The 144,179-nt window shown below is 45.4% G+C and overlaps 1 protein-coding gene and 2 pseudogenes across 1 annotated transcript; 2 read left to right on the forward strand and 1 right to left on the reverse strand.

Moving 5' to 3' along the window:
- Positions 1–647: 647 nt before the first annotated feature.
- Positions 648–76,137, reverse strand: LOC120843002 (indolethylamine N-methyltransferase-like). The gene is made up of 4 exons (XM_040214221.2): positions 76,112–76,137; positions 13,512–13,672; positions 5,708–5,915; positions 648–1,187 (listed from the first exon to the last, which is right to left on the reverse strand). The coding sequence occupies exons 1-4, from the start codon at positions 76,135–76,137 to the stop codon at positions 749–751; spliced, it is 834 nt and encodes a 277-aa protein (XP_040070155.1). The 3' UTR covers positions 648–748.
- Positions 76,138–76,408: 271 nt separating this feature from the next.
- On the forward strand, positions 76,409–76,993 carry LOC120843003 (annotated as a pseudogene).
- A 37,871-nt stretch (positions 76,994–114,864) lies between these two features.
- LOC120843004 lies at positions 114,865–122,956 on the forward strand (annotated as a pseudogene).
- The last annotated feature ends 21,223 nt before the right edge of the window (positions 122,957–144,179 follow it).

Consider the following 144,179-nt stretch of genomic DNA (forward strand, 5'->3'; position numbering starts at 1 on the left):
GTGAACTGTGGACTGTGAACTCCGGCTAGCAATTCTGCTGTCCTTTTGTTTTTTTTTTTTTTGTTTTTTTTTGTTTTCCGTTTTTGTGCTGCATCGGGACGATGCATTTTTAAAGGGGGGGATAATGCCGCGCGCAAGGCTGAGAAAGCAGCGCTCGGTCACGGACCCCCAGAAAGTTCTCGTCTATTCATGTACCGCACGTAACTTCTATCATTTATTCCTGCTTTTGTTTTCTAGAAAGTGCGTGTTCATTCTCGCCCCGATCACGCGACGCTCGAGCCGCTTTCGCCGAATCTTCGAGATAGTGACACACTCTAGATAAGAGGCCGCCCGCTACCTTGTCGAGTCAGTCTCGCCCCAGCGCTCGATTCTGCTGACACGCCGACTTCGACGCCCGCGACGCTCTGCTTTCTTCTGTTTCCTTCTTTATTTTTGGCACAAGTTCGCCACATTAAACGTTTATTTATTTCTGTTTATTTCTTGTTTATTAGTCACGACTCACCACCCGTGACAATATTTTATTGAGTGATGCACTTCATTTCGTCTGCATAAAATATATTCTGACGGCTCTTCCCAAAACGTCACCCACTGCGCGTCTTCAACACACTGGGGCGCCACCAGACGTTGCATGTTTTTGCCTGATCCAATTAAAATATGACGTGCCAATAGTTTGTGGCTACTCCTTGTTCCCTGGGTAGCCCGACCTACTACTGAGGTAATAACAAAGAGTGCAGACGCTCAAGTATCGTTAGAGATCCCCTTTAAAATCTTTGCGGGCCGCCAGGACAAACGCAAATAGCTCAGGTTGTCCCATGGCGCCCATGTTTTCCGTGCGGTATACATTCACTTTAAAGCCAGCATCTGCCACCGCTCCTTTGACCACGTCGTCGGTGAGTTTCGGCACGGTGAATTCAGCGTCTCCTAGGGTGAATTTTTCTACGCCACCCATACCAGTAAGAACGAGTAGACCGCCAGGTTTGACGAGGGACCCTACGTTGCTGATCGCGCACCGGAAAGATTCGTGGTCTGCTATGGCACTCTCGATGCAGTTGCAGGAAAGTACGACGTCGAAGGCTTCCTCGTGTTCCTGTGGGAGCACTCCGGGTTTCAGGACATCGCCGTGAACCACCTTGCGGATCGAGGATCGTGTGCGCTCCAGTATTTCCAGCGCCCCCTTCTTGGTGTCGCTGTAAATCGCAAAAAGATGCGCTGCGTAAGTTACATGTGGGCCATGGACCCCTTAAAGGGGTACGGAAACATAAATTGAAATATTCAAATTTCGTTCGGAAATGAGTCAAGCATGACGGATATTAACCGTAAATCATAATCGCACGTTTGTATTTTGAACGATTGGCTATATTTTTCGTTCCAAACGGTGCACTCGGACAAGCGCTCGAAGAGAAGCGAGCTGAGAGCGCGATGCGTCATGGGATGTCCGGCGCCAACAAAAGCAGAAAGAAAAGATTTCCCGGGTTCGTGGAGTAGCAAGGCAAGCGTGGTTATGAGCTTTGCCCTTGGTGGCGTTGTCAGCGTTGTGGTGGTGTCAACAGCGTCAGCGCGTTACAACCGAGCCGCTCGAAGTACCCGTGGGGTGACGAGCGTGTGACTGGCCCAAGGAGCACGTAGCTTCCACAACACTGTCAGCTTAGGGCTGAACGGAATGGGGAAAGCAACTTTTGTTCGAGTTTTGAGCGACGGGCTAATCTTCTAGGGGGAGAATGGTTGTTTCCGGTTGCACGAACGAGGGTCCGAGAAAGAGGGGAGTCCTTCCTTTCCGTCTTCTTTGAGAGTTTGGTACAATGCGCGATATGTGAGTTGAGCTAGGAGGAAAGCTAAAAAGGAAAACGTTGAAATTCCAAAAGGCGGCGCTGTTCCGAAGGAATCTGCTACGTCACGACTACGTAGCAGATTCCACAACGTTGCTAGACTACCTCCCAAATAGGCTCCGCATGCATCCACCAGGTGCACATTGAAAGATCGTTTATTTAGCTTTAAAATTAGTTTTCTTGTGCTTTTCAACGGAAGACTGGTGTTTTTGAGGTGAGGGTGCAACATGCAACACATTAAAGCTAAAAAATGAGCGCTGAAATTTCGTTTCCCTACCCCTTTAACGGTTTTAACCTAAAAATTTGATACATTTCAAAAAGTTAGGGAACAAAGAAAGCTCGTGATGCTTGAGCACAATCGACTACGACACCGAGAGTAGAGAGAAAAAAGGACTTCTGTGCTGTGTTGTCCCTCGTGCTCCCTCTCCCTCGTCTTGGGAGTTTTAGTCTATTATGATAAAGTTCCGTCGGTGACGAAAATACAAGATAGGCTAAAACCCCCCAAAAAAGAAAAACGATAATCGTTTCAACCTATTTTGTTTTGTTGTCACCAACAGAACAAAATTGGTTGAACCCGAAAAACACCGACAAAATCCGTCGGTGACCAAATCATAGAACCGGTTAAAACCCCTTGCTATATTTCATATGGAAGATAAAAAATGAAGCAACATCGATGTTTATACGCAGCCCCAAGTTCGTATTACGGAGAAATAATCGGGAATTAGACCCTACTCTACATTTTTATAGCATACGGGATTCGCGCTGTACCAAAGTCGGCTAAACATTCCCACGGCTGCCCATTCAGTTTACTTGCTGCGAGCTAGTACTCTTTTTCGAAACCCAATCAAGCAACATTGGCAGTCTCAATTTCTCGGGCCACAAAGCGTGTAATTGAATCCGAGTCCATGCCGAACGCTGACGTCAGCACTCGTTTTTCGGTACGTGCTGAGCCGAGTTCACGTCGAACGTTGACGTAGCCCTCGTGCCACTTACAGGTTTGGAGTACGCTTCCGAACAATCAGGGACTCGAATAATTGGCGCAGCATTCGCTAGATGGCGCGGGCGTTTGAAAGTGGTCTGTTGTACTATATATGGTGTTTCATGGTACACGTCCGTCGAAGCGATACGCATGCGCAGAAACAGAGTCACGTTTTACGCAATAAAGGCTTGGGTTGGGCTTCGAACCAGCCCCTGAAAGGAGAAGAGGGGACCCCGTAGGCTAGCTGCCACTTTTGAGAGGCGGCTCTGCAGTTGCGTGTACTAAACTTGGTTCCTCCGCTCCAGAATAAGCGCCCGAGAAATGACTAGCACTGCGCCAGACATCCCCGCAACCTGCTACTGTAAACGACATTATTTTCGCCGGCTCAGTATCTCAGGAATTTCGGAAAGTAGTAAAAACCAAAAATGTTTCGGAGGCAAAAAAGAAAAAATCGTAAATGTTGCGATTTGTGTTTTGTTTTTTATCATGGGGGAGATATATTTGCCAAACCAATTATTTTTGCGATATTCTGTCAAATCAGAAAATTCCCGGAAACAAATCTCTTAGGGTGTCTCCAAATGCCAAAGGGCACAGTGTACAGCGTGGGCCAAACGGACATGCTTTAAGTATATTTCAGAAATCAATTTTGCATGCTCCGACACATTAATTTAGCACGTTAGAAAGGTTAGATTAAGCTGTACGTTTTCCTTTTTCTTTTTTTTTTTTCTTATGAAACACCAAATTTGCATTACGCGAAAATTACAACTCGGGAGCAAAATGTGTCCGTGGCTCAGTATGCAGCTGAGCATTTGTTTTACTAAAAGTCAAACCCGTTTCGGTAAGCCACCGAATCGCTTTGTTGGGCAAAACAAGGAACGAAAACTAAGTCAGAAATACTTAATTTGCCATTTTTGATGTTTTCGGTAATTAAAACGTCACAAATATCCATAGTAAGATTTTTTCCTCATTTCCATAAAAAATATGCATTGCACACTGAGCCACAAACAATTGTTAGCTTCTAGCTGCACGGTTCAACTTGCATCTTTTGATTGAGGCACGTTTGCTCTTTGATAGTATCAACAAGGAAAGTGCACCATGAGACAAAACTCCTAGACGGGAAATACAAAGGTAAATACAACACAACGTCTCAAACTCAGCTAAACTTATTTTAGAGGAAATTGTGGCTCATATGGTTCAAGTACGCCAACCTAAAGTGCACAAATCGAGTGCATAAACCAAATAGAAAGTTGAGGTTTATATAGGGTTCAGGTGCAGAAACAAACCAAACAAAAAGAGAAGGAAAACTTTTTCCACAAATGCATAAGTAAGGTGGTCTTCAAGCAGACTTATATTTTCACTCGATAGTCTCGAAAACAAAAACACACACGCAAAAGAGATTCGATGCTAGTGGGCAATCCTTTCCCGAAAAACTCCAGACTGGACTGTGGTCCAGTCTGGGGTTAAGGCGGTTAGGGCGAACATAAACTGGACAACAGACAGCGTGAACATACAGCAACAAAGGTTGGTGAGTGACCTTGCCCGACTAACAAAGCAATCAGGTTTGTAGAAATCTCTAGGTTTTGTAGAAATATTAATAGAAATATGTTTGTAAACGATTGCATTAATATTTAACAACACACAAGTAGATTCTAGGTATGACAATTTTGTCTTCCGTAACGTAAGTACAACCGCAATTTTTTTATTGCCGCCGTCACTTTGAAAGCAGGTTTACCGAACGATCAGCAATCAGATTCGCAAAGCGCACCGCACAGTTCCACATTTGTGCTAAAAAGTTACAATGCCGGAGCAAGCGAAACTGATTTGGGAAATGCAATTATTTTTATGAGTAAATTCTTCTTAGGTTTTCAACTTGCAGGTTCACCAGCTATAAAAAATCAGCTTTGCAAGGCGCAGCGCACAGTTCCCCCTTCATGCTAAGTTAAAATGCCGGAACAAACGAAAATGATTTTTGATATTCCTTTAAAAAGATACTACAACGAAATTTCGGCGTTCAATTTTTGGTCTATATGTGTTCAAAGAAGCAGTATCACATCGAACACACCAATATCTTGTTAAAAAAGTCACGAAAAAGAATTTTAGAACGAATTCAACGATTAGCAAAGAGCACCGGGTGGATGTCGCTAATGCCTCGTTTGTAATGCCCGTCTAGGAACCTTGACAGCTAGTGACGGTGAGTGTCTCGCCTCCGGCCACGACGAGAGAAGAGGGGAAGGAAGAACTCCCGTCTTCCCAAATATCCCTTTTGTGTTTTCCAGAAATAGATATTGTCCCTCTACAAGATTATAAAAGATTAACCCGTCACTCGAAATTCGTAGAAAAGCAGCCGCTTCGGTGGCTAGAACGACTTGGCCCTCCCCTCGACGTCAACCTCGCCGTAGTTTTGCTCGTCCCGAGACGACCTACGTCACGATTCCGTCGGATGTCACGTGCTCTAAGCTGGGCCTTATCCGAGCGCTTGCAAGAGTTTATAACAAAAAAAAAAATATAGCCAACAGGCTCAAAGCACGAACGTGCGATTGTCATTTACGGATATTGTGGATCATATTCAACCTATTTTTGAACACGACGGATATATTTCAAATTTCGTTGAAGTGTGGGTTCAATCCAATGGGCCTTCGCTGTACTATAGCTGACTATACGAGATGAAACATTCCTTCACGCTTTCTTTTGACGTACCTGCCAAATTTCGAGAGAGCTGTGATTCGAGCAAGTAACGGTAAATGAATTTGGGATCCCATACGTTGAAATTAGACAAATGGAGAGGTGATAGAACTTCTGGGGAACATCGACATAAAATGGCCAGATCAGGTGTTTTTGGCTAATATTGTCCGCAGGAGTCGACTGAAATACAATTCAAACATTCAAAATACGCTGCGTTTACCTGTAGCCCTCCAAAGCAGCGACTTCCTCGGCACGTGAGGTCCAGTCGATGGCATCTTTACTCTTCTCGAGCCACTTCTCGAGTTCCAGCCTGTTGCCTTCCATGAGGTCACTCAGCACGATGTCGCTGAATCGCCTCGAAGAAAGGAACGAAGGCCAGAGCGTCGGACCGCAGCCCACTTCCAAAAGGGTCTTGCCCTGAACCAGATCTGTGGAAAGCACGCTGGAGTTTCAGTTTGGTCCGGCTTCATTGCGAACGAGCACCGATTTCATACCGCTCTGGTCTCGTTAAAATATATATACAGGGTGTTTCACGAAAGGTGGACAAATTCGATATTGCGAAAACTACGCGTCGCAACAAAAAAAGGCTCGTGTCGTTTTGGTTCTGGGCCCGGGGCCTTTTTAGGACAATTATTAAAGTCCGGGATAATTGTGCAACGATTTTTACGTTGAAAGAATTGGCATGCTCTACTTCTGACATTGTTCATCGTGTCACAAAGGACAGAAAACACACCTCATTTCTTCAAAATGTTGCGATTCCGCCGTGTAATCGCGAGGCAAAAATTAGAATATTCCCCGACCTGCAGCCGCGAGCGGCGGCCATGGGAAACACGCGGCATGACGTCAATGGGGTCTTGTAGAAAGATAGCAAGTTGTGCGAATATCTGCTCGATAAAAGGTAACTTTTCCATAAATCTTGTCGTTCCAACATAAATATAAATTCGTCAAAAACCTGGCATCATCGACAAAACTGTTATTATAGACGCTTTCAGGGAGTCAGTTATTCCAGCTGCCACCACCAGTCGGCGCGCCCTCCGCGCGCTTTCCGGGCCGCCATAGCCGACCTTCAGTTTCTCGCCGTTGCTCTGCCTCAGACACGGCTCTGCTCTGCCTTGTGTGCTGCGTCGGCCACCACCGGAGCTTTGTTTTTGTGTTCTTTTACGTTCCGCGTTGAAATCTTGTGTTTTCTTTAGGTCGTTTTGATATTTCGGGCTTTGATTTAATCATTTGATATCTATATTTCAACATAGCTGCGTCAGTTGAAATTTCCATATGTCGCAATGGTGTTGACTGCACTTTATTAGCGACAAAAAGGAATGAATGTGATGAACTTACATGGTCTCTGAAGCTTAGGCCATAATCTTGTATCGTCAATCTATTCGCAGTCCGATTCCATTCCATAAACAAGAAAATACAAGAGCTATGTTGAAATATAGATATCAAATGATTAAATGAAAGCCCGAAATAACAAAACGACTGAAAGAAAACTCAAGATTTCAACGCTGAATGCAAAAGAACACGAAAACAAAGCATCCGGTGGTAGCCTGCGCAGCACAGAACGCGGAGCAACGGCGAGAAGCTGAAGGTCGGCCATGGCGGCAGGGTCACGTGACGTCAAGATGGCGGCACCCATGAAATGTTGCTCGAAAGGGTCTATACGGAGTTTTAGTGGCGCCATCGATCCTAGGTCCACAAAACCGTCAGCTCTATCTGCTACCGCGAACAGCCGCTAGAAGCCGGAGGGGGAGGGGGACAGAGCCGGACGGGTACGGCGGGACCCGGATGAGGCTTTCCTCGCTTCACCATCTTGTTCGCGCTGCGCCAGCCAGCACGTGGTCACGCGGTCGCGAGCGGATGAGTTCACGCTGGTCACTGATGGCTTTAGACAGAGAGCTTCACTGGAACCCCGCGCAACCCCCATTGACGTCACAAAGCACGTGACCCGGAAGATGGTGAAGTTGTTGAGATGTGCCGTAAACCTCAATCTTTGTCCATTTTTTAAAATAAAAACTAGGACATGGAGACAAAAGCGGTTTTTGTTCTTTACTTCAGAAAGGTCGAGACACCAACTCCCAAATTATTTAAGCAAAGCACTGAAACTGTTGCACAGGTCTTTTAATTATTTTTGCGTAATTAATTTTTTTAATATTGTGTTTAAGGGCACGGTACCAATTAGAAAATTGCTCAGCATCATCGAAAAACACTAAATCAACAAATTGCAGAACGATAGAAAGCACGCGAAGCATTTTACCGTTTCTGAAAAACCGCACAAATTCGACGGTTTTTTTTTTTATTTACAGAAAAAAAAACCTGCAGCGCCGGAAAATCTTCGGCATTATAGCAGGTACAGCCCATGAATTAATACGCTCAATAAAATAAAAACAACACTTGAATATACAACCTGGGCTGTCAATAAAGAAAATACATAAACATTGAACATAAACAACATTAAAAATCAAGACCATGTCCTGAGATAATCACTCATTCAAAAACTGGCAATATACATGTTCTACAAAATAGAAGCACACCCTCAGTTTGTACATAAACTTTACATCAACAATGCATCAATATACTCATTTCGCCATACCCGCTACACTCACTCGAGAGTACGCACAAACTACGGTAAACAAAAGACACTTAATCAGATCGCACAGCTAGTAAACAACCGCCCTGAAATACTGTCCTTGATCAATAATTCCAACACAATATACACATTTAAACGAACACTGAAAACGTACCTTTCACGTATAACATGACTTATTAAAGTTTCCGGCCGCATATCTTTTGTTATATCTCTGTACCTCAGTGTAATGCCACTATGAGTATTTCATTGTTGTTTTTTTTTTCGCTGTGTTTCTTTACGTTCTGCTGCTGACTGTAAAGGGGGATGGAGCCTTGTCAGGCGATTTAAATCGTTTTTTGCCCCATCCTCCTAGACATTTGTCTGAATAAAGAATATTATTATTATGTTAAAAATACATGGTCAACAGCCCCACATTACAAAGCCCATTCAACTACCCTATTGAAAATTCTCATTTGTATGAGAAATTTCTGTGTCCAATAAACACATATGAATCATACAAGATGTATAAGAACATATAAGAACCGTATAAGAACCATATAAGAGCTATATAAGAACTATATAAGATATATGAGAACATAGAAGCACCATATAAGAAACTAGTGGGAAGTTTCTTATAAGTTTCTTATATGGTTCTTATATATCTTATATAATTCTTATGTGGTTCTCATATATTTCTTATATGGTTCTTATATGTTCTTATATGTTCTTATATATCTTGTATGATTCATATGTGTTTATTGGACACAAGAAATTTCTCATACAAATGATTTTTTTTACTAGGGTATGCAGAGTGTCTCTCGTTAAAACTCTGTAAAAACAGCTTTGCAGTATTTCTTTTAGCACTTTATGGACCGCCCACAGAAAGCGTACGTAATTTTTTAGATGAGTTTGACAGAAACTTAAAAAAATGTAGTGCCTACTGATAAACTCTGTATGGTAGGTGACATCAACATCGACCTTCTTAAACCTTCGAAATCTAGTGTTTGTGATTATTTAAATATCCTTCCAAACTATGGTATTGAATGTACAATTCAGGCAGCTACAAGGGAGGAGTATTTGTCTGATAATTTAGTTATATCCTGTATAGATCATATCAATATTAGAAACTTAGGTGTTCAGAATAGATCCACCGTTATTACACAAAAGTTGGCAGATCAATATTTTGTCGCCTGTCGTCTCAACTTTGATGTCATTTATGAACCAGTAGAACAATCACAAGTAATAGTAATTGATTCACGTCACTTGGATAGACTAATTTCTGCCTATAACTGGGATATGCTCCTTGAAAATTGCAACTATCAGGATGACTACTTAAAGCTGGTCGATATTCTTTCAAACTTTAGGACCATGAGCACAAAAGCCATTAATATAAGAAAAAACGAAGGAAGGATCAGCCATGGGTAGCTGCTGACGTCCTTTCCGCCATCAAAGAGAAATATGTTTTATTGGCACAGTGTTGCCATTTTCCAGATAATAAAGAATTCAAATTGCAATATCCAAGTCAAAGAAATCGTGTCAATGCCCTTATCTGTTCCAGAAAACGTCAGCATTTCCAGGAAAGTTTTATGGCTCTCGTTTGTTGTACCCTTTGTTGCAAGATGACAACAATTTTCTAGGTGCCAGTGCACATCTAAAAAGAAGCAGCAAAGGGATCAAGCCTAAATAAATTAGTTCCTGTCCGGCCAGCAAGGTGCTTGAGCTTCGTCCTTATGCAAAGACAACTGCTCTATGAAGTCGGTATGTCTGTGTGTGTTTGTGTGTGTGTGTGTGTGTGTGTGCAGATAGTCAGTGTCTTCGTAGCAGTCTCTTGGGTGTCATTGTGGTGCTACAGCGTAAATGCCGACATGCTGCACAGATATTGTGTGTCTCGGTGTCACAAAATCTACAGTATCTAAGATGCACGTGTATAAATTTTTTTAATGACGGATATTTGCAGAACGTATGGATTCCAGGAGGCTCGTTTCGCAGTGTTCAAAGGTGACCAATTTCTTATTCACGACTCTCTTCTGTATTGTAAATGCAAGCAAGTTTGAATATGATTCTCCCATGCACACTTCTCTTTGTGTACAGAACTTGTTTCTAGCCGCCCTAACATACCTGTGTCGTTTCGCAGACTACATCAGCGCATGGGGACGCTCAGGTATTACAGCATTTTTGTTGCAAAGATAAAATTTTTACGTTATGACATTGCCAAGAAACAGGTCACATGTGTTCTTTTTTTAATATAGCAATCAGATAGGTTCCTGCAAAACAAGTACTATGTTTGAACAGGCAGAGTGCATTGAGTTGCTGAACCTACACAAATTTATCACAGGTCTAAGAAACGTTTGTCAAAATATGTGCAATACATTTTTTCAAACTATGATATCTCAGAACCCAAGAGATGAGCACATCCGAATTTTAGAATGTTGGTACTTTAATACTTGTCTGGCAATTCGGGTCCCATACTGTTGCATCAGGTGTCCCTAAGGGCAGTGTACTCGGGCCGTTATTGTTTCTAATATAAATCAATGGCCTACCATCATCAATTAAATCGACATTAGACTTTTCGCTGATGCTAGAGTTATTTACAGGAAAATTAATACACCTATAATGATCACAATATTGTCCAAGGCATTTAGATACGATATCATCATGGTGTTTCCTATGGCAGATGAACATTAACACCCGTAAATGCAAACCAATGGCCGTAACTAAATCCTCCACTAAAACTCTAACCCAGTACTCATTACTTTCACAACCACTAGAATACTTATTGTCGTACAAGTATTTGTGCGTGTATTTTACAAACTCATTATCATGAATTGAGCAAAAAACAAATAGGGCACTTCAAATGACGGGTGGCAGACTTAGGGGGGAGAGGGGGGTACACACCACCGCGGGTGTTTCAGTACCAAGTTGATCTATTTATAGTCACGTTGGCCATGGGTAACGTGTCCCACATATTCAGTCCTGATGCCTTTGCATTCGCATGCTACTTGAGTTTCTACCTATTCCAACATACCAAGAAAAAAATGAAAGAAGTTTACAATTCTCTGTAATGCCGAATTAGAGCGCAGCTCTTTAGGAGGAAGGGGGAGGGTCACGTGTGACGTCACGAGGGTGAACTTTTCCCGCTAAAAGTGGCGGGAAATTTCCCGCCAAGTTGTTTCCGGCAGTCCGCATGGGAAAGCACGCCAGCGCAGAAAGAAGCTTTTGCGACGAGTGGCGAAACGACAGCAAGATTAATGGTAAGCTTCGTTACAAATTTTCTGTTTGGTATGCTGTACATAAAAATATTAATTCTGCGTCTAAGCTGCGCTGACCGCGCTGTTATTCACCCGTATTTTCTTCATCAGTACTTCTTGCAGGCTGCGGGAAATCTGCTGACAACGAAACGGCCGTCAAGTGTAGATTCTGCAATTCCAAGATTTGTCCGCACTATGGGGACCTACTCAAGCATTCAGAAAAAAAAAAAAAAAAACACCGCGACATGGCTATTATTTGTTCTTCACAAAAGGAACTACATCAGCTCTTAGCACCTAGCAGCAAACCAAACTATGACAAGGCTCGCCTTGAGGTCCGAATTGCCTTATATGCTGCTGTGCACACATCTATAAATGCCGTAGATGAGCTCGGTAAAATTCTGCATTCAGAACTAAAATACTTCCAGCTGCACAGAACGAAATGCACAACCATCATCAGCAACGTTCTCTTCCCGTATTTCACCGAGTGCCTAGATGAAGAACTAAAAAAATTACGAGAAAGCAAGTGTGTATCGATGAGAGCTTCTTGAATTCTGGAGCAAACAAAATCACAACTTTTCTAGACCTGGAAGAACAGCGGGAAAGAAGAACCGAAACGCTTCGTGACAGCGTACTAAAGACTCTAGATAAGCATAATCTTTCGATCAAGAATTGAATCGGGCTCTGCCCTAATGGTGCAAATGCCATGCGTGGCCAACGCGATTCCTTTTCGGCCGCCTTCGTCAAGACAGTCAAAACCTAATTTTGATAAAATGCTCGTATCACAGCCTTGACCTTGTGGCATCCAAGGCAATTGTCCTCTGCCGTCGAGCACATAGTTCGAGAAACCCACAACTAGTTCGCGCACAGCCGTCGCAGACAAGAGGCCTATAAAAAGCTGCATGGCAGTACGACAACCAACTGTGAAGAAAACGACCTGCCCAAAATTTTAGCATTTTCACAAACAAAGAGGCTTGAAATCGCAGACTGCATTGAAAGCATTTTTGCACAATTTGACTCCCTGGCAGGTTTTGCTAAAGCAGAAGACCGCAACTACAATATCTGCGTTTCGCGAGAGATGTATCAAGGTCCAAAGAATTACGCATACGTAGTTTTTCTTGCGTCTGTCCTCCACCGCGTAAAGTGTGTCAACATCATGTTTCAAAGCAATGTCGCTGACCCGCTGGCACTCTTTCAGGAGCTTGAAAACTTGTACCTAGATACCTTGAAGAGAATTCTGATCCCGTCAGTGTTGCGACACAACACATCGACAAGCTTGCCATCCTTAGACCTGGTAAACATGAGGTATATCTTCCTCAGTCGAAAAACAACAGACCTGGGAGACGTCTTCAGCGAGAAGCTATCGAAACTTCCAACTGAAGATTGAAAAAAATGTTCGCGAACGCTGCTTTAATTTTTTAAAGCAAATGGCAGTCCAGATGCCACTACGGTTTCCTAATTCTTCATCCGCATTTCGAAGGCTCAATACCATAAACCCAGAGACCATAGACGGTGATAAGAGCCGAGCAGACATACTGAGCTTTCCACTTTACTTTTTTGGCTGTTCTTCTCTTGAGCTAGAATCGGAAATTCGACACCTGCGGTCAGTTTCTAGTACACTGGACCGCGCAACCTGCCTCAACTTCTGCCAGGAAGAGGCCGCTTGCAGGAGCCTTTCTAGAGTGCGCTCTTTTCCACATCTCGCAGAAGTGCGCTGAGACTCCTGTCGCTTCTAGAATCAAACGCGGATTCTGAGCGCGTGTTTTTTCAAGTTTCACTAATAACAACTGAATTAAGAAACAAGATGGAGCTGGACGTCCTTGTGGCGATTCAAAGACTAAAGTTCGGCCTGCGGCTGCAAGAGAAAACGACCTCCACATTTGAGGTGCCCATCGAGCTTCTTAAAAACAACTTACCCTGGATTACTCTAGATGGGAGCATTTATTCACATTGATTAAGGCTGTACATAGTCTAATGTTATTACTACATGTGACGATTCTCTTTTAGAAAAAACGGTGGCGAAATTTTTGGCGCCAAGACAAATTAAACGGCTCCTTTTGACCTGTGTTTTAGCTGCTGTCCCCAACCGCCCAACCGCAACACTGATACTCACTCTATTCCTTCTAATGAGAGATTGGGCGCTATGACGCCCCCCCCCCCCCCCCACTTTCACACTATTTTTTGTTTTCTTATTTGGGACATTGGCCACCATTTACCTGATTGAAAGATGCCGTGAAGTCCTGCTTGTTGGAAAACAGTAACCGGCTTGTACCTCTGGTTCACTTCGTCCACATAAGCTCGAGCATCAAATGTATTTTTGAAACCAATCCTTGCTCTTTGGGATTTCACGCTTCCCAACATCTCCGCAGGGCGACTCCTGGAAGTAAATGTTTCCGACGTAAACGCATAGTCTTCGTTACTTCGTTTCGCTTTAAATGAGCTGTGCAGCGATTTTAACGTTAAAAGAATCGATACCTTCTACTTTTTAGATTGTTCATCTTGTCACAAAAGACAGAAAACAAATCTTCCTTCGAAATGTTGCGATTCCACCGCGTAATCACGAGGCAAAAATGAGAATATTCCCCGACCTGCAGCCGCGAGCGGCGGCCATGAGAACCACGCAGCATGACGTCAAGGGGGGGACTTGTACAAAGATAGCAAGTTGTGCGAATACCTCCTCGACAAAAGGTAACTTTTCTATAAATCTTGTCGTTCCAACATAGATATAAATGCGTAAAAAACCCGGTATCATCGACGAAACGTTTATTTTACGGAGTTTTAGTGGCGCCATCTATCCTAGGTACACAAAACGGTCAGCTCTATCTGAACTAATGCGGCGATGCAGGCGAGTTGGTTATGCATGTCGAAAATAGTGACAGCGCACAATAAAGACGAATACGAAGACGGAGAGGCAAACAGGACGAGTATGGCCGGACCCGGATGAGACTTTCCTCCTTTCACCATACTGTTCATGCTGCGTCAGCACGTGGTCACGCGGGGATGAGTTCTCGCTTTTCACTGATGGCTCTAGAGAGAGAGACTCACCAGAACCCCGCGCAACCCCCATTGACGTCACAGCGCACGTGACTCGGAAGATGGTGAAGGAGTTGAGAGGTGCCAAACACCTCAATGTATGTCAATTTTTAAAATAAAAACTAGGACATGCAGACAAAAGCGTTTTTTTTTTGTTTTTTACTTTAGAAATGTCGAGACACCAACTCCCAAATTATTAATGAAAAAAAAGAAAGTTTTTTTTTAACAGTTTGGTTGGGACACGCGTGTCGAAAAATTAATTTTAAGCAAAAAAAAATGTTTAGAGCAATACTGACGGCGCGAGACGCGATTTAGTCGGTGGTCACCTCCCTTTCCACTTGTATCCTCTCTCGGCCTTTCGGACGCGTGGAGCAGAGGTGGATTGGCTTGTCCATCATGTTGAGGTGGAGCCAGTGTATGACCATTCCGTGACGTCATGAACTCTGCGCGCAGAATTTGAAATAAATCTCGCGCCGTCAATATTTAATTTATTTTTTTCGCGTAAAAGAATTTTTTGACACGCGCGTCCCAACGAGACTTAAAAAAAACATTTTTTTTTCTTTTTAGGGGCTCTTTAAAAGGATGCTGAACCGAAATTTGGATTTCACAAAATAAGGTAGCAGGAGTGTTTAATGGGGCGCCACAAACCCGAAAACACCCCTCATAAAGCGATATCTCAAACGGATGGCCGTATTTTCGTAAAATAAGGGTGCGAATGAGTGAGAATCACGGTGTCGCGTTTCCGGCAGAATTGTTGAGGAGGAGAGGAACGGCCTCGCTTACTTCCCTCTTCGCGTCCTCGCGGAGTCAAAGCGAAAAGAGGAGGAAACAAGAATTGCGACGTCACGGGCTTTTTCGGCCGGGTTCAGGCGCGCTCTTCTTTCACAAAAATACGACCATCCGTTGGAAATATCGATTTATGAGTGATGCTTTCCGGTTTGTAGTTTCCCGACTAGCGGATCTGCATTGTTTTCTGAAATCAGAATTTCGGTTCAGCATCGCGCTAAGTCGGACCGCTGCATGCCCACGCTACGCGACAACGGATTCAATCAAGCTGCGCCAAAAGTGCATGGTCAGGGCGCTCGTCCTCTTCGTGGACGCGGCTAAGAAAATCACGCTTTTCGGTGGTGGTACAAAGACGCTGCTATGCGGAGAGCGAGTCGTCTGCTTCCGCAGAAGTTGCTGTGACGTCACAAAGACGCCGAGCTCTGATTGGCTTAGATTGAAGGATAATGAAGGGCACCTACCTATTTGAGAGGAATACTGCATCAGCGCTCAGCTGGGATGTATGTTCTTCACCGACGAAACACGATCCCCGCTGCTGAACGCTCATTCAGCATTCGTGCCCAATCTACCCCGCTTATAGCATCCGACAAGTGACGCAAACAAATGCAACACTAAGACCTTCTTTTCTGCGTTTCAGCGTTTTTAGGGAGTTCCCGAGAAAAGAAAATCTTTTTTTTTTTTTTTTTGGCTCAGGTAAATGTACTATATATCGTAAAAAACCCAAACTCCGTGATATTGTGACACTAGTGGTTGTGATATAGGACGCTAAAGTTTGAGAACATGACATTGCCTGGATCAAAAGATAATAATAATAAAAAAACAAACATAAAAAAATAAGTTTTTCGATGAGCCTACGCTTAAGCCTAATATCGTCAAAATAAGAATTGACATACTGGACGCTTGTAGTATTTATGAGTGAAAAACACGTATCAGCTAGAAAAAGGTTATTGTCTTCTTTCTTGCTGACAATTTTTTTGTTTTTGTTTTTCTCACTAAAATAGTTCTTGCAGGCGCCCACAATACCCTTCCTTCTTTTGACGATAATGGGTTCAGGTGGACATCGACTCAAAGAATGTTGGCGTTTCATCCCGACCGCTGGCGTCAGATCCCCACAAAGTTTGAGCCTTCTGCGATGCGTCGTTTATTTGCAGAAGCCGAAAACCACTGTTCTTTTTGTTAGAGCGCAGCTCTTAGGCGCCCGTCTCCGGCTTGAGCGGCGTCGGCGTAACCGCGACCCGACCCCCCCCCCCCCCCCCCCCCCCCCCCGAGGACCTTGGGAGGTCGGTGACCACGGGGAGGGGGGGGGGGGGGTCACATCACACTCCTCCCCGCGGTCACGTGACCCTCCGGAGGTCACGTGACTCCCCGAAGCCACGTGACCCCCCTCACTAACCTTCCCTCTTCCTCCTCAAGAGCCCTGCTCTAATTCGGCGTTACAGGGAGTTGTAAACGGCTTTCACTTTTTTTTAACAAATAAATAAGCCAATGTTCCAATTTTTTGCAAATATGTGGCTGGTGTTTGGTGAAACACATATTACATTAATTTTGACAAGGAGTCCGCAGGAAGCCTTAGCGCGTTTCGCCGATAGGTTTGTAGCTCTCAAGTTTGGGCAGCGCTCCTGATGAGCAAAGCCAAATATTTTTCGGTCGCCGTTTCGGTTGCGCGTCATTACCCTTTTTCACGTTGCTCGCGGATGCTAAGTTGGTAAAATTGCATTGGTAAATATATATTTTGGAAAAAAAAAAAGAAGCTACGAGGAAAGAATTATTATCCTTTTGATGGAACACTAAACCCGCAAACTGCAATTTACTTTTTTTTTTACACTTTGTTAGATATATAGATATTGACACGATTTTAAACGGCCCTGGCGCGTGCATAATCGTGTTCGATGCAAGCATTACATGGAACGCGCTTGCGCCCCCTAGCCGAGAGAAACACGCCTACTGACGGCCTTTTAGAATACTTTTTTTTAAATATTTTTCTATCCGCTTGAGCCACTTTCTGTACCAAAGCAGCAGGAAACAATCTTGTTTAGACTAACACTAGGGGTTGCGTACACCCCCGAATTCCTTCACCTTATGGTGGAAGCGGTAGTGTCTAATACCCCTGTCAGACGGGCTAAATTAGTGCACTTCAGCCAAGTGCACTTCAGCTCGTCGCATGTCACTTCAAGTGTTTCCGTGTCACGCGGAATAAATTAGAGTCACTTACTTATGACAATAACGGTGGGTAAAGTACTATTAGACTGCCAAAATGTTAAAGTAAACACAGATGTCTCAGTAACCATTAATCGTTTTTAATAAAGACACGTTACAGGACAACGTTGTGTTAATTGAAAATATTGACTGTGATCGATCATCACCAGGCAAGATAAAGAAAAAGATGCCTAAGAACAAGAAGCGAACTCACTTGAAGCCTAGTGTGTTCTTCAGGAAGAAGCCGTGTGGCAGACTACACAAATGACACTAAAGGCGAAGTGCACTCTGCTGAAGTGCACTAAATTAGCCCGTCTGATATGGGTATTAGTTGAGACGTGGAGGGTTTAATAGAACCAATACTGTATGATTTCCTTGACTATCACTACGAGAGACAAGCATTAGGAGACACGTTGGACGAAATAGACGCACGGCTTTTCACTGTTCCCAAAGTACTTGACACGAGGAACACAATGGTTCAATCTGGAAAGGTATATCCACGGCTCTGATTTTGTTCCTTGCTAGTACCGGATCCTCAACACAAATTTATGTTTTCTGTCTGTGCACGTGTGTTTGCGAAGTGCGCGCATTTGTGTGTGTTGTGCGCGTGTGTTTGTGTGCGTGTGTAAAAGAGAGAGAGAGGGTAATAACCTTATCCTTAGCATGTCCCTCATCATCATCTCAATCACGTCATTGTGCTTTCTCATCACTATATCGTTATCATTCCTCTCCCGTTAACTCGAGTGCAAAGTAGCCGGACAAGACAAACATCGAGGGTAAACTCTCAGTCTTTTTGTCATCAATCCAATCGAACCCTTTCCCCTCTTGTTTGAACACACATCTCAACAATATCAATTGAGCCACCTCGGTGGCTCCGAGGCGAGAGCGCTGGCCTACGGATCCCCATGTGGCGGGTTCGAATCCCGGCCGAGGTGCCCGCAATCTGACAGGGGCTTATTGCGGAGGAAGCGCCGTGTAACCGAGCTTTCTGTTGCACGTCGAAAGATTCCCAGGTGGTCCAAACTAATCCCCAGTCCTCCGCTGGGACGTGCCAGATGCCCGACGTTGATTTGGCACATAAAACCCCCAGATTTGATTTGATTTGAATAATATCAATTCTAGCCATTTCAAAGTATTGCCGACTTCTGTGATAATGACGGCACCCAGCGGCTTGAACAAAACAAAAAGCCGTCACGTCAGGTTTAATCAGCAGGGTTATCGAGCAATTCACCATTTCACAGACGAAGCCGTGAATGTAGATTAAAAAACACGCGATGAAAATCGCCACTGCATTCGGAAAACGGCTGACTCGGCCGATTTCTTTTCCAATGTGTAACACATATTACTACATTTAAGTTTTTAGACATACATAGCATACATGCACGCTAAATAAAACAACGCAGGAAGCAAAACCTAATGCGATGCGAAACCCGAAATTCACTCACCTAATTCAGAATTTGAAACAAAAGATGATGGTAAAGGTCACTTCTTTCCACGCGGAATGGGATTTACTGCACGACCGAAAGCAGAGCTTTGTGCATGCAACCAGCTCGGAGCCCTTTATGCAACAATGCGCCACGTTGCCATTGCAACCGTGAAAGAGGGGAGCGGGGGGCGCAGTGCTCCCACCTGTTGTGGGGGCACTGCGCAAACAAGTTCGTAAAAAACCTTGTTAGTTATTTTCGTTAATTCAGGGGGCAGAAACATCTGCCAATCTTTGAAGTCCCTGACCTGTTTTTAGCGGGTTTTCAAAATTTTATTTTTGTATTTTATTTATTTGGTTGACAGGAATCGTTCGATTATAAAACGTAGTTGCCACAAGTATCCTTTTATCATAGGAAATGTTTTTCTTTCTATTTTACTGGAATGCCTAATATCGTGTTTCCCATACATGCCCGCATCCCGGGTGTAGGACGAAATGGTCCCGGACAAAACAGCCCCGCTCAAAATGGCCCCAGAAGAAATGATTCAAGTCAAAATGGCCCCGGAAGAAATGGTCCCGGAAAACAATGCCGGGTAAAAACGGTTCCGGAGAAAATAATCCCGACAGAAAAGGCCCTGACAACAAACATGGTTTTGGACAAACTGGCCTTGGACTAGAAAGTCTTGGTTGAAGATATTCCGGTCAAAATGTCCCCGAACGAAATGGTCCCAGATAAAATAGTTGGGGACAAAATAATCCTACTGAAAACAACTCCGGACAAAATTGTTTCATCAACACTGGTCCTGGACAAAAAGGTCCCGGACAAATTGTTCCGGTCAAAATTATATCGTACAAAATGATATCAGAAAAACTGGGCTCGGACAAAATAATCCTACATAAACTGGCTCTAGAAAAATTGTCTCTGAACAAACTACCCTGGACAAAAAGGTCCCAGACAATTTTGTTCAATCAAATAACCCCCCCCCCCCCCCACAAAAAAAAGGATCTTGAAATTATTGTTCTGAACAAAGCAGTTCCGGACAAAATAATTCCGCACAAAATTTACCCTGACGAAATGGTTTCTGGACAAAAAGGTCCCGACAAATTATTTCCTCTCAAAATGACACAGAACAAAATGTTCCCGAAAAAACTGGTCCTCGTCAAAATAGTGTTTGACAAAATATTTCATCATAAAATGGCTCTGTCAAAACGATTCCGTTCAAATGGGCCCTCGACAAGAAGGTATCAGAGAAAAAATGTCGCAGTTACCAGAAAGTATGCTCCCGGAGAAGTCTCGGAAACAAATGATTCATCACAAAATAACCTTGACAAAATGGTCTCGGAAAAATAATCCTCCCCAAAACAGCCCAGAAAAAAAGGTCCCGAACAAAATGGCCCCTGACAACACGATCTCGGATAAAATAATTCCGCTCTAAATGATCCCGGGATAAAAGGGTTCCAGCCAAACTGAACCCGGAAAAATGTTTCCAGATCAAATGGTTCCCGTCAAAATATGGTTCCCGAAAAAAAAAAAAAAAAAAGAAATGACCCGGACAAAACTGCTCTAGACAAAATATTTCCCCATCAAAAGGCCCTGACAAATCGGTTCGGATCAAATTGGCCCGAAAAAAAAAAGGTCCAGGACAAAATAGTTTTGTCAAAATCCGACTCTCAGCTCTATAAATATATCACGGTAGGTAACCAGTACGGAAGTTTGTTGTCTGCGCAAGATGGCGACGTAGACCGGACTCGATGGGCGAAGTTAGAGAGTCGCATATCGCTGCAACAGCGGAGTCATAATGACGTCACACATGCAAGTCAACGGAGGACATCTGACGTCTGATGTTATGCTAAGATAACTAAGATGGCCGGCCTCTTTGAACTCTAGCATCGCCTATTACACACGGGTCGGTTTCTAGGTTTCGAGCCGTTACTGTAGGTTTAGGTGTGACCTACATAAGCAATTACAAACCAATTTCAGTCCTACCAGTTTTTTGGAAGACTTTGAGTGAGTTTTTAATGATAGGCTGAGCAGTTTTTTTTCCAGAAGCATCAAACAATAACACAGGCTCAATATGGATTAAAAAAAAAGAAAGGAAGTCGGCAGAACAAGCACGGATTGAAATAAAAGATAAAATTGTTGAAAATCTGTTGTATACACTTGGCTTATTGCTAGACTTACGAAAAGCTTTTGATACTATGCGACACAATATTCTACTAGAAAAGCTTAAAACTTGCGGAGTTCGAGGAGATCCGATTAAAACTAATCAAATGCTATGTTACAAATCGCTATCAATATGTTTATATGTATAATCAATCATCTAGTAAAATGAAAATACAAAGCGGCGTTCCTCGGGGTTTTATCCTGTGGCCTCTGTTGTTCCTTGTATATGTATATTAATGATATAACAAATATACCAGGCTCTCTTCAGTTATTGCAGATTTTTCTTTACGGCGAAGTAAAACCGGACGTAAAAAAATGAGAAAACCGCGAATAACTGGCGACCTAATGTATGCGGACGATACAATGTATTTTCCTCTGGCTTTACAAAAGAGTGTTTAGAAAATTCTGCAAATGCCTACGCCATGAACTTATCAAATTGGCTACAAATCGATCGTTTAAGTTTAAATACAAGTGGATTTGGGGATTTGGAGCCGGCACGCTTGGCGACATGCAGCTAACACTACTGTTGTTCACGCAGGTTCTTACGTCCCTCAGAGCAACTGCTCCGCTCGGCGCGGTCACTAAAGGGGATGCTTTTCCGTACGTACCCGAACCTTCTACGACGGTTATCACCGGACTGCACGTGCCGCCGGGCATCGCTGAAGAGGATCTGCCAGTCATCACCGACTGCGACGGCTCCTTCGATAAGTCGATCGTCGTACTGGATTTGCCAATCTTCTTCGAGCAAGGGACACCACGTGTCTTCGTCGATGGCTATATAGGCGCACGGCACTTTGACTGCGTGGGATTTGGAGCCGGCACGCTTGGCGACATGCAGCTAACACTACTGTTGTTCACGCAGGTTCTTACGTCCCTCAGAGCAACTGCTCCGCTCGGCGCGGTCACTAAACGGGATGCTTTTCCGTACGTACCCGAACCTTCTACGACGGTTATCACCGGACTGCACGTGCCGCCGGGCATCGCTGAAGAGGATCTGCCAGTCATCACCGACTGCGACGGCTCCTTCGATAAGTCGATCGTCGTACTGGATTTGCCAATCTTCTTCGAGCAAGGGACACCACGTGTCTTCGTCGATGGCTATATAGGCGCACGGCACTTTGACTGCGTGGGATTTGGAGCCGGCACGCTTGGCGACATGCAGCTAACACTACTGTTGTTCACGCAGGTTAGTCCTTACAGTCCTATCTGTGTTCGAAAGTCCCTTTTTGCGTTGCCGGATCCTCCCACGTCAAGTGCTGATACCTTCTGTGGCAGACGATTGAGACTGCGTATATCTCGCAAATATTTTCGCCTCTTTGCACATCGAGTACTTTACCTGTTTCTCTTGTTGCTACTTTCCGGGGATGTAGAACTTAACCCTGGCCCCCTTGACGCAGTAGAAATTGACCTTCTTAAAAGTTTGCAGAGCGGTCAGGCTCCATTATGAGTAAGCTGGACGCTATCGACAGTAGGTTTAAGAAGCATGGAAACATGATCGAGGAAATAAATAAGAAGCTTGTTGGTACGGATGGGAAAATCGGGGTCGTTAATCAATTAGTAACAGAACAAGCAAAGCTAATTGAGCTTTTGGCAAGACAAATTAACGAATTGGAAAACAGGAATGTTGATCTAGAAAACAGAAGTCGTAGGCAAAACCTTGTTTTCTATGGTGTGGATGACACGAATAACAAAGAAACATGGAATGAATCTGAAAATCTCATTAAAAGTATCTGTAAAGACAAGCTCGGTGTGGACCTAAAAACGGTGCAAAGGGCGCACCGTGTAGGTCGCTATAATGAGAACTTTAAACGACCAATCATCGTTAATTTTGCCTCCTACAAGGAAAACAGGATATTCTGTCTAACGCCAAAAAGTTCAAGGGATCAAACTACAGTGTAGACCAAGATTACTCGCCGAAAACCCGTGAAATTCGAAAGAAACTTTGGGAATATGCTAAAACAAAAAAAGCGGATAGTGGCAACCGTGTAAAGCTAAACTTTGATAAGCTCATCGTAAATGATAAAGTGTTTACATGGGATACGGAAATAGAACAAGTTGTTCCTGTCAAAAAAGACTGACGCCCCACGAAAAAAGGAAAAAAAGAAAAGCGCGTTCATCGTGACCTAGTTGCTGTTGTAATAAACTGTAGAAGCATCGTAAATAAAGTTGACGAATTGGCAGGCTTAATCGACTCAGTAAAGGCTGATATCGTGTTCGGAACCGAATCATGGCTAGAAGCTTCCATAAGTGATAGCGAAGTCTTTCCGAAAGGGTTTGTTTCTTATCGAAAAGATAGGTCACGCCTCGGCGGGGGCGTTTTCTTGTTGGTTCATTCATCGCTGAGATCATCCCCACTCGAACTTGGTCATGACGCTATTGAATCAATCTGGTGTACAGTCACGTTACCTGGTAGCTCTTCCTATGTTCTTGGATCGTATTACCGACCACCGAATTCGGATCTTAGTATAATCCGATCGCTATACGACATTGTTTCTGAGGCCTCAAACCAAATTATTCTCCTTGCGGGAGACTTTAATTTGCCTGACTTAGAGTGGAGGGATGGCACTTGTGTATGCACGATTGGTAGCCGAAATAATCTTGAAATGAAAAACATTGTGGATACGTTTGGGCTTCAGCAGTATGTGAGTGAACCAACAAGGAATAATCACATTTTAGACCTCTTGTTTTGTAGCTCTCCCTATCTTATTAACACCGTTAATATTATCCCTGGTATCAGTGACCATCACGCTGTTGTGGCAAATATCCAAACTGAAATCAAACGAGTAAATTCATGCGAATCGAGGAAAGTCTTTTTCTTTGAGAAGGGCAATTACTCTGGGTTTTCTGAAGAGCTTCTTGACCGCCTTCCCGTATTTGAGTGTCTTTCTGAGGAATATGATGTCCATAATTTATGGGATGTTTTCAAGAAAATGTTGCTTCAATTAACGGATAAATATGTTCCCTGCATAGATTCCAGAAAGCTAAAAAAACGAAGAAAACCATGGGTAACTTCAAGTACTCTTAGGATAATTAAAAAGCGAAGGAGAGCATTTGATAGATATAAGAAGACCAAAAGTAGTAATCACCTTGAAAAACTGGCTGAGCTTACGCGTGAATATAAAAGGAGCATAAAGGGTGCTAAGGAACAATATCTTAATACACTCAATGACAGGTTAAAAACCAACCCCAAGCTTTTCTGGAAGTATTTAAAGGGATGTGGATCGGATGCAGTAGGAATAAGTGAAATTACATATAATCGACAGACAGTTTCGGATGATACAGAAAAAGCAACGTGCTTCAATAATTACTTTCGGTCTGTCTTTTTGCCCAAACACAACTATGTTAATCCATCCACTGTTAGTACGGTGGAATTAATGCAGCCAGTTGAGCTTAGCATGAGTGGTATTGAGAAGGCGTTAAAGAACATAGATGAAACAAAAGCAACTGGACCGGATGGCATTTCTCCGCGTGTACTAAAGCGATGTGCTTACCCAATTTCGGTTTACCTTTATTTAATTTTTTCCAAGTCACTGGACACAGGACTTTTGCCAGATGACTGGAAGGTAGCTCATGTCGTCCCTATCCATAAGGGGGGGCCAAAAAAAGACGTCGTAAATTATAGGCCCATTTCATTAACTTCCGTCTCATGCAAAGTCATCGAACATATTTTATATTCAGAGGTAATCGGTCATATGATAAGAAACAACTTGCTGATTAATGAACAACATGGTTTTCGTAAGGGGTTTTCATGTACTACGCAACTTGTTGAATTTTATCATGACCTTGCATCTGATGTCGATGAGGGAGGGCAAATAGATTGTATATTCTTGGATTTTAGAAAAGCGTTTGACACGGTCTCACACTCACTTCTTCTCAACAAACTAAGAATGTTAAATCTAGACTCGGCTGTGTTTAGATGGATAGAAAATTACTTGTTCCAGCGTCGTCAATGTGTAGTACTGAATGGCAAGAAATCTGATTACGTTGATGTAACATCAGGAGTTCCACAGGGCTCCGTCCTGGGTCCACTGTTGTTTTTAATTTATATTAATGATATTTCTGTTGGAATTTCCTCTTGTATTCGACTTTTTGCTGATGATTGTGTAGTGTATAGAAAGATTAAGAGTTCAGATGATGTCGCCCAGTTGCAAGCAGACCTTGATCGTATTCAAAGTTGGTGCTCTACGTGGAAAATGAATTTAAATCACAAAAAGTGTGTTAACCTTTGTTTTACAAAGAAAAGGAAACAAATTGAATCTCAGTATTTTATAAATAATAACCCTATAACCAAGGAACTTACTTACAAATACTTGGGTGTCATATTGTCATCTGACTGTTCATGGAATGCCCACATAGAGGAAGTAGTCTTAAAAGCTGGCAGGGCAATGAATTTTATCCAACGTAACTTAAAATGCTCACAACCTAACTTAAAGACAACTGCTTATTTAACATGTGTTAGACCCATTTTAGAGTATGCATGTGCTGTCTGGGATCCAGCCCAAAAAACGTTGATAGATAAGCTGGAGAAAATACAAAACAGGGCGGCTAGGTTTGTTCTTGGACGATACGGGAGGAAAGAAAGTTGTACAGAAATGAAAAAAATGTTAAACTGGGAACCACTTTCCGTACGTCGGGAAAAACTGCGACTAAAATTTTTATACTCAATAGTTAAAAATAAAACGGGAATAAATAGCGAGACTTACTTAAAAGAACCCTATTATGTTTCTAGTCGTAATGATCATAGTCTTAAAATTAGAGAGTACCGCGCTAGGACATGCATGTTTGCAAACTCCTTTTTTGTACGAACAATTGCACAGTGGAATCGGCTGTCTGAAGAGCAAGTGTGCTGTTTCAATGAAGACGTGTTCTTTTCATCCTTGTAACCCCCCCTGCTGTAACGCCCTCGGGCACTGCGGGGTAATCATTGAATAAAGAAAAAAAAAAGAACTAAGTATATAATTTTAGACCAGTAAATAAACGTGATTGCAGCTTTGTCAATATAAGGTTTGATGGCACCTCATTGGAGCAAGTAAGATATCAAACATCTTTGTGTATATGGTTTCCCCAGGACGTATCGTGGAATACTCATGTTAGTAAACTTAAAACTGAATTATGTCGAGTTACTGGCAGCTTATATAAAATACAAAACTTAGAGCATCCCTGGTTAAAACAAATGTTATCCTATTCCTTATTTTACTCTAAAATTAGTGACGATAGCTTAATCTGGTGAACAACAGCTTCGAGCTACAATAAAATAATAGTATTACTAAAGAAAATACGACGGACATGTGAAAACTATAGAGGTGGTAAAAGAAACTTAAGCGTACAGCTACTCTTTGTAAAATATAATATGCTCAAGGTAGACCAGGGTTACTGCTTCAAACTGTTACAATGAATACATAAGAACGAACTTACGCCACCCCAAAAAATAGCATGAGCACATATAGGCTTCGTGATCCAAAGATGAAAAAGCCCACCATAAGAACAAATTATGGCCGACAAACTTTACATTTTTACATAATTAAAATTTAAGAAAATACAGATATGAACATAGACTACAATACTAATTTCTATATATTCAAAAGTAAATGCAGAACACTTCCGGTTGGTGGTGTTATTACGTTTTCATTGTGAAGTTTTATTTTTATTTTGTTGTTTCTGAAATTATCTTGTTTGTGATTTTCATGTGTATGAATTTAGACCACTCTTGTTTCTTGGTCAAAGTTCCATACTAGTGACCTACGTGAATGTACATTTAATGACGTTATTAATGTGATGTGTGACGCTTCTGGTTTTAATATTTCAGCTAATTGCCTCTTTGTAATCTAATTTTCGCTCTGCTTTGTTGCCTTGTTGCTTTGTTCTTATTGACGATGTGTTCTGCCTGGCTTCTGCAATCCTGTGATTACGGCTTCCAGAGTGTGCATATTAGTTCTGCTTTGTTGCTTTGCTGTTGTATATGACACTCCTACCCTATCTGACACGGCTGAACTCTTCTGGGGAGGGGCAAAGGCTCCGTCAGGCACTTGTGCTTTTATCTCTGCCCTCCGTGCGGAAAAAACATCCGAAAAACAAATAAAAAAAAGCTCCAAATGTAGGGTTTTCGAACATACCCATCCGAGTTTATTCGCACCAGACCGGATGGGCGCAGCTGCAGCGAGATCGCGGTCGGTCACGCAGCCGCCTGTACAGTGCCAGTGTTCTATGCTTTACTGTAAAGAGTATACGAAATAGATTACTCGTTTCCTGCAAATGAAAGGAACGCGTCGGCCGACCTACGTTGCTTCGAAATAAAAATAACGCGTTACCGTTATCGACAACAAGTAGCGCACGTCACTTTTGCGTCACTCCCCAGACAACACCAAACGTCCCTCGGACGTCCTAAAAACGTGCGAACGTCCCACGTCCCATGGCTGACGTCCAGCGGACGTCCCTTGGATGTCCGGGGCGGCATAATCCGGAACATGTCTCAGCGCGACTGTGATCAGGACGTGCATTTTTTTAAACAATTACAGCATGGCTTCACGCACTGCCACCGCACAAGATCGTGGCTCGTATTGCAATCGCCGCTTTTGGTTCAGCTGTTAGCAAAATCAGTTTCGAGTTCGATTGGGTTTTGATCATCCGCGCTTGCTGTACAGTCGGCGACATCAATTGGTACCCGATTTCGAGTACAAATTACACCGCCCTTTCTTCGCAATAAATGTGCCGGCGTGCAACTACGGCGAACGGAGGGGGCCAAAAACAGCAAAAAAAAGCGGCCTAGCGTATTTCTTGAGTCCCGCCGCCAACAGAATCACTCGCAGACACACCAAGAGATAGAGCGATGGTAAGAAGCCTAAAGGTAGCTCTTTTAAATTCTCAAAAACACAAGAACAAAAATTACGTAAAAAAATAAACCACTTTTACATTTGGAAGTGGAACTATGGCGAAACCGAAACGGTCCTAAAACTCGGTTAGTTTCTATTTTTAGTTTCACATTAATCATTTTTTATACCATATATGTATAGATTTGTACAAATTATTGCTTTTTTATTAAGACATACATTATAATATTAGTGAAATTAAGTAATTCAGGCAGAGCTTTCAATCGCCACCGCTGAGAAATCATCATCACCATTAATAGCGTGCGCGTGCAGGGTTGCCGTTGGTGGCTACTTTGCGCCAAATTGGCTACTTTACGATCTCGTCTGGCGATGAAAATTTCACGTTGGCTCCCTGGCTACTTGCAACTCCTCTTTTGGCGCATTTACTAGCCATCTTTTTTTTTAATAATAGCAGATACAATAGCAAGCAAACATATAGGCAAGTCATTATTTCCAAGCTTCGCCGTCGTGGCGCCTCATGCGCCCGTGTTTCCTCCCTTGTACGCGCGGTTAAAAGCGCTATGAGTGGCCAGTGACTTCATGCGCAGCAGCTGACTCTGCGCGCCATCTGGGGAATACAGAGTACACCGAAAGTACTGTCTCCGTTATGATCGCTGCGCATCCGAAGTCACACTCGAAGGTGAAGCTGGTGCAGCCATGTGGACGGCGTAACGCAACGCTACGACGGCTGCGGCACGACAAGCACGATACTACTTCGTTTCAGCTTCGGTCCGAGCGCGGCCGATGTTATGAGGCGAAGGGCCAATCAAACAGCGAAAGAGGCACAACGTCATAGCGTACTCTATGCAGTTGATAGGACAAGTCGGTATTCGCCGTCTCTCTGTGGGTGCTCCTGCGTCGGCTACACACTTAAAATTTTTACACCCTTATTCGTGTAAATGGCTCGTCCTCTGGCTAACGCCTTTATTCGTGTAAGGGTGTTAGCCGCCGGAGGTGGTGAAAATCGTGTTAACTGCTAACACCCTAAAAACAATATGGCGGCCAGTATGCGACAGGCGATACGAGCCTGGCGAGCCGTACGCGGCTTCTCGCCGGAGCAAGAGCATACGGCTCGCACGCTCCTTTGGTGTCATCTGTAGGCGCAAAAAACTTTCCAAACATCTCTATGTCCAAGCGCCAACACCGCAAATAATACGAGTAAGGCCGAAACCGCTCGAGACTGAACAGCCGAGACTGTCGCCGAAGTCTCGCTCGGCCTGCTCAATGCCGGTCGCATTTTCATCGCATCAGAAGCGCCTATAAAGAAGGGATAGCTTTACAAAACACTGACAGGCTGGCTTTATTGAACAAAACGCCCACTTGCCGTGGACAAGTTGACAACGAATCGCTCCGACACCCTCTGTCGACAGCGGCTAGGAGGTATCGCACTCGCGCTCCGTGTGGCTCTCGATTAACTATTGCCTGTGCTCACCTCTGTTACGTGCGTTATCCACTCATGAACGTGTGTGCGTGAACAGCGGCATTCAGCACCTAGAACACGCGCTGGGGAAGCCGCCTAGCCTCCTTTTGTTGCAATCAGGCAGCATAACACGGCGACACAGCTGCCAGCGGAACCGAACAACTCGGAGCGATCAACACGACGGATGGACTAATGGCATCCAGCCCTCTAATAGTTATAGATCACCAACCGCCACACTTTTCAAATTGGGCGGTGACAACCCCCATCTAGCGACGAAAAAAAAAAAGTGATAAACATTTGAAAAAAGAAAACCGCAGTTTTTTTGCTGCCCACCGCGCGGTTACATTCACTCACGGCATCGACATACACACAACACTGTTCACACACACGAGCATACAAGCATTGATCAATTACACAACACACAACAAATAGTACATACAACCTACTTATACAAACCAGCCACTGCCCCGAGCGGTATATATGCCCTCCTATTTCGCGCATCGGTTAGCCCAGTGACCACGCTAGTCTTAATCAAGATATGAAAAGATTACGCCAATTTTATTTTTCAATAATATTTTTTCTGCATTTGTCTTAGGTAGGTACACATATCCCTTAATAACTTCTTTCAGCATAGTGTATTATAATGATACGCGCCTAACTTCTAGTAACTCAACGTGAGTGACGAGAAAAAAAAAATCGTATGAATTCTGTCTGGCAACCACACTCGCGGCGTGGTTGCTATGGCGACGCTGTCGGTACGCGCGCCGGCAGCCGTCCAGCTGGTTCGGCCGTTCGGCTGGTTCGGCTACGGCCGAGTGCGCGAGTCCACGGTGAACGCCGCGAACGCAATCGAGAAAACAAAGCGTCGACTACTGAAGCTGTACGTAATCGAGTTTCCGCCCGTTCGCTGCCGAATTCTTCGTAGTCTTCTTCCGCCCGTTCGAAAGGGAACAGCCTACCAGTACGATTACCGCCGTGGCTTCAGTGGCTTCATCTTCGGAGGGAACTGTCAACTGAATTAGTTCCAAAACGCGGGTGCATCAGGCAGCGCAACGTGGCGCGGTCCACGCACAAAGTCGGTAAGTAAACAAAACACTCAATGCCGTTCCATTTTTTTTTTTTTTTTTTTTTTTTTTTTTTTTTTTTACGGGGGCGCGCGGTGTTTCTGGGTGGCTCAAGGTATGGGAAAGCAACCGGAAAAATCGGCGCCTGATCGACCATGGGGTGAAAATTTCAAGGCGTATCGTACGCAAACGACAGCGTCTGCCAGCGGAAGACTCGGTCGTCCGTGGCGAACGCATTTTTAGTATTTTTAAGGATGTTCTAGCTGCAAAAGAAAGGAGCGCCTTAAAATTTCACAAGGTAAAATACACTGCTGAGGAAACGACGCCCCTTTGCGTGCAGGCGCCGATTTTTCCGGCAGAGTTTAGCGCGCTGTGAAATGCAGTGTGCATTTAGGGAAAGTTATGGCATAATATAATGTTGCTCATTGGAAATAAAAAAAAGAAATGCTGGCATCATATGTTTACACACTCTTAGTCATTTTTGGAATCTTAAGTACCCTTTTTGTGGCAGGTATTGGACGCCAGCACATTTTACGTAGGAACGAAGAGTGGAATCCGGCCAATTCCCTTCCACACTAACATCAAATGAGTGCTGTGAAAGCAAAGATGAAAGTGAGGGTGAAACAGTTCCTGCAGTAGTAAGTGCCAGAAACAAGAAAAGTGCCCCGAAGTGGAAAATATACTCCCTTGAAAAGGATCCAAAAGAAATAGAGGTTATCAGGTATACCGCCGAGCGTCACAGACCTGGACACTCCATTTCAGTTTTTTAAATGCCCATGCCCTGATGAGCTGTTTACAGCGATATTTAATGGGACGATCCTGTATTGAACTCAATGCCACCATGAACACCATTTTCGGGTTCTGGTCACACCTCCACGCAGGATGTCCTGCTTCAGATCAAGGAGGACATCCTTGACAGAATCTCCTGTACGACAACGCGGGCGGTCCTGGCCCTGGATATAAAAAGCGCCTTTGACAACGTCAGTCACACGCTGGTGTTCGAGAACTTGGCCTCAACTGGGTGCGGGCCCCGGATGTATGATTATGTGCGGGACTTCCTGAGCAACTGGATGGCCACCATCGGAATCGAGTCTATCCGCACAAGCACCATCCCGATACCGAGCAAGGGCAACCGGCAAGGCTCGGTCCTGTCACCCACCTTGTTACCTGGCGATGTGCAAGCCGCCCCCTCTACTGGAACGGATTCCCCGGATGAAGCATACATTCTATGCCACTCTATGTGGACGACCTGACGATTTGGCCTACGTCGGGATCGGACAGCGGGAGGCAAGACTTCCTCGAAGAAGTCATTGAGACGGTGCAGAACTACCTCGAGGCCGGCAACCTCCAGCGCGCCCCCGATAAGTCTCAGCTGTTGCTCCTCCGCGCGGGCACGCCAATTCCCGAAGAAGAAGAAGGCGGACATCCGCCTCACGTTAAAGGATGGTACCCCCGTGCCGGTGGTGAAGCGGGTTCGGATCCTGGGGCCTTCACCTCCAGCGGGACGGCGGAGCCAAGTACACAATCGACCGACTCGTCAAGACAACCACGCAAGTCATGCGCATGGTGAGAAGGATAACGAGTCACAGACACGGGCTCGAGGAGTCGGACCTGATCCGGCTGACCCAACCACTCGTCGTGAGCCACATCGCCTGCGCAAATCCGTATCTCAACCTGACCTGCTGTCGAGAGGTAAGGGCAAGGTGGACGTGATTATTCGCAAGGGGTACTAGCTGGCACTGGGGGTGCCGCCGTAGTACCGTACGCGTCGAACGCCAAGCTCCGGCTGCTAAGTGTAAACAACACCTTCCAGGAACTCATCAACATGCACCTAGCCAGTCAGTGGGAGCACCTGGCCCTCACACTGAGTGGGCGGCATGCCCCGAGCTCGCTCGGCATCCCCATCCCCGCATCGCAATGCGAGGCTATCCAGCTGCTGCTGGCCCTTTGGGACAAGATCCAGGTGGCACCAATCCCGTGAAAGCTGAACCCATCTTTGCATCCAGGTCGCTGGATGGCTCCCGGTCCCTTGATTCCACTTGGTCCCGTCGTGTAGCATAGGGCCCCTGGTAGCAATCGGTTGCTAGCCCAGCATTTAAGCATACTCCAGCCTTTTTCTATGTAAAGCAAAACAATTACTGCAACTGAATACTTCTTACCTGACAATAATCGTAGTTTGCACTGCTCAATGCCCTTCTGTTTTATCTAAAATACCGCAACTAAGTACTCCGAGTACTGGTCGGAGCACTGCGGTGCAGGTGAAGTTTCTACTTCACCTGTTGCCCTTCTGTTTTATCTAAAGTACCGCAACTAAGTACTCCGAGTACCGGTCGGAGCTCTGCGGTGCCAGGTGAAGTTTCTGCTTATAAAAAGGTGTCTGCCCAAAAGCTTGCTTCGGTACCACGAGCTGCAACAGGAAGCCTGATGCAGAGGCTTTAAAGGGACACTGACACCCCCCAAAATTTTTTTAAAATTTTTTGCCAGGCGCTTTATTATGGTGTCGGAGGACTACCCAATTAATATTTTGCAACAGAGTAGCGTATTTTTTTAATAAAGCCAAAAGACGCAACTGCGCGAAACCGAAACCCGAAGGAGGTCGGAGAAGTGGAGAGAAGAGAGCGAGTGGCGGAAGTCACGTGGCTACACCCGACCGTGTGTTTTTCTTTTTTTTTTTTCTCCTTCCCGGTAGCAGACGACATGCGGCGTACGGGAACTGTTCGCCGTGGGATTCTTTTGCAGTTATGTATGTTACGCTCGTTGTTCTGTACTCCAAGATGAGTTGTATTGTACATTGAGGAGTTGGAGATGAGTGGTGAGTGCCCGTGGTGAATTTTGATCGGCTTCGAAAAGAATACACCCAAGATGTTGCGTGAAGAGCTGGCTCACATGTCCTGCGTCCGAAACAGAAGTGGCATTGTGCGACAGAGTTTCCGAAAGATCAGCGGGATCGGGACCAATGGCTGGCTGCAATTCCTGTAGACCATTTACGGGCACCTCGGAAAGCGGACGCTACCTGATTTATATGCTCCTTGCATTTTGTGGAAAGTGATTACATTGAGTTTGCAGGTGTCAAAAAAGAAATCCCATACCATGTAATTCAGCGACGTGTCGTCCACAACATTTGTTTCTTATTTTTTTTTTTGTTTCTTCAGTGATAATGGTAAAAAAAAAATGTAGACATCGAAAAACATGAAAAAAAAAAAAAAAAGCTTCACGGAGGATCGAACCCGGTCCTACGGCGTGCGAAACGGACGTCTTTCCCACTAAGCTACTGGGGCACATCGAAACTAACGGATCTGTTTCCTTAGTAACAATTCAGCCGATAAACTGTAAGTTGGACAGTTTCCTGCCGATTTTCCTCTAGCAAAAGCACTCCCGGGTCGAAGTCGGGATGCACCGCGCATTGGCGACATTCTCACCTTGTAAAGAAATCGTACGCGTGCATATTCAACTCGATGTAGACACGTCGTGCTTGCCGTTTGCGCGAGCGATGTCTTCAGCCACGAGAAGGGAGCGACGGCTCGGCGACGTCTTCGTGCAAATCGGTTTGGTGGTCGGGCGTGTCGTACGGGATGAATACCAATTCTTTTGATTAGTCCCAAATTTCTCTTTTAAAGGTAGACAGAATTCGCCAGTACCGCGAACGACAGTTCTGAAATAGAGGTCCCACGCCCGTCGTCCGCTGCCATCGCCGTCCCTGCGAGTCCCACGATACGCGAAACGACGCACGCACAGAATGCTTCCGGTTGTTTGTGAAACTTTTTTTTCAATCAACGTATTTGCAGCTTTTTAGAAGCCACAAAAAATGGGTTTCATATTTTTTTCTATTTTTAATATTGAGTGTGTGCCTTCAGTGACCCACGACTTTGATTAAATTTGGTGGTCGCATCGATACCTTAGAAAACGGCCCGTGACCGCGGAAAAGAGAGTGAGCGAGACTCGAACCGGCCAGTTCTTGATCGGCGGTTTTCGGGCGGAAAGAAACCGAATTTCGAGCCGCAAATTTTGTTCTGGGTAGTTGAGCTCTCATATGTCACGTACAACTAAAAACCTCGGCGAGCATAAATGCCCTGTCAGTGTCCCTTTAAGAGCAAGCTCCATGCTTTGAATGTTGCTAAGCATGCGCGCTTGGGCAGTGCAACTGTCGTTCAGGACAACGTGCTCATTCTTGGCATTTCAGTTTCACTTGCACTTAAAGGGATGTTGAACCGAAATCTGGATTCCATAAAACACGGCGGCAAAAGCGTGTAACAAGACGATACAAACACCAAAACATCACTCATACAGCGATATTTCGAATGGATAACCTTACTTTTAAAAATAGGAGGCGCATTTGACAGATTTGTTTGTCTTGTTTCTCTGAGAAGGAAAGGGAACGACCTCGCGTCTTCTCCACCTCGCCGCCTTGAGGGGGCGAAGCAGAGAGAGGAGAAAACGAGATATCTCGACGTCACGCGCCTCATCGGCCTCGTTCAATCTCAACCTCTTTCTCCAAAAATACGGCCGTCCATTCGAGATATCGCCTTGTGACTACGAGTAGTGTTTTAGGGATTGTAGCGTCCCGCCTACGGCTTCTGCATCGTTTTCTGAAATCCAAATTTCGGTTCACCAGCCCTTTAAAGGGAAACGGAGTGTGGCAGCGATTGGATGATTTCTTGTGTCAGCCGGAGTTGCCTACCATTACCACTGTAGGGCAGCAAAGGCTACAGGCATGCAAGAGCGGCTTTGAGAAGCGCTTTCGCAGAACAAGAGATTGCGATAGAGCGTGTACTAGCTCGCACTTGTCGCCTTCGACCGCGCTGTCACCCTGGCAAGCCTTCGGCAACACCTTCAGAATGCCCGCATTCTTCAAGAAAGCCACAATGTTATGAATATACCACAACAATGCCTGGCTTTTATTTTTTTCTAAAAAAGAGCATTTATGAAACTTTGAAAATGCAGCAGTGCACGCTCATTACCTTCGGTACTGCATAGTACGTGCTCACTCACGCTCACCTTATCCAGGCTGAAAAGCTTGTGCTCGGACGGGGCGTATTGAACACTGGTGGTGTCTTTTGACTGAAGTAATATACAAAGTATGAACAGGAGTGATAAAGAAACACAACATTTAATGCCGGTCATCTCCACTTTTAAAAAGTATCTCAACGTGAGATTAATTTGACATTTCGTAGTAAGGGTGATGAATTCCAGACAGGGTGACACAAACCGTTTTGATAAAAACGTAAAAACAACATGTAACTACTCCATACAGGTGCCTAGTAGTTTGATGACTAGGAAACAACACGGAGGACTAGAGAAATGTGATGAATATAAATGAATAAAGCTGGTCATGAATTGAACCATACTTAGGTATGTGAGCCACACAACTTGCAGCTGCCATCTCAAGAAAAACAAACAAAGCCTTTAATGATTTCGAAAATCGGAACAATCCTGGCAGGAGTTTCACAGACTTTGGCGATTGCACTATGTGATCAGCAATCAGGCTACAGGTGTTTTCTTGATTGTATTAATCACCTTGATTGCAACTGGCCGTAGCTGTGAGTAGATTAGAATAAGACAAAGCCTCTCAAGAAGGCAGCTCGTATTGTACGTCTTCTGGCCATGGGCGAAGCCGAAAAGCCAGTAGGCCGCCATGACCACAGTAAAGCCTTCGAAATGCCAAATGGTTCCCTCCTGCATATAAAAGCAGAATTGATTCAGTCAGAGAATAATAAAGGCCGCACTGATGAGTATGATTTTAAGCATGAAATGCTTTTAGCTCCCGGCCACCAAACTGATGACATATCTTTTCGGGAACTAATGCCAAAAATCACTTCAAAACATCCCAGGTTTCGAAGTTGACTTTTGCGTTAGTTTTCTTACTTGAAACCGGCTTTGAAACGTACTGGGTCTCGAAGTCAGTTTTGGATCAGAAACGTGTGCACTAGCAGGGTTCAAAACTTGCTGTCAAAATTTTGTTTCCTTGAGACAAGGAAACGAAAAGGAACATACACACCACCGTCTCAAAACCAGCACAGCATACAGCTGTCATTTATTTCCACAAGTCATCTTCCTTGTCATCCCACACGCTACACATGCTATGGAACCTATTCCTATACACACTATGAAACCTATTAATTCCGAACTACAGCTTTAAAAAAATTATCCAACATTCAAATTACTTTTTTGTATGACATCTCACTACTGAATTCTAAACCAAGAACGCATCATTCGTTTAAACCGTTTGAAGCAATCGCCTGACGAGGAGCCCGCTGTCGTCACGCTTTGACGGCGCACTTTAGTTCACCTTTCTGCCGCCGTCTTGGGGGGGGTCTCAGGCATTGTCCCCGCGCAAATATTACCACAACTGTTTAATTGATTGGTGCGGCACACAAACTTCTGTTCGGGCTGGAACTTGGTCAACAGTGTCTGAGATGAGCCCGACGCCCATTTCAGACGTCAAATAAAATTTCGAAATTGCTTTTATAATCTCTAAGAGTTTGAATGCAGGCGTCTGGAATTCGCAAAATTTAGTGGCCGCGATTATGTCCTCTGTGACCGATTTGCAAAAATAAATGGTTTTACAGTAATGATCCAGATTGTGATTTATTGGGAATTAACCAGTGCTGTTAATAACATGCTATGTATTGTCCGCTCTGCTGGTGTTTTTTCTGCCGTCATTGCATCCACGCAGCTTGAAAGTGCACTGCTTTATGCGACAGGTGGCACGCACACACCGTGGCACTCCACTTCATAGCGTGGCATGTGGTGGCAGCAAAAGGCTCTGCCCAAAACATGCTAAGCACAGCATTTGTGGCGGCAGAAAAGATACAAGGCTATTATCTTGTTCCCGAGAGTATAGTATGTTGCAGGTTAAGACGGTACGGTGAGGGGAAGAAGCTCCGTCTACACTCTTTCCACTTTAGCAGAAAGGATGCTATAGACCTTTTCATTTTATTAGTTGCCTCATCGGTGGATAGAGGGCGCTGACACACTCGGCGCCATCAGGTTGCTTCACTTTGGTTGGTTTCGGTTTCAACGTGAACGCAGCTGTGTTGCTGTTTTACGTTGTTTTTGCTTAATTTTGTGATTCGATTAGTTTCCTTGTAGCACACAACAAATGACACAATGGTATTGAGTCACCTTGAGGACTACGAGATGTATCTTAGCCTAAATTGTGGGCTTTTTGTTTACCCAGTCCTTTGATGTAGCTGATTATGGTCGGTTGCGAAACGCCTGACTGGTGTACAGGGGAAATTACAATCGTATACAGCCGTACCCGATGACACCAGTTTCCAGAAAAACAATATAATGAAGAGACTAACATGTGAATGTAAATAAGCAGATCGACAGCTTGATCAGCAATGTGCTGAATCGGCCAGAACAGATGAACTCGCGAGTTTACTAGTCACTGTTCGGTTTCGTGGGCACCCAACCTTTAGTGAACTTCGCAGAATAAAACCTTTCGTGTAATGACGCAGATAAATGGTATAAAGGAGTAGTATCGTCTCGGCCTATTTTTTTTTTTAATTCAGTACTCGAGCATGCTTTGACATGCTGAGTAGGAAGTTTCTTAAATTGTCAACCCTGCTAAAGTACTCATAAGCAGCATTTCGCGATATTGGCCCTAGAAAATAACTTATTTTTATATGAACATTTGCTTACTCAAGATATAAGTGACAGGCCCGTCAAATTAAATCTGGCATTTGTCTTCCGTTAAAGTGGCCAAATAAAATTAAAGGGCTCAGGAAGAGAAATGCCTCGGATAGTTTGGCTGAATTCTAGCGCTAGGCACCACTTTACGAACCTGTGTGAACAAATATTAATTTTTTTGAACAGATTCGCTCTCTAAATTTAGGCGTCGCCAGCCACCAAAGGTAAACCTCTGTGCACCATCGACAATCCTGGACTAAAAAAATTGTTATGCAAACGGCTCTTTTTTTTTTGCGTAAAATATTGCAGATTTTAGATACGCACAAAAACTAAAACCGCCTACGCAAAAAAAAAAAAAGAAGCGTCGTCGTTATTGAGCATGCGCCGAACACAAACCGCGTTTTGGATTTGCAAATAGAAACAGCGTTATTTCTTTGTGCACGCTATTCTAAAACTCGCTACCGTTAAGTGTCTGTGGCAGTTTCTTACGCGGGAAGTCCCAACCTTTGTGTTAAAATAAATTGAGTGGATGACACTGGTTATCTAAATATAATCAATAAATCACTTAAATGACTGTAGAAATGGAAGTGAGCACGGTATACAATTTCTTAAACTTCATAAGTAAACCGACCAACCGAATATTCATGTCGCAAAAACAGATTAAGAACCTCATCAACATGTAGGTGTGATATTATGAACAAACAATTCGCCTGATGTTGACGTACCATTACTTCTAGCGTCAGATAAAATACAAGTTAAACATTCGTTGTCCATCTCCTCCGCGAGTTTCCTTACATAATCAAAACCAACTGTTTTCGATATATTATGAATACAAAGAACGATGTTTTCAGGAAATAACGATAGTCTGCTTGCGCTGACTATTCTTGACGCCTTCCGATCCTAAATGCGCGATACAAATATACGCGCTTCTTACTGGGAATGTTCCGTTACTATTACTAAACAAACCACAGTTAACATAAGAACCTTTAAATTCTCGTGATGCTTTAGTCGTCGAGTAGACATATCGGACTACAGTTTCCGAAGCAAGGCCAGAAAGCGCGGTGAAACGCAACGAAAAACACGGATACAACGCATCCGCCAAGGTGCGGAGGGGAGAGCGGAGGAGCAAGTTGAAGCAACCTAATGGCTGCCGCGTCACGTGATTCCAAGATGGCAGCGCCCATGCGGAGGAGGATGAAAAGGTCTATAGAGAAAAGAAGGAAACCGCCAATCGTGGCAAGCAAACCCTTTTTGGACTGGCAGAAGTGATGGGAGACGCCAGGCAGTGTAAAAAAAGGGGAAGGGGGTGGACTGCAAACGTGTTTACCAGGAATAAAAAGGGGGAAGAGTGAAAGGAGGTATTCTTCTGTAGATTCCTCTTTCTCCCGAAGCTGTGAATGTGCCATGGCCGGACTGGGCTCAACTCAATGCCCCAAATCATATTTAAAAAAAAAAAATTATTGCCGGCAGAGTTTTGCGGACTCCTAAAATGCCTTTACGGAGAGGTTCCACAAACCCTCTTTCCAGAACCGTTGGCCTAGATTGCGGGCATGGGCATCTGCAGTACGTTTTGCAGGAAAAGGAGGGGGAGGGGGGCAAACCTTGTTTTCTTTCAAAGTTATAGGTTTGAAAGCTACACCCCTTCAGAATAATACCCCCCCCCCCCCCCCTTTTCCGCCACTTTGCTGACGCCCATGATTGTGGGCACCTCATCACTTACAAAATGTTTCCTAGGACCCATGTGTAGAAAGTAGGAGCCACCATTCAAGCCCCTGTCATGACTACAGTGCAGACATATCACAATAGCAGGGAAGAACAATAAATAATAATGGACAGTCTGACCGGAAACAATATTGGTACAGTTTCAGACTCGCCACTCAGCTTGCCAGCTGAGCCAGGCTAGAAAAACGAAATTGGCAAAGTGAATGAGTTGCGAGTATAAAGATGCAACAACAAAACCCTACTGGAGTTCTTAGAAAATGTTGGGGCCTTCTTGTCAATGGAAAAGGCACTCAGTAATTAAATCCAATACTCTTTCGGATAGTGAGATTAATATCGTGGTAAGGTGGGTGCTTGTCCCAAGCTCTTGTTTTAGCACCAGTAGGTGTCAAGTTACACACAGCCAGAAAACAAATCAGCATAGCCAAATGAAGCACAGGACAATTGCATCCGTAAAATAGCCGATGTTCCATATTTCAATTAGTTTTTGATCTCACTCTGCGCAGCACACAATTCATAGCAGACGATTGTCCCTTTTTGGCTCTGTTCGCAGAGCCAAAAAGGGACAATCGACGAACAAGTCTGTTCGTCGTTTTGTTTCTGTCAGAGAATGATACCTACCTAGTAGCAAACAAACTCATTATTATTCCCTCATGTTAGCAGACGATGCGTCTGGTAGCGGTATTTTATAGCGAGTTCGCTTCACACGCACTGGCACCGTTCGAGTTCTCTCCCAGAATGCATCGCACTCGCAGAGTGTTGCACTGAGAACTGGACTCAAACGAATTCGCCAAATGCACCAAGTGCGGAAGACTGATGCTGCCGCCATCTATGTTGTAGAAAGAATACCGACCTCAAACCGAAACTGGCGCCATGCTGTTCGGAGTGATGGGTGGGAATGCGAGAGTACAGTCGCTACCAACGTTTATCTACAAACGTTGGTCGCTGCAGCCTGTAGTTTATAGTTGCGATGACTTCAAGCAACTCGGCTGTCATAGGGATAGTTACAGACGGCGTAAATTTCCGCAACCAGCTGTCTACAAAGCAGCTGGTTGCAATCTTTCAATTGTCATAACTGTTTACACTGAAGAAAATGGATGATGCTGTCCGAGCAGAAGCTTGATCCATTTCAGCATGGCATTATGCGTGGACCACTGAAACGGTACGCCTTAAAACTAGTCTGCTGGAACACCCAGCAAAACTTTTCGATTTCGATCGTCATTACAGGTGGATCAGATATTAGCTTTGGTGAGGGCGTCGAGAACGAGAGCTTTCTCGAACAAAATATGACGGGGCAAGTTAGCTGAAGTAGGTAAATGTTAAACATGATGATGTTGCCCAAGCCTCGGGTAAAATCACTAAATTTAGCTTTCTCTGATGCTTATTGGGCAGTCAAAGTTTCTGCTGGGGCAGTTTTGTCGACAAATGTTCAATTTTTCACCCGCACAAGTTGGTGATAAACATCTCGGGGGCCGCTGATGCATTTGTTCTGAGCATTTCTTTACACACTGGTATATTTAGGCGTTTTTATGGCAACAGAGCGACTTAAAACCTCCAAATAAAGCACGATTTGTCAACTGCTTCCTTCATGAAATAGGAGACGCTCACAGTTCAAGCTCGCGTTTGATTCCGTTGCCCGCGGGACGCAATTTCTATCAGAAAATCTACTTTTTTTCCTTTCAGTTCTGCGACACATCGTAGCAGACAAACTTTCGTCATCTGCTCCAGCACCTTGCCGGCCTAGCCGGAGCGAGGCACGACGGGATTGCATTTGGCGCAATCTCGATTTTCTCGGTGCAGCGAGTGCATGCACGCGTGGGGTGTCAGCAATGAAACGAACTCGGAGAGTGCAACCACTTGTGGAGTGCCGGCTGAAACGAACCCGCTGCGGGTGCCGTGAAACGAACTCGCTAATACTTCTTCAGTGCAAGCCAGTTGAGACCTCAATGACCAAAATCGGGCTCTCGGTGAGATGGAATGGCAAACTGAGAATGATTTCATGACCAGGGGCCAAACAAATAACAGGTGCATTGTATGGTGAGAGTATTAGCACCGAGAAGTTTGGGAGGCTACCTTTTACAGCGAGCCGGGGTGACGTCCTGCTGAGGACAAAATTTACCCCCTCACTCGCCCTACAAAGGCCGAGACGGCGTTAGCTGTCAACATGAATACTTTCGTTTTTTTTTTTTTTTTTGCGCATTTTACGTAGGAAATGCAAATTATTATATGCGGCCTTATTGAGGTATGGTCTGTAGCTGCAGGCGAAACTTCAACCAACATTCCGAGCATAGTTTCCAGGGCAGACAGTGCATGAATCACAGATGGTATATGAAAAGAAAGAAATGCCACCACATTTGCAGGAGCATTGCAGTATATTTACATCTCGCACAATCAACGCTGCTGATGATTTGAATAAATTAAGAGGTTTTTTTCAACTTTGTTTCTAAAAAAACGTCTCAGCGAAAAAGCTGCACTCTGCTCGAGCAACATGTTAAATATATTCTGGGCCATGGGGAGAAAATTACAAGCATACCTCGGCAAACCTCACTCATGAGGGCCCTCACTCACCCTCACTTACCCTCATCTTCACAGGTGAGGTGAGGGTGAGTGAGTTTCTGAACCAGGAAAATTCATGAGTGTGAGGGTGAGTGAGGGTGAGTGAGGGCCGTGAGGGCTGTGAGGGTGGTGAGGGCCGTGAGGGTGGTGAGGGCCGTGAGGGCGGTGAGGGCCGTGAGGGTGGTGAAGGCCGTGAGGGCCATGAGGGCCATGAGGGCGGTGAGGGCGGTGAGGGGTATGAGGGCCATGAGTGCGTGAGGGGCGTGAGGGTCATGAGTGCGTGAGTGGTGTGAGGGTGGTGAGTGAGTGAGGGGCGTGAGGGCCGTGAGGGCGGTGAGTGCATGAGGTGTGTGAGGGCCACGAGTGCGTGAGGGCGGTGAGTGCGTGAGGCGCCCTTCAGATCGAGCATCTTTCTCAGCAATTTTGGTGTTAATGGCGGGTTGTTCTCTAGCTTTCTCTAGATCGACACGAATTGCTGAAATCGGGTCCGGCTCGAAATAAGCAAGCAACTCGGAGCGATTCGAATACGTTTGCAGCGGCTACATCCAATCAGGGACGCAAAATTTTCACGTGATACCTCGTGCCGGTGATGATGACACCGAAAGACTTGGTTCTGGTTCGAAATCGATCGTTTTTTTTGGAAATAAACTGTTTCAGAAAGGTGCATTAGTATTCTTAACGAGATTTAAATGCATAAAAACACGTTTATAACGCGTAATTGTGTATAAATAGTGCAAGAAAAATAAAATTTTATGATGACGATGGCAAATTGCAGCAATTGGTTGCTGCGTGTGATCGCGGGCGGCCCGTGTTGCTGGTGTTGCGACGTAAAGTTTCTGGGCGAAATTGCCCCATCTGAAGCTGGCCTGAGTGGCGTGAGGGCCATGAGTGCGTGAGGGGTGTGAGGGCCGCAAGGGCGGTGAGTGTCGTGAGGGCGGTGAGTGGCGTGAGGGCGGTGAGTGGCGTGAGGGCGGTGAGTGGCGTGAGGGCCGTGAGGGTGGTGAGGGCGGTGAGTGGCGTGAGGGCTATGAGTGCGTGAGGGCCGTGAGGGCGGTGAGGGCCGTGAGGGCGGTGAGGGCCGTGAGGGCGGTGAGTGGCGTGAGGGCGGTGAGTGGCGTGAGGGCCGTGAGGGCGGTGAGGGCCGTGAGGGCGGTGAGGGCCGTGAGGGTGGTGAGGGCCGTGAGGGTGGTGAGGACCGTGAGGGGCGTGAGGGCCGTGAGGGCGGTGAGTGCGTGAGGGCCGTGTGGTTCAGTGAGGGTGAGTGAAGGGCTGAAGTTGAGTGTGACTGTGAGGGTGAGGATGAGTGAGGGGCTGAAGGTGAGTGTAGCTGTGAGGGTTAGGGTGAGTGAGGGGCTTAGGTGAGTGTGGCTGTGAGGGTGAGGGTAAGTGAGGGCGACCTTAACTGCCGACCTCTGATTACAAGTGAGACTGCCCAAAGGCCTTTGACTTAAATGCCATTTGTATGCCCGCAAAGCGGGGTCTGATGTTCTCCTAAAGCGCGAGACAAATGGACGGCAGAATCGTCCGATCAGACAGTCCGAACGCCGCTCCGAATTGAGACACATGCACACGCTTCCGACCTTGCAAGCGACACAACAATCCGTTCGGCTCCGCCCAGGAGATCCAACTTCCAAGCACTCCAGCAGAGGTCCGCGTTCATAGATCTCTGGTCCCAGATTGATGGTTTAGCTCGCACGAGCGAAGCTAGGAGCTCGTTCTTGTTAGCGCGTGCATTCTTTGCCGGGGCCATCTTTCTCGAATGGATCAGCGGGATCTACGCGTCCGGCTTCCCGTCGCCCGTCCCGTTTTCTTATTCGTCCCGACAGACCAAGTATGTCATCATGACGTTCGCGCTAGCTGTGCTGTCATTGGCTGGACGCATCCGACAATCCGTCCACCGTGCGAAACTATCTGGCGCGTTTGACGCATGTCGGATCGCCGACCTGACGCCTGAAGCGACCAAATTTTTCGGATCAGGCAGTCGTACTGTCGGATCGGACGTCGGATCGGACGGACTTTTCGCGCATGTGTCTCGTGCTTAACTCATGAATCTGCAAAGAACAGAATTTCAGTGTCTGAAACACTTACACCGCCGCTTCCACAACCTCTTGCACAACCGCCTTATATCGTGTGGAGGGGGCGGGGGGTTCATCGACGGAGTTGCCTCCACCGATAGCTTTCCATACTTATAACCCAATTATAAGGGTAAACGTGACAAACACGGTTGGAAAAGCTATGAAAATTCTGTCGGCATAAGTCTCACCCAGCGCCTTGTACACTGGGTAAACGAAGCCCCGCTTCTCAACGTGCTTACAGCTCACAACGGCCGATGTTGACGGTGCCTTTCCCATCCTTAGTCTGACTGTCCATACTCTTTTTAATCTCGAAGTTTTCGGGTGGTAGATTATGATACCAGCTTCTTTTTGGAAATTGCATTGCAGCGCTGAACAGTAGGTCAGCATGATCACAAACCTCCGATCGTGAGGAAACGGGCGCAGGGAAGCCAGCTAGATGCCAGCTAGATGCCAGAACGCGAAGCGGAGTCCGTCACCAGACGTCACGGTACACCTCACCCAATCAAGACGTGGCGACCGCAGCGACACTTGTGTTTGCTCTGAAGACTAATAGTATGCCATGCAAGCAATACCATTGATCTCCACGACAATTTGCTGGATCGCGTGTCTCCACTTGGTCGTTGCAGCTCAGGTGCGGCCACCGGATGGCCACCTTGGGACAAAGATTTTCAGTCAACCTTTTGGAGCGTTGCAGAGGCTGGGCGGCAGTAAGCTGAAGACATGTTTTCTGCTCGTTCGTTGTCATTTACCGAAGAAGTTTGTTAAAACCCCGAACGGTGAGAATTGCGTTTGAGAACACGTGGAAATTTTTACGAAAGCTCAGCACCGCAAGAAAAAGGGGCAACTCGTCTAACGCAAGTCTTACCGTTCTGGCGGCATGATCAAAGCTTCCTTGGCATGCCAAAGTGCTGCATCCTTGTCTTCGCACGCTTGAATACCGATCAAGAATTAACGCCGTGTGGATTTGTTTCGTGAGTGCAAAGAGCATGAAGATACATGTGCCTCTGGAGCAGCATTTTACTTTACTCTTACGACTGTATTTGTAACTTGCGGCACTCGCAGTCCAGAAGCGGGCATGATCCAGTGGCGAAAAAGGAGGGGTAGGAGGCTATGGCGACGGCGACAGATTGCACACAACTATATGGACGGGCCACGTTTGAAAAACTTCAGATATCGCCGCTTCATACTTTTGCCTTCGAAAACCTACCTTCTTCCACAGCATTGCTCTATTTGTGCTGTCATGTGATCCATTTAAGTAGATTTGGAACATAGCCATGGTTAATCCACAATAGCAACCACCGATTTCGTTTCCTATCGATAGCAACTCGCTGGAACAGCTGGGTGATAGAGAAAACGCCTATGTGCGACATACCTTCAAAGCTCTGCCATGGCATTGATTCTTGATAAGTATCCAAGCGTGAAAAGGCACAGAGACGCAGCAGTTTGGCAGGCCAAGGAAGCTTTGATCACGGCGCAAGACCGGCGAGACTCGACGTTCGACAACTTGTGCCTTTTTCCTGCAGTGCCGCGCTGTTGCAAAAAATTTTATGCGATTTCAAAGGAAATTCTTATTGTTTACACATTGCGAGCGTTTGGCGCTCCTTTCACTAAACAGAGCGGAGCGCCGCCGGAGACTGACACTCGAGCGTGCTCTTCGTGCTCCGAGCATTTCTTGGAGCACAAGTGACTTCTTTGCGCTCCGTGATGTCACGTCCACAAACAAGGTGGCTGTGCCATTGTTGAGATTGTTGAAACAAAGGGCGTAGCCGGACAGCTGCTCCTTTTCAGTCCATTAGTGGTTAATCCAGCAGGTAAAAACAATTTGATTTGAAAGCCAAGACAGCAATTAGCATTCCGGAAAAGGTTTGTTCATGTGCCTTGCCTGAGAACAAAGTGATCTATCGAACGAGCGTGCTGATAGCTCGGCGACAGAAAAGTTGCCGAGAAGACAGTGGGACGGCTGCCCTTTTTAAACTGCTTAGTCCAGCTGCAGCGAATAAAGATACTTAGATTGGAAAGCCGAAGCATCAGTTAGCATTGCGGGAAAGGTTTGTTCGTGCATCTCGCCTGAAAACAGCTTGCACGGTCAAATATAAACAGCTTGCACGGTCAATAAATAGATCAGCCAAGGTGCCTTTCCCCGCACGTGCTCGAGGCGAGTCTCCAAACCTCTCAGAAATACTTAAACGTTCGTAGAAACTTCATAACGTCGCCGTCTCTTTTACTTTGTACCCTGCCGCTCTACACTGGCTTTAATTAATTTACCACCGAAATAATTTTGGCTTCTCCCACCCGTATCCACGGGATGCCAGGTTTGTCATAACCGTGCGGTGGGAAGGAGCTTGTGCGGCTTGTCAATAGATTTGGTGTGTACGCCATGCGCCGTTTAGTTGCTGTGCCTGGAGTATGAACCTCAGAGCGTCAGAGTAGGAGTAAAGGAGTGTGGACTTAAAGGGGAGCTGCAATCATACTTAAGCGTCTACCTCTTTTGCGGTTTCCACGTCTCTTTGGGTTCGGGTAAGCCAGCGGGCACGGAGAGAATAACTAAATATCAGTGAGTCATATTTTAACCGGACGACGTGGAAACCTCCTCCACCTACGAGGGCGACCCGCGTTGCCGAAAGCGCGGAATATGTGACGTCTTTGGTCCTGGGCTTACTACTGGTCAGAGCCGCTAAAAGCATTTTTTTTAGTCGATACAAAATATAAGTGTCGCGAACCGTTTCAATTATGTATGAAAGTAGTTTTTGTTCAGTATTTTAGATCAGAAAAGAAACAAATGCAGTTTATAAAGTACGGAAACAAGAAAAGACCCGTTGACAAACCCGCCACCAAGCGGTGAAAAAAACGGTGCATACTAGAAAGGCGTAGTGGGATGAGGCTCCGACGAACAATGGGCTTAGAAAGGTCCCGGATGTACGCGGTGGCGCTGCGGTCGTATACCGGCTCGAGGATCCGACCGGTTCCGAGCGTTCCCAAGGCTTTCGGCGCGGGCTTGGCTGGCGATTTGACCCTTTGGCGGTATGGCAGCGCGAAGTGGCTCCCGTTCTGAACTGATCTTTACCCCGTGTTTGCCGTCGTTTGTGGCCAATGAAGTGTTATGCCGAATTAGTCTTTATTCGCGCGGCAAATGCAATGCGAGCTGCCCTGGCCGCCCGCTTCATACAGCCTAGTCAACACGTGCTTTAGTGGCACCCTCTCGAGCCGTTGACACTGAGTGCGGCAGCCGTGAGCGCTCGATGAGCTCACTACTTCACGGCCACTCAAACCAGGACCTACGACGTCATGAAGGATGTTATTTTTTGCTTGTTTCTGTAAGTCTAATTTGCCTATAACTTTTAAAATAAAGCGAAATTTGAGAAAAGAAAAGTTTCTTTAAATTACTACGTTCAATGCACTCAGGTTCGGTCCAAATTAAAAACCAGTCAAAAAGTTATTGCAGGGCCACTTTAACGCTCCCAATGACGACAAACGAGCAAAAAACATGACATGTCTTCAGCACGCTGCCGGCCAGCCTCTGCAACGCTCCAAAAGGTTAATTTTCCGTGTCCCAAGATGGTCGTCCGGCAGCCGCAATCACGGAACGGGGAAGCGCAATTTAGCAATTGTCGTAGAGATCAGTAAAAAAATATGGAACGCATACCCTCCTAGCATCCATCAGGTAGGGATAAGCATTCTGTGCAGTCTATATGCCCATCAATGTCAACACATGTAGCCATTTGCAGGCAGTCGCATCCTTTCGAAGATCAATCTGGCCTTCGTCAGGCACCAGCTTTCGCTCTCAGCACACAGCCACTGTTGGTGGGCTTCGAGGCTGCTCGCATCTTCACCCTCCACACTGTTAGCGAAAATGTAATATCTCGCCTGTTTACACCCCATTTTCACTCGTTAGCATATTTTTACACGCTCTGCTAGTGATACATCGTCAAAAAATTACTTGGGGTAGTAAAAATTGGTGTTCCGGTTTCGGTTTACACGACTAGGCGTGTAAGCAACACTGAAAACACCCCAGCCCAACACCCCAAAACGTCGAGCGCCATGTTGCTTCTGCCTTGAAGCGGTACGGCGGACGTAGCAGCCGAAGGTGAGTGTTTGATTTTTTTTATCAAGTTCGTATAGAATGTAGCACGTCTCAGATTTTTATTACATGACATTCAAGAACGTTAGATTTGCTTTGAGCAAGCCGGCTCAGGCGTTAAGGCCGATTCACACAACCGGCGTTTAGCCACCCCGTCGATTGGAAACGACTCGACTGCTCGCCGGTTCTTTTGCGCGAGCTTTCGCTCGGGCGCTGTGAACCCTATGAACTGTGGTGCTCAAAGCTAGCACAATTAGGCACGGCTAGCGTCCCGGTGGAAGCTGCAGAGAGCGGAAACCGAAGACACCGTCGCATAAGAGCGGCGAAGCCGCGATCCTGCGCTGATCGTTGTCCCGCCACTCTCTCCGGCAATATCGACACTTCGCGGCTGGGTGTCTCGTATTTCGACGTTTTAGAGAAACTTGGCATTGGCAAGCGCGAGGAGTCTCTATATCGTTTTCTCCGTCGCCTACGTGGAGGAAACACGGTGGCGATAGAAACATATGCTCATGCAGTCAGTCAACTTGGACAATCCCCCTGTTCCCTCAATCCTATCGCATTCTTTGACTGCGTTTGTGACAACAACGTTTCCCCAGTGTGAAAGCTTTCAGTCACAACGGGCTACAAACTGGGTTGTGCATTGCATGTAGCCCTGAGGGAATTCTTCGCCGGAGACACCAGCACATTAGTTTCATTGGTAAGGTGACCGGCCACTAACGTGTTTGGAAAATGAAGCGATCACGGGTACGTAGAAATGCAAACAATGTTGAATGAATATTAAGGTGGTTGTAGCCAGAGCCTGCCAGTTGAAATCAACCTTCAACAATATAGTCTGCGGTAACTTCTTTTTGCACTTAGGATTGCAATTTTAAACACAAAGCCACTCCACATAGCTGTCGAAAATCGTGTAAACAACAGCAGTCATCGTCCCCGGTTCGGATGAGCGAAGCCTTAGCTTGATGAAAAGAATGGCGGTCTATACTTCTTGGTTGTTTCAATCACAACCTCGCACAGCTAAACAGACAAACAAATCAAGGAAATATATCCCGCGCTGGCTTGCAAATCACAGCACAGAAGCAGGGTACATAGCAGAGCAGAAAACACTGCAATGAGCACACGGAGGCATGCAGCTTCCTTTCTTTTTCCCTCGGCGAATGATTGGTTTGCTGCAGCATTCCGTAAGCACGTCGACATTCAAAAGTTGAGCCTGATCTGTCTTGCAGTGCCTTGCGGAACGGCAAGTATCGCCCACCATTCCACAAGGCACTGCAGGACTCGCAAATGTGTGAACAGTGCTTTGCAATAAAGGCCATGATCGGGCAGCAGGTGCCCATCTAAAGACATTTAATATTGATTGGCATTGAACTAACCTTTGGGCTTCATCACGTAGCAAGCATGGGTGAGGTATAATTCAAGAACATTTAATGTTCGATGAGTTTAATACGTTGTGGTGCTTTCCCATCTGTTTCGGTGTCACGGAGTGGGGTTCAAATTAATAAAAATAATTCAATGATCCACTCTGAGAATAAACGAGAAATTACGGGAAAAGAACAAGAGAGCTAAGTTCGACCATTGACTAGCGCTAGGTCCACGCCTGGTGTATAATCAGTAGAGAAAGATGATGACACAGGGAGGATAAGCAAACAAAAGATTAGATTTAATAAAGTGAAAAACTAAGCTGTACACGGCAATAGAGCACTCAACGCAAACCACACTCCAGCTCAAAGCTATGGAGCCCTGCGAGCCAGAAGCTAATACTAAAAAGACTCGATGCTCATAAAACCGGAATAAGCCAACAAAAGAGTGACGAAAACCCGACACTAACAACGAGAGCAAACCGAGATGGAGCTCGAACGTTACCGCTACACACATGGGATAATCCCCCAAAACAGTCGCGACAGAAAGTAGCACTGTGTACAAATCTTCCCAACATTCAACAATTCATACTTCAGAGCCAGAGAATGCAGTAGACAAGTCCTAGAAAACCAGGCTTAGCTTTCCGGTAGGTGCCGAGTCCAGAGCAGTCCGTAGTCTGGAGTTGTCGGCCGAAGCACGGCGTCTCGAAGTCCAGCGGTCCAATTAGAGGCTTGATGAGGTCGACACCGGACACCACACAGCCACACACGCTTTAGCACAACAAACTCAAACACTTGTCCGACAGGCAGGGCAGAAGCCAAAAATTACACGTTCCAAGACTCATCTGCAGGGAGTAACCGCGTTGAGTAGCGACCCGGCCAGCTCTGGGGTTGGACTACCTTCTTTGTTCCCGAACCCCCTTTTATAGGCTCGTCTACCGACCAACCTCCCGTTTCCCCGCCTTTCAGGTCAGTCAACTTTCAAGAAAAACAAAGCTACACAGCAACGACCCAAATGGCAAAACCTATTACATTTTTCAGACAACCAAACATATGTGCCCACCCATTCCCCCGTACGAGTCCAAAAACATCAATTAACACGACAGGCGGCAGACTGAGCAAAGCCGCCGCCTTCAAAAAGCGCGCTAGCCAGCGTAAACATCTTTGTATCCCGGCGGCGCCCCTGCATGTCAAATCGGCACCATACGCGAGCCAGCATACGCACCCCTCCGTCCGCGAGGTCAAAGCCACAAACTGTGACCTGGGATGATCTATGTCGCCCGTTAACAAAAACCCATTCCGCAAACGAGCAAATTCGTTGGGGACTTAGAAAGGAACTACGACGGGACGAACTGAGATTAAAAGTGGCACCACACTCCCCCTTTTTGACCGTACCAACACTTAAAGTGGTCCAAAAAAAAGATCATAAAAGTATTTAAAAAAAATGAAGAGAAGCCTGAATTTGTGACACCCGGTTTCTCCATCCTGTGTTTTTTTGTGCTTTTTCTATTACGAAGCGAGACATTATTCCAGCCGTAGGCACCAGATGTAATTCCCGTCTGCGATCATAAGATTATAGGATCCTAACTGCCGGCAGCTAAGTGTCAATTACATCCGGCTTGTGCATACAGTGCATCATCTTTTGCTATTCAGCCGATCATCACTTTACAGCCTGGGTATCTGTTCTTGTAAACGACATTAGTGCTACATGTTAAACGGCTCTAAAGCGATAAAGCAAACTCACATCTCATTATCTTTTAGCTGAATAAACTGTTTGTTTGGTTATGCTTGTTATCCAATTTTTGTTTTAAATTTAATTTTCTCATATAAACACCTTACATTATAGAAAAAAAATCTTTTTATAGTACGGAGGTGTCCATATTAAGAAGACATGACTGTATCATCTTTGAAACTAGTTTGCCACAGCCAGTGTTATAATATGTATTGATTTTTTATGCAGTGCCTGCCTTTCCTTGCCCCTTGTGAGGACGACTGAGAAAGCGATTTTGCGCCACAACGACGGATGGCAAGTGTCCCAAGTGTCGTCACCTATAGTGGTCATGTGCTATGTGTTCGCAGCATTGTAAGCCGACCGTGGAGCACTTTCAAAAGGGAACTTTCGCCATGTGCACAGTATGGCCGTGTACAATACGGGGCACGTACAGTCAGAAGAATTATGAGAGGGAACATGCGGGCGCGTGTCACTTGGTACAGGCAGAGCAGCCTAGCAAATGTCATGCTTGTGCACTGAGGGGCCCTGGTTTGAAGAGCCGAGGCAGAAGTTTCAGCGGCGGTGTCACCGCCCTGGCGGCTTGTCGCCGAAGCAGAAACGGGGTTAGCTAGCTTTGCTCGTGGCTGGCTTTGTGTAGTGTGTGTAGACCGGGAACGTCGGCTTATGAACTTCGGCAACAAGAATGCTACACGGCTTTGGTGTTTTGGTACGAGCAACAAACGTGACACTATCTGCTACGACTAGCTACGACCACCCACCGCAGCGGTGAAGGCATCCAAGAAGCAGAACCTGTGTATTACGCCGTTGCCGTAACCCAACAGTGCTCATTTGTCATGGAGGGCTTTCCGCCCAGAGACTTTGCTCGTCACTGAGTGTTATTTCCCTTGTTTCTCTTTGTGTGCGCAGTGGCTGGACGGGCCTCATACAGCAGTTTTCAGCCTCAAAGGTGACTAAAAGTTGAGGGTGGATGGACTTGCAGCAATCCCCTCGGTTGGTGCGTGTGACAGAACCTTTGTACGGCATCATCGGGAGGATGCTGTTGTGAGTTAGCAAGTTGTCCAATTGTATGTTCATTATGCTAATATTTGAAAAAGCTTGTTTAAAAGGATGCTGGACCAAAATTTGGATTTCATAAAATAAGGCCGCGGAAGCTTTCGGAAACTCCGAAACATCACTCATACATTAATATCTCAAACGGATGGCCGTATTCTTGGAAAGGAAAGGGCACAATCAAACAAGAAATGTGACATCATACTTCTCCTGGTACACTTTAGAATGAGGGGAAGCGGCCTCGCTTCTCTCATTCCCGCTTCGGTTCACCTGCTTAAGGGGATGAAGCCTAGAGGAGAGGGAATGAGAATCGCGACATCACATGTCTCGTCGGCCTTGTTGAATCCCACATGTTTCCAAAAATATGGCCATCCGTTAGCAATAATGCTGTATGTGTGATGTTTTGGGGGTTTTGCAGCGTCCCGCCTACCGCCCCAGTGTTGTTTTGCAAAATTCGATTTTCGGTTAAGCATACCTTTTAATATGAATAATTGTGTCATCAGAATGTTAGAACATATCAGTTCCACACAGCTACTCTCAAACATTTTCGAGTGGTCTCGCCTGCCAGATTCAAAGGGGGGGGGGGGGGCAACATGTACATGTTTTTATGTCTACAGCACAAATAGTTCCTATCATGCACTCTAAATAGCTGTCAATCGACAGACTGGGTAAAAGAGTGAGCACAAACAAGTCCAACTACCAACAATGCTGTCCATGGCGAATCTTGGACACCATGTCTTACGTTATGTGGCCTCAGCGGTCTTTCTATAGTTCTTTTCATTGTTGCCGGTAGAGCAGCTACCGATAGGGGGGGTTGCGAGGACGTCAACTTTGAAATGCAGTTTCTTCACATAATGTTTGCACTTTGGGAAGTTTCTACACATATACCTTGAAGTCGCTATTGTACGGATGAAACAACTTTGTAAGAGTGTCTATGAAAACTTGGGCAAGGTTCTCTTTAACGTGCCTGACTTACAACAAGGCTGTCCAACTTGAGAAATTTCACTGGTGGGAAGCTTATTTTCATATAAGAATGGTGTACTTCTTCACAGCGCTGTATGTATCCAACAGAAACTCCAGATGTGTTCAATAAAAGTAGCATTTGCTAATATTGTGTTTTCTGTGTATCTGATGCACTAGGTTGTATTTGTTTTGAACGCTTGCTACGTTTAGGCTATAAAAAATAGTCTAAATTTTATGCCGACAAGCTTATTGAAAAAGAAGTGTTCGGTCTGAATAAAAGATTCCAGAAATTACACTAAAATAAATTGCTACTTGGGGTAGCAAAAATGGTGTTTTACAGTCAGCTCTCATTATTTCAAACTCCAGGGCCCGTTTGCTCGAAGTGCTAACCGGGGCTGAAGTTAGCCGCAGTACCTAGGAGAGGGATTTTCAAATCACGTGACTGGCTCAGTAGGGATGCGGGGAAGCGTGGCGGTGCCCCGGTGAGTGAGCACCGCACGCTTTGGAACTAATATGTCGTTGTAGCTGCAATACCGGGCGCGTTAGTCAGCAACGAATGGTGCAGGAGGCTTTCGCTTTGCCTTACCTCACTTCATCACAAAGCATGAGCAAGGCTCTTGCCGCATTTTTTAGATAGTCTTTCGACTCTGGCCATTCCTAAGCCTAAATGAATGTGGTAATTGTCGGCTTAGCAACATCTTTGGAAAGCGGATTGTCTTGACTCTATCGGTCGGGTATTGATTGCACACAATAGCAAACAGCATCCCTATAGACCTTTTTCTAAATTACCGAAGCATCGAGAAGAACGCTGGAAGTATAATTCTGGCCTTCCTCTTATAAAAGGCACTGGCCTTCCTCTTATAAAAGATTCGAAGTAAATAATCATAATAAATATTTGACCAACGCACGTGCAAGACAACATTTGTTTTAGACTTTTTGCTTTAGAACAGTTACTACTTCAGACGCCAGCACGTGCAACGCGTGTAACTACACTTGTAGCATGCACCTCGGTGCTTGGGAAATTTAGAGAAAGGTCTAATATGGTCTATTGGGACGCTGTCTGCTTTTGTGTGCTATTAATACCCGGCCGACTGAGTCAAGGCAATCCACTTTCCGAAGACATTGCCATGCTAACATTTATCGCGTTCATTTAGGCTTAGGAATGGCCAGAATCGAAAGACTCTCTAAAAAATGCGGCGAGGTCATATGCTCATGCTTTGCGATTTAAATGAGGTAAGGCAAAGCGAAAGCCTCTGGCACCATTCATTGCTGACTAACGCGCCCAATATTGCAGCTACAACGACATATCAGTTTCAAAGCGAGCGGCGCTCACTCACCGGGGCACCGCCATGTTTCCCTGCATTCCTGCCGAGCCAGTCACGTGATTTCAAAATCCCTCCCCTAGGTACTGCGGTTAACTTTAGCCGCGGTTAGCGCTTGAGCAAACGGGCCCTGGAAGCCACACACTTTAGTTTGAAATATCAGAAGATTGAATTATCAAAATTCATCTAAATATTGTCACGAATAAAAACATACTTCTTTATTAAACTTAAAATCAGTGTGTAATGCGCCGAACTTGTGCTGAGAAACATGAATTAACAAAGACTTTTGATGGTGTCGAAAGGACAACTGCCTCAAGCAGCCAAGCGAAGGTACTTTTGTAAGCGCGTGGGTATATAGAAGTTTCTGAGCTCGAACAAAAAAAATTTAGAGTCGTCTCATCATTCCAGTCACGCAAACAAAAGAAAGAAGGACATGCACTGGCGGGGTCAGCGGCATGCGAGTCGATCACGCTGCTGACTCGGCTATTTGCACGTGGCATTACTCCCCTCTTGTGAAAGACTCATCGTCTTTATGCAACACAAAATTAAATTAACAGCTTAAACAAGACTAGGTCAAAATACAGAGTCTCGTAAATAGCAGATTTTCACAGTCCTACCGAGCATACCTAGTTCAGTTGAGTCGGAAGACGTGAATCGCCTACGGGTCGCAGAGGGCAGCGTGACAATGTTGATGTGCCATTGGCCAACGACTTACAACTTAGGTCTCATGTAGCGAATGACCTTGAGGTCGAAGCACCACTTTAACAGTTCCTTGCTGCGATGATGAATTGGTGTTTAGATTCACGGTGGGTAGCCAGGCTGAAACTGGGCGTCGTGGTGACAAAGATTGTAGCAGTCATCGTCAGGAAGTTGTGGCTTGCATCAAAATGCGACCAAGCTGGCAAACTTCCTCTGTTCGTTGAGTGACATACCAGGCGTCGTCGTCCTGTTCGTCTTCGTGACAGATACCACACTTGCCGTAGGTATTTTCATCGGGTTCATCATCAAGGTCGCCGTCAAGTTTGTAGTCGTGGTTGTCGTTAATGGGCAACTCCGGACCATACTTTCAATTTTGGGATTATGACTGTTTTTAGTGCAGTCAGCGTCCCTGAATTGCAAGGTGTAATTTTTTCCTCGTTATTGTGCGTAGTTTTAAAGATGTGGACGCCTCAAAGTTTTGTTTGGGGCACGGCCAACAAAACCGAAACTAGCCGCTCGAGGCCCTGGCAGCACTAGAAATCAGCCGCTATGTGAACGTGACGTCAGGATCGTTCTTGTTCAACGAGTACGCAAGTTGATCAGCAGCTACTTCTGTTGCGCTAGCCGTTTAAAGGTAGGAGGTAAGCTGATTTTATTTTAATTCTGTATATGTGGTAGTTATCCAGCACATGTAGGAAGAGTTAGTGCGTATACCCAAAAGCTAGTGACTGGAAAACCCGTAAACTCGTACAGTGCCGTACTGGGCGGCCGCTGCCGCCGTGCGTGTGCCATGCTGTACTTGTCGCTAGTATACCCAAAAGGTAGCAACTGGAAAACGAGTGAACTCGTTCAGTACCGTACTCAGCGGCTGTCGCCGTGTGTGCAGTCTTCCGTACTCTGTCGCTAGGCCTAAATTGTCATCGGGGCTCCGTGGATGGAGCGGCGTTGCTCTACGACGCGCTGCCAGTGAAGTACAGTACTGGGGGCCCTCTCGCTTTTGCGCTGCGGGTCAGTAACAGACACGAAGCTTTGAGGCTTTCCGGCACGGGCTGCTGCGTTAGGGCTGTACATGTCTGTTTTTGCATTCTTTTTTCCTTGGGCGCGTAAAAGCCAAAGTCCACTCGTCGAACAGCGTTTACCCACACCTTCTTCAATTTCTGGTACGTTGGAAACTTGTGAAAAAGCACCTCCGGGTTGTGCAGCGGGTTGTTTGAGCAGCCCACAGCACTACAAGTTCTACTCGGCATCCTTCGAGGAACAGCTGGGCAGTCTTGGGCGCTACGAGTTGCTCGCTAAAACCAGTCTTTGAGTCCTCACAAGCAAATAAACAAAAGGCTATACCGAAGCTACACGGGCTACAGATAAAAGCAATGGCTAAACATGACAATCACAAGTCCAAGTAGCGGTGGTAGCGGCTCAAAGAAGCGCACTCCGCGTAACGCTTGGAGGAAAAAAAGAACGATACTGACGTCACGGCCCAATGTTGCTTTAGTGATCGGCAACCCGCTAGCCGACCGCTAAGGTGCAGCGGCTCGCGGCGGGTCACATTTTTATTATCGGCATTAGTTGAGAATGCGGCATCCCACGGACGTAATATTTTGGCTGGGGTCGTATTTTGTGTCATTACAGCGATACCAGTAATTTCTTTAATTTCGAGTTTTGGCCGGAGTTGCCCTTTAAAGTCATCGTCCGGATTGTCCTTGGATAACTGTCAAAGCCGTAGTCGGGATCGTCTTCCATGAAATTGTTTGAGTCTTCGCCTGGGTCATCATCAGTGTCGTCATCAGTCTCGTCACCACGGTTGAAAACTGTTTGTCATCGAGGCCGTTGTCAGGTTGGTTGTTGACATTGTATCTGGGTTTGGTCTTTGAAGTTGTCGTCCGTTTCATCATCAGCGTAGAAGTCGTCATGATGTTTTCATCTAAGTGTGGTAGCCAGGGGCTTTGTCAAGTTCATTGTCCGGGTCGCTTCCGAGGCCATAGTTGAGGTCATCGTTGGTGTCAGAGTTGGAGTCGTCCTCGGATGATTTCAAGGACGTCGCCTTCACGATCGTCGTCTTCAGAGTTATCGTGTTCACAGATGGTACGCTTTATGGGCATAGACTGCGTTACCCTGCACATCCACCAATATGTCATGAACAAAAACAAACTTGATTAATAAAACTTCAGATCAATGTTAAATGCAGCGAACTTGTGCCGAGAAACATAAAGTAACAAAGGCCGCACATACTTTGACAGCGACAAAAGGACGACTGACTCGAGCAGCCATGCGAAGCTCTTTTTGTAAGCCCGTAGGTATCTAGAAGGTTCCGAGCTCGAACAAACAAGATTCTCGAGTCATCTCAAACATTCTAGGCATGCAAACAAACAAAAGATTCCCCATTCCACCCACTCCATTGCAGAGACTTGGAATTTTCTAATACTAATTCCATTCCTTTGAACTCCTGGAAAGGAAAAACTGGGCCCATTCCCACTCTTGGAATGGCTGAACTGCTGCATTCCATTCCTCTCAATCCCTCCCAATTGTGAAAAAGGCACTTGACAGCTAGTACTAAGTTACCGGAAAATAACGTTGGCGTAAAGCTGGCGTTGTGAAATGCGTAGACAACTGCAAAATTCAAAACCCTACCCGCAATCATTGATTTTACTAAGTTGAGCTTTGGTCGCACATAGCACTAGTGGCAATTGGTATGGGGGCACTGCAGATATTGATCGCACCACCAGGTGTAAAAGCCTCGTAACAGAGAGGGAAACTAAGTCGCCCATCTTTTCCACAAAAGAACCGTATATGTCCTCCACTTTTACGAGATACATAATAAGTGAGGATCGAGTCACGTGTATTAACGAAGTGCGGGCGGTGTGACATTGTCCCTGCCTGGTGGCCTGCAACTGGTGCTGTAATCACACATGGTCCCAACAGCCTTATGGTTGCATCTCGCAGCACCAGGAACGACACTTTGGCTGTGTTCCAAATCTTACCCAAATAGATCCGAGTTACTCCGGTGGGTCGTGTCACGTGACAACACAGATTGAAAAGTGCTGGGCACGGGTAGTTTTTGGAACGCTGAGGTACAAAACCCTTACCCTGGATTAAGATTGAGTAAATTGCCCTTGTCAGCCTACAACTCTACAGTTTGGGTTGCTTCACTGGGGTTGCCACTTTCAACCTCGAAGGAACATAAGCAGTCAGATAACCAAACCGTCAGTTACCTAAGTGCAATAATGCCGTTTCGAAAGCCCCTTTGACGGCATCTAAGCAGCTCGCATTAGAACAAAGCCTATTCCATTCCTACTCTATTCTGGGCAAAATGTAACTACTAATTTCATTCCCATTCCATTCCAGTGCTGCCACCATTTTATTTGCATTCGATTCCAGGGTTGTGGAAGTGCGGAATCGTTCCAACTCTGGAGTGGCAACTCCTCAACACTGGTGATAGTCACCAAGGCACCCAGTTCAGTGTGAATGCTGTCCTCACAGCCCATCCAAAGCTGCTATTACTGTAACAAACTCCAGTACGACGAAGTAGTTGAATTCGGAAGCCTGTTGTGCAGATTTGTACCGTGCATTGTTTCCGGTATTTTTTATTTCTTTTGTATTTTATAATGGACAACAACCGTTGTAATCTCGGTATTGTTGCCAAACCTAAAGGTTTTATCATCGGTGCACTTTTAAATAAATACATATATGCCACAGCCGCAGCTCAGCGATGAGCACTTACACTGCGAATTAGGTGTTTCGTAAGTATTCATTTTGATTGCGCGATAATGATGTTTGTCTTCTGTTAGAATTAAAAAAACCAAAACAATATTCAACATGATGGATAATTTTGGACACCCGCGGCATGTGTGATCTGAGCGTTTGTTCTTTTCATCTGAAGTGTGTCTCTTGCTTACTATCTATAGAGTATACGATGTTGTGGACGGAAAAGATGCTGCGACCGACTCCGAGCAATAAAAACATTCTGTTTATTCTCATGTCGTTGAGCTCGTGGTGACGAGTATGAGTAGCACTGTCATCTTTGGCGATGCCAAGGCTGAACCGATAGACTGCCGCAGAGCTATCGCCCTCAGCTCTGCACTGTGAGGAATGGCACGATTTTGTTGAAGTGATTGCGGCTCCAGAGAGGTGTCGTTGCTGTTGACATGTACTGCAAGCAGGATGACATACGAGAGCAGGAAAGAGAGTGTTTGGAAGCCGTGCATGGTAGTTGACGCCGAGGTCAGGAAATGAGGCAGCAGACGGGGGAAATCGACCCTGTCGTGCTTTCAGTCCGGCTCAATCAGTTTGGAGTGTACAGCCTCGGACTGAAAGGGGGATGCCGGCCGACTGCGGGGCCGATGCAACATCCCCTAAGATGAGGAACCGAACTGAGAGCGAATGCCTGACATGGCAACGATGAGGAGACCCTGGTCGGCTAGCAACATGCCTTGTGAACAGTGTGAAGATGTCGATGAATATTCACTTGCAAAGCCGGTGGGGCAAGCAAGGTGGTCGCAGCCCATTGCTGGGAGATGCCAGTGCTAGATGCGACAGAGCAGAGGTGGTTGCGGGGGCACTGCAGATGTGGAGGCTGAGAAAGTTGAATATGTGCCTACTGCATTTTCATCCGAAAAGGCAGAGCCATTGCCATGCCCTTGGCCACGAAGATCATTCCCCTGGATAGCAGGTGCTCGGAGTCAATCATCATGTCCAGGTCACCAATCTGTAGCACTTTCGATCTTGAGGACGGAAGAGACGGTGCAACGGACTCTGAGTTTAACTGTGAAAACATTCTCTTTATTCTCGTACCGTCAAGCTCGTTCCGACGAGTAGCTTGCTTTTATACACTGCAGTCATTAGTATTATAGTTGATCTGAGTATTTTGCAACACTATTAATACGGCAGATTGGGCGAGTTGGTACGGCATAATTACGAACCAGCGCACAGGTAGACCAGTTACTCAAAAACCAAATACACAAAAATATACACTCGCACAGCGCTGATGCGAGTTTTTTGTGTTTGGATTTTTGGTAACTGTCTACCTGTGCGCTGGTTCGTAATATTGCAACACTGCCGTCTTTAGGCGGTGTGGAGGCTGAACCGATGGACCGCCAGAGGCCCATATCTGTATCTGTTTCATATACTGAATGCCTTTTTGCACGGCTCTGTGTTTACTTTTGTCGTCCAGATTTTTACTGCTCACTTGTGTTTTTCATTTTATTTAGAGGATACTACTGGCCATTGTAGGCCCAAGTAGGAGTGGGGTACAACATATGCATTCACACACCTACAACAACAAACAAATAACACGACATTAAGAGGTTTACAACAACCAACCAGCAAATATACAGGATATATATATTTAAAAGGGGGGGGGGGGCGGCACAGCATGCATCAAGCAGCATGTAATGCAATCATTTGTAATAATAGATGTGAAATTTAAAACTCATATTTAAGATTGAACATTATCAAACAAATGTGAATTTAATTAAGCTATAAATTTTATATAGACTGTTACTTTTTATACAATTTTGTCTAGATTTGTCAGGATACAATCTGCAAGTATGCATAAAGTAACTGGAAAGTTGAAAGAAGCAAATTAGAGAGTGCAAAACCTACTTCTCAATAGATATTTTGTTCCCAAAGTATTTACGTGATAGTGCAGCTGAAATAAGGCTCCTTTTTCAGTTTTTTTTATTGGAAACACCTTAAAAATACATTGCTTTCTAAGATTCTTTTTATTATTATGCTTGGAAAATTAAGTTACCGATTGTGTTCAGTTTATTCTAAACTATTTATATGAAATTCCAGAGTGCTTTTGTGCATAACAGTGGCTAGATAAGGTTTTTATAATTTCTGATAAAACAAACTGACTAGTTTCTCTGTAGTGACCGTTTCGCCAAGGTGACAGCAGAACAAGTAACGGATCCCGACGTCAAACTGTAGGAATTTGAGATATATGTTTTCTTAGCGAATGCACGCCACTGTTGTGACATATTTTAATATCCTTATCGCTTGCTTGGGCTCAGCGGGTAATGCAGGTCGGCACTAGCGTGAGTATAAAGGCTGAACTGCGTAAAGCGATTCAGCGAGCGACGGCGACAGCGACGAGTCAGCGACGTATTACGAAGATTTCTTACTATCGCTCGTCGCGTCACTCGGTTTTTGGATTTCTAGAAAACATCGTTCCGCTTTCATGCGGCTTGCGTCGTCGCGCGAGTGACCGAGCGTCAGCGAAGCGGGTCGCCGTCGCTGTTCTCGTCGCTCGCAAAATCGTTTACATTCGGTTTATACTTCACGCTGTCAATAATATCGACTCGAGCGCGCATAATTCCATTTCCACGGGAGCGCGTGTAAATCAAACCCTAAACCAAGACGGGGGCTGCAGCCAGCAGCTTTGAGAGCGTCATACAATGGATTATAGTTTGACAGAAGCAAGCACACACTTCGCTAGCGCATTCCAGCCTTGAGCGCTCGAACTTCCGAAAACGAAACTAGATTTTGCTACATTTTGGCTAGCTCGAAACATTTTTTTTTTAATATAGGGTGTCTTTTAGCTATAATCTAGACTAAGAGAAATGTGTACCTTCCCAAATTATATTTATGTCGCCGTACTATATAAGTAATAATTGTGTAATATCGTTACGTTCATATAAAATACGGGGGGTGTCACCGGACCTTGGTCTGAAACTAAAAGTCTGCTATATATACCGAGCGGGTTTCTATTGCGATTGAGTAGGAGTGGCGGGTTGTTAGTGCCTCTGTTCGTTGTTTGTGTATGTAGATGCCTGTATGTTGATCTTGTGGTATGTGCTGTGCTGTGATGTGTGTGTTGGTATGCTGCCGTCCGTGTTCGAGCGTGTCACTTGCCAAAATGTCCTTCATTTTTGTAGTTTTCCGCATACTCACTAGGTGGCGCAAGCAGCCGCCCAATTTTATTTTAGCTTTGTTTGTACATAGTCCATTTATGTGTAAGGAACCACACTGACCACACCACATAGCTACAGTCTAGTAGAAAAGTAACCGCGTGTTTAAATGGCGCATAGCGCCGGCGTTCAGTTCGTCTTCGTTCGCTGGCCGTTTCGGTAGCCGATTCGTACCCGGAAAGCCGCAAAATTTGCGTACACACGAGATATGAGTGGATACGTCGAAACGTCGCGTACAACTTTGCTCGCGGTAAAGAGGTGAGCGGGACGTCGGTAACGCCGGTCGGGTAGGGTCGGGTCGGTGTCGGAGCTATTCGTCGTCGCTCGCGGCAAACGGGCTTTTTCAATAAAGTTCATGTCTGTGGTCGCGAAAAGATAACTGCTGTGGAAACTACCCGGCGTCGGTGACAATGCAACCGGCTTGAGGCCTCGGCGATCGGCTGAACCGCCACGCGAACGAGACCTGCGCGATGGGGAAGCACGCTGCTGGATGCAGCAGATGGTCGCTCGCTCCCACTGTCGCGTAATCGCCGTAATGGATACGGCGTCTGCGCTTGGGGGTGAATGCTTGCGGTGGTTCAGCACGTATGGACGATTACGAACGAACACGTGCAAACTACGCTTTCGCTACGGCGAAAAGCCGTGTAAAGCGCTGGGCCTCGCTCGTCGAACCCGTCTTGCGTCAAACGGCCGCCATTGTATACAAACACCCCTAGACGTGTGATCGCAGAACGAAGTACACGTTCAAAGATGTTCATTTTACACGAGACCTCGGGTGCAAACGAAATACACCGAGCCTCGCGTGTAAAACGAACACCATTTGGGGAGTCCGCCCTGGGACAACGGTTTACACGTCCAGGGGTGTACTTTTTCGCTGTGTGTGCACAGGCGGGGCAGCCCCGGTCTGTAAATGTAGAATATGAATATGGCAGGTATTATTTGATAACACTTTATGTTTTGGCCGTGTAAAGAAAATCTGCATTCCATTTTTTAACATATCTGTTATGAAATAACAAGGTCAGGTGGAACGGCTCGAGTTCGCTGACTGAAAGACAGAGGGCTTAGCCTGAACCAATATCCTAGCAGCCTTCGATATTGGTGTGGGGGGAGAGAAGGCTGAACCTCTAAAGATGTCTTCAAATGATTCTCTAATTGCTTAACTCCAAAGTTTCAGGCTGCTGCACTTCAATGTTCTGAACTTTTTCCAACATATATTTGCGCTGTCGCTAACCATGTTCCATTTGCCAATTTTTTACACGCCCCTTCTCCTCCAATCAGAACAGCACGAGAGTCCGCCGTGAACAGACTTGGCATCATCGTGTGTCATATATCCCCGATGATTGCCCAGTAAAGCCAAGGTTCGAGCACAAGCTCATAGCATCGCTAGATGGTCGCACTGCACGAACCCTCGTGCAGCCTGAGTATCTACTAGTACTGTTAAAAGCGAGCGAGTTGAAAATGAATACTTAAAATCGAAAGAATAAAGCGCGAGGGACAAGCCCAGGACAACCACGTAAAGCCTGGTTCAGACAGTTGCGTTTGACCGCGTTGCGGCTGCGAGAAACCAGGACATCCCTGCTGCTTATATCGCGTGTTAAGATGATTCTTTGAATTGGAATCCACGCTTCATACGAAGCACAGATGTGCCGGTGACTCGTTTTCGGTTCTAAACTAACGCAGACAAACACACTCAAACGCAAGTGTCGGAACCGACCTTTACGGTACAGGCTCACAGTAAAGCTGTGAGCCCGAACCGTCTCGCACGTCTAGCCTTCGCTTTAGTACATCTCAGGATAAGACGGAATGTATCATAATAGAACCGATGTGGTCTCACCATTCGGAGCAGAAGTGCATGAGTAACCGATGCTATTTTCGTGGTCGCTTGCACGTAAACAACCAAGGAGCTTGTACACAACGCCGGCATTCATCTGGCTTGAAAACAACTTGAGCGTTGGCTTGGCTTGGATGTCAGCTGCCCATTGTGCTTACTTGAACTTCACGAAATCCTCTAAATTGAGCAGGCTGCTTCTTGACTTCTGCTGTCGGCGCGTATGTCTGCAATTCGGCGGTTTCCGAGTTCGACGATTCGGAAATCATGGGTGTACCACCGCAACACCCTCTTAACACGATTTCGGTAGCCGTAGGGTGTAAAAAGGATGTACGAAGGGTGTAGGCCTTTCCGTACACCCTTGAATATTCAAAAATCATGTAAAAATGGTGTAGGAAGGGTGTGAGCTCGGAAAAACACCCTTTTAACACGAACATGGGTGTTGAAATTTTTAGTGTGTAGTCCTATGAAGCGCAGAGAGCACACCATGATGTTGCGTTTTTTGCGCTGTTTGACTGGCCCTTCGGCTCATAACATCGGCCGTGCTCGGACGTAAGGTGAAATGAAGTATAAGGAAACACTTTTGCAGCCCCGATGTGACTGAGCCGAGGTGACAGAGCTCCAGCAGCGGCTTCCAAATGCCTCGTCTACACTTGGGAGGCTGCACGCCATCAATCCTGATAATATAATAGTGGGAAGGGAGCCGTGAAGGCATACTGAAACTGCCGCTGCATTTTCTTGAATGTTCCTCCATCGAGCTGGAGTCGGAAATACGGCAACTGCAACCAGTTATCGGTGGATTTGATCGCCCATCATGTTTGAGTTCCTGGCATGCAGCGGCATTGTACAAGGACACTTGCGGCGAATGCCCTTTTCCGCACCTGGCGCGAGGTGCATTGAAAATTTTGTCTCTTCCAGTTTCCACACTCTCAAAAAAAAGGAGCCAAATGAGCAAAAAAAAGGTTCTTTTCGCTAAAAAAGAATCGATTTTGGGGAAGATCCCTATGAAGCGTGCTTCCTCAAGCAAAATCACCCCATGGAAAATAAAAAAAGAAATGCAGAGCTAGTTACCGGCCTGGAAAGAGCGAAAAGGGTTCTTGTGGCAGCCAGGAAAGAGATAAAGCGATCTTTGGAAAACGAAGGTCACTTAAGTCTTCTACCGGATAGAGGGACACAATGACCAGGCTCGAAAGGCTTTGCACGCGAGAAATTGGGTGTGCCATTCTGTGGAAACAAAGCTGCCCGTGTGAGCTGTCAAGTCCTCGAAAGCTTAGAGAGGTGGAATGTCGTAGTGATTTACCAAGTCGCGTGCATTTTGAGGCCGAGATAATCTTCGCCTCCGACCACAGATGAAACAAGCTTCGATGACTTTGATTTCCGGGCCACCTGCTTCAGCGGTCTGAACGCTGGCGTTCGTTTGCAAATGGAACTGCTAGCCGTGTTTTATTTAGTAAGAAATGTTAGTATAAAGCTAATCTTTGGTACTCATTTGTTAAACCAAACGGGTCATTGAATTAAAGTTTATTTGAAGAAATCTGTACCTGCGGAAATTGAATGTGTCCTTTATTTCCTCCCAAAAAACTGCATACAAACTTGCAAAGGCGCAAAACTTCGATGAATGAGCAACACACACACACACACACACACACACACACAAAAAAAAAAAAAGTGTGTGTCGTGTTGAATGAGTGATACGGTGATTAAGCGGCGTCGCGTTTTTTAGTAACAAGAGCCATTTGTTAACTTGCTTCGTGTTTAAACAATGTACGTATAACTGCGCGTACGAATGAAAAATGAACAGAACAGAGGAACGTTGTTTTTTTTTTTGTTTTTTTTTTTTAGTATAGAACGCAGTTATCCTCGCTAGTGGCCATGACACCGCCCGTCTCCCAATACGGCGCCTCTGATTGTTTCGCGGCACGCGTCAAGCCGCAAAAATAGAGTTGGGACCAATCCGCGAGTGCCATCAAAAATCCTGCTGCGCGGAAGGTTAGTGTCGTCTGTTCCAGTCATATTTATCTTCAGAAATAAATCAGCCTGTAAATGGTGGTTTTTAGATTTCAAGGGGCAGTTATGTCTATAACGATACCCCGAAATATTCTCATAGGCATATTCTATGAGCGCGTATTGAGTGAAGCAAAACTAAACTTAGATATCTTGTGCGTTCAAATTTATGAACAATAACGCAGTGTAAAAAATGACTGCTCTGTCCGCCGGTGAACCCCGTTCGCTACTTTGAGGTCGCCCACCAAAAGTTAGAAAAATGGGATGGCATGAGGAAAAAAAAAACAACAAAAAAAAAAACAGAGACGTGGTCGCTGCTGTTCTTGTAGTTTTCGCGAGCAATATGGCATGGTAGGATGCAGAACGAAATGGCCTCGGACGAAATGGCCCTGGACGAAATGGCCCCGGACAAAATGGTCCCAAGTGATTTTTAGACACTCATCTTTTAATAAGGGGCAACTACGAATTTCTATTAAGCGTACATTCAATGCTCTTATAATGTAACTTTTGTAGAGACTATAAAAAAGAAGCTCAATATAGACGGGACAATGTTGGAGAAACACACACACGAGGCGGGCACCTGTCTCGTGTTTGTTTTTCTTCGACTTTGTACCGTTTATTTTGCACTCTTTTTTACTATTCCGATCAAACAACTAGCCCAACAACTATGTTACTGCTTGATACAACTCTTTCCGATATCCCGCTCGAAGCTTTAAATCGGTACGGTACAGTTACATTTTGTGAACTTAATGTTTTCCTTTAAAGGAGTTCCCTCGTTAGTTCAACAGAGCTACAACAAGACGTTTTGAGTGAAGCCATATACGTAGCGCACATTTACAACTAGTTTCTTTGTGTAATTAAATGCTTATTTCACAACAAAATGTATTGCATTATGCGAATATTTATGTTTTTATATGTTGAGATTGTACCGACTAAAGCTAATAAAAATAAGGAGCAAGAAAAAATACGACAAAATTTATTTGGACCATTTTGTCCGGGTTTACTATTCAAACAATATTGTCCGGGGCCATTTTTCCTGTTCTCGGGCTGGTTCTGTGTTTTCGATTCCCATTTCTAGTGTAAAAGGGGTAAGCGCCGACTGCACACCCAAGCATTCGCGTGACGTGGCGCTTAACTGAGCTATTATTTGTTCAGAAATGGCAATTGGCGGTTCGGAGGTCGCTCCGATTGGAATAAAAATTATTTGTCAACGACATCTATTCTCTCTGTCTGATTGCTTTATTATCACTTCTCTTTCCAGTTCCACAATAGGCTCCATTATTATTCAATCTTGTTTTCCAGGCCTCTATTTTGGAAAATTCCCATAAAAAAAAAACACGTCACTGACCGGACACTGAATCATCGAATCTAGGTGCGTTGTCGTATTGCCGGCACAAAAGTCGCTGAGCCACCAAATAGGCCAACACGCGTTGCTCAACACAATTTGTTGCTTGTTTCCGTTGCCGGAAGGTGTCGCTCCGATTCGAGAATTTCGCTCTTGTTTATTTTGTGTTTCTTTTGGGCAAGAGTAAACTGCCAACAATTTTACCGGCGGTTGTCGGGCATGCTTGGTGATGGTTTCCTGGCAGACAGGGACGAAAAAGCGATGGCATGTGCATATCATCTTCGCCAGCGAACCATGGTTCGGATAGCTCAACGGCACCCCAGAAGATAAGCCATAATGTGTTCAAAAGCGACCGTTTCGGGGGCTAATCTGCTCACCACTAGGCTGACAGTTCGGTGGAATCGTCATGCTCGTTTGACCAGTGAACCTTCTGTCTTGCACCATGTGATCACAACCGCAGAGAAATGTGTCAGATGATAAAAATCAGGCTACTAATTGGCTCGGCAAGTACGTAGCTCCCACCACGCTGTCAGCTTAGCGGTGAACAGGGATGGGTCGCTGAAGGTCACTAGAGCCAACAGGATCTAGCTTCGTTGCTCGAGGGAGTGCCAGCACTCGCTCGTACGAGTGGCAGATCGGAACAATGTTTGACCTCCTCTCCCTTTGGGTTTGAAGCTCTAGAAGGAAGTACCCTCCTCCCTTTCCTCTTAGGCATCACTTGTAACATGTCAGCGGACGTGAGCACATGGACGATTGGAGACGTCTGCAGGTGGCTTTTTGAAAACGAACAGCAATCGGCCTGTTCATCATTTCAAGGTAAAACTTCTTAATCAGGCAATATTTGTAATTTATTTTGAAAATTGCTATAAGTACAGTAGCGCTCAATATGGCCGTAAATTGTTTGATGCATAGGTAGAAGAAGTAGGACAGGGGGCGGCTTCTTATTAATTAAGCTACTTGTCGTTTGAAATTTGTTTTTATGCTATTTTTGCTTAGAATTGTCCAAACAAGCGCGTTGCAAAAAAAAACAAAAACAATATTTTGACAGTCTTGTATGTTACAAGAAAAAACGTTTTTGAGGAGAACACTGACCCCATTACTACAATACTGACTTTATATAATATGACAAAATACTGAGTTCAAGCTTTCCGCCAGAAAGATCTCAAGAACAAAACTTCGAAATTACAGCGCGAATGAAATTAGCAATGATATCCCTTCGTAAATGTAAAAACTTATCTTACCGGGCTCTAATTAGCTAATGTACCTCTATTTATGGCCCCAATAAACGCGAGCGAATAGGTGCTGTAAACGTTTTTGTTTTTGACCGGCCAGGTACATGACACTCCGAGAGCCAATCACTGCAGTTTACGGCACTGCTCAACTAGTGACGATGGCGACCATTTGGTTAGACCCAGAGATGCAGTCTGCGTTGTGACATTAAGGAATTCAAAACGTCCCGCTTGCATTGCTTAATGTAACAGTGCAGAGTGCATTTCTTGGTCTAAACCAGACTTGTACGTAATGCGTTACAAGTAATAGATTACTTATAATCGATTACATTTTACTGTAATTTTGTAACGCTTCAATTACTTCCCTTAAGGAGTAACGATCCTTGTAATTCAATTACTTTCTTGCTGTAATCGATTACAAAATTACCCATTACAATTTTTCTCAATTTCTTTTTTTTTTCTTTTTTTTTTCTTGCGAGAGGGGTTAAAAGTGTTGAAATCACTCAGTTTTGGGCAAAACTGGTAAACAGGTTAAGGAAAATCTGGTTCTTGTCCATTTCTTTGGGCTGTCTTTAGCTTTTAACCAGGAAACAGTTTGCATTCAAATTCGTGAACATGTTCCTACGAGCTTTTGACTGGTTTAGGGGGTATCACTTTCGAACATCTATATTCTTAGTTCTTATTTGGTACGTTTTATTGGGTTTGTCAAAATTATGTCTCCGTCCCTAATATAACTTTATGAATATCCCTCCATCAACTGTGCTATCAGAAACTAGGAGCTCTGTTCATGACACCAAGATTCGTTGGCGTATGACCGACGCAAACTTCGAGATACAACTGCTACTGAAACAGAACAAAACTAGAGACTAAGAGGACAAAAAAGAAAAAAAAGAAAAAAAAACTTTTTTAAATGAGTATATGTGCTACCGTAATAATAAAAAAAGTTGTATAAAAAGTAACGTGGGAAGTAATCGATCACTTTAGAGTAATTCTTCAATTACTTTTTTGAAACTGTAATTGTAATTGTAATCGGTTACTTTTCACAGCGAAGTAATTGTAATTGTAATCGGTTACTTTTTTTCTGTAACGTGTACAAGTCTGGTCTAAACGTATGTTCCGCGTCGTCATTCGCTGAGCGGACTTCGCAGGTTGCAACGATTGGCTCTCGGAGTGTTGTGCGGAAATCGACAGCGCAAACTTTTTGTGCATTTTGTGTTTGCACAAATGTGGACGTATGTTTGATAAATATAACTGTTTTACTTGGTCCTATATTCAGTTCTGCAACTATTATGTAAATAGCTTACATCCGTAAACGGCGCATCAACGTAACAAATTGTTTTTGTTTTAGGGATTCGTTGATACTGACAAATATGAAGACGCCGTGAGCGTTCGCCGTCATGTCTTGCTCATGAAAGAAGAGATAACTAAAGTGCCTCTGAACGTCGACCTGATACAAGACCGCATGATGCGGACGTTTCGGTCTTGCCAATAATTGATCCTCAGCGAGGCTGGAGTCCTCACAGTCCTTGAGAAATTTCCGGCAATGACGATTCCCGGAATGGTAATTCAATATTGTCTTCTTTATATTTAGTCTTAAAGTTTCTAGATTTTCACAGGTAATCAGGACTTCAAAAGTTTCTTACTACCCGTTTTATCGCCTGTGAACGAGATAAAGGCTTTTGATACCTGCTAAATGATATAATTTTACCTATTAATAAGGCTAGGCAATGAATTACTTAACGTTCCAATTAATTAACTATTGTTTTACTCTCAATCAAGTGAGTTTAATCGGGATATTGGTTGAATTTAGAATTACGAAAAGTCTTATAAACAAAGAAAGTAAGAAGAATACTCATTTTACTCTTTTTGTGTGTTTATAACACAATTGTCTCTCATGGCTACTTAAGTGTTTCATATGATTATTATCTAGAGTGTTTTTGAAGTTTCAATAATAACGTACAAATATTTTATTTTAAATGTTTGCCATGCCTTACTTCTGCATGAGGCACAATGACAAGTTGCTATGTAGTACCCATTATAAGATGTAGTAAAAACTTGTCAAAGAAAAAATCGGTTGTTTTAGGCCTTTCCTGAGATACAATATCATGCCCGGATATCAGCGCGACCTATAAATTGATTAATTAATCAATATAAAAAACATAAATCGAAATTATTTTAATTGACCCCCAGCCCTATTCCACTATAGTGACAGTAAGTGGTCATTTAGTTAATATATATATATATATACATATGTGTGTGTGTGTGTAAACGATCCGTGTGTACAAATCTATAGCGCATAAATGTACTTTTGTAAACCAGCAACACTCTCCATTCGTTGTTTATTTTTCAGTTACTACAAGACGTTAAACTACCGTTCGGCAAAGACATCCGGAGGACATGAGAGCCAAGAGAAAGGCATTTACAGGTTCTACACTGGTGTTCCTCACAGGAAAAGAACGCCGCTCTGAACTTCGACGAGCTGCTTGAAGGTACACTTCAGTCTGTGTTTTTGTAATCAATGACAAGCAGACTGCGACGGCACAGAGGTTTACCTTCGGCCACCATAAATATGCTGGGTTAACTTACTACCTCATTACGAACTGATGACCGCTTATCGGGGCCATTCGTTTAAGACAGGGTTAACTTATACTCGGAGAGAACTTTCTGTGGCGTTTCTGAAGTGAAGGGTGCGTTTGCATAGCCTTGATTGGCGCTAGAGATGCGCGGGCGTTTTTAACTTCGACTACATTGCCAAAAAAGTTGCCCAAGTCACCCACCCCCGAGTATAGTCCATTGTCACAGATGGTAATGCAAGCTTGTCAGGGTTATATTTTCAATATACGAGCTAGTAATATAAAACAAATCCTTACTTTATTTCCTGAAAATAATTTAAAGAAAAAATTAGCGACGAAAGTCAATGACAGGTTAAAGGGCAACTCCGCTTAATTTCAAAAATTTTGAGATTGTGGCCGATTTTGCTTTTTGAAGCACTCAAAAACAATCCCCAATCCTTTGTTTCGCGAAAAATAAAATATTTTTCGTGTAATCTTACTCTAGCCATGATCACAAACCGAAACCGAAACGGTGGCCAAGCCGGACAACATTGTATATTCGGCATCACTAAGCATGTACACCCACATGATATACAAGGGGAAGAAGGAGCTCCCCTCTTATCAGGATCCTCCTTTGTGCCTTCTGGATTAGCACAGGCGTCGCTCTTCTCCTCCCAGAAGATTATGGAAGATTAACCCTTCACTCAAAATTCTTACAAAAGCAGCTTCCCTCTCCTCCTTTTACTTGGTGTTCAAAAGTATGCGATGTGACGTCAGTGCTGAACCACACAAGCCGCGCTCAACGAGGCGATGGGCCTATCAGTAGCGCCAGGCCGGCCGAGCGCGTCACTCACGTCTCTTACGGCGCTGGCGCCACCCGTGCTCTCCCCGGGAAAGAAAACAAAATTGAAAAAAGAAAAAAAAGAAGCTGTACATGTTTGATGACGTCGCGGACGTGCCGGGAGAAGGAATTTGGAGGAAGCGGAAATGTAGCCGGTCAGTGTTGTCTGGCCCGCACGTCTCATCCAAAACCAGCGGATTCGTGCTGGTCAAACTTTGACAGCGATTTTAATGAACTTCTAGGCGGAATTCCGTCGTAATATTTGCCATGGGGGTTTTGTAGATGATAACAAAGAGAACTGTATAGTTTTGCACTACTGGAAAAGAAGCGGAGTTGCCCTTTAAGAAAAATCGAAAAGAAGAAAGCTGACAGACGCTTGAAATGGAGAGAAGGTTTCTCCTCTCCCCTACAAGCTCCTGTCCGCTTCCTCTCCAGCTCGTAGATTTTTTTCTTAACCTGTTACTGACTATAGGGCAAGAAGCATGAAATATGGGTAAAACCAATTGTTTCTTGAAACTTGCTTAAAATTCCTGTGCACCTACTTTCCCGCAGAATTCTCGAGAAGCCAATCACACCAATCCACGAAAAGAGCTCGGCGAATAAAAAGGCCAAAGCATGTTTAGACATATGAATGAAGCGAGAGATGTCACTGAGCATGTCGTTTCACGTACTGACTTCATGCTCAGTGTCACGTTACAGACTTCATTTCTAAGTCAAAACATATTTTGAGCTTGTCCATTGGCCGAGCTTTCTTCGTAGATTGCATTGATCGGCCTCTCGAGTATTCTCAGGAGAAGTGGACGCACGGGCATTTTTAAGAGCAGAGAAAATGCGGTGGCACGTTGGGCATTGTTTTACGTGTATACTGTACATGTATTGTAACTCATTGACTTCCGATTTTCTTCCTTTACTACTTCTTGGTTGGAAAGGGAACACTTGATGCTGCGTGCCATTTTTCGCTTTTACACAGTGTTGTAGCGAAGGGGGCTTCGAAGGGGACGCTTCGTCATCCGCTCGTCGCGTGACGAAGAGATTGCACATGATTGACCCACTAACTGCTTTAAAGGAAATCACATCTGCAGGTATGTTTTAGAGCGTAAGGCTAAACGAGAAATGAAATGCTTAGTGAAACCTATACAATTATAATTGATCTGAAAGCGCGGCGAATGAGTAACTCGCTGCATAATTTTACAGAGGAAAATACATGTGTTTATAGTCTTGCTTTCTTGTTCTAGGAAGTCCAGACACTGATGCCACTTATCCATCTCCAGGAAAATAAAGTTGACACCTTTTTGGACGGTGTCCTGACAGTGAGCGGCATCAGAACGACAGTAGAAGCTGTGTGCCCATTGCTGGCAGTGACACCCGTCTCGTCTTAAAACGGTTTCGAATTTTGTTAGTTTTTTTTTACTGCGAACAGAAGAATCAATTTTTGCGACCCCAATAAAGTATATGAATGGACATGATCTTTACTTTTCTGCCTGTCACCTAGTTAATTACGTACAGGAATGAAGTGTGTTAACGCTGGCCAGACTGATGTTTGTCAACCTGTCGAAAAGGCCCAGTGCTAGCGATTAATGAGCAATCTAAAGACACTTTGGTTGGTAGAAAAAAATTCACCTTGTGGAGTAAGAAATACAAAATACGTTTTACTAAAACTAACTAGGAATGTGAAAAAAATATTCTCATAAAAAAGGGTTAGAAGTACAAAATATGGTTTACTAAAATAACGCTAACATAATCTAAAGAACTCGGGATTTATTGAAAGAACCAAGAAAGGTTCCGAATAAGACATGAAATAGGGTTCATAAAGGAAAACGAAAGAAGGATCCGTAAAGAACCTGGAAATAAGGTTCATTAAGAGCACCAAAAAGGGTTCTGGAAAGAACCCGAAATAGGGTTCATTAAGAGCACCAGAAACGGTTCTGGAAAGAACCCGGAATGGGGTTCATCATGAGCACCGAAAAGGGCTCGGGAAAGAACCCGAAATAGGGTTGATTAGGAAGAACCAAAAAGGATCTTAGAAGAACCCCGAAATAGGGTTCGTTAAATAGAACCCAGAAGCGTTCTGAAAAGAACCAAAAATAGGGTTCATTAAAAAGAACCAATAAACGATCCGAAAAGAACCCCGAAATAGGGTTCATTAAAAAGAACCCTCTTTGTGGGTTCTTTTCTGCACCTTTAAGGGTGCCGCCCATTGGAAAAGCGAAAGAACCCTAAAAGGTGCTAGTTGGCACGTTTTTTCTTAGAGTGTAATGCTGATGCTGAGCGCGTGTTCTCTTGTATGAACCTGACAAAAACAGAGATCCGCAACAAAATGAAGCTGAACCTACTCATGGCGATCCTACGAGTCAAGTTTGGTCTACAGCTTCAGGGAAAAACAACTTCGACATTTAACGTCCCAACTGAGTTGTTGACTAGAATGTGTCAAAATTACTCTGGCAAGAACACTATCTATACTAGATAAACTATGTACAGGCCCACCGAACATTTAAAAATTTATTTATTTGCGACATACCTGTGACAAAGCAAAGGTGCCAAAATTTTTGTTGTATTTATTCTGTTTCCTGTGTTGATTCAAAATGCTATCCCTGATTGTTCGAATTTACTAATAAAAACAGTATTCATAATATTGCTTGTGTTCAATTTGGCTACAAATTTGGCGCTAAGATTAAATGGTACGGCTACTTTTGGCTACTTTTAGCTTGAGTTTTTGGCTTCCTTCAAAGTCTGCCCAACGGCAACCCTGTGCGCGTGGGAAAGCTGCAGCCCTATACAGCCTACAGCTCTACAGACTACAGCCCAGGGTGCTGCCGTGCTACTGCGGGAACCTGAGAACTCACAAGCCACCATGGCTGGAGGAAGTAAGTATGATTTAACGTTTTATATGGAGCTAAGGGTGACATTAGGGATTTTTATCAAACCGGTCCTCCAATCCGCCACCGCCCTACCGAGGCTCGCGCTCCCCCTTTGAAGCAGCGCGCGCCCGGAAGGCTACCGCGCTCGCGATAGCCAGCAGTAACGCTTTGCTAATACTCCGTATTAACTAACATGACTTTAGGCCGAGTAATGAAAGTGTTACGACATTTCCATCATTCGCAGAGCTTGGCTGTTGCAAGACAAGGCGAGCCGCTCCAAGATCGTAGATATGGACAATATGGCTGCTCTACCCAGAACAACAGCTTATCGGTGCGTTCGTCGTGCGGCGGAAAGCGATCTCAAACTTGTACTGTCAGTTAGTAGAGAAAATGCAATGTGCTCAGCTGAAGCTTTGGATGAGGCTTCTGTAGAAAGGCCCGCTGGGTCGACAGAACTAGTTGCAGAAGCATCACGTCTCTCGTATCAGCAAGATGTTCTCAAAACGTGCTGTTTTTCTAAAACTGTGCCTGATCCGGAAGCGGACTTCAGTGCAAGCGCCATTCACGCGAGACGAAGCGTCCCTGTAAATTCGGAAGGCTTGTCTTACAGTCGTGAACACCATTCAGAAAGAGACATTCGAAGGAATGTCGAGTTGGATGAATTGTCTGAATCAGAGGAATCCGACGTTTCATCTTTCAAAAAAAAGCTGCGGCGATGGAGCGTAGCAGGGGCTGTTCCTCATGATACCGTTACAAAGCCGCTGAAGATACTGCACTCGCATTCTTGTTTCTCTGACCTCCCAACATGTGCCAGGGCACTTTTGTCTACACCAAGAGTCACTGATAATGTGAGGCCCATGGATTCCGGCCATTACTGCCATTTAGGCTTGAGTGAGGGGCTCCGGGCGGCGCTGCAACCTGTGCGCAATATACCGGATTCAATAATCCTTCATGTGAATGTAGATGGACTACCATTCACGAAAAGCACGCGGGATCAGTTCTGGCCCATTCTCTGCCAAACTGCTAATTGTGAAGGCAGTGACCCACTTCCAGTGTGTGTCTATCAGGGCCAGTGTAAGGCTCTTCGGTCAAATGTCTTCCTTAAACCGTTTGTGTCTGACCTGAAAGGTATTCTCTCTGAAGGCATTGCTATTGGCAAGAGGGTCTTCCGAGTGCAAGTTGGAGCAATAATCTGCGATGTACCTGCCAAGTCATACATTCTTGGCATCAGAGGGCATAGCGGCTACTTCAGTCGCTCAAAGTGCACGACTGAAGGAGAATTTGTGCGGGGACAAATGTGCTTCCCTGAACTTGATGCTTTATTACGAACAAATGCTAGCTGTCGGCGTGAAGAGCAAGAGGACCACAACATCATGGAAACTATCTTAAAATAACTTCCCATATACATTGTTGACCTGATGCCACTTGGCTATATGCACCTCACCTCTCTGGGTGCTGTGCGCAAGCTTGTACTCCTTTGGCTGAAACGTGATAAAACCTACCGCATTGGAAGTGCATCAAGAGATTCTGTGTCGGGAGCTAACATTGAAATGAGGCACTATGTACCACCAGACATGTCTCGGAAACCACGCAACTTGTCCGACATTGATAAGTGGAAAGCGTCAGAATTTCGCTTGCTTGTACTTTACACGGGGCCAGCAGTTCTGAGGTGAAGGATCCCCAAGCCTCTGATGGTCAACTTCATGACACTTCACTGTGCAGTCACCATACTTTGCAGCTCATCACTTTGCAGAGAGCACTTAGGGTATGCAGAAAGGCCCTTAAGGCATTTTGTTGAGACCTACATAACGCTTTATGGTAGACATGCAGTCTCTCACAATGTTCATGGCTTGATTCATGCGGCAAACGACGTGAGAGTTCATGGACCTCTTCACAACTGTAGTGCTTTCCCATTCGAAAATTACATCCGTAAACTCAAAAGCTATGTACGCAAACCAGAAAGGCCCTTGCAGCAAGTCTACAATCAAATCGCAGAAGAATGATTTTCGGTTGCACGTCCTGCTGACAACACTGGAGAGTCAGCAGCGTCGACTCCACCCATCTTTTCTGTATTCCTTGGAGGAGAAAGTTTCAAGCTGACAGCAAGGCATGAAGGTCGACCATTGCCGCTCAGATGCATTGGACCTCAGTACAAGACAGTGACGTATCAAGGTTGAAAACATTGCACGCGCTGCAGTGAACTATCAACCAGTGTTGGTTGGGAGGAAGTACCAGAAGCTAGAAGACCTTTACAGCTATCCCTGCGGTTCATCATTGCTGAACACCTACCTTGCATCTGAACTGCCTGACATTCACTTCCAGCCACTTTCAGAAATTGCAGTGAAATGTGTGAGACTCTCATTAGCAAAGAAATTCGTTGTTATTTCAATGATGCACCTACAGTGAATTTTTTTTATGGCGGCTAGTTTATTAATAATCTAGTTTATGATATTGTTCGGAGATGAACTGGACGAGCTAGTTCGGTTCTAGTATGCTGCATTATAAAGAGGGGAAAATAACTCAGTGGACACGCAAACGCTTGCCTTTCCTGCTTCGCTCAGGTGACAAGTTTGCTATTGTAGCATTTCCTGAAGAAGATCACAACCTGGCCATTATTAACAAGACATGACTCGTTGAAAACACTGAAACGACATTTTGGCCTAATGAAAAAAATCCTAACAAGCGTCGTCGAATGACAATCGAAGGCGTCAAACCACTAGACAGTTGGATGCAGGTCAAATGCCTGATCAAGGGCTGGGCTGGTAAGTTCTTTTTTGCCCTAAATTGTTTTCAGTTTTCAATGCGTAAATTTCTTTCAGACACATATGAGAAGGCGCTGGAGAAACTTCAGGCTCTATAGTATACATCAGACTTCACTAGTGAAGAAGAGCTAGGTTGTGGCAAGCGAAAACGACGTCCGACCCTTCCTTTTGGCTGTGATGACTGTGCTATAAGCGTATAACAGCGGCGCACGTGCTGCAGACTGGCGCGATGAAGGAAGAGGAAGAATAAACGTTCTCGCTCGTGTGCTCAGCCTGGCTGGTCGATATCTCGTTTTTGTCCGTTCCCACCCCGGGATAGCCGAACACAACATGGTGGCAGCGCAAGTGGATTTATTTCAAACGAAACCACGTCACTGAAAAATCCTGGACGACGGTACTACCGATCAGCCGGGGGCTACAGGGGATTCCTCCAGGTTGAGCCCCAGCGTTCCAACTGAAATGGCGTCTCCATTCCTAACATGTCAACCACCGGAAGAGTTTGACTTTTCAAAGTCAGAAGACTGGCCCCGGTGGATTCGAAGGTTTGAGAGATTTCGCATGGTCAGTGGGCTGCGAGCGAAAACAAGCGTCGAACAGGTGAATGCCCTTATTTACACTATGGGAGATAAAGCGGAAGACGTCTTGCTTTCATTGAGTTTAACCGAGGAGCAAATGACGCAGTATGATGTGGTGCGCAAGGCGTTTGAGGACCATTTCATAGTTCGACGAAATTTGATCTACGACAAGTCAAAATTCCATTCAAGGATACAAGAAGACGGCGAACCTGTTGAACAATTCGTGACCGATTTTCACGCTTTGGCTAAATACTGTACGTTTGGCACTCTGCACGACGAGATGATTAGAGATCGTATTGTTGTAGGCGTCAGAGATTACAAACTGTCCGAAAAAATGCAGTTAGACGCCAACTTGACTTTGGAAACAGCAACTACTATGGCCAGGCAGTCGGAAACAATCAAGGGACAGCAGGCCGAACTTCGACCTACCGACAGCGTGAGTCGGGTAAAGGCTATCCGTCCATCAAAAGATCCTCCTTCTCACAAGAGGGCCCTTACTCAAGAAATTCGGGATGCCACCAACGACCGCCACTGCCTTGGATGTGGGCGAAATCGGCACGCAAGAAATGAATGTCCAGCCAGGAATGCAATATGTCGCAACTGTGGCAAGCCAGGACATTTCGCGAAAATTTGTTTAGGCTCGAAAGTTGTTCAAGAGCTTATCGTCGAAGACGAAGACATCTCTTTTCTCGGGACTGTGGTCGCCAAAGACACAGAACCATGGACGGTTATCGTGAAGGTCTACGATGTCTCTCTGTCTTTCAAGATTGACACTGGAGCCGACGTCACGGTAATTCCCGAAGCCGTGTACAATCAACACTTTGGACATGCCCCTTTGACCGGACCGACGAAGTGCTTAAGGGGACCTGGTCAAGACAAGCTGCACGTTGTTGGAGTCCTGCATGCTGATATAGCGTTTCGGACGAACAAGGTGACCACTGACATCTATGTCCTGAAGAATCTCGAACTCCCTCTCTTGTCAAGACGCGACAGCGAGAAGTTGGGTGTGGTCAAGAGACTCAATGAAGTGCCCACTTCCAACTACAGAACAGTCAATGCTAAAACTGAGTTCTTTTCGCTGTTCATGGGCCTCGGTTGCGTGAAAATGCCTTACAAGATAAGGTTGCGCCAAGATGCTGTACCTATTTCGTTGGCATCACCAAGAAGGATTCCAATACCCCTCATGGACAAGGTGAAGTCGGAGCTCGAAAACATGCTTCAACGTGACGTCATAGAACCCGTTGAAGAACCGACTGACTGGTGCTCCCCCATGGTAGTAGTCAGAGAACCCAACGGAAACTACAGAATCTGCGTCGATTTCACATCGTTGAACAAGTACGTTGAGAGAGAACTTCATCCCCTTCCTGTCACCGATCACATTCTCGCACAACTGGGAAACGCAAAGTTCTTCTCGAAGCTTGACGCGAATTCCGCCTTCTGGCAGTTTCAACTAGCGCCAGAATCGCAAATCCTGACGACCTTCATTACTCCTTTCGGGAGGTTTAAGTTCAAACGACTTCCGTTTGGTATCACGTCCGCACCGGAGTTTTACCAGAAGAAAATGAGCCAACTCTTGAGCGGCATCCAGGGCCATGTGTGCAACATGGATGACATCCTTGTGTACGGCTCATCCAGGGAGGAACACAACCAGAGACTAAGAGAAGTCCTTTCAAGGCTACAGCAAGTGGGAATAACGCTAAACGACACCAAGTGCGTTTTTGAGGCAACCCGAGTTAAGTTTCTTGGTCACGTCATCGATCAAACTGGGATCCACTCCGACGAGGAAAAGCTTGAAGCGATCAAGACGATGAAAGCACCAACGAACGTCAGCCAACTCAAGAGCTTTCTGGGCATGACAAACTACCTCGGGAAATTTGTGCCGCATTTAGCAGAAAAAGCGCATCCCCTCAAGGCGCTTCTGAGCTCTAAGAACGAATGGGCTTGGGAACATCAACAACAGAAAGCTTTTGACACCATCAAAGTAGCGCTGACTTCAACCTCAGTACTCGCTTTGTTTGATCCCAAGAAACTGACGGTTATCTCGGCGGATGCCTCATCCTACGGCATCGGAGCAGCACTACGACAGAAGCAGACAGACGACACATACCGTCCAGTAGCTTATGCGTCAAGAACCCTCAATGAGACGGAAAGGCGCTACGCGCAGATAGAAAAAGGTTTAGCTGTTGTCTGGAGCTGCGAAAAGTTCCGTGACTACATCAGCGGATTGAGAGTCGTGATAGAGACAGACCACAAGCCGTTGGTCCCGATCTTCTCAACAAAGTGTCTGGAAGACATCCCGGTGAGATTGCAGCGAATGAAACTACGCATGATGAGATACAGCTATGACATCAGGCATATCCCAGGCAAAAACCTCGTCGCCGCTGATGTCTTGTCAAGACACCCTCTAGCTGAAGTTCCAGAAAGAGAACTGGAAGATGAGATTGACGCATACGTTCGCGGCATCACCTCTAATTTACCTGCTACAGACAAGAGATTACAGCAAATAGAGGAAGAACAAACAAAAGAACACGTTTGTCAGCTCTTATCACGATACTGTGCTGAAGGATGGCCTGACAAAAACAAAGTAGACCTAACATGTCAAATGTTTTGGCAATACAGAAATGACATCTCCATGAACCAAGGACTTCTAATGAAAGGGTCGAGGATCCTTGTGCCTCAGTCCATGAGACGAGACATCCTGGACAAAATACACCAGGGACACCAGGGCATCACCAAGTGCAGAGGACGCGAACGCGAATCTGTCTGGTGGCCTGGGATATCAACGCATATTGAAAACCTCGTCCGAAGATGCCCTCAGTGCATACAGGAAACAATTAACAGACGAGAACCACTAATTCCAACGCCCTTCCCAGAAAGACAATGGCAACAAGTCGGCATGGACCTATTTTACCTCTCAGGAAAGTGGTACTTGCTCGTCACCGACTATTACTCAAGATTCCCAGAAGTTGCGCCACTCACAAGTCTGTCGACGACATCTGTAATTGACCACCTGAAATCGATCTTCGCCAGACACGGCACACCAGAAACAGTATTTAGTGACAATGGACCTCAATTCCAAAAACTCGACTCATCCCAATTTCATAAATTTTCTCAAGACTGGGGCTTCCACCACAAGACTTCCAGCCCGAGATACCCACAAAGTAACGGCTTTGTGGAGTCAGCCGTCAAAATAATCAAACGTAGCTGGAAAAAGACAGATGATGCCTACCGCGCACTCCAAGCCTACCGGGCCACCCCTCTTGAAAACGGCTACAGTCCAGCGGAACTTTTGATGGGGAGACGTATAAGAACGTCACTCCCTACGATTGGATGCAGTTTAATGCCAGCGATTCCTAATCGCGAACTTCTAAAGAAGTGGGAGGAAAACAACAAAGCAAAACAAAAAATGAACTTTGACAGAAGACACGGCACCCGACCGTTGAAACCACTGCAAACTGGTCAGCGCGTATGGATCTCAGACCAGAGACAAGCGGGTCATATTACATCTCCTTCGAAAGCGCCACGCTCATACCTGGTGGAGACCTACCGGGGAGTTATAAGGCGAAACCGACTACACTTGGTTCCCGTACCAGCCCCTCTTCACCTGAGGAAGCCGTACCACAAGGACCACTACCCGCTTCCGAGATCCCGGCGTTCATTCCCAGAACATCTATGGGACTTCCAATAACACGCAGTGGTCGTACTGTAAAACCTGTCGATAGGCTAGGTTTTGAAATTAAGGGGGAGATGTGCTATAAGCGTATAACAGCGGCGCACGTGCTGCAGACTGGCGCGATGAAGGAAGAGGAAGAATAAACGTTCTCGCTCGTGTGCTCAGCCTGGCTGGTCGATATCTCGTTTTTGTCCGTTCCCACCCCGGGATAGCCGAACACAACAATGACAGCACCGACACTACAGGTTCCGACGATGAATATGAACCACCAAAAGCACCCACGCCACCCCAGCCACGGAAGAAAACAGGTATGGCATCATGCACTTCTGGCCATGCCTTAGGACGGGCGAGAAAAATTCTTTGAAAACATCTAGTGTAAATTCAAATGGCTTAGCTACCAACTATTCCTCCTTTTCCAGGTGCCAACTTCTCTAAGTCACCTCTGCATCACTCTGGAGTGTATACCTTATATCTCTTCAGTGCATGCTCAGGTACATGGATTGAGTAAGGGTGACTAATTCCCCTGCAGCCCTGTACGAAACTGTCACGTCCTAAGCCACATCCCCAAGCACATGCCCAGTCTTCACGCATACAGCCACAGTACATAGGTAACTGCTTGTGCACAAGGTGAGTGTTCTGTAGATAATATAATTTGGATTCCAGGTCTCGACAATACCCCGCTTGTACACGTATCGTGCACGAACAGGATGTCCCACTCGAACATCCAGCTTACAGGTAGATCTTAAACTTGTTGCATTTGACGGATGTGACGATGTTCTTTCTCGCATGTTCTTGTGTTTTTTGTTAACTTTCAGCATTTAGTAAAAAATCTGTTTTCAATTTCAGGTGTTGACGAGCGCCCACCGGTGCGCACAGCCTATGCAAACGGGATGTCCCACTCGAGCATCCAGCCTACGAAGAAGCTGCAATTGAACTCTTGGAAGCCAGTTAACATGCTACAAAGTCTCCGTATTGAAAGTCCCAGGAAGATCAGCATGCCTGCCACCTTATAGCCTTCAGTGGTTATTCAGGACTTGTGCACATATATATTTCACGTGTTTTTTGTTTTCTTAGTCATCAACATGGTCGCTATTATGCATTCAGCTCGCTTCCTTTTCCCACCGTTCCCTTCCCGTGGCTTCCTCCGGAGCCACTCTCTAGTGAGCTTGCCCTGCCCCAACTCGATATATGCCTGCTGGCGTGTTTGGAAAGTTGAAAAAAATGTGTTTTCTTGTCTCTTGTCGTAGTGTTTAGTGACCATACTTTATGTTTTACAAAAATTTCCCAATAAAAGTTGCGCTTTATCGTTTGTAGCCATGCTAGCGGGCGATGGCTTAGTACGGCAAGAAGCGAGTAACTTTATAAATGCATCTGGCTAATGGAGTATGATATAATTTATCTAACTTTATAAATGCATCTGGCTAACGGAGTATGATATAATTTATCTTCAGTAAGAATTGATTTCTAACTTAGTTTATCTTGGCGCGTTAATTAGTTTATTGGAATTACATACTTCACTCCACATTGTAAGGTTCATGTCCGACGAGATCGTGCTCTTTATTTTTCACCGGTCCTTTGAAATAAAAACATGGGCAGAAAAGACAGAAAGGAAAAGGATGGAAAAGGCGCGACGTTGTCCTTTCTGTCTCTTCTTGATTTTTATTTCTTCGATACCTGCATGTTACAGTGTAACTGAAAGAAGAGTAAAGCCGCACAGCCGAGATGGTACATTGAAAACGTCAGTAAACTTAAGACGCTAGAGGACAGGAAGGAGGCACGGAAAAAGACGACACACCCACCGTCGCAAACACAGTTCGGAGCTCTGTTCGAGACAGTGTGTATCTTTGCCCTTTTTTGTGTGTCTCTTCTCCTTTACTGTTTCTCGGGTTTAGGAAGTTACATTGTACCTGGCTTCTTGTTTGTTTCCTGTAATGTGAACCTCAATCTTACATAACGAAGGTCATATCAATGAAAAGGGGGCTCCTTTCTCTTCAGATGCCAGGTGTCCGATACTTCCGCTGCCCAAGGTGTGCATCCCACGCTTTTTCGTTGAAGGCACTATTCAGGCACTTTCACTTAGTTCATGGGTACGAAATCAGCTGGATGTGCGGCCTAAATGGTTGCGCGCGTACATTTAAACTCTTTTTTTTATATAAAAATAAACGTGTACAGAAATCACCCTGGATCGGTCGAAAGAGAAACAGCCGCAGGTGCGAATATACTGGTGGATGCAGCACGGAGTGTTGGGGATGCCTCTTCAAAGTGATGATGTTGGTGTACAGAGTAATCTAAACACAGAAGAAAGGCACGAGGAGGTGCACACAGACATCACAAGAGTGTGAATCCATCAATGATCCAAGCTGCTATGTAAAGCAGCTGGCTCTCCTGCTTCTCAAGTGGAAAGAGGGAAGGCGACTTCCAGAATCAACCTTAGATGAAATCACATATGATGTGATTTCTTTCGTGAAATTCATTTTGGAAAATAAACAACTCCAGCTCAACAGCGAGGTGGCCGCCAACCCGAAGGAGCTATTCTGTGTTGACCAACTGGACCAGCTACTGACAACAGCTTGCCGGAACACGTTCTGGAGGACACATCTTTCATTTGTTGAGCACCGTACTGTAGTGCAAGGAACCAACAGCAATGGAAAAGACGACACCATGGAGTATGTGCCTATCAGGTGCCCAATGCTTACATAAAGATTGACGACCATATGTGTTCTGTGTTTGATGGCAGTGTATTTCGCGAGCATGCTTACTTCGAAGGTGACCATCACAAACTCTGCCTGGAGTTGTATACTGATGAGTTTGAGGTGTGCAACCTGTTGGGCAGCAAACGAGGAAAGCATAAAGCGCCGTTCACACTCTTGCGACCGAGTACGACCGAGAAAGACCAGACCGGTTTTTAAGCCTTTTGCGACTTCTTAAGACCGGATGCGATGCAGCGGAGCTGGTCCTAAGAAATCGCAAGAGGCTTAAAAACCGGTCTGGTATCTCTCGGTCGTACTCGGTCGCAAGAGTGTGAACGGGCCTTAAGATGACCGCCGTGTATTTCTCAGTGCTGAATTTTCCTGCAAGGTTCCGCTCTGTGTTATCAGGAATGCACCAAGCACTTTTAGTGAATTAGAACCATGTGGACTCCTATAGTATGCCTACGATTCTTGCATCATTGCTTGAGGATGTGAGCAGATTAGAAACTGAAGGCATAGTTGCAAACAAGAAAAGTGATGAAAGGCTCAGTCTTTGTTTTGACTGGGGATTATCTGTCGAGCCATAGAATGGGAGGCTTTAAACATAGTTTCAACAAAGATAGGATTTGCAGGTTCTCCCTGGCCCTACCCTCTGAAATCAACCACAAGCACCCGGAGGCCGATTTCGAGCTGCGCACACCGCAAGGTCACGAGCATCATATAAACATGTAGAATGCTGGACTGTCAACTGCATCACTGTATGGGGTCACCGAAGGTTGCGCTCTCACATGCTAAAGGTTCAATGCCTCACAGCATTTTACATCAGACATCATGCACGCCTTGAACGAGGGTGCTGTATCAGTTGCACTGAGAAACATAATTTCTTCCATAATTTCACAAGGACTTTTTACTCTTGCGCAGTTAAAGAAGAAAATTAGTGAGTGGAACTATGAGCTATGTGATGTGCGAAATAAGCCGGAGCCTTTCTCTAGTGAATTTCTTTAAAGAAAGGGAACCACGAAAGGATCAGCCACGCAGGTCTTTTGCCTCTTTCTTCATCTAATAATTTTGTTGGCGAATGTGTTCAAACAGAAAACGAAGTATGGCAACTTTACTTGCTTTTTGGCGAAATCATGGATATTTATTTATTTATTTAAGTTTACCCCGTAGTGCCAGAGGCATTATAGCAGGGGGGGTACAGTACATTTGCGTATAAGATGACTTGGTACTTGTGTACACAATGTACAAATAAGCAGAAACACAAGCTCACAGGTGAATATACACTTGCACAAAAACCAGCCAAACACGAGACAAAAAAAATGTTTGAGTGTCACAAAAAGAGGCACGAGCCCCTCCACTCACGTCAACCACAATAGAAAAAAGAACAAAAATCGATAACCTATATCAATAACCTCATCATCAATAACCTCAAAAATCAATAACCTACATCAATAACCTCATCATGAGCCTGAAAATCCCAGTCTCGCACATTGGCTACCTGCAAAGGAAGATTCATTTTGTTTTGTCTGGACCTCAAGACATTGTTTCCATCTGTTAAAGTTCCTTACAAAATTTACTTTCTTATTCACTATCCGTCATGCATGGAAAGGTTTGGACCTTCAGTTGAACTTTGGGCAATGCGCTTGGACGGTAAGCACCAATATTTCAAAGACATGGCTCGTAAAATCCGCAACTTTAAAAGATTTTTGCAGAGTCTGGCGGAGAGGCATCCGTTTTTGCAGAGTTTCTCTTTTGCAGGCTGTTGGTGAGAAGAGCGTTCCCATCACAACAGGTTGTCACCCTAACTCTGTGAACATCTTCCTGAATGCGTCAAGGAGCTCATCTTTGAGCATGATCATGAGACTGTTGATTCATTAGCAGTGAATTCCCTGAGCCTAGAAAGCAGGGTATACAGAACAAGGTATATGTTCTTGTCCAAAGTGTTCTAGAAGATGCTCTGCCCGAATTCCTACATGTGTGTCAAATGTGTTATGTTAACAAAGTGCTTTTATCTCTGGAGAATGTGCTTGAGATTGTCCGGTTTGACGAGCACTTTCACGTCTATGTTGTCCGTGCGACGCAAGAATACAAAGTTGTAACATCGTTTACGGACTGTACAACGGAACCACTATACATGCGGGAGCGCAAAGGACATACCGTTATAAGCACACGTCACTTGTTGCTATCAGGTTTTATGGATCACCGAATGATAGTCACAAGCGCACAAACAGAGGGGGGGGGGGGGGAGGGGCAAGGGGAGCGCTTGCCCCTCCAGGTTCCCAGAGTGTGTGTGTGGGGGGAGGGAGGGGGCAAGGCATGTGTTCTGCCTCCTCTGAAACAGCCGCCACTGCTCAGGGCAAACACTTTTGCATGCTTGGTGCTGTTTTTGGCATTTGTCGTGGTACATGTGGGCAAGAACACGCTGTGGCTGTCATTTGACAAGACCCCAAGCAACACCCGGGATCATGGAAAGTGACTGAAGCTCATTTCGAGGATAGACTGCGTCCCCAATTCTACCTCCAATATAGTCAATAATATGTGGTAGGCAACTTTCTCTGACGGACATTAAGGAAGGCCTGTCTGGTCCTCCTTCGTGCATTCTGCTGAGGCTTCACTCAAAGCCTAGCTTGGCTCTGCACTCTCTGGTGTCAAAGCTAAATTAGCCCATGCAACCTTCCAGGTCGGTTTTGGTGGTGCTTGTCTGGCTCTCAGTGTTTCCTTACCTGTATCTTTCTCGCGCATCTCGAGGTATATGCCTAGTGACGGGCGCCTGGCAACAGACACAGTGTGTCATTACAAAATGTGAGCCCAGGAACAGCTAACACGTTCCACACTGCTTAGGTGACCTCGTAGCGGTTGTTACCTCAGAGGACCCTGGCCGTTGCAATTCCTCTTCACCGTCTGATCTTTGAAGCCAAACCATTGATGCAGAGAAACCAAAAACATACACTACCTTAAAGGGACCCTCCGGAGCTTTCTGCGATCGTCTGCTTATGTTTTTATATTGCGTAGTAGGTGCAAGTTAATATGTATACAAAGTTTTAGATGACAAAACCGTTTATTAAGCAGATGCCAGAAGAAATATATCGGGACTATTTTTCTTGGAAGACGATCCCCATTCCCTGCCTATCGCTAAAACTTGACCAATGGAAATGCTGAATCTCGCGGTGAATGCGAACGTTATTATTGCAACACTTTTTAAGCTTGTTGTAAATTAGAGTTTCAGAAAAACGTAAACTGATCGTGGTGCAGGAAACATAGTCCGCAATTATTTCTCCAAAACCAGTGAACTATGTTTTCTCCCCGCAAGCTTGGTGCTGGGGTGATGCGTCGGCGCGTCGGCTCGTCCGCTTCCCGCGGCGTCTGCAGGCGTGCGTTTGCGGGACACGTGTTTCTTCTTCCCGTGGGTCCCGACTGCGAAGCCAGCTTTGCCATCCTTCCACGTCAACGAGTCAAACTTTTCCTTGTCATCTGTGGAATGCGACTGCGTATTGCAGTAGCAGCGCGACGGTGCGGTGCGACGAACGACGACTGCCGAGCACAAAGTCCGGGCCCCTTGACGACGCCCATCGGCCGCGTTGGTGACGCGCAGTCACGCCGGAATCCTTCGCTTGCTATTGGCTGACGCGTAAAGAGATGCCCTCCCTTTTTCCGGGGTCATCTCAGAAAAGGGGGGCGTGCCGGGGACTTTGATAGCAATTTTAGTAGGAACATCCGCCGCGAATGACCGTAATTTTAGGATTTTTAGGATCCTTAGGGCCTGTAGATTGAGTTACCGCCATAAATAGACCATCGCAGAACACTCCGGAGGGCCCCTTTAAGCATTTTAACACCGCTTCTCGGCATCGTTGACGTTTGCAATGCTCTGCTTGCTTGTAGTTGGGATGGTGATATCTCAACATCTTCCTTGTCACTCATGGCGCTCGCAGTAACTTCGCAGAACATGAGAACATTCAAACTGCGTACAGCTTACACTGTAGTGAAATGACAACATATGCGGTTGCAATTTCTGCTTGTGTCGGCCAGCTCACCACAATTCTTCATTGGGACGTGCCATATCACAGTGTCATAGGACGCCAGCCACGATTGATGTGGGAACCATCGTACAATGCCTGTCTTTGTCGTGCATGTGTTTCACATTTATTTTGGCAACTGATGACTTATGGATGTTGCACCACGACGAGCGGGTGGTGCACTGCTGTGGCCACTGGAAATAGCCCAGGTACTACAACACAGCAGCAGGAAGGCCCTCCTGACTGTCCCCCTGAGCTGGCGGAGGTTGATGGCATGGTTATAAAGATGGGAATAAAGAAACAAATCATAGCTAGACTGCTTTCTTGTATATTCCAGGTGTACTGGACACTGCCAATCCCTGTAATGTTCTCCTAGAACGCCAAGGCAAATCTATTAAAATATTGTTTATATGTTTTTTAATAGGACAGCGTAAAAAACGCTATTATCCGGGAAGACGTAATATCCAATAATATTCTCAGCAGGGCTACAGATGTGATAAAAAGCAAGTCTAGCATGATAATTTAATTTGAATAGAATTTTATGATCGTGGGGAATTCATACCGCATTACAGATTATGATCGCTACCCGGCGCTGACAGCAAATGGTAAACAACACGTTTCTTATCAAGCAGTTGCAGCATCGAACCAGAGGTTGCGATTGCTAGTTGGTGCTTAGATCAAATGTTAAACAAGAACAACAGTCTAGAGCACTTGCGGACCTTCTTCACCTTCTCTGCAGCCGTTGATGTTAACAAACATTTTTAAAGTATCGAGGGCCATGATCCCATCTGCAAACGTGAGCTTTGTGTGATCACTGGTTTTTCGTATCTATGCATTTTGCTTTCAATTTGTTTACTCATGGTGAGATCAGCGATGATGTCCAACATGCTTTTTCAGTTCTGAGCTAACGACATTCTCAATACTTGACACAGAATTATAAGTGTCGTGGGCTCCCATTCGTGTTATAGCGTCGTCTAGGTCTTGCACATTGAAATATCCGTCGGCGGTCATCTCTTGCACATCTTCGGCATTCTACTTCATTATTGCTCAACCTTGTTCTGCATGTTGAAGCCGTACAATGGGTAGTGCACTACACTCTAACCTTGCACGAAAAGCGTTATCTCGGAGCACAACATAAAACTACACTTCCAGAACCGAGCCAGAAAGCGCAACTGAACAATGTGGCAGGCCTGTGCAAACTTTTGGCTCTTCTGTCACCGTCCTACACTGTTAAGCCTTTCATGGTCGTGTTTCTTTCAAAGGATGTGCCCTAGTGGTCGGGTTCTTCCCTAATGCTATTTCACAGAAAGCATACTAGCTCATTGCTGCAGGAAATAACCTTTAATAATAAATTCATGGCTGGTACAAACTTCAAAACGCTTATAAAACACTTTCTTCTCGTGTCTTACTCGGAGTCGAATGTGCTTTCCAAACATTTCTTGATTGGATGGGCAGCTCTTATCCTGTCATGTCCCAGAGGAGTCACAAGTGTGAATTGAAATAACTGTCGCTTTAAGCACCACTAGTGCCCAAGTAGCTGAAACACGCGGGACGCGAGACCGAATCAATTGTGCTCAAGTGTGGTGTTCGCAAGCCTAGCCTATAGCATGGTTATGTCAACATTCTGAAATCTAATCTACCAACGTGCGAACATAACTAAACATGACAAACATCAGTTAAAGTCGACAACTGCTAACTGGGGCTTTAAAATACCACCTTACTTCCTGATACAGCTATAGCAGATTGACTTACACCAGGTAGATCTCTTATCCCTGCTTTTTTGTATCACATATGCCTTGACGCTCTTCTGCAATAGTGGGTTTCTGTAGTCTAAGTATATGGCCATTTACACAAGCACAGTTTGCTAGCACAATTACGGCAATGTACTGGCAAGCCTCAAGACCGGGTGTAGGCCCGTTTGTCATGTGCGCATTCGTCATAGGCCAACTGGTAATAGGCCCGTTCGTCACAGCGGAACATTCGTCACAGGGGAATTTGTCCCCAGGAACGTTAGTCACTGTGCGAACCGGATATTTGAATTTGCCCAGCATATATTCACCTGGCTGTGCATGCAGTAGAGATGAGTACGGTATATTTAATTTTACTAAAGAGAGGGAACATCCAAACAAGTCATCGTTGTACTTAGAAAACAACAGATTTATTGAGCGAAATAAAAAAAAAATAAAAAAGCGATATTCCGAGCTGCCACCCTCAGGTTTTCTAGACGATTGCGACCATTGCGACTCACAATGATTTGAAGACGCCGGTTGCTGTTGTCGTGCTTCTTGGACACCCTCGAAGATGTCGTGCCGCCCCCTGCTTGAGCCAGCTTCATCTCTGTTAAGGATAAAAAGAAAAAAATAACACACACACTCGTGGAGAAAGCTTTTTGAGTGGGCACCGTACTGAAATTTTGAGCCAAAAATGCAAAAATGTACTACAGAAAACGTCCAAGATCTCAGAGGATTAGGTCAGTTCTTACGTGCCGTCCCCAGAGCCACTATTCGATGCTGTTGTTCGTCCTTGTTGGCCTTTCTGCTAGTGTTGATTCTCTGACTGACCAAACCAGAGGAGGGGAGGTGGCCGACGACAAGCCGTTTCGACGGGGTCTCCCGATATACACGTCCTCGAAGTAGTCCGCCACGAGTGAGGCATCGGTGGGGAAAACCTCGAGAAGTTCCTTGAAGGCCTCGGGAATGTCGGCGATTGGCAAGAAGGCCAATGCTGTATGCATAATTCCCATATGAAAATCAACAAGAAATAAAGTAGCCAATTGGCTTACCTGAAGACAACAATAAGACATACAAATAGAATGCTGCATACCAGAATAGCAAACTCGTCATCTGAATTGTAGCGACTCTGGTGACCACTGAAGCACACCTTCCTATACACCAACTGGGATAAGCGACAAAAGCATCCCTGTATCGTTGATGGCCGCTATCTTGAAGTCCGTGTAAGCCACCTCAAGGCAGTTGGCCCCCCATGTGACTCTGAACGACGTCGAAAAACCTTGAAACGAGCGAACATATTTTGAAGTGTTTGAACACATATCCCATAATAGGACCACTGAGCGTTTCGATTTATACGTTTATCAGAGCCCTTGAATGCTCACCTTTTGTAGGTAGCTTCAGATTTGTTGGGCAGCAAGCCGTAAACCATTGGCTTTACCACGCCGTTGACTGTGGCACGCTCTGTGTACAATTGGTAGAACTGTGCCGGGGTCACTTTAAAGGTTCCGTCCGCGAACCACGTATAGTCGCCTGAGCCAGACAGCTCTAGTTGCGATCGATAGCAAAGATCAGGATTCTTTCGCCGTCGCCCTCTCCGCTATTGTGGAGGAGAAAGGAGTCTCCTTTGGCTGTGGTCTGCATGCAGGTAAAACAGTCATTATTATCATAATATGTCGCGCACTGTGATTTTGCGCTGCAATACACTTTACTCTGAACTCTGTGGGCATTCGATCGTATATCGGCTCTGCAAGATGATATATGCTGTACTCGAAATTCACCCGCTGTCTTTGCTTCCGGATGGTGCGCCGAAGTGTTGGCGGTGCGGGAATCTGCAAAGCAGTGTCGTCACTGACACAGGTAACCGCAGCCAGAAGTATTTGGTGTGGTGCTAGACGGCCTTCCACTGGAATAAAGAACATTAGTGACCTTGTTTTGGGAATATAAGAGCAGGAACAGATTTTGGTACATACCAGCGTTTTCCTTCATCTGATGACGAAACCAAGCACGTTTATCTTGGTGTTGTCAAATGCATGCGTATGATCTCCTGAATAAGTGATTACACGAGTCTTGGCGTGATCGGTGACTTTTTTAGTTTTACAAACTCCTCTTCGCCGGCAGGCCCAATACAACGTAGTTTCGTAAACCTTAATGCAAGTGTAGGAATGTCCTTCGTGAAGAAGCATATCGCCACCTATCTCAGTAGTAACTACCTCCATTTAGAAATCGAGAATGATATTTTTATAATCGGAGGGCAACCGGCATAATAAGCCCTAAAACGGGGCATAAAAAAAAAAAAAAGAATCGCGTTCGGTGGGCTTTTTTTTGTTGTGCACTTTATGTTCTCGAGGTTCTTTTGCTAGAAAGGTGACCCCGATAAGGACAACATGCAGGCTAAAGGCTGCATGCTGCCTTAACTTGGGGTCATTGGGACATGCTTTTGTTTCCCGTAGTCAACCTCACTGGCCCTGTACGGATTTAATTAAGTGGCCCCCTTTCGTAACTTTCCTAAAAAAACAAGATAGAAAAAAAAAACGTTTAACAATCTTGAAGTCATTGTGTGACGAACTGCCAGCGTGACGAATCACCCTATGACCAATGTTCCGCTGTGACGAACGGGCCTGTTACCAGTTGCCCTATGACGAATCGACATGTGACGAATGGGCCGTATCCCCTCAAGACCTGCATCCTTTATAAGAACTGTCATGTTCTTTTAACCGATTATTCCAGTATTGTCCAATCCGCCCAATTTACACTAGCCTGTCTATAAAAGGGATGTCATAAACTTATAATTAAGGCTCAAGGAACAATCTTTGTGCCATGTATCGCAGCGCAACCACCGCGACTGGATCGCTTTTTTTTTGTTTTTGAATGTGCGCTTTGTCAAAGCTGTGAAAAATCTGGCTCAGCTTGTTACAGCTCGAAAATGCAATGTCTATCTACAATGGCTATGCAGTCCATTTTAACATTTAACCCGTGCGGAAGACGGTGAATATAAAAGTGGGAGGCAACCTTCTTGCACTCTTCATAAGCTTTTTCCGAGTGCATTCTTACAAACCTATTGTTGACATGTTTGTATAATTTTTCACTGGCCAGCAACTCGCACTTTAGGAAGCTTAGGTTTTCTATTGTCAGTGGTATGTCAAGAACGGTGTATGAGCTCGAGAGGAGTAAGCATGGATGAGAGAGGAGGAATCTTTCCTGCACACCAAGTTTCTGCCGGCTTCTTCCTCCAGCTCGTACACTGTTCTTGACCTGTTACTTCCCATAAGTCTGAAAATTGACTCTGAAAGATTTTCCTTTGTACTATTGATGGGACCAAGCAGACGCAATTGCAATATCGTTTTTGACAAGTAATCAGTTGCTGGCAGAACATTTGCTCGAGATTTGTTTCTGGTAGAAAATGTTTAAACTGTCAGATGTTTTGCTTTTGTAGTACTAGCACATTATACGAGCCAATATAACACCTTCAAAAGAGACATAAAAGTGCTCCCTTTTTAATTCTTGGAGACCTATTAATGGATGATGGAGTATCTCTTGAATGATTTGGTAGACATTTACAGTGATGTGATTGGCCTAAGCAATTCTGGCGCACGTTCTGGAGCAAAAAAAACAGTGTTTTGGAGCAGCAAATGTGGCCTTTGGAGCGACCAAAACAGTGTTATGGAGCAGCAAAAGCGGCTTTTGGAGCAGCCAAGACAGTGTTTCGGAGCAGCAAAAGTGGATTTTGGAGCAGATATTTTTAGGAAAATAAAAATATTTGTTTTAAGTGCTGTACAAACGAAGGGCACTTTATGCTGTGTTGTGTTCTGATGTGACGTGTTGTGATGGAACTCGCTGCTTCTGTTTTTACCGCTCAAACATCCCACAAGTGTACAGTGCTGTAGGCATTGCCAAGCAATTTCGAAAAACCGCTTGCCACCGTTTTACTGGTTCCCGACGTGCCAGATTTTCGTCAAAAGTAAGCAAACGTAAAACAATGAATTGCAAGCGTCCCAGCTGGTGCCTCAGTCACGCAGTCATGTTCGCATGCTTGTGAGGCAAACTTCGGCAGGCTTGCTCTTGGGCATGCTTCGTCGCGCGAGCGCAGACAACGGCTGTCCGATCGGAACCGAAACCATGCCCCTCAATTCCGTCACTAACTTATCCCCAAAATTGTACAACTTTCGAGCATGCGACAAAAACAGTCTAGTGGCGCGTGCTTGCCAGGCCGGCAAACAAGGTACAAGCTAAACACACAAAAAAATAAAGAACCTGAGTGCATCGATGCAAGACATTGCGAACCAGCCTCAAAACGTTCTTGGAGCGCTCTGCCCCAGGAACACAAGCGCGCTATGCGGGTTCAGCGTGCAGACATTGCCTTCTTTGCTTTAGCTCACTACCCTTCACCAACTTTCTTTCACGGCAGATTTTTCACGTACCGAGGTCTCTCTCGAAAGAAGGCCCACCGAGAGGAATCTAGATAATCATTACTTTGACAGAGCAGTCTTTGAATTAAAGATGGATTTTTGTAGCAACGTATATTTTAAACAAGAACAGGAATGTTGATGAACATGTGGCGGTCCTTATGTTACAGTTTAGAAAGTACCATATTTGCGATGATGTGGGGACGGCAACATTTGACGTCGCGCAACCACGGTGACTGAAAGGCAGTGACCAAATATAGTTTTCCCACCGGCCGTTGCTTCAGCTAACAAAATAACTCTTGCCCTGCAAAAACATGGTTTCGTTTCACAGCACGACGGCATGGCTGGTACCCGGCACGCTATCGTCGGAGTGTCTGCACACATCCGCGTCTATGGCTGAAAATATAAAAAAAAAAGACTAGAGACGAGACCCACAAGACAAGAGCGCGAAACGCGATACGCCGGAGAAACCATGGAAGACCGATGGACAATTGATGCATGGTACTTTGTGTCAGGCGGCCGCTTGTACATCATAACACACGCCTCTCTCAGTTACAGTACTCAGTTTAGTTTCGGTTTTGAAAGGCGACCTAAATTGGTCCTTTGGTGCAGGCTTGGCGCAGACTACACATATTTTGGTGAAATGTAGCAAGATGTAGCAGGGTTAGCCCCTTGGCGCAGTTTGGCGCAATTGGCGCAGCAATCACATCACTGCATTTACTTGTAGACAGCTTTTTTTTTTACAAAGGGCCAACACTTCTTTGCTTTTTTTTACCTTCTTTCAGGTGCACCTCAGGAACGGAGTATTCATAACGAAGAGGCGGATGTGCCTTTTCCTAAAGACGGGAAAAACTGACTCAAAGTTTAGCGCCTGGATTGTCCGGAGTCTGTGGGAGCCAGAACTCTTGGAGAGGAGTGTCAAGGTGCTGCACTGCCGGCGCTTGGTGAAGGATGGGGCCACAGCCAAGAAAGAGCTGACCCCTGTAAAGGTTCACGCTATAGGTGGGTGGCTTAAAACAAATCCTGATACAAACTTGAACCACGTAAAATGCATGCTTGTATTTATTGCCGTGCATTAAATCTGTGCCTGGAGTTGGATCGGGCAGCTTGTATATTGAAACAAAATAAAGCAATAATGCGTTCTAACAGGCAGAGAAGTGCTGCAAAAGAAAGTGGTCTCTTTTACTTGCTTGCCGGTGTGCAACAACTTTAGGCGAATCCTGCCTCGCTGTCGCATTTTGAAGAACGCTATGGGATTGTTGGGAAAGTGATGTGCAGCGAGTAGAGACATGGACAAGCTCAAAGCTGGCAATTGGCTTTTGGAAAACGCTAGCAGGTTACAAGAACTCATGCACCTGCTATTCACGAAGCGCGTGCAGGCGAAGATTACAAGCTTTTTTGAGAAATAAATCTGCCCTCTCCAAAGTTCAGAGCTTATTTCCGTTTTATGCCCAAGCGGTGTGGGTCGCTTTTGATGATTGATTTTATAAATGCACGGCTGACATTTCCAGTGTGTGCAGACTGTTCCTGTAGGACCGCGGTAGTTTCTCGGAGCCGCGACATTAAACTTTGGAGTTATGAAATCGAAACCCCGAAAACAAAATGCCAGATTTCACTTAATAGTTTGCAGCTCCCCGCGACTTTATCACATTGATATTTAACTGCAATAGGTTTGAGTTTAGAGCCTTTGCCATACTGGATTTAGTCATTGCACCTTTCCACGGTACATTTTAAACACTGCTGGTGCTTCTCAAGTAATAAGTGTCCAGACAAGTAAACTAGAGTGTAGTGCTATTCATCTAGGAATAAGGCTTGCTATTATCGTTGATAATTGCGCGATAAGCCTATATTTAGGAAATGTGTCATTTTAATTTTAAATAAACCGTAAATATCTGAACCTTACTACTATGTTTTCCTCGGTCAGTTTCATGTTACTGTCATGTATATATAAAAGTAGAAAACTTAAGCTTGACGGTTTTTTTTTTTTTTTTTTTTTTTTGCAGTTGCGCTGGGTCTCCGAATCGACACACTCCAGAGGGGGGAGTTGACGAGGACAGAAAGATTGGAAGCAATGCGGAAGAACTTGTCTAACTTCCTAAGTGGCAATAACCGTGCTGATGAGGGCAGCTGCTCGCAGGGCAAAAAAGGAGAACTGAATGGGCAAGTGAAATAAAAAGCAGAGCCGCCATATTTTGTACTGTGTTTTATGTAGCGTCATGGTTGTGCTATTGTACGATTGGTTGTCAGCATCCCAGTACTGGTTTGCTGCCTTATAATGTGGAGTGACTTGAGTTGTGATATCCCACTATCCGGTTATATTCTCAAATACATAATAAAACGCAGTGACAGCGAAAGCAGTGACAGTGACGAAGATGACGAAGATACCAGCTTAGCTCCAGCTCGAGTGACGACGAGACAGCCGTTTTCGGCGTTGCCGTATTTCCGGTTGTAGCATCAGAACCTCTGTTGCCGACGCGGCGTGTTACCCTGGCATGACGGGCGGGAATCAGACTGTCTCGGACTATCGGCGAGCTCATATAGCTTGCAGAGGTTTGTTTCTCCGACGGTAAAATATGGAGGTAATGTTGGCAACTTCAGCTATCTCCTTCACAAATCTGTACTTTTAAAACTGCGCGCTTTCAATTTTAAGAGTACAGAGCTAAAGGGAAGGTGGAGTGGTTCTGTGTATGTGAAAAAAACACCAATTTCATTCATTTGGCCTTTAGAATAACAAATACCAGAATTATATTCCGGTTCAACGCGCCAGAGAGCCATAAAAGTGATTTCAAAATAGTACAGAAGCCCCAACTTCCTGGCGTTCTACAGCCAAAGGCTTTGTAATAATGTCAGATACAGACACTGTTTTTCATGTTTTCTCGCGTTTCACAATACTTGCTCAAAAAATGGTTAAATCACTGGGGTAATTGCAAGAAAGCTCAAGAGCGATTCTCCCTCAGCTAAGCCGGATGTTGCGTCTTCTCATCAACTGTGCCAAGCTTTTTCTCATAAAAGCATCACACCTATTTCTTTACGTCAACATTGGACACAATGTGATGCTTGCTCACAAAAGTGGAGCGATTTGTCCAAAAATACCGCAGATAGCGTTTTCACAAAGGAGGCTGCCACCTCAATCTGGGGCACAGATGTGCTGAAACAGAGGAGCCCCACTGGAACTTTGTCAAACAAAGCAAGGAGCCTGGGAAAAACAGAGGCATTCCCTCCCCTGACGCCAGAAAAGGTGCAGGTGCTACGCAGTGAGTAATTTTGCATACAGGTCCTAGGAATGCTCCAAAGATTTATTTCACCAGCTGCTCTATGCTATAATTAACAGTATTTGGCACAGATAGTGTTCCAGGCTTTGAGGAGGCTATGGACGTTTGTACTGTAAAATCCGTGAGAAAAAAAAATGTGAATATGGTCTTCCAAGATTTGAAACCACAATCGTATAAGAAAATTGGCATAAACATGTACCGGCACCCTCCATGAGCTCGCAATACACTAACGGGTATTGCAGATGGCAAACTCATGTTCCATGGTGCTGTGTCTTGACAATCAGAACATTGCGATTGATTTCACCAGTTCATTCAGAGATTTACTCGATCGACCTTTATACTTGCGTTAGTAGTGCTCGCACATTAGTAAAAGGAAAAGAATAATATGCCGCCAGTGCACACACAAATGCACGTATGCATCGAGCACCAGCAGGGCACGTGCAAGCACGGCCTTGGATTTCTGGTGAGCGAACCTACATCTGGCTGGCAAATGTGCTGTGGCGACGGCACTATTTCTTTGGGTTTCCGTATGCTATTCTAAGCTCCCTAGTGTCTTGACTAGAGGGAGTCCCACCATACATTCCATGAATTTGGCGGGGTGGGCAACGTCTCGGTAAGTTTACCCCACATACCGTATTTACTCGAGAAAACCTAAAGGTTCGCTTTTCAGCGGAGCATGCAGCTTGCCAATCACCGCGATCGGCAGCATGATTCCAGCGGTTTACAGGACAGAGATAACGTCTTCCCACGAAGATACCGTCTGTGAAGATTGCTTTTTATGGTGAATCGTGCTCTCGATCTAACTTTTCGCTGTTATTTTTGTGCAACGCTATGATTGGCTGTATATTCTCACGAAGGACAAGTGATGAGGCGACGAATAACTGAAGAAACTAAACGTTTAATGGGGCGAACTTGTGCCCAAAAATAAAAAGGAAACAAGATAACAGCAGAGCGTCGCGGGCGTCGTGAAGTCGGCGAAAGAGCAGAGCCGAACGCTGGGGCGAAACTGACTCGGCTCGCCTTGCGGAATCCCTTATGTAGCCCCGTGGGTTTCTGGATTGTTCGGCGTAGAACTTTCGGTGCGTAGATGATTCGGAACTCGACAAGGCGAGAATGTTTTCGAACTTACTAGAAGGCCAAGTTGAAAGAATAAATAAAATGACAGTCCGCAAACTGGAATCAAACCTACACCTTCCGCGCGACAGTCAAGCGCGGTAACCACTCAGGCACGCACGCGCTTGCTCGCCAACGCGCGTGGCAATATGTGCATTGCGGTAAAGCAGACGGAAAGGGCCTGTTCTTTGCGCTTATTACTCGAGTAAATATAGTATATCAAGTCAGAAAAATTAGGCCGGTGTTCATTTTAAACTTCGTATTTCTAATATGCTGTGCTTTTGATTTGATTGGTTCGCCCTAGCACAAAGAATGTGCTTCTGGTGGTTCAGCTGTCTGGGAAAGTTCTCTATAATGTGCCGAAAAGCATCCAGACCAGAGATGTCTAAGGATTGCGGCAACAGTGGCACTTAAAGCTGCAACTTCGTGAACTCTAATTATACAGCAATCTGCAAATTAAGTAATGTGGGAATGGAAATCGTACATTGCCACACCTGCTTTGAAAATATTAGCTATTGAAAAATAAGTGTAAACTTATTCTCTGTGTATTTCTTCCAGACTTCTTCATTACCCGCCTCATAAATCAAAAGGTGCCAGAGCCGCAAGCTGTGAAACGTGCAAAACAAATCCGCAGGTTTCTGGGTGAAAAATGCACCGATGCAAGGAGGTAAGAGAACACCAGTGCTAATGTTGTGTCCTTTTCACCTAAGAGATATAAGAATTTAAACAATTACAACTATAAAAGTGAAATTTATGTCTACGTGCCATTATAAACTCTGTGTGCATTATCTCATTTTGAGTTTAAATGTAAAGCTTTGGCAGTACCTTGCCTGGTTAGAGGAATATGTTTAGTGCAAACATAACAGAACTCTAATAAAATATCTTTCATTACAAATCCCGACGTTCCGAGGCCAGCTCTGTCCCTTTATTGTGGGTGACTTCCCGGTTTCAATGCAGCCCGCTATATACCCTCCTAGTTTTTTGGAAAACTCTAGCGATGTCGTGCAACTGGTCATATGAAACTGGCCCATCCACTATATGTCTGGTTTGAATGATTTCACAGGAGCTTATCAAACTGGGAGGATAAAACCCACAGCACATTAAAGGAAACGAGTACACAAACAGAACAGGCATATACGATAGCAAGGACGGCGCTAAAGTCAGCACCGTCCTTGTTATTTCTTATGTCTCCGTTCTGTTTGTGTACATGTTTCCTTTTATGTGCTGTAGGTTTTATAATGCATCACAAACTCGCTTAACCCATTACCCTAACAAACTGGGATGGTATACAAGCGGACCTGATCTAAACCGAAAGGCTCCCTTGAGCGAGAAATCGAGCTGATTTCTAAACATTGAGATCTATAATAAAAGTTTTCGGTAAATGTTCTGTAATTGTTATACTAAATTATCTAATTTTAGTAGTGCAGAAATTGCATTGTTTTGATTTAGAAAAAAAAAAGACTTTGTCTATCGTTTTCTAGTTAATGTTCATGCGATGTCTATTTTAAACAAGAATTAATTATATCCGCAATAAAACTTGAAAAGCGCGGGGAAGCCTGCCGCCAATGCCACAAGGCGGTGCAAGCTATCGGTCACTGCTAGGGTGCCTCAATAATTGTCCCTCTGTCCAGAGTAGAGACATCTCTGTCGGCGCCGCCAGATTGGTTCAATCACGTGCATTCAGGTGGGCTACTTTTAGCCCAGGTTGCGTTTACGTACAAGTAACTTCTATTATGTGTTGTATCTTCCAAACTCGTACACGCTTGTCAGAGAGCCTTTTTACCAATATGAATAAGAAATAAATAAGTGGATACGACGGAAACACTACGACAAATGAACACACAAGGTTTGGGCTCTCGCGTCTTTTTTTATTGCCACACATTTTTCCTTTTAAAAAGAGTGCAGCACTTTAAGCGGCAACCCCTATTAATACTCTTGAGATATGAAGTAACATAAAATAGCAAAATATTATAGATCTAATAGACTTTCTTACAGCCCAGTTGGTTCATTTGAGCACCTGTTCTACTATTAGAGTATTGGATTAATGGACGAAGATAGCCTGCAGTCACTGAACTACGAAGACTTGGTACTTTGTGTACCCGTACGCGGCAATATTTTGCTTTTATTTGAGCGTTTCAGGGTCTTGCATAGAAAACTAAATGCAAAAGTAATCACAAAATTGTGTACAAGCGAGAAACTCTGTCTGGTGAGCTACCCTCCTAAACTCAATTTATTTGTGCGAGGCTAATTAGGGACTACGCTCTAATGGCAGGAAAACATTTTAATATAGGTACTGCAAATAAAACTCACGATGAGGTGCTTTAAGGAATATTTTAAATTCACAACTTTGATTGATTGCTCCATTCAATCGGTGAGGTAAAGTGAGTACTGATTTCGTAGTACAGCAACTCCGGTCACAGGTGAATAGATCGGAGTTACAAAGACGGTTGCTTAAAACAGCCCAATATTGCATGCACCGCATATATGAGCAGAAAACCTAATTGCTTTTGTAACTAACCCCGCAGATCCTCGAATTCTGACCTGTATTCCAGCGATCACACTTGACGAGGGGCACCCATTTTCTTCTTTGCGCCTCTTCTCGGGGGAAGCAGAAACATCGGCGTCCTTTCCCCGATTAACCGGCGCACAGCAGTACACAACAGCCCATCATAGTAGTGCATGGACGATCACAGCTTTACCATAACACGCTTCTAGTGCACGACATGACTGCTGACGAGGTCAGACAGACGTTTTCAAGCACGATTCTGCTGCGAGCCCAACCAATATGGTGTTGCGGCGGGGAAGTTGCGGCGCGGCGCGGGTCAAAGGGTGTCCCCACCCTGCAAGGTGTCTCTGGCATCGAGACATCCTAGTCAGTGCAACATTCTTAGCCACCGTGACTGCTGACTAGTCAGGTTGATACAGACCCCATACTTAAATAACATATGAAACATACTATAAAGGTGACGATGTGTCCTGTTCTCCGGTCAGTCACGGAGCTTCTCCTCAAGATTATCCTTGATCCATATTGTTCTGTCAGGGGCACCCAAGCAAACAATGTGCAGCCTGCAAGGTGACAAAACTGACAAGCCTGGCAAAACTGACAGTATAATCTTGTGTTGCTCCCTTAAACCCAGCTTAAAATGCCGTGATCATGACATTCAGCAATCGGACTGTACCACTCTCATGATAATGAACGATTTATAAAAACAAATCTTTGTGTGGTTCGCACGGGTACATAGTCCACACCGTGTAAAATATCAATGTTTAAACATGTTACAGCGGAGCTTTAAGGGCTATTTCCCCCATGGATCGTGTCCGTCAGCAAATAAATGTTGACACAACACTCTGGACAGCTACCTCCATCTATCAGCGACGGCGGCAAGCAGGCAGCCGGTTTACTGGTTGTCGCCATTGCTCATAGACAGCTCAACATTTCCAGCCTTTCCACTGTGGCTTGTCGACTTGCGGCCGGCCACTACTTCATTCCCACCATAGGACAGCTTCGCTGGCTTTCCTTCTTCACCAGAGTAGAAAGGCTGAAAGATTTTTAGTTTGAAAAATATTGTGCTATTTTACTCCTCCATTAGCCCTGCATTACATTAGAGGTTTTATTTTTTTTCTATTGGCCAATGTGAACAGTTGCCTGTCGCACTAGAGTTGAGTAAATATAATAGATAAGAGTTGGCAGGAATGCAGTACCCTAGCCACTTAAACTTTGCAGTTAAGGAACACATCAACTGCATCATGTCTGAAATTTCCTTTAGTCTTCAAAGAATGTCATAACTCTCATTTTTTGTGTATACTTTCAGCCAGGAAGGCCGTCCTGAACGACCCGATGAGGAGGCTCATTAAGCCTCGCCACAAGTAGGGTAAACCTGCATGCGGATTCTTTTCTTTTTTTTTTTTAATGTGTGAAAACTTTTATGGGAAAGATCACCCATGCTATTGCAGGGTCCGATCGAGAAAGGTACACCCAACTTTACGTCCCGCAGAAACAAACTGTGCATCACAGAACACTGAAAGTCCGCCAGAATGTAACTCTAGCAATCCGAGCAAGGTCACAACGTAGCGTCATCGAATTAAAAACGTTATGAGCAATTATCAAATATTGTTAGTGTCAAAACGGCGGCAGACAGAGCTCGCGAACACATAGAGATGAATAGGAGACGCTTATAAATAGTTATAAGCTGGAATGGCTTATAACTTTCATGTTTGGTGACTCTACATTCTGAAACTTTGGCATCTCGCTTGGACCCCTAGGGTCACATTTTGGCGGAGTTTTAGTGTTCCGTGAAGCATAGTTTTTTTTATGCGGTCAAAAAAGTCAGGTTTATTTTTCTCGATCGGACCCTGTACTATCTTTCTTGGAAGCTTGGAAACAGTATGGTTAAAAATAATTTCAGTAAAATGTTTGCATAATTTATTGTGCCCTAGCTGCCTGGTTGCCTCGTGGAAGGAAGTTTCATAGGCACTATCTGTGTGTTGGTATCTACAGGAAGTGGTGTACGCTACAAGTTTTCAGTGGTATTGGCTGTCATTTTTTATCTCAAAAAGTATGCACATTCATTAATTATTCTACAAGCATTTAGTCATTTTTAAATAGTCTAATATTATCCACTGTTTTATATTGAACAAGACCGTTGATACTAGTATTCCAGTTCCTTAAACAGCTGCTTCACATTCGGAGGCTGTTCCGTACAGTTTTAACGTCATCTTCCCTCAATGACACCATCTAAATGCATCGTATGTTTAGTTAGTTAAAGGGTGCACCCCGAAAATACCCTTTTTTGAATGCCACTGAGCTTAGACTGACAATCTCCGGATATAATTAAAGTGTTAATGGCACTGAAATTAAGTGTGTAACTGACTGCAGAACAGCGTTAGTTTTAATATAGACTTAATTTCAATTGTGAAATGCTTGTGAACAGTACTAATGATTATTGTTTCATCTGGTGTGAAGCGTGTGACATGTTATTCTTGTACCTCCTATAGCTGCTGCCTGCAGCACCAGGCCACCTGCTTAGTGGCTGTTAGTAGCCCTGCAGACGAGCCAGTTTACGAAGGCGAGAGGCGACAGGGCCCTCCTGCTGCTGCGTGTTGGGGATCGGACCCAAAGCAGTTGTAATGTAATTGCATAAAACTGTTCAAGGTGTGTTTATTTTTAGTTCAGCCAATGAGTGCAATACTTCGGTCATACAGTCCTAAATAAAGTTTTTTTTACTCGTACAGTTGAATCTTGTTTTGGCCAATGGCTTGGACATTTTGGTATGTCGTGGCTTTCCGGGAAGCTGCATTCCTGGCTTGAAAGGTATGTAGGCTATGCGGTTAGTAGGCTGAAGGTGTGAAGTCTGAAGTTCTAAAGTCTGAAGTTTTGAAGTCTGAAGTTTTGAAGTTCTGAAGTCTTGAAGGTCTAGTAGGGTCCCATAACACATCAGGACTGAAAGGTCTCTTTTTCAATAGGGGGCGTAGGCACTTTGCATCTAGTTTATTTTCTAAATATTCACTTCTTTCTACCTTATATCTACATTTCAGATTGCAAAGCTGCCACCAAAGCAACAGGAGTCTGTTAGGGCTTGCTTCGAAGCATCATAGCGAAAGTCGATCGTTGCGTGGCTACCGATATAGCAGGGCATGGCTCCTTGAATGCATCATTCTTTGAATGAAAAGCAAGAGGCTATATGAACACCTGAGACGCCACCGAATTCTTGTGCTTCTAAGTCGAATGTGCTTGTTCAGGTACACCAAGGTATGTGTCATGAGATATGCTAAGCATCCATCAATTTCATAGTGTCACACTATTTAACCTCATAACAACGTCAGAATTTCAGAGCCTCATATGGATTTAGTGACAGCCTACTTCGAGCTGCCAAGGCAAAGGCACTGCAAATGGACGAGATGTCGCGTTATGGCGGCCTCGTTCTTGATGAAATGAAGCTGGCAGCGCACCTGGACCTGACAGCGTCGTCGCACATTGAAGGCTTTGTGAACCTGGTTCAGCACACTCCCGAGGCTGACAAGCACACGAGAGCAGACCATGGGCTAGTAGTAATGTTCCACCCGTTTATGGGGCATTGGACGGAAATAATAGGTATTTGCTAATTCCTCTTTATTTTTGCTTCTTTGACTCCATCTATGTCTTACTTAGTGTCATAATTTGCTTTTCAGGCGTATTTGCTTCAAGTGGAAACGTGAAGGCTCACTTGCTCAGTAAGATTGTCACCGAGACGATACTTCTGTGCGAACAGGCAGGTCTGTTTGTTGACTACATGTGCTGTGACGGAGCAGCTTGGAACCGGGCAAAAATGGCATAGCTTCGGCGTGCACGCCGACGCTACATCAGTTTGGTCCAAAGCCTCGCACCCTGCTGATCCTAGTTGGTTCATCCACTTCATCTCCGACTTCCCTCACTTGATAAAGTGTGTCCGCAACCTGATGTTGAAGATTGGTTTTAACACACCAGAAGGAAGGGTAAGCACTAGCTATATGTTTCTCCTGTCATTTTGCACCTGTGAACTGAAAATGCATAGCAGATGTTTCAATGTGATGTGTTTTTAATTGCTTCGCAGAACCAGTATTTTTTTAATTTTGAAGGCTCGCTGGGAACACATCTCGGCCACTTGGAAATGCGACAGCAGTAATGTTACACCCAAGGCAGCACATCGACTCACACGGGCCCACATCTATCCCAATGGATTCGAAAAAAAAAATGAGGGTGGACCTCGCATTTCAGGTTTTGGGACCTTTAGTGCTACATGCATTTTTCGTCCACAAAGGAAAGGTTGAGGAGCAGTACCCAAACTTGGAGCCCACCCGAGCCTTTGTGAAACTCATGGTGAACCTCATCCGTGTCATGACATCACGAATACCACTGAAGGCACTCAGGTAAAACTTGTATGGTTACATGCAGGGGGTTTGTTTTAACGCAGTAGTGAGCACTTTAAAGCAGATTCTCAATTTGTGCCTTACCAGGAATCTATCAGCAACTTCTTGTTTCAAACCCAATCCTGTAACCACTTGCTATGGTGATTGTTTCTACGGCTGCTATATACTGATAAGGGAACTATTGTGGGTTATGTTACATACCCTGTGGCAGTCCTGTGATCAAGTCATATGACTTGGCATAAAGGTTAAAAATTAGACTGCACACAAATTTATTATAGCAAACTTTACTAAGCGAAAAGTATGAATATGATGACGTCGCATCAAGTCCTATTAGGGGTAACATGGCCTCCCTATCTCTACTTTCCACGATGGGGTGTAAGGGAACAAGAAAAAGGGGGAGGAGATCAACCTTTTACCAGTACCTCGTCGTTTTTTGTCTAGCCAGTATCATGGTGCTTACAAACGACATGTTATTGAACAACTAAAAACTGAGTGCAAGCGTAAAGGGAAAATTTTGAATTTACTTTGATACCCTACATAGAGCAGATTCATGCAGAATGCGTCGCATAGTGTGTTTGTGCCTGTATGAGATTATTGTTGGAGCGTTTAAGTGGTTCGTAATAAGCCATATCACTGGCACGAGGACATCGAAGACGAGGAGAAAATCGGCCAGAGACGTCTTAAAAGGGAGCGCGTGGCAAGGAGCTGGCGGCCGGGGGAGCGCGTGGCCTGGGCGCGAGACGAGGCTCGTGTTTGGAACGGTTGGGAACGACACGTCAGATCGCATCGCTTGCAGCTTGTAGATAATGTAAATAAAAGTTTGCTTGAAAGTAACCATCGACGACTGCCAGAGGTTCCTACATTGGTGCCGAAACCCGGGAGGAACGACTGAACGAAGGGAACCTGGTGGTTTACAGCAACTTTTCATCAAGCCAAGCCAGTAACGATCGGCGATCATGGACGTCCTCAAGAAAAAACGGAAGACGCATCGGATGCAAGTGACACGACTGACTGGTGAGGCCGACGCGTTACTACTCCTAGCTACGCCAAGCGTCAACGACCTCGAGGTTCTAATCGAGCGTATTCATCTGGCCCGCGACCAACTGAACGACGTGGACGCGGCGATCGAACCTCTGATCACGGAACAAGATGCAGAAGCAGAGTTCAGTCATGCGATCGAGTATTCGGACAAGATCGTCACGTACCTCACCAAACTTAGACAAAAGATGAAGAGCGTGGGGGGCAACCACTCAGCAAGGGGACCATCGAACGGAGATCGGAACGGAGGATCCTCGGTGACATCAAAAATCAAACTCCCAAAATTGAAACTAATCCAATTCAACGGGCACCTAAAGGACTGGCAACCCTTCTGGCAGCAATTCGATACCGCCATTCATCAAAATCCGGAACTCACGCCGTCAGAAAAGTTCAACTATCTGCGATCAGCGCTGACCGGCGATGGAGCAGCCGCCATCGGTGGATTGCAGCCGACCGCTGAGTGTTACGCAGACGCCATCGAGCTCCTGCAGCAGCGGTTCGGGAAGCAAGAGACGCTTATCCAGGACCACATGGAAGGTCTCATGGATATACAGCCAGTGCCACCACAACGGAACACCCGAGCCCTACGGCGTTTCTACGACACTCTACAGGCGAACATCAGAGGCCTTAGAGCGTTAGGGGTGGGCGAAGAGGCGTATGGAGCTATGCTCTACACAGTTCTTTTGCGAGTGCTACCGAGAGATATCACTCTCGATTTCAACCGGAAGATGTTGGCGGAGGAGACCGGGAATGCCAACGCCGCAAGGGCATCAATGACAGACGCCAGTTTGGAATCCGCCCCACAGCAAGTACACCTGAGGGCTCTGCGGTTTCTCCTCGACTTTCTACGCATCGAGGTGGAGAGCCGCGAAAGGATATCAAAACACCAGCTGGAAGACGCCGTCGGTAAGCCCAGACCTTCTTCTCTGACGCATGGCTCTGTGAAGAAGTCAACGATCAACGCTCAGGCTCGCAGTTCCACCGCGGCGGCATTGCACGGCAGTGTGGACGTCCTAGAGTGCTTCCTTTGCAAGTCAAAAGCGCACGGAACACCGGAATGTAACGCAAGAATCGGGCTAGCAGAGAAGAAGCGTAGGTTGCAAGCAGACCGGAGGTGCTTCCGCTGCACGAAGGCCAATCACATGGCAAGATTATGTCGAGGAGCACCCAGCTGTGGCAAATGTCAAGGCAGACACGCGTCCACTATGTGCGACCCGAATTACGCGCCGGGAAAAACGTCCACCAGATCGAATGAGACAGAACCGAAGGAACCGGCACCGGTCGCTATGCATGTGCGTGGTAGGAACAGCAAGCCGGCAGTGCTCCTACAAACGGTTACTGCGTGGGCAGAAGGTACAAACAGAAGGAAGCTTGCCCGTATTATCTTCGACAGCGGCAGTCAGCGCTCCTTCATAACTGAAGAACTGTCTCAGCGACTGGACTGCAAATTGCTCGGGACAGAGATCCTCACAATAGGCGTGTTCGGGGGCGAAAGCACTGAACGTACGTTTCGCAGGGTTCAAGTAACTTTGCGAGACCAACTCTACAACAAAAGATATGACATCGACGCTCTCGAGACACCTACCATATGTGAGCAGGACCTTCCGAGCCCAGATGAAGCCATCGTGGCAACATTAGAGGAACTTGGCTGTCCCGTGGGAGACAACATGACCGGACTGGAACAACGCGGCGTCGACATACTGCTGGGATCAGACCACTACTGGGAATGCACCACAGGAAGAATTCACCGACTGAGCGGACGCCTGACTGCAGTAGAGACCGTATTCGGATGGGCGGTTCAAGGGCGAACGATGTCAACCTCCGCGGTTATTAGTTGTTCCCAGGTGGTCGTGCTGAGAACGGCGGTGCAAGAGCCCCAAACCTTGCCAAGCTTTAAGCAATCCTGGGAACTTGATAGCATGGGTGTCATCGATGCACCGGTGGAGGATCCTTCGGACAATGACGTCACGCGAGACTCCGAAACCAAGATCGCCAAGACCAAGGGGACATACGAAGTCGGCCTTCCATGGAGGGTAGACTTCAGGTTGGCAGACAACAAGGTTCCTCGAATGCTAAAGGAGAACTATGAAAGCGCGGCGTGGCACCACTTGCCTGGAAAGAACAACCCCGTCGGCCTCATGTCACGAGGTCTTACCGCATATAGATTGGTCTCCGTTCCCCTCCGTTGTTCGGGGACCAGTTGGTTGCCACTGCCAGCTAAAGAACGGCCCAAGGAGAAGAGCGAGGAGCCACGTCGATACAAGCTCGAGGAGAGAGGATCGAGAGCAGGAGTGTTTGAAGTCACAGTAACGCCCATTCCAGAGTTGATCGATATCTCGCGATTCAGCTCTGCTTCAAGGATCAACAGAACAACGGCTTGGATTTTTCGATTTCTCCACAACGTCAGGTCAACTGAAAGACGAACGGGACCACTGACAGCCGAGGAGATCGAGGCAGCGCGAACTCACTGGATAAAGGAGGCGCAGCGCTCGGCGTTCGCTACCGAGCTTCGCTGCGCGACCAACTCTACGAAGACCCCGCCTGGTTCACCCCTCCAAGACTTCGCCACTTTCATCGATCAGCGTGGAGTACTTCGCATTCGAAGTCGCCTCCAGTCTGTCTACCTGACGTATGACGAACGAAACCCGATCGTCCTGCCCAAGCAGCATCGATATTCAACTTTGCTGGCAATCGACGCGCACCGACAGCTGCTGCACGCGGGAGTCAGAGATACTCTCGTGCAGCTCCGTAACCAGTATTGGATTCTGCGGGGCCGAGAGCTGGTGAAGAAAGTAGTGCGTGCCTGCGTGACCTGTCAGCGCTTTAGCGCGACCCCCGCAAGTGCCCCCACGGGACCCCTGCCGGATGCCCGGACAACACGAGCGGACCCTTTCGAGGTAGTCGGCACGGACTTTGCGGGCCCCCTCTACGTCAAGGGCAAGGACCTCACATGCAAGTCCTACGTGGTGCTGTTCACGTGTGCAGTCACGCGGGCTGTGCACCTGGAGTTGGTTCCAGACCTGTCGACCCGGAGCTTTCTCTTTGCCTTCCGTCGATTTGTGTCGCGCCGAGGGCTGTGCCGCGTAATTTATTCCGACAATGCGTTGACCTTCAAACGAGCGACGAAGGAACTCACGGAACTGTGGAAGACGTTGCGCCACCCAGACGTAGTCAACCACTTTGCGAACGCGGGTATCCAGTGGAGGTTTATTGTCGAGAGAGCCCCATGGTGGGGAGGATTTTACGAGAGGCTTGTGCGCTCGGTAAAGGTGTCCTTAAGAAAGGTTATCGGAAGGAACTGTCTGGACACAGAGGAATTGACCACCGTTCTGATTGAGGTAGAGGCCGTGTTGAATTCGCGGCCATTAACGTTTGTGCACGACGCGGTCGGAGAGGGGACCCCGCTGACGCCGGCCAGTTTCCTAGTTGGAAGGCGGCTGACGACACTTCCGCCGACGGGTGGGGACACGCTCGCTTCCACACCGGAGGAGCTTCGCGTGCTCTGGCGGCAGCGAAAACAACTGCTTAACCGATTTTGGGGAACATGGAGGGAAGAGTATCTTCGAGAACTCAGATCAGCGTACGCCACTCAGAACAGGCAGTCTGCGCCCATCAGAGAGGGTCAAATTGTTCTGTTAAAAGAGCCGCTTCCACGCCTGCTATGGAAGCTCGGGCGAGTAGAAAGAGTGTTCCCCGGCCGAGACTCTCGGATCCGGTCGTGTGAGATCCGAGTGCATCGCGGCACCATATTGCGAAGGCCAGTGCAGCTTGTGTATCCGTTGGAGTTAATGGAAGTTTAGAATGGACTTCCATCCATTCGGTGGGGAGTGTGTTGGAGCGTTTAAGTGGTTCGTAATAAGCCATATCACTGGCACGAGGACATCGAAGACGAGGAGAAAATCGGCCAGAGACGTCTTAAAAGGGAGCGCGTGGCAAGGAGCTGGCGGCCGGGGGAGCGCGTGGCCTGGGCGCGAGACGAGGCTCGTGTTTGGAACGGTTGGGAACGACACGTCAGATCGCATCGCTTGCAGCTTGTAGATAATGTAAATAAAAGTTTGCTTGAATGTAACCATCGACGACTGCCAGAGGTTCCTACAATTATTAGATAGCCAGATGGGGGCAGAACAGCCGAATCAGGACGAAAGAAGCACACGACGCATTATCATTCGGCTCTATTAGTGTATCAGGGTAAGCTCAATGTTTTGTGGTACACACTGATGCAAGCTTTGTTTTCTTGGTACATATGCAGGCCAAACAGCGACGAGGAAGCTGTCATCATCCAGACACTGGACTTTCTTGATGGGTGGGACTGTCACGCAAAGGCAGCGGCTTCCTCAGCAAGAGTACAACAGAAGGCTTGAGGGTGATCTTACGCAGCACGAGGGAGCTGCAGACATACCTCACAACGAAACTTGGCTACCGCTACCTAATTAGATCCAGACTAAGCCGAAATTGCATTGAGCGGTTATTTGGGATTGCTCGGCAAGCATCCGGTCCAAATGACAACCCCACCCTGGCACAATTTTATGCTATCATGAGGTGCCTGAGCTATTAGAGCATTGCTAAAAGCCCTGTGAGCGGTAGCATAGCACCTGACATGCTAGATGCACTGTTGACCCCCGAGACCGTGCCTCTTGACGAACCAGCGGCTTACAAGCAGCTCGACGGGCTGATTGACGTCGGCGACCTTGATGAAACTCAGCACGTTCTTGACCACCTTCCCTACGTTGCTGAGCGCAGTGATGGTCGCCTCATCTACTACATAGCCGGGTATGTGGCACGAAAACGGGTATTGGACACTGGCTGCAGGCTATGCAAAGCGAATTGCCTCACAGAGTGGAGCGACGTCGCATAACACCTGCCAGCAGATGCGACAATGGAATTGGACCAGGGAGGTCTGCTCTACCCCTCCGAGAAGCTGTACCACCTGGTGCTGACACTGGAAAACCATCTGACAAAGGCCTTCAGCACGTCCAAGCTTCACGCCAGCATAATGTACGAGATCGTTGGCTCGCTGAAAGGGCTCCCAAAAGTTGGCTGCATCAACCACTGCGACTGCCTCACCCGATCAGTGGTGAAGTTCTGCATCACACGGATGCATTTCTTCTTGAAAGGCAAAAACAGGACCGAAAAAACTAAATCGAAAGAGAAAGTGGAAAAGAAGAAAGTGTAGTTGGACACCTACAGGCTAAGAGAGCTATATATCTACCATGAAAGAAAATGAGAACATTATTTTTTTTTCTTCAAGATTAGTCTCAGCATCATAGCACCAATAAAGTTTCCTCTAAACTGAACCGAACCCGCTTTACTTTATGTTCTGTTGGGAGCTGTCCGAATATTGCGCTTATTAGACAGAAAAAAAATAATACTAAGGATTTATTTGGTTTTAGTTATGTACTGGTCAAGTTTTATATGTTACATGAGTGAGAAAAAACCCAAATGCCGCTGCAGAAATACCAGGAAGCGAGCAATCGAGTATGCTCCAACTCGCGCGCTGAGGAACGGGATTAGCGCGCCCGGCTCATAAAACCAGTAAACACTACTCTATTTTGTTACAGAGGCAAGAAAATTGAGTATGGTATTTGTCAAAAGCATTCATGTTTCAAACAAGCAACGCGACGAATGCAAAAACATCTTTTTTTAACATAACCACACGGCTCCATTGCATACGTTCGAAGCGGCGTGCTGTATTCTATCTACCACGCTTTCCCTAGCAGCGCCACGAAGCGACAGCGTCCGGCGAAGGCCCCCGGAACCGAGCAGCGTTTGACACACCTCCCCTTCTAGTACGCCATAGCTTTGTATCACCCACTATATCCAATGCAATTGTGTTACTTAAACAGTTCATTGTTAACAAGGCTCGTAGTAATAACCAAACCCACTATACATTGGCGACGAGGATGAGCCTATTACCCCCTTTCCCGCCTTCATCATCCACGCCGACCGATCGACCGTCGGAACACGTTGGACAAAATGAGTGACACGTTTCCGAAACTTTCTTGTGGCCTGCGACATCACGGAGCCTGGCAGAAGCAAGGGCATGCTGCTCCATTACGCTGGTGAGGATGTAAACGACATCTTCGAATCGTTATGTGACACCACCGTCGCTGCCGCTCCGTTGACGTCGAACTCACCACCCACAACAACGGCAAGTACCCCCGCCGCGGCTGCCAACGAATTCGAGACGGCCATCGAGGCATTGACCCTCCGCTTTCAATGCTGGTGCAACGTCGAACACGAGCGATTCCTTTCTCGCCAAGAGAGCCCGCTTGAGAACGAGAGCGTCGCCACCTAGCCCACGCGGGAAAGCGCCTTTAGAGCGCGCGACACTAGACCGCCGACGTTAGAGCGCGCGACACGAGGGCGCTGCAACAGTAGCGCGCTTGACACTAGAGCCCGCGACACGAGAGCGCACGACCAGTTGAGCGCGCGACACGAGAGCGCACCCCATTGAGCAAACACCGCAAAATATGTGATGTACCCGGGATTCCACAGACAGATCACAATTATGCGACTCATCGGATTAAAGCATTGGTGATTTTTGATTGATTGAATATGCCTTTAATAAAAAAATAAAACGGATACGACTCTTTCTAACCAATTGTTTACTGACATCGGAGAGAAAAGGGGGCAGGGGAGTGGGCTGGGGCATATAGGTATACCGGGAAAGTTTGCAGTTAAGTGGAGCCGCAACCTAAGATTTTTTGACAGTGCTGCGATGCGCCTCTTGGATATACTATAAATAGTTTACTTTTCGCTATATTTGGTCTATTCTTGACAAACATTAGGGCTCCGATCTATTTGGCGGCTATTTAGACATCCCTCGCATACGTTTAAATGGTATTCTGACGTCCATGTCCGTAATGAAGAAAGCTCGCTGCTAAAACAGTATCAGTAAAAAACTCATCGAAGAAAAGCTCGGCACAATTTTATCAGATGCACATCATTCCAGTCTTTTGACGGATACAGGATAACCCCCCTGCAAAACTGTGATATACAAAATAAAGAACTAATGAGGCTAGGTCAGCTGCAATGTTTTTTCCTGCGAAAATGCACGCTACAAATATCCATTTTTCCTTTTTTTTTTTTTGCTGCCAGTTTTTTTGTAACACTTCTTGGTTTGTCACACGCAAACATAAGGTCGACTCATTTCGCAATGTCATTGCTGAATTCCGCGGCATAAAGCCCTGCCAATTTTACATGAAACACGCGATGCATGAACAAGTGGTCGGTCCGGTCGGACCACTCGCGCTTAACTGGTTGTGTGCTCTCGTAGCGGACGCTCTAAGGACACACGGGCTAATAGGGAGTTTCAGTAGACCCGTGTTTCATCCTCCGCTACGAAGTAACCGCCACTGCGCCTGCACGCCGATGGCCTTGGCTGTAGAGTTCCGGGTAGCGGAGGGGCTTAGCCGAGGGGGAAACACGGTCTACGTCGCAGCGCTATTGAGTCGCGCGCGCTAACGTCACCGAGCTCTCGAGTCGCGCGCTCTAATGTCGCGGCCTTCTAGTGTCGCGCGTTCTAACGTCGCGGCGCTCTAGTGTCGCGCGCGCTAACGTCGGCGATCTTGTGCGCTCTAGTGTTGTATAGCCACCACACGCGACTACGCGATATCGCTCGCCGATGCGGATTCCCTGACATCGACGGTGAGATTAGTCACAAATCATACAAACGTGCACGTCATCGTCCCTCTGCCGGAAAGCGTTGTCAAAACCGACAATGACCCTCACACAGCTACTGGATTACGCCCACCCAAGTGAACTGGCAGACCTTCACACCAAAGGCATCGAAAAAGACGTCGTTAGCAGCACTGTACGCCAAAGACACAGCACCACGTACAAAGTCGCACAAGCAGAAGTCATCCAACACGAACAATGTTTGTGGCCACTGTGGTGGACTCTACCCACACCCGACCACCCAACGCTGCCCAGCTAGAGGAGTCGCCTGCAACGCATGTGGAAAGCTGAACCACTATGCAAAGGTATGTCGGTCTCCGCAACCTCTACGTGGACCCCCCACAGAAGAGCCCCACCAGCAAACAAATCCACAACCTTGAAACAGCTTCATTGGAAGAATCTATTTTCCAAGTCAACCACACCACCCAGCAACTCCCTCAGATCAAGTTTACATACGGTTTTCAGGGGACTGTACCAGCTATCATCGACTCTGGTTCTTCGGTGGACACCATGGGACAGTCAACGTTTGTTCAGTTATCCCCGCTGCCAACCTTGAGCCCATCTGAATGCCACATCTTTGCCTATGGCTTAAAACAACCATTACCTTTGGTTGGCAAGTTCCGTGTGAAGCTACAACACAGGGCCGCAATGTGCAATACAACTGTCCTTGTCATCACTGAGGGTCAAGGACCAGTTCCTACCCTGCTCAGCAGAACATCTGCAGCAGCACCGGGTGTTGCAGATCACCAACAAAATTCAGTCAGAAAATCCCTTGGCTGCATACCCTGAAGAAACCAAAGGCATCGGGAAGCTGAAGGGTACACAAGTGCACCTCCACGTTGACCCATTCATTGCACCAGTAGCTCAGAAACCACGACGTGTTTCCTTCCACCTAAGAAAGAAAGTGGCAGATGAACTTCAAGCCTTACTGGCTGCGGACATCATCGAGCCAGTGGAGGGACCAACTCCATTCGTTTCACCGATGGTAGTAGTGCCCAAGTCTGCCGACCCATCCTAGGTAAGACTCTGCGTCGACATGGGAAGAGCCAACGTAGCAATCCAGAGAGAACGACACCCGACATCAACCATCAGTGACATGGCTGCAGAGCTTACGCATGCAAGAGTGTTCTCCAAGATTGACTTACGTCACTTGATCCAGCTAGAACTGGATCAAGAATCTCGAGCGATCCCCACTATCGCAACACCATCTGGTCTCTGGAGGTACAAACGGCTGTTCTTTGGGATCTGCTCAGCTCCCTAGGTGTCCCAACGTGCCATCTCAAATGCCATCGCAGACATACCTAGAACCCTCAACACCAGTGACGACATCCTTGTCTATGGATCTACGAACAGTTATGAAGTTAGACCCAGGAGGTCACTGCCGCGCATCATTGACGTGCCACAACTCGGCAACAATGAGAGAGTGCCACTTGCTGGGCATGTCAGGCTATACTCCTCTCAGCTCTTTGGGAGGCCCTTAAAAGATAACCGACGACTGCGACCTGACACCCGACGAAGCCCACGAGCTTCAGCAAAAACACATTGCCAGGCATACAAGGTCTTATGGTACGAGGAAGAGCAAAGCGCATAAGAGCTTTGATGTTGTGAAGAGGCGGGCACCGACCACAGAAAAATTTCGCGCCTCTATCTTTTCGTTGTGATTGCCTGAAGTTGAGCAGGCTGGTTATTCATGCTTGTGAGATATCCCAGCGTGTATGTTCCTTATGCGTCTCTCTCTGTCTCGTATATTTCTTCCTTCGTTTAGCTGGCATATCTCACAAACTCTATCGTTTGATCGGGGCAGACAGCGTCAAGCAAATATATGAAGATGGGCAGAGACAACGAGTCCCACGGCCTTGCAAGACACAAGCAAGTCAGGGAAGTGACCATGTACCCAGTGGGTTTATGCGTCAATCCCGGCATTTCTGTGCTCGGCGCATCACCAGAAGGTCTTGTGCGGGACCCAGATGTAGAGCGGTGGAAGCTGGTCGAAGTTAAAACACTTGCTAAGGAAATGAAAGGTCTTATGGTGAAAGAAAATATCTCTAAGGACATGATTCCATATATTACAGGCGACGTGCTGAAGCTCAAGCACAATAACCACCTGAAGATCCAAGGCCAGCTAGCCATCATTGGATTGAAGTGGTGTGACCTGGTCGTGGACAGCGGCTGTGAACATCCGATGGCGCGCAACGTCTGCTCTTCGATGAGCTGCTGTAAAAAGACATGTTGCCGAAGTTGCTCAGATTTCATGCCACATATTGCAAGGGAACAGAAAATGTCTGCGTGTAGACTGCAGAGGCCTTCTGAAGAGGTTTGACTTGACAAGACTTCACTTGGGCTTGTACAGGGATGACAATCAAAAGGTCATAAATGATTCCTTTTAATCTGATAATATCTACTGCGCCAATAATGTCGAGTACCGAGGACTTGCGTACAGGAGAGACGAGTCTGGTCTTATCACGAGAAGACGATCGGCTGGTGTTTGGTCAGAAAATTCGAATTCTGACAACAGGCACTGCAATGTGCTTCCTTGTACGAGTCACTTGGTCGTCCTTGGAACCTTCAATGCAGTTGCACAACCTTCATGATACTGAATCTGGCAGTTTGAAATGTGTTGCTCCAAGCAGTATAATTGGCTATGTTCCCCTTAAAGCGTACCGACTGGGGCAAGCACAGCGCCCCATTGTTGTGCTGAAGCATGCGGTTTTGGATTTGATTTAATTACTTCTCTTCATTGTTTCTCTTAGATGGAGCCTTCATTGCCTATTGCGAGCTGGCTGCCAAGCCTCACATTAAAAGATGTGGAAACTATTGTTTCCAAGCTAGAGGAGTGTGGTGTGACAGCCATGGAACATCTGAAGTACATTGAGGAGAGCGACTGGGACCTCCTAAACTCAGTGAATAGAAGGAGCGTTCTGGGAAGTTTCGTGAAGTCAGTGTGCCAACCAAGGCACCCTTACCTGCTGCACAACCTACAGCGAGTGTTCCTTTTCCAAGCACCTCACGTTTCGAGAATTATAATGAAGACTTCTCCATTTCGGGGGATTTGTTTCCCCAGAAGCTTCTGGAAGCATGCCACAAGAATGCAAGGCCAACAAAGCCTGACCTGAACCAAATGGTGAGGCGATTGACTAACAAATCCTTTGTTAGTCAATCGTTTCATCACCCCACAAAGACAACACGTCGGGACTCCTACGGATGCAAGGCCTGGAAGCCTGAGCTGCCTCCAGGAGAGACAACCTACACTTCGGATGAAAAGAGAGAACGTCCGGTAACGGAATATCGCAGAGTATCTCGGGATGAAAGACTAGTGAAAAAACTCATGGGAGAGACGCAACCGCAAGGAGATAGGCAAGGTGAAAGAGGACTGGCCATTCCTGTTTGAGGAGCACCATCATCTTAGTCATGCAGAGCAACTGCTCGGATTCAACATGAGCAAAATCTTTGATGCTAACATGAAAAAGGTTGGAGTGCAACTGTACAGGTAAGCCTACAGTCCACTGAAGAATGAGGCTGTGAAGAGGCGCCTTAATAACATGGCGGCAACCCAGATTTCTGGTTCACAACACTTTGGCGTCCTTATTTGAAATGTGTCTATTAGGCACTTGATCGTACATATGATGGGTATCTGCCGAATCGGTCGTTGGCACTTACCAACATCGCATCCATATTTTTTCTATGCAACGCATAGTTTTTGTAGGAAAGTTTTAGCCAGCATTCCATAACCTCCCTGTATATTTAACTAATATAGGTTCCATTGGAAAGAATGCTATAATAAAAATATATATTTGTTTGATTTCAGTGGTATCGCAAGCATCCACCCACCGGGCGGGCACCAAAATTGCTAAAAAGGAAGAAGCAACACTGCGTGTCACCCGCAGTTGCCAAGCTGATGGTATCCATAGAGGAGTATGCCCTTTAAACGTAAACATTCCTAAAACCTTCCTGGTTTAAATAAAAAGGTATGTTCCGGAAATGTCATCTTTAAGCCCAAGCAAGGCAAAGAGAAGTAATCAAATGTGTTTAATGGTGTATAGGGTGGCATAAATAGATTGGTAGACTGTCAATTGCACCGGAAAAATTGGCTTCTGTGTATAACTAGCTCAAAATTTTCACCACGGGTGTACTCTAGTGGTAGTGAGATGAGGCTTGAACTTTGAAGTGGAAGTGTTTTTATCCCGAAATTACTTTCCCGCAGGCTTAGCGCTTCGCCTTGAAGGTAGTTGTTCCGGACGACCAGGAATTTTCAATGGGCTCAAAAAACGTTCCATCAAGGATTGACCGCGGTCCCTTCCCTGACATCCTGTCTGCCTGACGAGTTACGCAAAAAGACTTCGACCTCAAAATAAATTCTGTCACCCTCCAATTCAATCAAAACATCACCACTCCCCTGTCCAATAATAGGCCCCTGTCAACATTGATCATATAACGTCACGGTGGAATAAACTAGTATTCTTGTATCTGTATAAATGTTGCCTTGAACATAAAACTTTACCCACACTGCTGTATAAAAGGACAATACATACACCCGTGAGCGATATGAAGGTGAACAGCCCTCTTCTGGTTTTTGACGCTCCCGCAAGTTTCGGAACAAGCTCTGTTCCAGAAGAGGGCTAGAACGCAAAGTTTAGACCCCCAAGCCACGTACCATTTGAGACGTTGAGAGATAATATAGCTTTAAGGAGCCGTAAAACAGGTAAGAAACCAGGTAAGTTGTTCACCTTTATATTGCCGGCTGGTGCACTTTCGTTGTAGGTCACCTCGTTGAAGATTGTGCAGGCAGTTGTTGCATTTGGAATTTTCGAGAATAGTGGGCCACCTGAAACAACCTGGAGCACATGTCTTATCTTCTTTTAAGGTTGAAAAATCGATACGGTGGCATCCCTGTTGTGACGGTCCTTCCTGCCGACCCTCCGCCTCCAACGCATGAATGGCAGTCCCCAAGTTTCACCTAGCATCATCCAAACAGAGACTTCGTGGATTGCGACCTGAGATGGCCGGCAAAGGTACGAGCTCTCCGAGAAACAGCGCGCTCGAGACGAGTCGCAGGTGTACAAAGTCTGGGTCGGCACAGCGAGGCCAAATCTGGCCTCCTTCCTGGTTATTGGATCATTAGAGCAGCGGGTAAAGTTCACGTCGACTGATGACGTACGCTTGAGCCGTGCAACATTGCGGGCGCAGACGGATTCGGATATGTGTTGAACTTCACTGCGCGAGTCATCCTACTATTTCAAGTCAACCACCGCCGGACTCGTGTGGCAAAGTACCGTGACTCAGCTACTCGGTTACAGGCCAAGCAACACTTCCTTGGATTTTCTGTTTCTCAAGGCTCTGACTAACCAGCAGCGGGCATTGGATGCCATTAAACAATTACTCATGAAATCCTTACCTAGCGACCTGCGGTAGAAGATGCCCCAACTCAACTCCAGGCACGCTACCTGTTTCGAGTCCCGACTCAACATTTCTCAGGAGAGAAAAATAATTCGGACAATCGGAAAAAACCTTGGTCAGCATAGTAACAGTGCATAAGCATCTCCTTGACCCTAGTGCACTCAGAAGTTAAAAAAAAGGCGTTCGGACTTGTATTTTGTTATTTGTGGGAGAAGGGGTATTTCTCAATAAATGTAACGAAATACATTTCATCCTGATTGTATCGCGATAAAAAGGAACATTCAAAATGTGTTTCGATACAGGAATACAGATACTGGTGAAAAATTTATTGCGATACAAAAATACAGATACGAAATATATTGCTAAAATACTATCGCAACACGAATGTATCACGATACTGCCCAACCTTGTTGTGTTGCCGGCAGAAGCAGCATAAAGCTAGCATTATCAAACGCATAGACAATTGCAAAAAAAGCTAAATGCCTGAAAAATCACTAATTTTATTAAGCTCATGGTGCTGGATTGCCTGGAATGACTCATAGCGTCCGCAGTGGTCCATCGCAAGGTGAAACAAAGTATGCAGAGACTAAAGTCAAAGGAAATGAGCGGGAATCCGCTAGCTTCTTGTAACCCTAACCAACTTGAATGTAAAACATATAACACAGAAAACAACCATCGGAACAAGGCCCAAGTAAAAGGCGGACTTACACGTAAAAATGTAGTATAAAAAAACAAGCATCGGAGCATAGCGCAAGAGGAGAAGAGTGAAGTGAATTTTGCTTTGTTTTAATGCCGAAGCAAACCCACATTTCGCACTTCAAAGGAGTGCGCGTGAATGAACGTGGAAGGCAGCAGGGTTGGCCATTTGTTAAACAACGCTCCTCGAACTATAAGAAAACAATAAATGATCATCTTTCGGCGGCGCGCGAATCAGCGAGTTATGGGAGCTCTGCGAGTTATGAGTCGCCCCCCGCTCCCAGATCTATGTCTGTGCGCGCACGTGAATTCTATATGCCATCGCAAAAAAAAAAAAAAAAAAAAAAAAAAAACAAGACAAGAAGGACGATGAGGAGCCGTGCATGGCGGTTTCTCTCTTTGCCGATCCCTTCGTTTCTTTTGCTTTGTGTTTGGTTTCTTGTTTCGCTGTGCGCCATCGCCCCTTCCCCTCCCCTCCTGCTCTTTGCTTTGACGCTTGTATTTTGTATCGCATTTTATTTGCGTATAAGTTCGTTGGGGCTCCACGAGGGCCAGCAGTTTCCCGCTCATTTTATTTCTGAGCAACTGGCTCGCTGACTGGCTCGGTTTAGCTTAACGTACCCCCCCCCCCCCCCCCGCCGCCCCCCCCCCCTCCCAAAAAAAAACATATAAACAAATAAAAAACTGGGTCCATTCCATTCCCATTCCAGTCCAGGCAAAATTCATCTAATTCCATTCCCATTCCTTGCCTCTCAACGTTGCCGCCATTCCATTCCCATTCCCTACCGGGGTCGCGAAAATCCGGAATGATTCCGTAATTATGTTAATTTCGGAGTGGCAACTCCGCAACACAACTTCGAAGAGCCGTGGCTTACGCTTAATGAAGAGGAAATTGGCAAAAGAACAGAGTGTTGTTGAGAGCGTGAAAAATGAGAACGAGGAGCTGTCGAAAACAGACTTTCAACAAAGAATGAGTGCTCTGCCTTCGAAACAGTAGCGTGCTGTTACAGCTTGCTTTGAAGCTGCCATATGTAAATCGGCAAAGGGCATGCAGTACACGAACGAGCGGCTTCTTGAATGCATATTAATGTACATGAAGAGTCTGAGACTCTATGAACACATTAGACGACACAAAATATTTGCCCTGCCTGGACGGACGTGCCTGCAACAGCGGATTCGCGGTTTCAAAGGCGGCTTCGGTTTTAACCAAAAAATATTTGATGCCCTTTCTGAGAATACGAAATGTATGGACGAGTTCACATGCCATAGAGGCAATGTGTTTGATGAGATGAAGATTTAAGAGCACTTGGATGTCAAGTCAACTGGTGAGAACCTGTTCTTAAGTTGTGGCTCTTCACCGGTATAGTGTCTTTCTGTGCTGTGTGCTTTATATGCACATTTGTTCTCTATTTTTAGGTGACTTAGAGGGATTCGTTGACCTCACACAGTCTACTCCAGAATCACAGAAGGGGCAAGTTTGTGATCATGGGATGGTTGTTATCTTCCAACCTTTTCAAGGTAAGCGATTCAATTTTGCAATAGCATTTATTGTGCTGGTGCAGGCAGGAAACAAAACTTTTATTTATTGTCTTTTGGCTTCTTTCCTTAGGTCAGTGGACTGAGGTCCTTGGTGTGTTTTCTTCACGTGGAAATGTTAAAGCTGACACCTTGGCCAAGATCATTGTCGAAGCAACAATCCTATGTGAAAAAGCTGGTCTTTTTGTAGACTTCGTCACCTGCGATGGAGCGAGCTGGAACAGGTCCACGTGGAGAATCTTTGACGTACGAAGTAATTCTAGGGATCAGATGCACTATTTTCTGCTTGACCAGTCAGTAGAGTGTAGCAAAAGTCGGTTTCTATTTTTGTAGGTATAGCGAAAGGAACAAGGTGCAAGAACCCCCCCCCCCCCCCCCCCCCTTTGAGACAAGCGCACCATCTGCACTTCCTGTCCGATTTTCCCCACTTACTAAAGAATGTGAGGAACGCCTTCATAGCAAAGGGCTTCAACACTCCAGAGGGTGGTGCACATATTCACCCTATTTAAGAAGGTTGGAAAATTGACAGTAAGACTGTTTCTTTGAAAGTAATGCCTTCCACTACTCGGGTTCATGTGAGCCCCAACTCTTTCGAAAAAAATTAGGGTTGCGCCAGCTTTTCAGTTATTTGGTGACGAAGGCGTCTAAGGATTTTTTCTTTAACGCACGAAGCTGGAAGCTGCATGTGGCTCAATAGAACTAAGAAAGTTTCGTCAAGAGGATAAACAAAGTTAGTAGAGTAATGTCCTCGCGATTCCCAAAGGCAGCTTTGTACGTTAGCTATCCAGAATACCAGTTTTTAAAAAAAAATTCCTGGAGTACCTGAGAAAGTGGGAAAACCACGCGAAAGCTACTGTGGGTGGCTTTCTGAGTTCTAGCACAGCAGAAGGGCTACATAGGACAATTGAAAGCACACTACAACTGCTTGACTACATCAACACAATCGGGTTTAAATATATAATGACCGCAAATTTGAGCCAGGACAGGCCTGAGAACCTGTTTAGCGCCATTCGACAGTCATCTGGTGCAAACGATCATTCTACTGCTGCCCAGTTTTAATCACAGTCAATGCACTCGCATTTTACAACCTAGCCAGGCCACCCAAGTCAGGCAACTGCTCTCCAGAACTGATCAGCTCTCTCATGTCAAACGTTGGATCAGAGCTGCACAAGGAGCGGGCGATGGACATTTTGGACGGGCTGATCGACAAAGAAGAGCTTAATGACGCAGAAGAAGAACTCAGCTCTTGCAGACCGTCAGATTACAGTACTTACGTAACAGAAACTTGCTTATTTACTACAATGCTGGATATGTAGTCAGGAAGACAGTGAAAAAGACTTTATGTGAGGTTTGTGTATCCTTTCAGAAAACTGACCAGTACACCGCCATGGAACAGAATCACGCTTCGTCATTTACGGCCGCTTTGACAATGGAGGTTTGATGTACCCATCTGGCCCTCTGAGGAACCTAATCACTCTCTTTGAAGGTAGTTTCACAACTTATTTCAGCTTACACAGGCTCCACTCCAGGAGCATTAAAGAATTGTCCTTGGTGAAAGTAGAGTTTCCCACATTAGGTTGTCAAACTCATGCACACATCATAACAACAGGTGTAATAAAGTATTGTATACTTCTGCATTTTCGATTTTGCACGAAGGCGCTCAACAATGACAGGATGGCGAATCAGGAGCGTATGAAGCTACCGAAAGAAAGGAGGCTGAAGTAGGATGAAAGCATGTATCATAAGGTTCTGTGTTTTCGGAGTTTATTTATTTTTTCTCGAAATGTTTTTTTTTGGGGGGTGGGGGGGGGGGGTAATTTTCTCCCACAGATTCGGTATTTTTTGTGTAAATTGGTTAAGTCATAACCAATTTACACACAAAAAATGACGAATCTGTAGGAAAAAAGTAAACCCCGAAAAAAAATATACCTCCAATTTCGATAAGAGTGGCATGGGGAATGGAATAATATTCCATTCCCCATGCCACTCTTCTACAGATTCTTTGTACAAAAATCGAAGAGCAAGGCGTCCAAAGCTTCCAAAACGCAGGTGGGATGAACCTCGACAGCTTCATGGAGCTCCTAGGGATCTACCTTACGGCAACTGTTGTGTCTCACAAGGGCCAGAAATATGTACAGAAATCTGGCGTTTGCATAGGTTCCCGAGTTGCCCCATACCTCTGCGATATATATCTTGCAGCATGCGGGAAGACCATCCAAGATAATCTGAAAGATCATTGCATCGAGGCCGTCTTCCGATACGTAGATGACTTTCTTGTACTGTGCAACTCTGAAGTCGACGAGCGGAGTGATGGGTGTTTAGGAGTAGCCATGAGCAGCTTTCAGCAAAGCTACCCTGGACTTTCCTTCACCCATAAACTTCCTGTAAACCAGTGCATTTGGTTTCTCGATCTCTCCTTAAAGTTCACAAGCACACACCTATGCTGAATGTACCAAGCTAGATCCTGTAAAGCATTTCTTCCGAGTGATTCCAAACATTCAAAAACTGATAAACGAGGATTGGCTACTACAGCTCTTGTCGCGGCACTACAGAAATCTTGTCCCCATAGGCTCGAGCGCAGTTTCCAAACACAGATCTCTAGGCTTCAAGACTCCGGATACACGAGCACACTCCTCGTACCTGTTTGTGAAAGCATATGCAAGCAAGTACGACGCAAACCAAGGGAGACTGCACAACCATCAAAAAAGAAGCCTCCAAAACCTCTGGTTGTGTTGCCATATGTCCACGGGTCTACACATCGCCTGAAAAAAATCGCTGGCCGACATGGAATACAAGTAGTTTTCTCAGCTCCCAACAAAGCATATGCCATGTGCTGCAAGGTTAACGGGGAGGCCGACAACAACGAAAAGAACACGTGCGGCACCGCACACAGGACTCAATACGCCCCATGTGAAAGCGCTGTTGTTTACAACATTCCGCTCTCATGTGGGAAATGTTACATCGGACAAACAGGGCGCTGTATCAATGACCGCACCAGAGAACACGGTGCCTCCGTGCACGCAATTGCAGCAGCGGGCCATCTTTCAGCGTATTGTCGCGAATGCCAATGTGCTCCATGTTTCTCAAACATCACCATCTTGGCTAGACACAAAAAACAAATCGCAAGGGAAATTCTGGAAACTTTAGCCATTGAAGAGAAGGAAGATTGCATAAGCACTGCCTCCATTGTGGTACATGCAAAAAGAAAAGAAATATTTGCAGGAAACACCCCCTGGGTAAAATAGCCGGCATGAGCCCACAGGACACGCTGTCTCTGGGGATGCGAGGTTTTTCAAACTGTTATGATGAAGACGAGGGACAAATATTTCATCTAGGCAATAATTAAAATCGACGAAGAAAAATAAGTTTTCCATTAAATGAAAGTCGACGAAGAAAAAGATGTTATGCAGTAAATGATTGTTAGTCCAGCGGAGTGTGTGTGTTTGTTCCTTGGGACTCTCTCTGTCCTGCATATTTCTTCTTTCGTTCAGCTGGCCTATCCTACAAAAAAAAAATTATGTACTAGTCCCGCAAAAGCGACAAACGGCAACAGCCAACTCTGACAAACTTTCAGCATTGACATAATGTTATCTTTAATTGGCAGGCTTGAATCACTCAAAGTTCGTTCCCGAGTTCACTGCGCTCCGGGAAAAAAAGCATGACTGAATCAGACTGATTGTAAGCTTACCAAACTTCGCTTTGCCATCATGCTGCACGCACTCGCGTTTTGTCGGTGTCAGCTGTTGCTTATGCCGCTCTAGTAAGACTTGGGGTTAACAGATTTTTTTTCGATGCTCTGGGACAGTTATTTTTTATGTAAACTCTGTTACAAGTTTTTAATGGAAACAAATTTTTTTATTATTAACAAAATTATTTTAAGTCGCCTTTTTACAAAGCTGTAGAACAGAAACTTTGTTTCCTTTTTAAAAGAAACTTTTTTCACAAAATTCAAGAATAGGAAGTCTATCTTTTTACAAAGTCCCAGAACAGACAACCATTTTTCAAGAGAAATCATTTTTCACAGAATTGGCCCAACAAAGAGTGGATTTTTTCTTTTACAAAGTTCAAGAACTGACAATCCTTCTTTTAACAAAAGCCGGTGTTTCCAAAGGAAAGCCGATCATTTTACAAAGTAGCAGTGCAATCTTTGTTTTAGCAGAAACCGGGTTTTCGCAAAATTTGACAACAGAAAGTGTATTTTTTCACAGGAAAGCCAAGAACAGGAAATACTTTGATTTAATTAAACGGTAAGCATAAAAACAGGAAAGCAGGCGAAAACAAAAAAATCGTGGGAAGAGAGTTGCCAAGCTTTTTCTACTCTCTGTACACACTTATGTTTCACAGTGCAGTTAATAACGTAATGCGAATTGCGTTAACTAACGCACATTGTAGAATGGAAGAATAATGACTACCTAAGAAGGCACCGTCAAGCCGTTTTTAATTTCGGTTTAGAGCAGAGACAACCGTTATTCGCTTTCAATGCCGTGCGCGTGAAGCTGCACAGCAGAGGCAGCAACCCTGTTTCGGTGGCAATGGCTGGCGGCAAAACGTACTAGGAACGACGACGGCGTCCTATTGCTGTGCTCCTCTTTTGGCAGGCACTGAAGGTATAAAGGAGGCACTGGTACTGGTGATGCTATGTCTGGGGAAGGCAAACAAACACGGTCGTCGTTTAGCGTCTCCCGGTTCCGGTGTTGACAAAAACAAGTAAACATTAGTTTCAATTCTCTCAATTTTTGTAGTTGAAGCTCAGGCTTCAAATTTTAGCACAAAAATGTGACCAACGACCAACATTTTTTAGAACAGTTGCTACTTGATACCTGAATTTTCTGATTTTTTCGGGCCATTTTAGTGCATAGATTTTTTTGTAACACCCAGTACAGCAGCAGGGTTCACACTAAGCCTTTAACTCATATCCTATACAGACAACGAACGTGAATACCGTCTGATGCAGCCTCCAATTGAACCCTTACAAGCCTCCTATTCTCCAGCTTCTGGCAGGCAGGGAGTATTGTCATTGTGGATGAGGGAACCAAAAGTTTGTTAGGGCAAAGTCTACAAGCAAGACAGTTGGGACGGCGACATCCTAGTAAAAATATCACCAATATGAACTTACATTAACATGTCCAATAAACATATAAGGACTCGTAAGTCATATAGGAATATTGTGGACAGGTTCGTATAATATTTTTCACCAGGCCATGAATGTTGGCATGGCAGTGAGGATCGAGTACTAGTGCAAGACTGAGTGCGTGCGATAAATTATGGTTCCTTTTATGCACCCATGCGGATTGCAATCATTCTAGGCCAGAATACACGGGCAGTCTCGCAATTAGTCTGGAATATTTCAGCAAGGCTAACAAAATATGAACAAAATTGACTGGTAACAGGAATCAAACCCTGGGCTTCAAGGTAAAAATCGAGTGTGTTGCCAACTCTGCCACTCATGTGAGATTATATCTACCTCCGCGTGTATAAATGCTGCTTTGTAAGACTGTGGCAATTTAACAGTGAATAATGTAAAACAGCAAGATTCAAATTAAGTTTATTATTGCTATTTCATGCAGGAAACATACGTGAATATCATGTGCAGCAGCCTGCAATTGGAGCTTCACACGCATCCCATTTTATGGCTCTCTCTGGTAAGCAAAATATTTCACATGCTACATTTTTAAATATTGTTGCATATTTGAATACGTGTGACAGCAATGATATTACTTTGGAAATTCTTTTCAAGGGGAAGTTCGAGCATTCACTCAAGTAAATGCCGAATTCGCAGCACTACCAAGGCTCGCAGGGTAAGAATGATGTGGCTTCAAAAAAACCTTAAGATTTTATTTTTGTCCTGCATGGATACAGTCTTGAAGATCCATTGGTGGATCTTTAGGAAATGCGTTAGCATGACACTTGGATACGCCATACAAGACCCCCTTTGAAAAACGCTAATGCTGACGCCTTTACCTTTCTATTATGGCTTTCTTCGTGCTGGCTCTATTTTTTGCTGCCTCTTTTTCGCTTTGTTACAGGGTCAAATTGGCGGTCGTGCGGCGTTTCCCAAGGGTCATGTTAATGCATTTTCTAAGGATCCACCAATGAACCTTCCTTTAATTTTTTCCAAACCAATTTGCACGCTCTCCACACACCTGCAAGTTCAGACTCGGCCCAGTATGTCATGCCCTGCCACTCGGCGCGAGATGGTCGCGCTCGTCCTTTGCACTGTTTTGTCCGCAGACAGGCACCATCAGCTGTTCCTTCTAGTGAGCCATCTAATGCTTATGCATATGAAGTCCTTTACTGGTCATGTTAGGGAAAGGAAACTCGTTGGCATGCAGTATGTTAAATTTGTGTACATATGTATTAAGTAGGCATATTAGAGAACCCACAGGGGACAAAGGTTAGTGCTATCTCCGCTAGACTATATCAAATGTGAACGGACGTTGCAGTTTGTTTTCTCCATGGCTCTACCTCAAAGGCAGCATTATTTCTTTCTGACTAGAATGATTTCTAAAAGGACACCTGTGCTATACACCTTTTTGCCATGCAGATAGTCAGGGGCTCCTGCAAGGGCTGCTGTCCCATACTGCAGGTGAGTGGTTACTAACAGCTCATGCAAACAATTTGAATAAATTGTGGCTTAGTTAACCATTTTCCCTTTGCAGCATTCGAAAAGAAAAGGCTTGAGAAGCAGGCAGAACTCATGTTGGAGGTTAGGGCCCTGAAGCGCCTTGTGATGCCCGGTTTTGCGCAGTCTGCCTGCGTACAGCTTCCTGAAGGATTCCCACAGCTGCCCGTGTCGAGTGTTGCCAATGTCAAGGTACTGGACAACTTTTTAAGTGGGAAGGAGAGCATGGAGTCCATGGGAACCGTCATTGGATCTAATAGCATTCAAGCGGCTAGATGCTTGGTGGTAACACAGGATTTAAAATTCTTCCAGATCGGTTACTGCTCCAAGTTCGGTTGCACACATGAGAAGGATGCAACGCACCGAGTGCTGCGCTCACTAATTGGTAATGAAACAGCGATAAAAATAAGTTGAAGAGGATAAAGAGGGGAGAAGGCTGCGTTTTGTGAATACAGGTGCCTACAGATGCTGCTGTTTTGTAAGGACATAATCGCTAACCATAACCGTTCCTACATTTTATAATATGGAACATGAGATTTTGGGATGACTGATTACCATAACATAGAAAAGGTATGCCTATTTCTTTTTTGAAGCTGCAGTCCACAGCCATTTCAGTGGTGCTACAACTACATCGGTCAAGGTCACAACGAAGGCCTGGTTCCAGTTCGCGGTTGACTGCAACGGTGGACGAAACGCTCGGAGGAAGTCAACTTTTGTTTCAAACCAGCCTGTGGAGCCTTAAGTCGTAGCACTCAGCGAGCACATTTAAAACCACAAGGTTACTTGCCTCAATGAGATGGCCTTTTACCAACTTTTGTAAATAATTTTGGGCTCAAATGTATAACCTAATTGTTCATTATAAAACTTATCACAGGGAACCAGTCACGTTTACAAAAATGTTGAGAATTTTGCCGTTCTTTGTAGTGCTATAACAAGACTTGTCAAAGAACATGAGCCTTGATTAAATATTAGCAAAATTCCCAACTATGGAATATCACATATGTGGGGAATCTCCACAAAGTTGCACTGCGTGGATTGTAAATACGTTGACTGTGAGTACCATGCGCTGTGCTTGGGAGAAAATCGTCAAGTCAAAATCAAGTCTTGCATATGCGTTCACTTTATTATTTGTACGTCACGTTCAGCATGTACTAGACAAGTTGCCAGCACATGGAACTATCACTTTATATGTGCTAACTCATGCTTTGGAATATTGCAAGTTGTCCATCAACTGTGCATTCCATATAGACGAAAAGTACTTGTGCATCTGTTTTCCTGCAGAGCACTTGGAGAGCCGACCACTGCCATCTAGAAAGGAAGACGAGTGGCTGAAAATGTTTAGACCTAACGTGAGGCCTGCGATGGACACTGAGCAATGTGGAATGTTAAGTTCGGTGTCCAATTGCAGGCTTCACTTTTAGGTTTAAACATTTGCCAAGGTTCCTCCATAGATTGCAGTGACTGGCCCCCGGGGTGCACTGCAGGAAAGTAGACGCACGGGTATTTTTAGGAGCGCATGGGGATTGCGGTGGGGCCAACAGCAAAAACGAGCTGGCTAACTGAATTGGGCCATGGTTATTTCTAGCCTTTTCCTACAATGGCAGTGGTTGGCCACCTCCTTGCTGGCCAACTGTTGGCTGGGGTAACAATGCCAATCCGATTTCTACCATGATGGCCAATGAAGGGCCAACTTATTTGATGATTGGCCACATGCAGCTGTGACAATGTTGGGCCAGGAAGGATGGACCGCCTCCTTGGCGACTTTAAACTTTCCTCCCCGAAAGGCTCCATTTTCATGCGGGGCAATCTCAAGCAAACCGACAATGTTTCCAAGGGTGTTATCATCGTAGCAAACCATGAGACCACTGCGTCCCTTCAACACAAGATTAAATGGCGAGCCGGGGAGATCGTTGACATCCAAAAATACGGCACCTCGAACGTGGCACAGCTCACCTCCGACGGGCAGACTGTGCCTCGGTATGCTCGCTACAACTCAGGAGTTGCCCCTGTCCGAAGATACAAGACCATTGCAGCCTGTGGTTTTCACCCGAATGGTGAAAACTGCGGCCTATGTGGCCAAAAAGTGTCGGTAGTGGAGGGGGTGCGGGCCCCTCATGACTGTCAGCCTAAGTGTACAACGTGTGGACTTGCCCATGCAACCAACTCCCGTGAGTGCGCGGGGAAACTCCGCCCGCTCCGGTTGCCGACCTCTACGGCCAGGCGCCTGGGGCCCTTAGCAACACGGCGTTCTGGCGGGAAGCCTGTACACTCCGCCGCCGTGACCAAGGACGGCGCACCCCGTCAGGCCGACGTCACCGAGACAAAGCAGCGGGCGCCCCCAGCCGGGGGTGACGTCAAGGGGCAACAAGCGCCTCCACCGCCACCGCAAGGCGCAAAAGGACAAGCCCAGACAAGCAAGACGGATGGCACGGCTAATGCCTGGGCTCGGGCCGTGAAAAATGGCAGAAAGGTGAGCGGGTCGGGTAGGGTCGCCTACTCTCCTTTCCCTCCCTTCCACTCTCACGCTGATATCGAGCTCCAAAAACAGATGGCAGCCCTCCGGGCCCAAAATGAGGCGCTGCTTACCAAAAGTTCACAATTTAGAATCCAGAGTGCCTTCTAATCCTACCAGCTCCGTTACATGCTGCTGCAATTTACTCGAATGTGATGAATTTGTCCAAATTTGTGTTAAAAGCTCATTTGTTTTGCTTTGCTGCTTATAATTATAAATTTACTTAACAGGGCCATCGGTGGCATCAATCCAGATAAAAGCTCAAAGGTTCGAAAGACATCAAGGAAACAGCATAGTCTTTCACCAAAGGTGGCGGCTTTGGCAAATGCCTTAGAGAACTATGCGTTTTAAAGTTTGACACGTTCAGTTCAATGCGAAATGCTTTAAAAATGTAAGCATTTTAAAAGCTTGTTAACCTTTTCGGTGTGCAAGGTAGCGTTTTGAGCTCTATTACAATAAAAATTACAGTTGACATAATTGCCTCTTGTGCAATTTTTGCTTCACACGCCTATTGCCGACCCCACCCATACTCCAGCAGAGGTTGTCAGGGTGACGGTACGTTTTACAGTTAAACCCGTTTTCTATGTATTCAGTTAAATAAACCAAACCACGCTTTACGTGAAAGAAGCAGGACATAGCTGAAGGAACCATCGAGGCCTGTTTTTCTAGGGGCTGGCCAGTTACGTAACTTGTGCAACACTATCATCACAGGACCAGTATTTTTACAGGTTTGTGCGGTTAATTTACCGGCAACAGAAATGTCACAGAGCCTGTAATTTTACAGGTTTGCATGGTTAATGTACAGGCAACAGAAATATCACAGAACCTGTATTTCTACTGGTTTGCATGGTTAATATACAGGCAACAGAAATATCAAGACCTGAATTTTTACAGGCTTGTGCAGAACAGAAAACTTTGAATTTAAAGAGCTTTCAGTTTTTTTTCTCTCGCAGAAACAGAAATTTTGTGAAATCGCAAACAATTTAAAACAGACTTTCTTGGGGAAAGTACATAAAAACAGAAAACAGAGGAAAACAGCAAAGGTAGGTAAAGAAAGTTATGTTTTTTCTGTAGTTTTCAGAAAATATTTTTTACAGCGTAGCCTTCATGCGCGCTTTGCTTAGGGCGAGGCCATCCTAAGCAAAGCCCGCTCACGAGGAAAATACAAAGAAATCGGGTGTGACAATACCGCGAAGGCTTTCCTTCATCGACGCTCTTTATTGCCGCTTCAACAATTTTGGTTTCCAAATTGCCATGAAATGAAGGCACTAAATTCGCGTAATCTCAAATTGACTTGTGCTATTTTCATTTCCCAGCTGATGCCGCCAGGATGTTTGGCTACGGAAGTTACTGTTGCCATAGACTGGTGCGGAAACAATGGAAGAACACGCCAAGAAGCCAGGAACAAAGTTCTCCCGAGTTCCACGAGACGACAGGTTGTCCTTTGTTTTAACAACGTACTGGATGCATAGTTCTAATGAAAACCGCAGAGAAAGCTAAATGTTTAATCAAAAATCATTTCAAATCTTAAATTTGCTTTAATTCTGTTAGTACTGAATTTAGTTTTAAAACATTCCATTCCATGATAGCCGGACTGTGGTGGACTTGCTTCCCAGCTCTACAAGGCAAACTGAATTACAACTTCGTTGCTACCTGGTGAATTAACATGACACGCAAGGGAAGCACAACTCGGTATTTTTTTTTTTGCTGTGACTGCAAGATTTTTAATGTTTCTTTAAATGAGGAAGGCACTAAAACTGGCTGATGCCCAGTGTCAGCACTGGTATAAAACTACCGAACTCCTAAAAAAAAGTTAATCTTTTTATAGCATTGCACGCGTTTTAACATGTCTGTAAAATAGTGTATGTGTGCAGTCAATAAATAACTACAACCTTCTGAAGCACTATTAGTTTGCTTATCACCTCCATGTGAAACCACAATATGCAAACCATTGTGGTCAAATATTTTATTTTGAACAAAGAAACAGAATAAAAAATAATGAGCTTCACTACATCTTGCAGGTCAAAGGAGCGGCTGAAGTATGCCAAAAGAGACGACCCTTTGCGAAAATCGTCCAGTGAGCTAAAAGCCAAGTATTTCATCTGCAGCAGTCACTTCACAGCGCGTGACTTCACGGACCCTGGGCGAACAAAGCTAATGAAAACCGCCGTGCCTTCAGTTCGTCCATCGGCATATTCAGATACTGAGAGAGCTAAAGGTAAAGATTCATTTAACTATCCATATACGAGAAGTATATTAATTGTGTAAAACTTAATTTAAACACAATGCTGCTTCTACGGCTTCCCAAACTAACTTCTAATAGACAAGACACTTCCAGACTCCATGGAAGCGACAGCCCCACCGTGCGGCGCAGACCCCATAGGGGCTACAGCCCCATCATGCAATGCAGCCTCCAGCTTCCGGCCCAAAGAACCCTCAACCACTGCCCATGGTGTTAGGTTCAAAGACATCTGGCTTGTTGTTTTAGGGAGATTTTGGTGGGGTTGGACCGGGCAAGGAATGCGGGCCTCGACATGTTTACGAGTCCCGGACGCGACGGCAGTTAACGAATTCCGAGGTAACCCCAAACTCAAGCACAGGGGTTGGAAATGTGGGGAGTTGGCGAGAACTACCATCGAGTCGGAACGACACGGCGGGGGGTGCGGGGTGACAAGTTATGCTGACCAGACGCCTGGGAAATCGGGGACGATCCCTGAAATTTTGAGGGCGAGCGGGAAAGAGAAAGGCAGTCTACGCTGAGCATCGGAGGGGGCAAGACGCCACCAGGACTCCGAGATGTCTCGCTTAGCTCAAAAGATCTAAACCCAGTCTGTGAATGTATGCAAATAAACCATATATATATATATATATATATATATATATATATATATATATATTCGTTAACTTCCACTCAATGTGTCCCTGTGTGTCAACGTCTCCGTCGGCCAAGGCGCAATCCCGGGCGGCTGCCTTCATCACATCTGCGGCAACCCCCACGAACGGAACATAAATCATGGTGAGGAAGGACTTGTGTTGGAAACAACAGCCTGCGTCTAATAGACAAACTCTTCCAGACTCCATGGAAGTGACAGCCCATGGAGGCTGTAGCCCCATCGTGCAGTTCGCCCCTGGAGTTACGACCGGTGACTCCGTCCACATGGTCCTCCTCTAAACCAGTCGGAGCTTGTAAGTGTCTCATTTCTTTTGTTCACCTGTGTGCCCATATGCTACTACTCATATAACTAAAATTCACGTGTGTCAAGGTGGATATTGGTTTGTCTACTTCTCCGGTGATAGGATTTTCAAGCAAAACCTGTAATGTACCTTATGTGCTGTGTTGTCAAGGCATAGGATGGAAATTTATAAATTTAGCCAACATAGCTTCAAACGACCAGTTTCCCAAGATTTCTAATTATCTGTAGTTTAGGGGCATATTATCTACCTGCAGATTATGTCATTGTAAGGTAATGTTGGCTGTGCTGGCTATAAGCAGAACTGCTTACCTGCTTTGATTTCATTATATTTTTTTAGCCGTTTCAGGTACTTTTACGCCGCCTCTGCGCAGTTTTGCGTCGAGACCGAAGGACATCATAAAGCGACTCCAGGCCAAGGTTTCAAAGTACCAGAAGACCATTGCAAGGCTGCGCAAGCAAGAGAAGAATATGTCTCGATCAGCTTCGGAAGCTCTCGACATCATTCGCCCTCACGTGACAGACGAGGTATTTCGCCTACTGTCAAGCCATGTTAAAATAAGATCCAAGGGCAAGGCAAAACGATTCCCGTTATGGTTGAAAAAGTTTGCTCCTCATCTCAACTTCCGTGGGCCGCGGGCATACCGCTTTTCGTCTCACTATCTCACTCTTCCTAGTCAGCGCACACTAAGAAGGTGGCTGTCGGATGTCAAAATGACACCTGGAATTATACCAGGCAGCCATTATGTCATCCATCTTTACAAAAACACAATCATGGAGTAAGCGCGATTGCGTCTGCACTCTCATCTTCGACGAGATAGTGTTAAAAAAACTTGTCATAAGACATGCCACAAGATGTTGGTCACGAATTTACGGATGATGGCTGCGAACAAACCTCAATGATTGCCGACAGAGCCCTAGTTATCCTTCTCTCCGGAGTATCCTGGAGATGTGTTCAACCTGTCGCCTATACGATTGGGCACACGTCTACGCCATTTCAAGTAGTCCGGAACCTGTTGGTCTCGCTCACTGAGCAGTTGCAAGACATTGGAATTACAGTTAAAGCTGTAATATGTGAACAAGGGGCTGCCAATGTAAGCTTAGCAAAGCAGCTTGATGTCTCTGTGGCGCAGCCATTTTTTTTCGTAAAAAAGTGAACGCGTTTACTTCGTTTACGACGTTCCCCATTTAGTGAAGACAACTCGGAACAACCTGCAAGCCCACAGACTTCATATCGAAAATGAGATTGTGGACTGGGCAGATATTGTGAAACTGTACCACTCCAAACATGAGATGCGACTGCGGTTGGCTCCAAAGTTAGCCGAAAGACATATCTACCAGAAACCTTTCAGTGATATGAAGGTTAAGCGGGCGAGTATTGAGTGCTTCAATGTGCGTCGCGCTTTTAGTTCTTATCTATGCGAAACAGCTGCCTGAAGCAGCCATGTCAACTGCTTATTTCTGTGATCGCATGAACAAGCAGTTTAGTTGTTTGAATAGCTCCAGTCCAAAGAAAACGGAGCAAAAGTTGCGCCATGCTATTCGAAAAGGGCAGACGGATTTAGTTGAATTTCTCAGACAACAGCTTCCATGGATTGTGTCTTGGAAGTTCGAAGGCAAAGGTCAGCCACACCCTATTATTGGGTGGCAAATTACTATTAAAGCCGTCTTGCTGCTGTGGGAAGACGTTTGCCATAATTATGACTTTGAGTTTCTCGTCACGCGTTGACTGCAACAAGACCCGCTTGAACATATGTTTGGACACATAAGACAAAAGAAGGGTTGCAACTCGAATCCCAATGTGCCTCAGTTCATATCTGGGCCGAAACACATTGGGATTTGGAAGCTCCTCACACTGTCACCGAAGGGAAATGTTGAGGATGAGACAGACCTCCCCCAGGAGTTGTCGCCGTTTTTACTTAGTAACAAGTCAAAGGTGGATGTTGTGCAACATGTCCCACAGGACGACTTTCCATCTTTGGATAACATCACCGAGTTGGCAGCCCATGAGGAGTCCCACGTTATTGACAACTCTGCCACTTATTATGTTGCTGGCTTCCTTCTTAAAATGTTTGCCGAGAAGGCTGCACAAGGTTGTCGTTGTCCTGACTTGCTTAGGGATGAGCACAGTAACCTTGATGAGCCACATCAGCTTTTCATGATGCTTAAAGCATACCACGTCCCAGGCAAGCTCTTCGGCAACTTGACTGTGCCATCAAGCGCAGCTTTCACACTTGTTCAGCAGCTCGAGTCACACTTTCTATTATTGAAAAAAGTAGCGCACCTCCAAAGTGTTTGTGAGTCATTGTACATAACTCTCTCACGTGTTGGTGATTTTAATTCTTGCACTCCAGAGTATCGTGCACGGTTTTTAAAAATGTTTTGCAGGATTCGATTGTGCTGGCATGTCCGTTTCGTAAATAGAAACTTGGATAAAGTTTGCTTTCATTCTTGCGTCTTTGGTGTATAGCTTGAAAATTTAGTAGGTAGAACTTCATTCTGGAGATGTGTTTCAGCCTTTATGTTGCATTTCATAAGATGCAAGAGTAAAATTAATTTTATTGGGATTTTATTGGGTTGTGCAGCAGCCCATTTAGCTGGCAGGATTTTATTGGGCCGCTGAGTGCGCTCCCTGCCAGCTAAATGAGCCGTTGGGGTCTATGTAAGTGTCCGCTTTTTACCTTGAGTAGATTACTCTATGCCTTGGCCTCCTGCAGAAGCAGCAAGCACTATGGGTCTCGTCCCTGCCGGGTAGCGGAGAAGAAACTTGGCCTTCTTGCGGGCGAAGGTTCTGCGATTCCATTGCAGAAACCATGCTGCCCCTTCCCGGGTCGTCGTAAGTTGCGTCTTAGATTGTGGGTTGGTGTTCGCCATGGCAGCGTTTCATGAAAGTCTGGCTCCTTAGGAGATGTTGGAGTAGTTCTCTTGCTTTGCCGAGAACAACCACCTCGTTGGCCGAGAACAATATGGCGAGCGGTATTCAGATGAAGGAGGCTTTGCTGTTTGAGTTGTTAAATGAACTCGAATCCGATAGTGCCGAGAGCGAAGCGAGGAACTGCTGGGCCCAATTAGGCACAAGCGTATGCCACGTTCCAAAATTTTAGATTACGTTGATAACGTTATTGACTGCTACTCCGAGAAGGAGGTAAGTTACAAAGCGCGATGCTAAGTCGCCTGCTTGTCGTATTCCTGTTTTTACCAGATTTGTAGTGAAGTATTATAAACTATAGAAGGGCATACATGTTGCCTTGAATGAAGCTGTGAGCGTGCTTATTAGAAACACCAAATATGTAATTCGTTAAAAAACTTGAGAGAGTAAGCACTGTAAGTAAGTTTCGAGCAGTATAGCCATAAACATCGCTTCTCTCGTACTTGGGCGCCCAAGCTTTCGCAGTACTTTTACTTGAGACTGGTTTTACAAGAACCACTCATTTCATTATTTCATTTTAAGCAAGCCTTCAACTTGATTCCGCCAAATAAAAGCCCCTTCGATGTAAAAAAATCTTACAGGCGACGCGCTTACCCGCGTCGCCCGTAACATTCGTAGCTGAAAATTCCCGAGTTATGTATTTAATTAAAATTGCTTGCCGTCTTTACTACCCCAAAGGGGAAATGATGTTCCGTCACACCACCATCATACATACATAATGCTTGTCTGCCTCAATCCTTTTTACAAAACCTGTCCCATAGTAGGGACTTCACCTGCTTGGATTGGAAGGTGAGCTTGAAACATGAAAAAGTTGTCTATAAAAAGTTTTAAAACATGTGCGAGTTCACATGCCCGGCAAGCAAATTTAATGTATCTGTCCACCATATAAGCATAACAGCCAAGCCCATTGATCCTTCAGTTTACTAAAGCCTTCGTTATGGAGGGGTGATTTTCGTTTTTTCTTCACTGTTTTCTAGTTCAGAAGAAACTTCCGCTTGAATCGGAACATCTGTTACAATCTCATCAATGATTTTTGCCAGTCAGATCATTTTCCGCACAACGAAGTAAAAAATAGACGCCCACAGAAAACACCTGAAAAACACTCTTTCTTTAGTGCATTCAATATATCTCTGCCTGCCAAAGGCAAAAGTTTTTGCATGACAATTTCAGACAGTGGAAGGTTAATTTACCTAAAATGGCATCTAGTGATTAAACACCCCCAAAACCAGGGGTCTTTAGCGTGCATCACGCTGTAGTGATTACGCGACCGCATGCTAGTGCAATGAGTGGGGATCGAAGCTAGGAATGATCTCTAGGAACACTAGTATACAGGGTAGAGCTGCTGATAGAGAGAATTTGGCCATTCAAAGCATCTTTGTAGAATGTTGAATACTCTATCTTTCAGCTTTACAAAGGGCGATTCTGAAATAATCTTGATAGGTCACAAGCACCCACTGGTCAAGCAGTGACCTTTTCCGGTTACACCCGAATTTTGACAATGAGTTCGGCATACTTTTATCACATGATTTCCAGTTTAAAGTGCTGTGCCATCATGATATCCTACATAAAAGGACATCGCCTTTATTATAGCTTTGCAGGCAATAAAGCCTGTATGCGGGATGTGGGCTGGAGGTTTAACCTTTCGGAGAGCAGCCTCTCTCGGATGATAAGCCGAGTGACGGGCTTCCTGGGCAGTATTGCTGCTGCACAGATCCACGTCCCAACCGAGCAAAGTGAAAAAAGGGCAGCCGCTGAAGACTTCGAAGTGATAAGCATCTAGATAGAGTCTTGTGTGGATAGTGGTCGGCTTCCCATTTTTAAAATTGTGTTTGGATCTGGGCAAAATTTCTAAAGGCCGAAACATTCTTTCTGTGATTATGTTTGAGGAATTAATGCGCATTAATGGAAGTGTCATGTAAAACAAAACAGGTAAAAAAATACTGGAAAGGGGCTGTTGTCTCAGACAAGCTACAGGGCTACCAGCAGCATTGGAACATCCCAAAAAGCTCAAGGGATTAGCCCACTGTTTAAATAACATAATTGAGACAAAATGAAGTTCACTTCGACTAGTCCTCGAATAAGTTTGTGGTCATAAAACTGCTGTCGAAATTTGGCACAGGGACAAAAAGTGCCAATGTTGATGGTGAAAGGGGGGGGGGGGGGGGGCACTTAACAAACCACTTTGCATTAGGCACTCAACCAGGCACTACACAGTCATCGCTCGTGAACGTAAGTTTTAGCTATTCTTCTTCGAAAGCTGAACAGCTAAGCACAGTAGATCTGGCAAACTCACATTGGGTCCGTGTCGTTCTGTGTTTTGTCCCTCGTCCGTACATCCAGTCTTGGGATTACAACTATGTTCAATTTACACCAGCTAGCCTGCAACCTTAACATTGCTTCACATTGAGAATGTGCACATAATGTGGCTTTGCCATCTGGGTTCACTATGTGACGGGCCATGCAAGGTATCATGAAGGGCTACGTGCAGCATTACAAGTTTTCCACAGTTTCAGAGACTTTAGAATCGGGAAAGGGGGGAAGGGGGGGGGGGTTAACAGGGACCTTATAAATCAATCCAAGGATTTTATGTGCTCCCTTACATTGTGTAAATGTGAAAAAAACCTTGTTTTATTTGTCAACTTTTCACTGTCTTTCTAGATGACTGGCTTCCCAGGGGCTCTTGGATGTGATGATGGCACACATATTTCAGTGCGGTGCCCTGTAGGAAAGATCAGGTCTACTTATGTGAATAGACATAACCAGATCTCGATACTCCTGCAAGGCATCTGCAATGTGCGCAAGAAGTTTATTGAAATATGTACGGGGCCACCAGGAAAAATCAATGATTCTAGACTTCTTAAGCTCTCATTTATGCATCTACAGCTACCTGAACTTTGTATAAGGGGTACCACATCCTTGAGGACTGAGCCCACCAGGTTAGGAAGGACCCCATGACCCCTATCTGCGACTATGGAAACCTAAGCGGACGTCAAACCAGCTTCAATGCGAATCTTTGTGGCAGTAGGGTGTGCACTGAGAATACATTTGGGCATTTTAAAACAAAAGATTCACCCGCTGAAGTGCCTTAAGTTGTGGACTGTAGAAAAAATGGCAAATGTTATCATGTCTTGGTGTGTCCTGCACAATCTTTGCATGGACAATGGTGACAGTGACATTGATGACAGTGATGAGGAAGAAGAGCAAGATGAGAGCGAGGTTGAGGAAGACTACTCCGACAACTAGGAGAGGACAAGCGGGATCAACTGTGTAGGCTTGTAACGTAAAACATAACGAGTGTTATGGCATAAGCATGTTTGTATGCTTATGCATACAGACATGCATATCTATGTTAAGTCAAGGTTTACGACAGCGCTGCGTTGACTTCGGCTATCTCGTTCAGTTTGGTGCAACACGGCGATGCGACAAAGAGCTGAAAGGTTCGTGGTGTTTGGTGCGGTGCCCCCCCCCCCTTGGAGGTAGAAACCCACACAAACGCGGAAAGCAAATTGGTAGTTGTGGGGTTGAGTTTCAACAGGTTTAGTCTCGTCGTCAGCCAATCCGGTCTGGCTGGTCCGGGAGGACGCAGCGAGCGCCTTTAAAAGTAAATCTTCCTTCAATCCGTTTCAAAATGTGGAAGATTCCCGACGCATACAGTGAGTAAAAAGCTGCGGGCGTTTTCAACAAAATTGCGTCGTTTTAATTAAACAATGGACTCCGGATTGTGGTCCTAAATCTTCCGTTTTTATGCTTTGTGTTGTTAGACTGCATTTGCACAGCGACGTGTTTGCACGACGATGCACACCGCTCGAGTAATGATTCGGTCCTGCAAAAGACCGGTCATACAGAATTTCATGGAAACTTGAGTCACCACCGATATTTTCTTGTAAATCTCCATGCGAGTTTATTGCGCTCATAATGCGGTGTGAATAAATTTGGGCAAGATTTCTGACCGGCCCACAAATGCATGAACCAAGACCATATTTTATGTAGTGAACATAGTGCTTTTTCTTTATTTTGGGAAGAGGCGTCGGTGCATTTATTATGGTACAATCACTTGAGAGTTTAGAAATTGGAGAGAGCGAACTAGCTTTCCCAACTTTGTCTCTTTTCTTTCTGGCACTGCCCCTAGTTTCAATTTGCAGTTTCAGTAGACATACCTACTAGCAGGTACAAACTGCCCTAAAGCAGATAAAAGACTAGAAAGTCAGAACGGTGCGGACTCCGTATTTTGCGCTTTTCGCAAGGTGATTGGGGAAGTGCTTTTGCGAGATGTGCGGAATATGCAAATGATTTAATTATGCCCGTCGTTTGCGTCTCTCCAGCAAAACGAATAAGATGACCTACAAAGGCGCAATCACAAGCCAAGGTTTATAACGGTGTGTTTGCTCCGGTGGTCCGTGTGGTTGTATTTTACCCTGCTGTCTGCAACACCATGTCATGACAAAGAGCTGGGACGTTCCCGGTTTGTGCTGGGCTCACGGGGATCCTGAACTCCGAAACCGAAACCAGATCAGCGAGATAACTTCCTCGCGTACTCCGAAATGACGGAAACAATAATTTGTCAGACGCACGTTTTTAGGGTTTCGAGCCAAGTAAACAACCCAAATATAATTGAACTTCGTTGTTTGTATGCTGGAGGACATACGAACACACGAATACAGTCTCTTTCCAAAGCGAAAATAAAAGTAACACTCAGTCCACCGCATATGGCAGCAACTTCTTTCGCAGGAAAACCTATACTGGCAACGCAAGCAGTTTTCATGTGGCCGCCACCGCGTTGCGCCGCGTTACCTTTCCCTCTTTCATCCCCATCCCTCCTCTCCACACACACACACACACACAAGCCAAAAACCCTGCTGCTCTCAACAGTACACGTTCGTATCTATTTCTATTAATAATTGCTTCGAACGTCTGCGCGTGCTCAGAAAGCATGGTACGAAATCGTTTTAAAGAAAGAAAAAAAGTAAAATGGTCGTACAAAAAAAGAAAAAAAAAAGAAAAAAAAAAGAATGTGACGGCAATGATATAGCTAGTCCCGAATAGAGCACTATATAGCTCCTTCGGAGCAGAGTAGCGCAATCGAGAACGCCATCTCTCGGCGACTGGCGGCGAACGCCCGAGGGTTCCAACTCCGGTCAGAAATGCATGGGGAACGTGAGAAAATCGCCGTTTCTTGAATATTTTTGGGATGTACGGAACGACAATAATTTTTGACATTATAAAGGAACAGTTTACAATAATTTGCGCTAAGTTTTGTGCAATGTAATAACTTAATTCTTTTTTAAAAATTGCCTGAGCAGCATCATGCAGCAGACGACGCGGCAACGCCACACCGTTCACGTGACCCGCTCCGACCAATCCATAAAGTCCATCTCCCCTGCCTAAAACAATCGTCTGCTTCAAACGCCATTGCCTTGGAAATTGGCTTCTCAAACTTTTCACACACATCCATTATTATTAAAATTTTGTTAAATTGTTTAGTGCTTTACTAACTTCACGACAGACTAGTTTTGAAAAGTGTAAACTCGGCGTCTGATCAGCCGTGTTGCTCCGCCTCCTGGAACCCTGAGTACCACGTGACTCGCGCCGAGCTGCTCTGTCGGCCATGTTGTCGGCGAAACACGCGGATCAAAGGATTGCGCTACTTTGCTCCGTAGGAGCTATATAGTGCTCTAGTCCCGATACATGAGGAACACACTCCGGCCCCCTCAACAAACCTGGAGGTACAGATGAAGTCGCGATTTTAACCAGTTAACGAATGGACGTAACGTAGTAAAAATTCACAATATTTTTGTGTTTACGTCATGTATTGGCCATAAAGTGCAACATTCCAGAATGTTGCGTAGGTTACACAAGACGCAAATTTATCTTTTATTTCCGTCGGGCGTAACTTTCATTTCTATTCTGAGTTCCGTCAGACGTAACTTGAAACCTTGGGGTAAAGTTTTGTCGGACGTAACTTTCGTTTCTATTTCGAGTTCCGTCGGACTTAACTAAATTTTTTCATATTGGGTTACATCAGAATTAACTCGAAACCTTTAGTAGAGTTATGTCGGACTTCACATTAATTTGTATATCGGGTTCTGTCGGACGTAACGCTAGACACTGCGCTCTTTCGTTTCGTATTGTTTTCCCAAACCAGACAGATTTCTGAGGAAGATATTTACTTTCAAAACCAGATCAAGTAATGCCATTTCTTACCTTCTTGTATTTGCCATAAATGATCTGCTGACAGCAGGACACTGTGGGACAGGGTGCCATCGGTTATTACTGAGATCATTGCCTTTTGAAAGCAACGGCACGACAGCGAGGGTGTTGACGGGTTGAAAAAACGCGATGGTTTGCACTTGATCACGTGGTTCAGAGCTTCGCATGCCACAGTGTAGATAGCCCTTGTTAAGGGGTGTCTAAACAGGACACTACAAAACGCACGACTCCGACAAATCGTGAAAATTGAAGCGGGCTTGAAGCGGGCGCG

The sequence above is a fragment of the Ixodes scapularis genome, unplaced genomic scaffold (genome assembly GCF_016920785.2).
Source record: "Ixodes scapularis isolate PalLabHiFi unplaced genomic scaffold, ASM1692078v2 ptg000324l_1___fragment_1__unscaffolded, whole genome shotgun sequence".
Classification (NCBI taxonomy): Eukaryota; Metazoa; Arthropoda; class Arachnida; order Ixodida; family Ixodidae; genus Ixodes; species Ixodes scapularis.

Bases quoted from the DNA above. Each gene is read 5' to 3' on its own strand.
- LOC120843002 (XM_040214221.2), bottom strand. From the start codon at position 76,137: ATGCCTTCAGAGAGAATACCTTTCAG. The intron at 5,916-13,511 runs GTAAATGGTGGC...TGCTTTCCACAG, and splicing joins TCACGGCATCTTTCAATCAG to ATCTGGTTCAGGGCAAGACC. The intron at 1,188-5,707 runs GTAAACGCAGCG...TGCGATTTACAG, and splicing joins GCTGCTTTGGAGGGCTACAG to CGACACCAAGAAGGGGGCGC.